This window comes from Myodes glareolus, chromosome X, assembly GCF_982192425.1.
Source record: "Myodes glareolus chromosome X, mMyoGla1.1, whole genome shotgun sequence".
Lineage (NCBI taxonomy): Eukaryota > Metazoa > Chordata > Mammalia > Rodentia > Cricetidae > Myodes > Myodes glareolus.
The window spans coordinates 18,882,994-18,993,967 of record NC_142053.1 but is presented as its reverse complement, the minus strand read 5'-3'; the positions used below and the strand labels follow the sequence as shown (position 1 = coordinate 18,993,967).

At 41.1% G+C, this 110,974-nt stretch overlaps 2 protein-coding genes across 5 annotated transcripts; one reads left to right on the top strand and one right to left on the bottom strand.

Annotated features, from left to right (window-relative positions):
• Window positions 1–13,673: 13,673 nt before the first annotated feature.
• On the bottom strand, window positions 13,674–25,841 carry Mmgt1 (membrane magnesium transporter 1). Its single transcript, XM_048457632.3, has 4 exons — window positions 25,560–25,841; window positions 23,069–23,121; window positions 19,063–19,166; window positions 13,674–17,297 (listed from the first exon to the last, which is right to left on the bottom strand). Exons 1-4 carry the CDS (start codon window positions 25,636–25,638, stop codon window positions 17,138–17,140), a joined length of 396 nt encoding a protein of 131 aa, XP_048313589.1. The 5' UTR covers window positions 25,639–25,841; the 3' UTR covers window positions 13,674–17,137.
• Window positions 25,842–26,017: 176 nt separating this feature from the next.
• On the top strand, window positions 26,018–95,997 carry Slc9a6 (solute carrier family 9 member A6). 4 transcript variants are annotated; one of them, XM_087902797.1, is made up of 19 exons: window positions 26,018–26,226; window positions 26,508–26,697; window positions 37,715–37,939; window positions 48,585–48,784; window positions 51,089–51,166; window positions 51,474–51,550; window positions 51,851–51,963; window positions 57,848–57,953; window positions 64,780–64,921; window positions 66,052–66,157; window positions 66,436–66,524; window positions 69,575–69,688; window positions 76,072–76,183; window positions 77,621–77,774; window positions 82,599–82,688; window positions 83,778–83,808; window positions 86,962–87,041; window positions 90,135–90,240; window positions 93,330–95,997. In XM_087902797.1, exons 3-19 carry the CDS (start codon window positions 37,771–37,773, stop codon window positions 93,600–93,602), a joined length of 2,040 nt encoding a protein of 679 aa, XP_087758923.1. In that variant the 5' UTR covers window positions 26,018–26,226; window positions 26,508–26,697; window positions 37,715–37,770; the 3' UTR covers window positions 93,603–95,997. The 4 variants fall into 4 exon arrangements, with proteins under 4 accessions (XP_087758923.1, XP_087758924.1, XP_048313588.1 ...); XM_087902798.1 differs by lacking the exons at window positions 26,018–26,226; window positions 26,508–26,697 and adding an exon at window positions 37,509–37,568; XM_048457631.3 differs by lacking the exons at window positions 26,018–26,226; window positions 26,508–26,697 and having other exon boundaries at window positions 37,611–37,939.
• Window positions 95,998–110,974: the final 14,977 nt, after the last annotated feature.

Here is a 110,974-nt window from a genome sequence, read left to right as displayed (position 1 = left end):
ACTGCTAGGGGCCCCACATAAGACCAAGCTACACAACTGTCACACACATGAGAGGGCCTAGGTCGGTCCCATGTCGATTCTAGCTGTCCGTTCAGAGTCCGTGAACTCCCACAAGCTCAGGTCAGCTGTCTCTGGATTTCCCCATCGTGATCTTGAGCCCCCTTGCTCATATGATCCTTCCTCCCTTTCTTCAATTGAACTCTGGTAGCTCGGCCCAGTGCTTGGCTGCATCTGCTTCCATCAGTTGCTGAATGCAGGTTCTGTGATGACAAGTAGGGTAGTCATCGATCTGATTATAGGGGAAAGACAATTCAGGCACCCTCTCCGCTATTGCTGGGAGTCTTAGCTGGGATCATCCTTGTGGCTTCGGGGAGTCTCCGTGGCACCAGATTTCTCTCTAACCTCATAATGCCCCCCTCTATCAAGATATCTCTTTCTTTACCCCCCTCCGTCCTGCCCCCAACTCGACCATCCTGATCCCTCATGTTCACATACCCCCGTGCCCCACCCCCTGCCCCCAGTTTACCCAGGACATCTCATCTATTTCCTCTTCCCAGAGGTATCCATATGTCTCTCTTAGGGTCCGCCTTGTTACCCAGCTTCTCTACAGCTGAGGATTGCAGCCTGGTTATCCTTTGCTTTACATTTAATATCCACTTCTGAGTGAATTCATACTTCTGACTCTGGGTTACCTCACACACGATGATTTTTTTTTCAAGTTCCGTCCATTTGCCGGCAAATTTCATGATGTCATTGTTTTTCTCCACTGAGTAATAAATCGTAGAAATGTACCACGTTGTTAAGACAATTCTTAGAAGAAGCCCAGATTTTACTGACAGAGGCTCCAACAATGAAATATTTCATTACTTTTTCTTAGCTTCTGGAAGGCATTTTTAAAAACTGCAATATTTTAGGAAACTTCCCCAATATCAGCTCCATTCTGCAACAACAACAACAAAAAAGCCCTGTCGTATCACAAGAACAGTTGAGATAACTTTAGTGGCTGACTAAGCTGCCTTTGACTTCACTGTTTAGGTTGAAAAACTTTAATCTTTGTGTTATCTGCACAAACGTCCCAAATTAAGAGTTTTCTTTTAAACCTCAACATGAAGACATTTCATTTTCCCTAGCTATCTAAAACACCTGTGATAGGAAGCTTAAACTGTACATAAGATTATAAAGTGAATTTTCGAGGAAAGTTGAGGTGCAAATTGATATAGAAGAATTTGTTGAGGGTCGATGAGATGGCTCAGGGGGTAAAGGCCAAGTCTGGCGACCTGAGTTCGATCCCCAGGCGATGGAAGGAGAACACTCTGACACCTGCAAGCTGTCTTCTGACCTCTGCAGTGTGCCTCACATGGCCTTCATGTATTGAAACACAGGTAGACACACTTGCCCCCTCATGTGCATCTCTCTCCTCTCCCTCTCTCTCTCTCTCTCTCTCTCTCTCTCACACACACACACACACACACACACACACACACACACACACATACAACATAAATGAATACATGTCTAAAATTTTTAAAAAAAAATTGTTGAGTCTGTTTTGCAAGTGTGACACTTCGAGCCTCGACCTGCTCCACTTCTGGGCCTGAAATAAACTCAGCCTTAGCTACTCAGCTCTCTCTGCTGACCTGCCAGGAAGAGAATGGTGCATATGATGGGGGTAGCTGAGACCGGGTCAGGGTCTGTGACAACACTAGTAATGTTTTGAAAACTAAGTTGCTCCTGGGTCATTGTGGGCTGGGTGGACTAGAGGACTCTCCGGTAGCTTCCAGGGGTTTGGCTCATATCAACCGCTATTGTTGAGGCAAATGATGAATTTGTAACTAATTAGCCTGTCCTTCATTGTCCTATGGCAGCACCATTAATGGGCCCACCAGGAATGACTTAGTCAGGTATGACAAAGTTTGGGTAAACTTTTTCTACAAAGATCTAGGTGGTAAAGATTTGGTAATATGTTGGCTACTTCCATCGCTCATCTCTAGGTGGAATACTTAAGGGGCCCAGATAGAACAAATGAATGCTTCCCACTGGGAATATGAAGAGGAAGGAGACACCGATCAGTGCATCCACCATTTCTGACCATTCCATACAAGTTCGGTTACAGAAGGTTTGTATTGAGACATGTAAATGAGACCGCCCCTTGCGTATAAGGAAACGGATGTGAAGGCAACCAAGGCAGAAGAGCAAAAATGCATGTCTTCTGGCCCAAGGTAAAGAGAAGCCAGAATAAGTCATGGGAGTGTTTCTTTCACAAATAACCCCAGAACTGCTCTTGACACAAATGAAAAGGAAAAGGGCAAATCTGCCACACGCGAGCTGCTAGTCTGCTTCCCTTCAGTAGGCAGTTGACTCTGTTTCTCATGATACGTAGATCTTAAATACTAATAGCAGTTTTAAGATTTATTTCTCTGTGTGTGTGTGCGTATTTGTGTCTGCACACGTGCCACCGAGTGTGCGGGTGCCCTCGGAGGCTAGAAGAGAGTGTCAGATCCTCTGGGGCTGCAGTTACAAGCAGCTGTGGGTGCTGAGACGTGAACTTGGATTCTCTGCTAGCGTGCATTCTTCACTGCTGAGCCGTCTCTCTGGCCCAATAGCATGCATTTTTAAAAAGCTGTGCTCCAGGAAGTACCTTGGGCCTTGAAAAAGAGCAAGAGCGATTCCCTGTTTTTAATGATAAATGTGTTGCCACTATTTACATTAATCAAACTTCTGCATTGTTTTACTAATTGATATTGGAATTGATTTCTCTTGGACTTTTTGGGATGTATTTGGCACAGTTCTGAAAATAGATATTTCTTTGATTCTTTTATCGGCTATGGAGACATTGCTGGTAACACATTCATCTTCCAGTCCGTCACTTCCAGGGCTTTGAGTCAGCTCCTCTTTGCTGACAGTAGCTGTGTCCCCAGACAGAGAATCCAAGTGGACGGGCAGGCGGAATGACATTTCCTGCCATATGCACAATGTACAGTGGAGCCAGTTTTGATGAGGGGTCATCAGGTGATTTTGTCCACTTTTCTCTATCTTTTTTATTTTCTTTCTTTGTTTGTTTTTCAATACAGGGTTTCTCTGTATAGCCCTGGACGTCCTGGAACTCACTTTGTAGACCAGGCTGGCCTTGAACTCATAGAGGTCTGATCGCCTCTGCCTCCTGAGCACTGGGACTAAAGGCACCATCACTGCCTGGGAATTTTCTTCTCTTCCTGAGGACAAAATGAGTGACAGTAAGTTCCTGTCCCTTTATTTTTCTTTGAGACACTTTCTCCTTGTAGCCCTGGTTGTTCTGGAGTCCCTGTGTAGACTAGACCAAGTTGACCTTGAACTCACAGAGGTCCGCCTATCTCTGTCTCCTAAGGGCTGGGATTAAAGGCACACACCACCACGCCTGGCCCTGGTTCCTGGGTTTCTTGTTCACTGCTGATCCTCAGCTCCTAGCTTGTGCCTGGCACCGCGGAAGATGAGGAAATGGCAGAGGTGACAGATTGGGGGCCCTTCCCACCTCTGTACTCTAGCCCCTCCCTGAGACCCTTAGGACAAAATTGACTACAGCTGACTGGGAGAAGTAGCTGGATATTCCTGTGAGGGTTCCGTAACAGTCCCGCCCCCTCCTTCTGCTGTCAGCTATCGACAAGCCCCCCCCCCCCCCGTCAGATCTTTTGTCAACAGACCCAGTGTAATTCCCGAAGACCGCGGCAGTTTGCCCCTACGTACTGTACAACACTGAGTCGTTGCTTTTTGAAAATCTTTATTATTTTTAAAATCTCCGGTTGTGCGTGTGTTCATACGCGCGTATTCGGGATGTGCACCTTGGAACGTGAATGTGCCTGCTATGGTGGAGGTCAGAGACCAACTTTCAGAAGCCAGTTCTTTCCTTAGACCACGGCTTCTGGGAATTGAACTCAGGTCACCAGACTTGCACAACGAGCACCTCTGAGCCATCTTACCAACCATGGATTTACTTTTCAGTAAATACAAACACACACTTAAGAAGTAAATCTACCAAAAACCCACAGCACGGATCATTCCTAGGAGTCAAAAAATCAGAACGGGGGGCCAGCCATGGTGGCAATGCCTTTGATCCCAGCTATTTGAGGAGCAGAGGTAGGCCAGTCTCTGAGTTTGAGGCCAGCTGGCCTACATAAGCAAGTTCAAGGTCAGCTAGGGTTGCACAGGGAGACTTCGCCTCAAAAAACAATTAGAATCTTCCAAAGATAGGGGGCGAGATGATATGTGCTCCTTGTCACCAATTCTATTCAACAGTACAGCACCAGAATATAAATTATTATATATACAAAAAATATAAGTTATTATATATACAAAGCAAAAGGTCAAGTAGCTTATTAAGTATAAATTCATCAGGTGAAAATTAACTGAATTTCTAAAAAAAAAAATTCCAAAGAAATGTAGGAAATCCAAGCTTTTAAAATAACATTGGCAAAACCGTGTGAGGAATAAATATGTAAACATATATAGAAATATACGTATTTTTTCTTTATTCTTCTCTCATATATTACAGCACAACCAGTTTCCCCGTTCTCTCCTCCCCTCTCCCCTAGGTCTCCCAACCTCTTTCTCCTCTCAGAAAAGGAATCAACCAAGCGGGACATTATATGCTACAATAAGACCAGATCAGAAATGAACATCTTTTACACATAGACTATATAAGGCATACATATGTGACTATATAATAAATATATATCAGACTAGTCAGTATGCAAGTAATTATAACATTTTACTGAAAGACATGAGAAAAGGGCCACATGGGGGTGGGAAGACTTGGCGATTTTTCATCCCTGAGTTCATGTATACGTTTTTAAAAATTACAATAAAAATCCAAAAAGGGTTTTTTTTTTATTGAAACTTGACAAGCTGATTCTAAAGTTTACATGGGAGATAAATTCGCAAGAATAGTGATGACAAACACAAAAAGCAAATGAGGCAGATCTGGCTCACACTTCTCAGGACCTTCAGTTAACCTTTATTAATCCACAGTGTGGCACAGCGCAGAAGACCAGAGCAACGACTTAGGGCAGCAGGGCCCAGCGGGATCCATCTCACGGGGAGAAATCCGATGTGCCCCAGAGGTGGCGCGCAGATGACTGCGGGCAAATCCACCAGGCAACATATGGTCCTGGGACAGTTAGCAATTTCTGTGAAATATTGCAAATGTCAGGGCATAGTGGGACCTCTGCCTATAATCACAGCACTCTGGAGGCAGAGCCAGAAGCATCAAGAATTCAAAGCCAGCCTGGACTATGAGGTGAGACCTTGTCTCAAAACCACAAAACTAAGCTGGGTAAATGATTGGTTTTTTAAATATCTCTTTATCTTCCCCCATCTCTCTCTGTCTCTGTCTCTCTGTCCCTCTCTCTCTCTGTCTCTGTCTCTGTCTCTCTCTCTCTCTCTCTCTGTGTGTGTGTGTGTGTGTGTAGTACAGGCATAAGCATACCACAACATATGTGTGGAGGCCAGAGGAAATCTTTGGGTATCTGTCCTTGACTGCCTACCTTGTTTTAGACAGTGTCTCTGTTGTTTGCCACTGCATACGCCATGCTAGCCAGGCCACAGGCTTCCAGAGACTTTGGTCTCTGTCTCATGCTTAGCTGTAGGAGTTACAGATGGGTTACGGATTTCTGCTACTGTGTTTGGCTTTGTGGAGGGTCTACAGATTGAATTGCGATCAGCACGTTTGCTTACTCAACCATCTCCCTGGCACCCTCACACCAAATTTTTTAACTTCCAAACAGATTATATACTTAAAGAAAAAAATTAATAGATTGTAGAAAAAAGTACAATATAACTCGAAGACTTCAAAATAGGAAAATATTTCCAGAAGAGGATATAGAAAATGCTGAACGTAACAAAAAGGTTACTGTGATAGCATTGCCAATACTATCATTTTTAAAATATTTTTATGGTTTATTTAATTTTATTTTATGTGCATTGGTGTGAGGTTGTCAGATCCCCTGCAACTGGATCTTCAGACAGTTGTGAGCTGCCATGTGGGTACTGGGAATTGAACCCCAATACTATCATTTTTAAAAGGGTCTATAAACACATGCCCCTTTTATTCAGTTTCATTTTATATGCTCTTATTTCATATTGGCCAAATATTGCATGGTAACACATTTAACTATACAGAGAAATGCATACTAATCAGCAGAGAAGTCAGTACTTTCAATAATCATGGAAAAATTAAGGCCAAAGTTTTTCAGAATTCTGTGCTTATTTGTGAACTGTGCTTTAAAGAAAGTAGCATAAAAGCAGGACCAGCCTGGCAAGACAGCTCAGTGGGTGCAGGTGCTTGAGATTCACGCCTGACGACCCAAGTTCAGATCCCATGGTAGAAAAAAAAGAGCTCACTCTCCTGACTTGTTCTCTGACCTTCACCAAATCTAGATTCTGCAAATAACAGAAAATGATAGAACTTCTATCACCTTTGTTTGTTTGTTTGCTAGTGTGCGTGTGACACAAAGCTAGAAGGAAGACCATTTGGGAAGAAGAAGGGGACCATTTGGTGAAGGGAGAGGGTGATGGAGGGTTGAATATGAACAGAGCACATAACATAGCTATGAAAATATCGTAATTAAATATGTCGCCTCATGCAATTCATATACAGTAATACATTTTAAAAATAAGTAACACTGTAACACAAACATGAGAAAATCTAGGTAAGCTTTAAAACTCATTATGAAATATCTGACCCATGAAAGAGAAACTTGGTAATTTAGACAGTCCTAAAATCAACAACTTCTCTGGAACAGATAATATTATGAGAATGAAAAGATAGGGCACTGGATATAAAAAACATATTTGCAAAGTACACATCTATAAAGGACATTCAATGCATACATAGAAACCTTTAAATTGATCAATATGAAAATAATTCCACTTGAAGATGGGCAAAGGGTAGGGCTGGAACAATGGCTCAGTGGTTAAGAACATTGGCTGCTGTTCCAGAGGAGCCACGTTCAATTCCCAGCACCCACATGGCTGCTTATAATTGTCTGTAGCTCCAGTTCCAGGGGACCCGACACCCTCACACAGACATACGTGCAGGCAAAACACCAATGCACATAAAATGAGAAACTGGGCAAAGGAAAAGTGGAGATGGCCAATAAGCACATGAACACATAAAGGAACTGAAATTGCAATGATGAGATGTCACTACACACTTAGTGTGGCAGCTAAAATTCAAAAGCAGACAATACCAATAACAGACAAGGGTGCCAAGCTGCAGGAACGCATTCATTGCTGCAGAGATCGCAAAACCGTACAGCCGTTTTGAAAGACAGTTTGGCAATATCTTATAAAGCTAAACATAATCTTAACATATGATCCAGCAACTGTGCTCCTTGGTATTTACCCAACTAATTTGAAATTTTATGTCCACACAAAAAAGCCTACATGTAAATGCTTACAGCAACTTGATTCAAGAGCGGCCAAATCCCTGCGATGTTACCTCTAAACTAAATAAATGAGCTGGGGTACCCAGAGAACCATCTATTATTCGGAGAGAAAAAGAAGCATGTTATCACGACACAGAGAGGACTGCTGGGTGCATATTCCTGAAAGAAGTCAGGTGAAAAAAAAAAGGCGACATAGTGTAGGATTTCAACCATATGGTGGTAAAAATGAGTATCTAGCGGCTTTGGAAGAGGAAAAGGGGAAGGAAGAAGAGGCAGGGCACGGGGCTTTTCAAGTCTGTGAAATGATTTGATATGATAACACAATTGTGCTTATTTACCATTATGCACCTGGCAAACTCATTAAAGGTTGGAACACAGAAAGTGAATACTGTTGGACTTGGACTCACAAGCTCCTAATCCCAAGTATACTTGGGAAGCTGAGGCCAGAGGATCTCAAGTTCAGGGTCTTTGGCGGGGGCGGGGGTACTTAGGGAGATACTATTTCAAAATCAAAAGGATAGGGGGCTTCCCTAGCCCGCGTTAAGGGCCAGGTTCAATCTCAACTACTGGAAACAGTGCACAATAAAACAAACACGTACAAGACAAGAAGAGAGTGAACACTGGTATGTACAAATGAAACAATTATTTAGGAGGCCAGGGAAATCCCCAAACAGAATGTACACTGTGATAAAACAATCTGATTATATTATAGATTTATGCAGTGGCTGACACAGGGTCATTGTTGTGAGTTTGATGCTAGCCTGGGTCTATACAGTGACGTTCTGTCTACCTCCCAAAAGAAACTAAAAATTAAATAAGAGTCCCAAAGAGAGAGAAGTAAGACATCACTTTGCACATGAGCAGACTTTCTAACACTAAAGGCAAGCAACCAACTTGTACCCTCTGTGCTCTCCTTGGTAAAGATGATTCCCTGGGCCAGTGAGTTAGCAATTCTGCAATTACTTTACATGTCCAATAACTTAAACAAGTAGAAATTAAACAACCCAGTTAACTGAATAGCAGCTGGTGGGAGTCAGGTTTCAGTTGGAGTGAGTTTACAGATAAGCAAAGAAGTTAGAATGGTCCATGGGTGATGTATTGAATATCAGCATGAACTCGCTAAGCATATATGTAGATGTTATATGTAGAAATAGTCATGCTGACATGTAAGTGCAAGGATTAGTATGCACCAGACATTTTCCTTGTTATATCCAAATGTAAAGATGTAGAAGCAGTGAGATTCCAGTGAGAATGAGCAAATCCAGTGGCCCGGGGTTTGGTGTTGGTTTCTAATACAATACTTCACTCCATGAAACCAGGCTGTTTTTAGAAAACTGGTTAATTATAGGACTGGAGAATGGACTAGACAATGTGAACTTAGACTGTATTGGCATGCCAGAGGGCAAAGGAGTGCCTAAAATAAACATTTGCAACGATGGGGGCAGGTCAAAGGGATACAGGAGCTCCCAGAAGAAACTTGCAGCGTTTACAACGCAAACAACTGTAGCTACAAAATGAAGTAGTATTCCTATCTGTGAGTCCAAACTTGAATAAATGACTGAATAAATTAGTATGTGGGATTGGACATATTTCAGAACTTATTTCCATAGACGAAATCTGGATCAGTTGTATACTCATCCTCAAGGTAGGATAGCATAAAGTTCTCACTCCCTAAGTGTGGGCTGTATACAGGGTCTTCCTACGAGATGTTGAGGGGGATGGTGTACTTTGGCTGTCATTCTCTCTACGCCCTAACATATAATTACAGTCTAATAACATCAGACAAATCCCTGTAGCAAAACATCAAAGGTCGATGAAGCTGTCACAGCCAAGAGAAGTCAGGCCATGCTATCTGAATGCAAGATGGTCCTGTGCATAGATTTCCGAAACACAAAACACGAACTAGGCAAAGCCCAAGACATCTGAATAAAATATGACTTCAGTTGATATTTTGCACTAATATTGGATTGTTGATTGTACCAAATGTCTTAAATTAATGTGTTAGTAACAAAAGAAAGCAGTAATAGGACACACGAGGACTCTGTTATCTTTCCATGTTTTCTGAAGAGTAAAAATGTTCTAATAATCAGTCTCCCTTCCTATTCACACCCCAGGAAAGGAAATTCAACTAAGCATCTGGAGGGAGTAATTATCTCCTCCATTCAGTCTCTTGCAAATCTTCGACTATGTAACACAGAGGCCTACATGTATTTTCTGAGAAAGGAAAATGTAACTTTTTTGTTTTTCAAGACAGGGTTTCACCCCTGGCCGTCCTGGAACTCACTCTGTAGACAAGGCTGGCCTCGAACTCACAGAGATCTGCTTGCTTCTGTCTCCCAAGTGCTGGGATCAAAGGTGTGTACCATTGCCTTTGGGTACCTTTTTTTACCTTTCTGTGTCTTTATTTTGGATACTAGTCGAAGCCTGTGCATGCTTTCCTGACGCTCTGGGCTTCCTCCCGATTTCTCTATAGAGCCTCCTCCCCTTCTGCCTGGCAGCTGCTTGTCGGTCCTGTGGCTGCTGGCTGACCTCTGTCACCAAACCCGCCTGCCTTCTTTAAAGACTACCCCTCTTCCTGGCAGCTTGCCTGCCCCATTGTTCTTCCTTTAAACTAATAACATTGTCATCAACTGTCAAAGAAAGTTCAAAGAACCAATTTTAGTTTAGAAAAACACCACTTTTTCTGCTTTTTGTTTTTTGAGACAGGGCTTCTCTGTGTAGTTTTGGTGCCTGTCCTGGAAACTAGCTCTTGTAGCCCAGGCTGGGCTCACCTCTGCTTCCTGAGTGCTGGGATTAAAGGTGTGTGCCACCACAGCCCAGCAAAGAAAAACACCACTTTTTCAAAAGACAGACTAAAGGGACACTGATCAGTGCTAATCCGTGAGCCTTGGGGAAGCAGGCATAAAAGCTATTTGAGAGAATGGAGAAATTTGAATATAAAATGGTTTGTGCTTGTCTAGTTATGAGAGTGGCATTGTGATCACGTGGGAGAATGTTCTCGCTCTTGTAGGACAGGCACACTGGCATGCTTAGGAAAGTAATGAAGTGTGACCGGTGTCTACGACCTGGCTGAAATGATTAAGGAAGGAGGGGAAAAGGACATGGGAGGAATAAACAACCCTGGCAAGAAAGTCAGGCATGATGGCCCTAAATGGGGACCCTCAGGCGCATCACACTGCTGTTTCTTTCACATTTCACAGGCTTCCGAATTCCAAAACAAAAAATACAGGGAAAATGTCAGCATGATTTTCGATATGGGCAAAATGCTAACTGGAGGGTATCTGGAAAAAGAAGCATGGAGGTTAATTAGGGGAAATCCCCAGAAGGAATAGTGAGGTTTGGCCTAGAGATGCCAAATATGAGGATATAGAGCTGGAGACATAGACCAGCGAAGTAGAGCAGGTCTCTGTCTATTATGCACAAGGATTTGGGTTACACCCTCCAAGACCACAGAAAAAAAGAAGGAAGGAAGGAAGGAAGGAAGGAAGGAAGGAAGGAAGGAAGGAAGGAAGGAAGGAAGGAAGGAACTATATAGCAATTCAAAGCAATTGGAATTTTTTGTGTGGTTTCCCTCTTCTATAGACTGCAAAGTGCAGTAACAGATGTGTGATCATTCAATGTATGAAGATGGCTCTTGCAATCAATGTGGAAGAAAATAACAAATGGGGTTGGGATAACCAGTTAGCTACTTGGATAAAAAATATTCCTATTATCTAAATAAATTCCAAATGAATGAAAGATTTAAAGTATAAAAGCACATACCTGTAATCTCAGCACTTTGGAAGCTGAGGCAGGATTGTGGTTAGTTCTAGGTCAGCCTGGGTTACACACTAAGTATAAATCAGCCAATACAATAGAAAACGATTTTATCTTAAAAAAAAAAAGACAAACAAAACCCTTTTAAAGTGCTAGAAAAGTATATTCAATCCATAAATGTAAAAGCCTTTCTAGGCAAAGCAATTTCCCTGTAGCCACAAATAAAACAAAGTTTGGGGCGGGCGGTGATAGCACACGCCTTTAATCCCAGCATTTAGGAGGCAGGGGCAGGCGGATTCTGTGAGTTTGAGGCCAGCCTGGTCTACAAGAGCTAGTTCCAGGACAGGTTCAAAGGCTACAGAGAAACTCTGCCTCAAAAAAAAAATTCAGAAAAACATAACTAAACAATTTTTCTTAACTTGCAACAAGCTCAACTGAAAAATGAACGCGATCACATAGTTCACTGAAAACCAAGAGATGAAGATGTGCGCCAGCCATGTCTTCCATTAAAATGCATTAAACCAGCTTGGTGGTGATGGTGCACACCTTTAATCCCAGAACTAGGTAGAGGCAGGCAGATCTCAGTGAGTTCTAGGCCAGTTTGGTCTACTGAGTTCCAGGACAGCCAGTGCTGTTACACAGAGAAACCCTGTCTTGAAGAATCAAATATAAAACAAAAATAAAATAAACGCATTAAACCTTCATTAAAATTTAAGATTCCAATAATTCACGTTCAGATGATCAAATCAAAAACTGCTTCATACCTAGTACTGGCATGGAAATGGTAAACAGTTCCTTTCATACTTTTTATGTAGAAGGCCAAGATGTCTGAAGATCACTTTGATAGTAGTTACTGAACTGAAAATGAAAAACACCCTTCGATTCAGGAATTCTACGGTAGCAATTAAACCTGTGGGCAAAATCTTATTAAATGCATGCGTATGTATATTTACTCCATTATTACTCAGTAAAATATTGGAAACAATCTAAATTTGTCAATGTTTGGAATATTAGTTGAAAAATAACAAGGTTTCTGTATATTTTGATAGATCCTATAAAACACAAGAAATTAAATGAACAAAGACATAAATTGATTCCATTAATGTAAAATAATGAAGTATATGTTGGGTGGCAACTAAAGCTGGTTACATCTGTAAGCATACATATTAGAGAGGGAAGAAAAGGGTTTTTTTTCCCCCAAAAAAGAGGAAAGTTTACTTATTTATAAATTATAAACAAGTACCACACAAATGTAACGTATGCACTTTTCTAGCTATCTTTGAGAATATTCATTGGTATCTAACAAAATTAAGTTTTTGATCATTCTAAAGTTGGTTTCTCTAAACAGGGGTTAATTTTTAATTTAAAATTATTTTCACACCATATATTTTGGTCATGTTCCTCAATGTTTTGATTTTCTGTATTACCATTTATTCCATGTGCACATATTACATTTCCCTTTCCTTCCTAAATAAGAAACACTTGATCACGTTATTTTGAAATATCCTACATGGATTTTGATACTGGATTTTAACACTTGCAAGATTTATATATGGTACTTGCCCTTAGATTTTCATTAAATTTTTAATTTTTTCCCTGATATTCCAATCATTTCCCCCCCTTTTTTAAAATATTTATTAATTTTATTATTATGTATACAACATTCTGTCTGTATGTATGTATGCCTGCAGGCCAGAAGAGGGCACCAGACCTCATTACAGATGGTTGTGAGCCACCATGTGGTTGCTGGGAATTGAACTCAGGACCTTTGGAAGAGCAGATAATGCTCTTAACCACTGAGCCATCTCGCCAGCCCCTTTTCCCCTTTTTTTGTGGGGTTGGGAGTAGGATCTCACTATACATCTCTGGCTAGTTTGGGACTCACTTTGTAGATCAGTCAAAGATGTGTGCTACCATACCCAGCTCAATCAGGGTTTTTTGACTGTCATTTTAACTGTATGATGTATTTGTGAGGCATGTTGCTGCTCAAGGACCAACTCCTGTACCCTGCAAGGAACTTGAAAATTAGAAGTGACATTATGCAGTGAGTGCAAAACCAAAAGCACATTAAGACTTTACATACACAGTGGGGTGTGGTGGTGCACACCTGGAACCTCAGTACGTGGAAGGCAGATGCAGAACATGTAGGAATTCAAGTCCAGTCTTGATTATATAGGGAATTTGAGGCCAGTAAGAGCTAAATAAATGAAACATCATCTCAAATATGTATGTGACAATAATTAAAGAAAAAGAGGCTATGAATTTGAAAGATAGTAAGGAGGGCTATATGGGATATGGAAGGGGCTGGAGGAGTATGGGAAAGGTAGAAATTATGTAATTATAATCTCAAAAACTAAAAAAATATTTTTAAAGGAAGACTTGACAGAGTATGCATTTAGAAAAAAGGCATCATATTAGTGCACGTTTTTCTGGAGACAGGGAAGCTGAAGAAATGAGATTAAATGTTAAAAACTAACAAAAACACTACTAAAAACGAGGTGAGACAATCACGTATTTATTGGACAGGGCAAGGTCATTTAAAGAGAGGAAACATCCAAAAATGGGTTTATTGGTGTTACAGGCATCAAGGCTCACAAACAGTATTCAATACTTCATGGAAACAGGTCACGTACATCCAGGAAGATGTTGTCATGTCACTCAAAAGTATGCCACAAGTGCTTGGGAAGCAATCATTAGGGAGTCACTGTGCATACTTGTCACCAATTCAATCATTATTCCCTGCAGCTGAGCTATTAGCCCACAGGATTTGGCTAGTTCCCTGGTTATGAAGTGTGTTCCTGCATTCTGGAGAACTTTGATTGTATCTGTCTCCTTTTTAATATCACTGAAACCATGTCAGTATAGGCTTACCTAGCACTAGCTCACATCGCTGTTTTTGAATTACCCTAGGTAGTAATGGACTCTCACACAGTATTGTAAATAAAACTCTGTACTGAACACACTTAGCACTGTTACAATGCACCCAAATCTTATTTAGTTTTATAGTACCGTATTTCAAGAAGAGAGCAGAAATTCAATGAAGTTGATTTAAAAAAAAATTGGGATGTTTACCTGGTCTGAGGTATACAAGCTGTCCGCAAAGGTGGACACAACTAAGATTTACTATGTCAATTATTTGCCAAAAATTTTAGCATTATATTTATCAGTATTTTCTTGGCTGGGTAAGCAAGAATAGATTGTAATATCTATTGCAGAAACTAAATAAAATGTTAGAAGCAGTAGTACAGTATGGATGTTTGGCTAGAAGGAAAACTATTCTATGTAACAAGGTTAACTGAGGAGTCTGTCAGGAATTGGCTTTCCCTCTTTGAATCCATTAATTTATCAACTATTTTTTTCCCTGTGATACTGTGGATGAACCTAAGGCCTTTCACATGCTAGATAAGCATTCTACCAGATTTACAAACCCAGGACCGCAACCACTTCCTCTCACTGCATTGGGTTCTGGGTTCTCAAGATGAGTGTTCACTCCACATAGGAAACTGATCACAAAGACTAAATATTGCATTAATTCAATTTTAGTAAATGATCAGATTATACATATATAGACTATTGGTCCCTAGGACCTAGGTGGGATACACTGGGAAGAAATCAGAGGTGACTACTAAAGAATACATGGCTTCTTTAGGGATAGTAAAATGGCCTAGATTTATCATGTAGTCGTACAATTTTGTGAGTATATTAAAAGTTACTTAATTGCACTCTTTTAAGTTTATATAACTTCTTTAAGGATAAGGTCTCAATGTGTTATCTCAATCTGGCCTTGAATTTGTGACAACTTTCCTGCCTTGGCCTCCTGAGTGTTAGGATTACAGGTGTGGGCCATATCTGGCAACTATGCCCTTTAAAAGGATGAAATTACAAAGCGCATAGATTCTCAGGAACATTGTTATGAAAACACATTGAGGGAAGACAGTCCCCAAAGAGAAGAAAATGAAAGGCTCTTCAATCAAGTAAAAGTCAAGAGAATGGCAGAAAGGCCTGATGTACAGCATGCTTCTGGCATGCCATTTTGATTTCACTAGCATCACGTTAGTCCTTGGATTCATTTTTTTTTTTTTTGCGGGGGGCAGGGGTTGGGGTTAAGAAAGGGATTCACTAAGATAGCCCATATTTGCCCCAAACTTGTGATCCTGCTTCAGCCTCCTAAGTGCTAGGATTACATGCACATGCCACCACGCCTGGTTTGACTTCACATTTTAAGACTGTTTCTAAATTATTGTAGGCAATAAGTAGATTTCTTAGTTGTTCTCATTAGAGAACAGAGTCAGTGCTACATAGACTTAGCAAAACAAAGAATCATAATCCAATGCCAAGGAGCAGGGATGTAGCTCAGTTTGTATAGTGCTTGCTTAGCATGCATAAGGTCAATCCCCAGGACCCAGAAAACCAGGTGTAGAGCAGCACCTATAATCTTAGCACTGAGGAGGTGGAGGCATAAGGATCATTCTTGGCTACATAGTGAGGTTGAGGCTAGCTCAGGTTATGTGAAATCTTCTTTACACACAAAAAACAAAAACCACAAAACAAATCAATAACAACATAATCTTGTCCTCTGAGGCTGTGCATCACTGGGTAGAAAGGCTGAGTGAGGTTCTTTCTTAATGAAAAAAATGCCTCCAAGTGTAAGAACATCTGATCTCAAGACCCTGCCTGAAACAAACAAACAAACAAACAAACAAACAAACAAACAAGCTTCAGATGGGTTTCCATTCAAAATCTGCAGTTATTCCCTTTATGCCTATATAAGAAAATTAATGTGTTGATGTTTGTGGAAAGCTATAATCTCTGCAAAGTAATGTTGAGCCTCTTAGTTTCCTAGCTAAAAAAGCTACTCCAATTGTCCTAAGAGTAAAATTACTGCTTCTGAAAAACATTCAATGCTGTGTCCTTCTGCTCACCTTCAGCATGGCAGTGAAGATGGAGATTCCAAGTCACCTCTCAATCAGAAGCTACAAAGCAACTTCTTAAATGATTTCAATTTTCTAAGAGAATTGAAATAGACTAGTTTCAAATATTTAGAACATATTTGGCCCAATTTCTTTGCATATGCCTTTAGATTAAATGAGACATTTCCTTTATTTTCACTAATTCGCCAGTTTAGTATGAAATAAATAAGCCAAAAGACTTTGAATGAGTGAAACTGGCCAATGACAATCAGTTTTCCTCAATCAATACTATTCTACATAGGCAAGATAATGAAGTCACAAGTTGTCCTTTTGGTCTACTTTCAACTAGTCTTACACTATAGAATCAGTGAAGAGTTTACAACAAAACAACATGAGTAATTTTACAGCAAAATGGACTTGTTAAATACATATGTTATGATAGAATTTCTGACACAAAATTTGCTCACTGCACACAGAATCTCAGAAGTGATGAAACAAGACAACTGATGTTAGAAGGAATCTGGGAGTGGGGTCTGGAGAGAAACTATTGATAAAATAAAAATTGGCAAGTATCTGTAAAAGCAGAGTCACTCTTTATGGGACCTAAAAAAACCTGCAAAGTCGCCATTTTGGTCTTCTTCAAGAAGTTGGTCTATTAAGAACTGAAGACCATTTGACTCTTGTGCTGCAAAATGCAGGTGTTACATGGTAGTTTCAGGATTCCTAAAACCTGTAGTGCAAAAGAAAAGAAATCTATGAAAATAAATAATCACAAAAATCTCAATATTTTTCTGGGAAATGTGTTTGAAACAGTGACTTTTACAAAACATGGGAATTGTTTCAAATGAGCAAAAACCTCTATACGAAACTTCGAAGATTCATTTCACAGATAACTTATACACCATTTGATTTCAACAATGTACAAATAAGGGCCATAGATTATTTTAATTAGCTCCGAAATAGCAATATAAATACTGATGTTGGGGGGAGTGTTTTACACCCCAATCCAATACTCAACTCTGTGTCTGTCCTATTATTTAATTTGTAAAAAGCTTAACGGCGCAGTGAGTCAAACTTTCGTAACTTCAATGACGTGTTAGAGGACAATGCATCTAGGTTTGAAGAACTTGGTGCATCCGAAGGCCGGAACAGCACTCGGCCACGATGATTAAACACATAAAAAGATGGATGATTCCTTAAGGTATCAAATGTCCTTAAAAAGAAAAAGAGCACCAATTTTAGATAAACCTTTATAATAGCACATTTAAAAAATGAGCAGACTTCTAATTATGAATTTGCTGTGAATTATATTTTTAAATAATAAATCTGAGATTAGACTACCAATGGTAATCACACTGTGTTGCATATTTTTACTATACAAACAATGTAAGAAATCTGGAAATGACCATAAAGTTCTCAGATTTTTCCTTCAGCCATTTATTCCTTCCAGAACGCCTGTCAACAATAAGAAATACTAAATAAACTTTAGTCATCTCTACAAATTACCAGATTATGATAAATCATCTTTCAAATGCTAGCACACAGATGTACCTCTGATTATTTTCCTTTGGCCCTTAGCCTTAGACATTTCAAGGATCTGTTTTTCAAGTACAGTGAAAAATCCCTTTTGGCCTTCTGTATGTACTATTGGCCAAACTCAACTATTTTGCTTCCCCCCTACTTGATGCCATTTGGTTTGGCTCCTTTCTCTTCTGGCCTCTTGCCTGAGATCCTTCGAAGACTCTCCCAGTGAGACTTGTATCATCTAAAAAAGTCCATAAATGTCCTGAGATATGAGGGGTTAGTGTTTGCTTTAAATATTATTTTCCTAAAAAAAGAACCATAGAATCTTCCCTTTATGGAAAAAAAAATCTCAAAGTTAGCCCCATTTAACCACCCAAATGGAAATGTGGGGGGCTGGAGAGGTAGCTCAAGGGTTAAGAATATATGCCCTTCCAGGGTTGAGTTTCCAGAATCCACGCTGGGTGGGTGGCTCATAACTGCCTTTAACTCCAGTTCTAGATGAATCCAATTTTCTCTGGCCTCCACAGGCACCTGCATGCACAGTGCTCAAAAACTCATGTAGCCACATATACATAAATACAAAAAATCTTTTTTTAATAGCGTATATTTCTTTTTAAAATTAATTAATTTTTTTTTAAAAAAACTATGTTTTCTCACTTTAAATATCAATCCCAGTTCCCACTCCTTCCTCTTCAAAATAATCTTAAAATAAATGGGAATAATGAGGTAAATGGAAGGGGAATAACTTCCTCCAGTGTACAAATGTTTACTGTGAATTCTTCTAAGAAAATGCTGTAAAGGGTTATTGTTTCTAAATAAAGAAGGTAGGGGAAAATCCAGAAATGGAATTGAACAAACTGAAGTAAAAATATGGGGAAGGCAAACAAACAAAAAAACAGGAGAAACATACAGAATAATGATGTTCTTTAATCTAGAGACAGAAAAAGGGCCGAGGGCACAGCTTAGGTCACAGCTTAGGTTCAAATGACAGAGGAAACAGAAAATTCAGTTCTTCTTCCAAAGACTAAGCTGGGACAAGAGGATAAAAGAATAAGAAGGGGGAAGACAGAAGGAGAGGAGGGAAAAAGAGGGAAGGAACCTGGGTAATGTTTCTGAGCTATTTTCTATATAACTAGTTCATCTGTCTTTCACATTCTAACCAACCAGTAATTTTAGGGTACTAGCAGGAACCACAATCTACCACCTTGTTTTTACTTTTCTCCTTTTATGGTTTTGTTTTGAAGCAGGAATTTTCATCCTCAAGAGTACTGGGCTTACAGGTGTGTGCCACTATGACACCAAACACTGACTTAGTACTTTTGCCTCATTACTCCTATAAACTACATAACCAAAGAATATAAATGAAACCAACTATTGTGTAGCTGAAACTACACTGTAAATCATATACAAAAACCAAATCTCTAGAAGTTAAATGCTTCTGGAAAGGAACTTACTTATTCTTTAATTCTGAAGTGGCATCCATGTCTTTGAACTCCCCTGCGATATGAACTATGCCATAACAGGTAACTGCAAAGGCCAGAAGTGTCTGAAGAACTATCTGCGAGTATAAAGATGCAGATTAACAAACAGCATATGAATACTATTTGAAAAATCGACAATCCGCTTCCCCTCCAATGCAAGTTCTAACAAGCATTCCCCATTGCTACTCAGCAAGGAATCACTTCCTGAAATAATTTGCACTCAGACACAATAAAACTTCTTAAGTACAATAACACTTCTGATGTCTTAGGAAGTGAATTTAGCAACATGCTCAGAGAAGCAAAGTTGCCAAGTACTGACTGGTACCAAGCCACTTAGAACTCAAGTACCAAGCAGTGTCTGCTTCCAAGAGCAACTAAAACTCTTTTTTGTTATTTTATTACTGATCAGTATCATAGAGGGCACAAAACATATGAGCACAGTATAAAAAAGAGCAATAAAAGGTATCATGTACCCGCCAACCAACTAAATGGTGTGGGAGGTCCTTCTATGTGTCCATGTGTTGCTTTTATTGGTTAATGAATAAAGAACTGCTTTGAGCCTATGGCAGGGAAGAACAGAACTAGGCAGGGAAAGTTAGGCTGTATGCTGGAAAAAAGGACGGAGTCAGAGAGAAGCCTTGGAGCCACTGTAGACAGACGCTGGGCACTTTACCCAGTAAGTCACAGCCATGTGGTGATATACAGATTAATAAAATGGGTTAAATTAATGTACGAGTTAGCCAATAAGAAGCTAGAGCTAATGAGCCAAGCAGTAATTTAATTAACACAGTTTCTGTATGATTATTTCAGGTCTAAGCTAGCTGGGTGGCCGGAAACCAACAAGCAGCCTCCTTCCTATAACTAAACTTTCAATTCTTCCCCTTCTCTTTTTGAAACAGGGTCTCATTATATATCCCAAGTTGGCACTAAACACACCATCCTCCTGCATCAGCTCTTCCAGATACAGTAATTACAGGTGCATGCCATCAAACCTGGCTTCTCAGAACCTTCCAAGTCCCTGTCCCATTATTTCCTTTCCTTCTTTCTTAAAGTTAACTACTGTACTTAATTATGTATTAATCAGTTCCCTGCTGTTTTTGAACAATTCATGAACCTCTAAACACGTTATTGTTTACTTTTCCTCATTCTGAATCTCATTTAAATGCACCCCAATACGTTCTTCTGAGTCTAGCTGTCATCGCTCAACATTATTTGTGAGATTCACCCCCACAGCAATAGTCTAGTCCTTTCATCGCGTTTAGTGCTTATCATAAGAAAACATCATGATTTATTTCATTATTGCTGTTATTTTTACAAGGTCAACAGAAATATTTCTACATGCCTCCTGATACAGAGCATGTGTGCGTTCAGATTTATTACACAACACCAAACTGCTTTCCAAACAGGTTGTACAAGCAACAATGCTTAATTTTATGTTTGAAATTAATCAACACAGCATTATGGATCTGTTTTCTTAATTATAATTACACAAAATTTTAAAATTTGCTAATGGAGAATCCTAAGAAAGTTACTTTAAAAAGATATAAAAATGCATGTATATGTTTGTATACATCTACCAAAAAGAAAAAGTGAGAGGAGGGTAAGTTAACAGCCACATACATCACATCTTTAGCTAAAAACAAAGACATAATACGCCACAAGCTAACACTGTCTAAATTAAAACCCAATGACATCTGAAATGTTACTCTACATTCCAATCACCATTGTATCAAAGAGATTGGTTTTGTTGTTGTTTAAGTCAGGGTCTCAGCTCAATGTTGCTGAGGAAAACCTTGAACTTCTGAGCCTTATGTCTACATTCCAAGTGCTTGGATTACAAGTGTGTGCCACCATGCCCACTTTATTTGGTAAAGAGGAGCAAACACAGGGATATGCCGGGCAAACACTGTACTGAGTTACATCCCTAGCCCCAAGGAGATTGTGTTTCATATAACACAGCAAGAATGTGGTAAATCAATGAACTTTCATGAAAATATGACCCAGAAAAATTATGGCCAAGGAAAACTAACTATAAATTAGGTGGAGTAGCACCCAGGAGATGAAGGCAGCAGAATCAAGAGTTTCAAGGCCAGGTTTGGCTATATTCACTTTCAGTGCTAGCCTAGGCCACACAGCCTGTCTCCAAAACAAAACAAAAAGCAAAGCTAGGTGACTACAAGACTACATATATACTTAGTATTGGATAACGAGACATCTCTCCTACTCTCAGCATTCCTTAGTTGTCTGTGCTTCTTTGTCTAGTGTTGAGGCTCCATGATCATCTCTTAAATCATATACAAACAAGTAACATAGAAACTGAGCAGCTGTATTTCTATATTTACAAATATATAGATATATACATATGCATGTAACAAAAATTAAAGAAATAGAGGCCATGAATTTGAGAGCAAGGGGTGAGTGCATGGGAAGGGTTGGAGGGAAGAAAGAGGAAATAATCTACATATATTTTAATTTCAAAAACACATTTTTGCTTTTTTTTTTTTGAGACAGGATTTCTCTGCATAATCTTTTGGCTGCCCTGGAACTCACTTTGTAGACGATGCTGTCCTTGAATTCACAGAGATCCGCCTGCCTCTGTGTCTCAAGTGCTTGGATTAAAGGTGTGTACCACCACAACTGGCTTAAAAACAATTTTTCAACTACATACACACATACATAATGTTTCTATAAAGGATGTAGTTTCAATTTTAATTTTGTTTTAGGCACATAGGTGCCACAGTGTAAGGGTTCAAATCAAAGATAATTTCCAGAAGTTGGTTCTCTCTTACCATGTGGATTCCAGGGATTAAATTCAGATCATCAGGCTTGGCAGCAAGTGCTCTTTTACCCACTGAGAAATCTCACCAGCCTCCCAAAGCTGTTTCAATTGGTAAAACAAAGTACATGCACCTAAGACAACACTGTATATACATAAGAAAAAGCCTAAACTCTGACATCCCTTAAAATATTATGAATAAATGTGAAATTGCCAGGGAATGGGATCAGTTCTGCTGCTGCTATTCTTTGAAATTTGTGTGATTAGTTTATTATTTTTCACACCTATTGTTTAATTCTGTTACAAAAAATTCACTATTTTTATAAGTTTAAATCTAATAATAAATTATAAGTCAAGTAGGGAACAGGCATTAATCCGGGTTAAAAGCCACCTTCTTTAGTTTTTATGTGCAGTCAGCATTGCTTGTTTTTAAACTTCATTTTCAAACGGAACTACTGGGCCAGTGAAATGGTTGAATGGGTGAGAATGCTTGCTACCAAGCCTGACGGCCTGAAAATTTTTCCCCTGGGACCCATATGGTAGAAGAGAACTGACTTCTGCTGACTGTCTTTTGACCTACGCACTTGTGTCATGGCATGAACACCCACACACATAAGAAAATATTAAAAAAGGAATTTTTATAAAAACTTGAGCCAAATGACAATTTTAAAAGGCCATTTTATACTGTGGATACAGAAACTTCTAGAAAGGCCCTCATTTCCTTCTTTAGTTTTTGGTTTTTGACAAAGGGTCTTACTCTGTAGTTCAGCTTGACCTCAAATTCACAACAATCCTCATGCCGCAGTCTCCCAAAATATGTGATTAAGGCTGTGAGCCACTATGTCTGATAAAAGATCTAATACAATTTAAGATTTCAAAATTTTTAGATTTTTATGGAGTGATAAAAGCAGGTACAGTTGAGGCAAGGTAACACTGGCCTTTAGTCCTAGCATTCAGGAGGCAGAGGCAGAAGCAGGAAGATTTCTATGAGTTTGAGACCAGCTAGGTCTATGTAGCAAGTTCCAAGCCAGCGAGAGTTACACAGTGAGACTCTAAGTCAAAAAAAAAAAAAGCAGGTAACAGATGTCATATCATGCCTGAAAATGATAAAAAGAATAATAAAGTAAAATAACATAAAAGTTACCGTAAGCAAAGTGGCTGATTTTAAATATGAACTTAATGGACTATAAATGACCAACTTACATCTATTGGTAGTGATTCATCTTCCTTTTCTGTTAGTCGCATATAAGAACGATCTATAAACCAGAAACATACCATTAAGGAAATTGTAGCCCATTTTCCTTTCTTAAAATGCAAGAAAATCAATATACGAAAGAACTGGCCGACTTATATGCTACATAAAGTAATGCTAATCCCAAATTCCTCAAAACCCTCTTCCCATGCAGTCAGCAGCCTTACCTTTATGAATTAGCTTATGCTTGCCATGGCCCGTCTCTATTACTTTAAATGACTGACAGATGGCCAAGTATGAAACTGAAATAACTAAGCATAAATTTTCATTCATTAGTATAGAAAAATCTAGCAATTCTCAAACTTCCTTTCACTAAGTGGTCAAAAAAGTCATAATTATTTAACGATCACTAGGACTACAAATATCTTCAATGCTCTATGACCCTGCCATTGTACAGTGAACCCAAAGTGAAAGCTAGAAATGTTTCTCTTCAGTGTAGTGGTGTAAATGGAGTTTCAGGACATCAATTTCTGTTCCCGCTACTACTTAATTCTGCTGCTGCCTTAACTGCAGGAGGCAGCAAGGGATTGAAGGATCAGGATTTGGAAACTGGTAACCCTGAGTCCTATACAACACCAGCTCTTTTATTTGCTATGATTTACTGCACCTCACTCAAGACATCTTCGGCAACCCCAACACGTATTTCATTTGTAGAGGATTAAAATGATGTGAAAGTGAGCCAGGTGGTGGTGGTGCACACCTTTAATCCCAGCACTTGGGAGGCAGATGCAGGCAGATCTCTGTGAGTTCGAGGCCAGCCTGGTCTACAGAGCGGGTTCCAGGACAGGCTCCAAAGCTACAGAGAAACCCTGTCTCGAAAAACAAAACAAAACAAAATAAATAAAATAAAATGTGAAAGCGAGCAGAGTGTTTCTTAGACTCACAGGGCTACAGAACCACTCATCTGGCTGCGTTTCCTCCACAGTAAAATGGGATGTGCAAGTTAAACAGGATTTACTTAGTACATGATCACTGCACCGCTATACTAAAGGTCACTATGGCAGAGATGAGCATGCGACACCACCATAGGATGCTATCTGATGCCACAATTTCACATGACACAACTAAAGTCAAAGGTGATACCAATCTTTTGCCAGCTCACGATGGCATTGCAGAGGTCTTGCTGCAGTTACAAATCCACAATGCATTGTACTCACTTGAAAATTATAAAATCCAAAATCTTAATTCTAGATTAAGCAGGGCAATTCCTACTTGATAACGCACTCTAGACTTAAAATACCCAAACTGTTTTGAGTGAATGTGGTTTGCTTTCAGGCAGAGTATATGTGAGTTTACAGAACTTATAAGGACAGGAGTAAAAAAAAAAAATCAATCCAATATCAAAAGGAGTTTTGAATTAACCTTCTAATGTCCCACTTCTAGCTAGCTTTCTTGCTTGAATGAAATCTAACCTGGCACTTTAACACTAGCTAGGCATTTCTTCATTGTTGAAGAACAATGGACTTTCAGTAAGGGCCTTCCTTGCTCTACGACTGTATACATAATAGAGCCAAAGCTTACTTCGAAAATAACCCAGTACGCCAGTGTATCCTAACCTCCTCCAGGACACTGTTTCACAAACCAACGTGCATGGAAATCACCCAGGGATCTATTAAAACGACGATTCTCATTCAATACGTCTGAGGTGGAGCCTGAGTGTCTACTAACAAGCTCCCAGGTGATGTCCATGATGCTGGCCTAGTGACCACGAGCATCAAGGCTCTAAGACACTACCCGCGGGTCCCCGTGAGCCTCTATGCATACACACTCCCCCTTTAGCATATCCTTATTATCTTGCTGTGATGCTTTTTTGTAATTATTTCTTCACTAGCTTATTAAGAATTGCCTTGTGGCACCGCGGAACCTCTAGCATCTAAAAGCAGAAGCAACTTCAATCAAGTCCTCTGAGACAACAAATTAAAACTCACCCTACAGCACGTTATCTGCTGCCCAAGGTCACACAGCCTCAACAGTTAAGCAAAATTTTAACAAGCAGCCCTTTAATGCTACCGGTCCACTGCTCTTTGCCCGTGACACACTGCCTCCCCGAGGCAAACGGTCACTTAACTTCTCAGACTCTGCCTGGACAGCCGAGCGCCCAGGATGCTGTCTACCTGTCACGAGGCCACAAGCATTTAAAGTTCTCAATCCCACACTTTGTCTGAATCGACAGCTCGTGTCTTGAGCAGTGGGACAGACTCTGCTCTGAATCCTCTCTGGAGTCTCAGCCAGCTCGTCTAACCTTTTCTGTGGTGGCTGTGCCACAGCCCTCCGATCTCAACCCTCCACTGAGGACCCAAACTGCTTTACTTAGTCACCCCAAACTATAAGGTCGCCAATGGCTGTTCCGCCGGCATTGGGTCCGACAGTTCCTCAGGGAAGCGCCCCCACACAGCCCTAGGTGTCCCATGCGCGAGAAGTTCCCGTCCTTCAGGCACTTACGCTGAGCAGCTGAAAAGGCAGCGTGGGCTAGGGCAAAGAGGCCGACGCCTACAAGCCCTTTCCACAGCGATGGCGCCATGATTCAGAAGGAGCGGCAGCCCAACAAAGGAGGCGAAGGGCGGCTGGGCTATTCCTTCTTTCACCGGCGGGCGTCCACGCGGCGCAGGAACATGACGTCACCAAAGCCCTAGGCGCGAAGTGCCGGCTGGCGCAAAACCCTGTGCGCCGTGAGAACAAGGAAAAAGGAATGCTGGGAAGAAGGGGAAAGCGACAGGGGAAAAGGGTCCTCGGGGCCTCCTCCGAGTCTGCGCAGTGTTGCTGCGGCGGGAGGGGCGGAGCTGAGTCGAGGGCGTGAAAGAACGGGCTAAGCGAGACCAATGGGGAGAGGAAGGAGAGCACCAGCAAATTAGCGCTGGACTTGGCGAAGGGGCGGGACTTACGGAAAGGCCCTAGAGGAGAAGAGGGTGGGGCTGGTGGCCAAGGCTGTGGGTGCCTGATTCAGAATCCTAGCGGTTGGTGTTTGGAAGTTGGCTAGTTGGGTGATTTGGTTTTCTTTCGAACCGAGTCTTTCATTTCATTAAGTCTTCCTTATGCTTCTGGCCTCGGAGAAGTGGTGCTGAGGAAGATTACTGGGAGGAGGAAAGCATTTGAGCATTAATGTCAGGAGGTAAATAAAGTGCGGAGGGCGATAACTTGGTGTGGGGGGTGGAGCCTTAGCTTGCAGGAGATGCTCAGAAAATTAATTCAGCTTGTAACTTTTCTACTTTACCTTTCTTCAAGAAAGGTCCACGCGAAAAGGAGTGTAGCGTGTCAGAATTGTTTGGTCGTGAAGAACGCTAGCATGCATTAAGGAAAAAATAAGACAACAAAGGAATGTTTAAAACAGTCTGATCAGGATCCAGATGTAACCTCCTTTCTCTGTTTTTGTCTTCTTCTCCTAAAATGTAGGCACGCAAAAGTGAGGTCTTCCTTTGATCTCTTCTTGCTCTGCTCTCTGTTGACAAGCTCATTAATTCGTTTCCACTTCAGACCAGCATAGATACTCCAGTGATCCCAAGTCAGCTACTGCGTCTCAAATACCAGTCTTTGGCTGCCGTTCAGCATTCCCAGCCACCCACCGCTGGATATTAATTTGCATGTGAGTAGACCCTGTGGCACATGAAAATTTATATGGCCAAACGTAACTCACCCCGTTGACTCTATGTAAGTTACTTCGGTGCCCCTGCTGAGTGCTACAGCTTTGTGAACTGCATATCACAAAGTAAATGTAATTATCATTATTTCCCACCGACCTCTAAAGAACTGTCATCTGAACCCGTAGGCTCCCCAGTACCTGTTCAGTGGTGATCCTTATTATTTATGCCTTTTAAATTAGAAGCATCTCCACTTGTGATCTCTTTAATCTACTCTGAATTTGTGTCACCTTCTAAAACTATATCATTTTTTTCACCATGTTTGTTATGTTGCTGTTGTTTGCTGCTTCTCTTCCCATTCTGGAATGTGAACTACAAGAAGACAGCTTTCTCTGTGCATAGAACATTGACTGTCAGATAGTAGACATTGAATGCATGTTTGTTGAATGAAGAATGAATAAATGTTGGGAAAGAATTAAAAGTGACTTAATCACTGAAAAGATCTTTACAAAGATTCCTTCAAGTATTTTCAATTGGATTTTTAAAAATCCCTGTGGTTTTTAAAAAAAATTTACTTGGGTTTCTTCAAATCTTAAAAACGAAAAGTTAAGACATCCAAGAGTCAACATACTTCCTTACGTTTAATTATATGATTTTTGATTTGGATCCCATTACTCAAGCATTAAGTCATGATCATTACTGTTCTCCGGGCTTTCTCCACACAGTGCTAGATCAGCATCAATCACAATGCCCTTAGAAAAGCAGAACTATCAATAAACGTCACAGAACGAGCAATTAACTAATCACTATTTAGTTGGCAGGAAAATGCTTTTTCCTTTCTTGTTGGGATGTTGCAAGATATAAAATCCACTTTTAAAACAAACCAAAATTTTGTTTTAGCTTATATAATGGTCATTAAAACTTTTCTGGGTTACCTAATAACAATTTATCTGATGCAGTAAATGATTAAATGATTGGAGGGTTTTGAGAGGGAGAGTTACAGGCTCTTAGTTATAGCCTTTTTTATTTTAGAAAAAAGGAGAAATGTGATAATTTCTTTTTTATGTGGTGATATTTCATTTTGCTATAATAAATAAAGCTTGCCTGAGGATCAGAGTGTGGTGCGAACCCCTAGTTAGAAAGAGGCCAGGCAGTGGTGGCACACATCTTTAATCCCAATACTCAGGAAGCAGAGATAGGTGGATCTCTGTGAGTTCAAGGCCGCCCTGGGCTAAATAAAATTGATCCAGTCTAAAAGAGAAACAGAGTCGCTGGTGGTGGCTCACACCTTTAATCCGAGTACTTGGGAGTCACACACCTTTAGGAAGGTAGAGACAAGAAGGGGTATGGCTGGGTGGAGAGAGGAATATAAAGTGGGAAGGAGACAGGAGCTCAAGGCATTCAGTCTGAGGATTTATAGAGACAGGATGCCCCATTCTGTCTGAGGATTTGGTAGAAGTGAGAACTAGTGGCTGGTTGCTCTGATCTTTCAGCTTTCACCTCGTAATATCTTACTCTACTTTTTAAAATTTTTTTGTGGGGTTTCCTTTTATTGAAAATATTTTTTTCATACAATGAATCTTTTAAAAATTTAATTGTTTTTATTTTACATTCCAGCCACAGTTCTCCCTCCTACCCACCCCGTCTCCTCCCCTCCAGTCCACTCCTCCCAACCAGTAAGGGCTCCCATAGGGAGTCAACCAAGTCTGGCACATTAAGTTTGGGCAGAACCAAGCTCCTCCCCCCTGCATTAAGGCTGAGCATGGCCTCCCACTATAGGGAATGGGTTCCAATAAACCAGCTCATGCACCAGGGATAGATCCTGGCCCTACTCCCAGGAGCCCCTCAGATAGTCCAAGCTTCACCACTGTCTCCCACGTATGGAGGGCCTACTTCAGTCCCATGGAGGCTCCATAGCTGTTGGTCTAGAGTTCCTGAGTTTTCATGAGCCTGGTTCAGCTGTCTTTGTAGATTTCTCCATCATGATCTTGACCTCCCTTGCCCATACATTCCCTCCTCCCTCTCTGTGATTGGATTCCTGTGGTGAGGGCAGAGGAGGAGATAGAAGTGTCTGAGGTCTGAGTCACTTCTTTAAAGAAAAGAGAGAAATACACCCACTGAGAAGTCTGATATTTGTATCAGCCACCAATGTATTTTCCTAGTCTTCAGGGAAGTGACTCGATTCTAGAAAAACAGTTTTGCTTTCTGTTAATAAACATTTGCATATCTCCCCATCTCGCTCTTACTCTCTTTTATGTGTTCTCTACTCTTTTTAATCTTTTGCCTAGATGCAACTAGTGACAGCACTGTTTTCCTGAGAACACAATCAAACTGCGTCAGACACATTCCTAAGTAACCACAGAAGTGTCTGAATTATCCCCCTGCCAAAACACTCCCTATATGTATCATGGATTAATTAATGATACGGGTATTATTGGAGGCGGGAATAATAACAGCTAAAGCATTTATAGAGAACTGTTCCCCAGGTTAGTGTGTTGACTGGAGCAATGTGTCCCAGCATTAGGCCTTTTCTTCATGCCAGCCAAGTTCTTAAATACCTTCAAATGCTACTTGTGAACATTTTACTCTCTGTATTTTCCCCTTTATCTCCCGTACTCTGACGTAGTTTGATAATTCACCTTTTTTTTTGCAAATGTGTTCCTATTACAGATGTCTATAAGGAAAAATATATAAAATTATATGTACTAAAATGGCTGATGAGATGGGTTAGTATGTGCTGCCAAGCCTTATGACCTCACTTTAATCTCCCAAACCCACATGGTGTTAGGGGAGAGAATGATTTCCTTAGAGTTGAATATGGGGAATGTGTAAACACACTGAATTAATTTTTTTTTGTTTTTAGAGACAGGGTTTCTCTGTAACTTTGAAGCATCTCCTGGAACTAGCTCTTGTAGACCAGGCTGGCCTCGAACTCACAGAGACCCTCCTGCCTGTACCTCCCAAGTGCTGGAATTAAAGGCCTGCACTACCACCACCCGGCCTGAATTAAAGTTTTTAAGAAAACTTTTTAAAGCCATTTATATATAGAACTGTATCTCTGGGTAACAGATTCTAGGATTCTATAGCCTTCTAGGCAAACTAACCTGCTTGCCTGCTCTGTCTAACTGCCTGCCCTTCTCCTTTCCTTCCTCCTATCCTCCCCACTTCTTGGACTTATCAACAAGCAAGGAATTTTATAGATCTTTCTCGGGGAAGAAATCAGATCAATAAAACAGCAGAAACTGAATCATTCAGACAGACAGCTCTGCCACAGATCCACATAGGTTTTCCCTAACACATCCATCATGCTAAAAGTGCAGGTCCAGGTTCCCTAAAGACATGTACGGGATCTGCCAGAGAAGAATTCACACACTTTTTAAAACAATAGCAAAAATCAGGAGAAAGCAGAACCCCTTCAACACATTTTATCCTTGAGCCAGGCAGATGTATAGCCCTTATCAGGGCTCATGCCTTTCTACAGGTAGCTTCTGGTGGCCCTAGGCAGCTCCCTAGAGGCCAGAACTGGAATCCGGGTCCCTGGATTGAAGCTCTCTTTAGAAAACTAGCATTTTCAAAATTGATGTTGCATCCTTTTATTTTCTTTTTACAGAAATAGTGTGTACTTGAAAGAAATTCAAACGAGAAACAAGAAAACATGTATCTCAAAAGATTAAGTAGCACCTTGGTATTTTGAGAATCCAACCTTTATCATTTTTTTTTTTGGTTTTTCAAGACAGGGTTTCTCTGTGTAGCCCCTGGCTGTCTTGAAACTTACTGCGCCCGACCAAACTGGCCTTGAACTCACAGAGATCTGGGCCTCTCCCGAGTGCTGGGAAATAAAGGTGCATACCACCAACGCCCAGCTTGAGAATCCAATTTTAAGATTGTATTTACATGACTTCATGGCTCTGAGTAGTTTGCTGAACTACTTAGACTACAATCGTTTTCTAGAGCGTGTACCCGGGCCTGGGTTGAGTTTAGACCCTGGATTTTCCTTCTCTACATCTGGGAAATTGAAGGAGTGCCTGATCTCTGTGCTTCAGTTCTGTCACCTGTAACTTGAGGCTAGCCATAGTGCTCATTTATAGGGCTGTTGTCAGAGCTGAGCGTGCTGATGCCTGTGAGTGGGTGAGTAATCTCACACACTGTAAGCACTCGGTGGATGTTGACTTATTAGTTGGATATTAGGTGGATATTGTTTTATTAGTTAAAAAACATTTATTTTTAAAATTATGCCTGAGTGGATGTGTGGGTGGGTATGTGCACATGAGTACAGGTGCCTACAGAGGTCAGAAGACCAGTGTCTCCCCAGAGCTGGAGTTCCAGGTGGTTCCATGTGGGTGCTGGGAACTGAACTCAGGTTCTCTGGAAGAAAAACACATGCTCTTAATATCAAAGCCACATCTCCAGGCCTCAATTTTTTATTTCTTGTTACTTTACTATCACTGTGGATGTATGACATTGGGGGAGGGTGGTGCTTGTGTGCCATGTGTGCCATGGCACAGATGTGGAGATCAGAGCACAAGTTCATGGTTCTCTTTTTCCATTTTTATGTCAGTTCTGTGACTCCAGCTCAGATCCTCATGATTATACAGCAAGTACTTTCTTTACCTGCTGAACAATCTCTTAATCCCCATTATTTTTTAATGTGTGTATGTCTGTGTGTGTCTGTGTCTGTGTTCATGGGTATGAGTACAGGCGAGTGCAGGTCAAAGGACAGCCCCAGGTGTTGGTCCCCACTCTCTACCTTGTTTAGTACAGGAGCTCCTTGTTGGCTGCTGTGTACCCTAGACTAGTTATCCCATGAGCTTCCAGGGATTCCCTAGTCTCTGCTTCCCCTCTTGCTGGAGGAATACTGGGATTACAGATGTGTGTTATCACATCTAGTCTTTTGTGTGCCCTGGGTATACGAACTCAGATCTTCTTGCTTGTGCAGTCAGTGTTTTCCCCACTGACTGCGCCATTTCCTTAACCCCCATTATTATTATTATGGATCCTTCTATTTTTCCAAACTAAAGATGTTCACTATCCCATTAAATCTTTCATAAAGTGTCAGTCGCTTCTCCCATTTGATTACTTTTTTTTTTTTTTGAGACAGGGTCTGACTGTGTGGCTCTGGCTGGCCTAGACCTGCCTGCCTCTGCTTCTTGAGTGCTGACCCTTTGATATTTTAATTCTTGTGACCATTTCTAGATTGGGTGTATCTCTCAGAACTTTACTGATGCAGCTGCATAAAGTAACCTAGGTTACTTGTATGAGGATAATACAAGCGTGCATTTCAGAGAGCTTCCCTAATGACACTGAAAAAAAAAATCTTACTTGTTTTTTTCACTTTGGGATGATCACATGAGGAAATAAATTGTGTGAAAGCTTTTGCATATTTATGCTGGATTCAAACTGGTAGCTATGACTTCTCTAGCATTCGCTTTATTATTGCCTCAAGACAGCCCATGATGCCCTCCCTCTCTTCTTGGGAAAAGGCAGGACCTCCCACAGCTTTGATACTGAGCATAGGGCTCCAGAATCTATCGCTGGTCCTGAGCATCAAGCTATGTTTCTAACTGCCTACTCCAATAACTACATGTGAATTTCCCACCACTCTCCCTTTTTTGGGGGGGAGGGGCAGGGCCTTATTGTCATTTATCCCTGGCTGGCCTGGCCCTTGTTATGTAACCCAGGTTAGCCTCAGATTTGTGACAATTCTCCTGCCCCAGCCTTCTGTGTGCTGGGATTCTAGTTATGTGTCACCATGCCTGGGTTCCCACCAGTTTCTTACATCAAGCCTGTGCATAGCCAGGTTCAGCCTTATGACTTCTTATTGTTGCTGCAAACAGGTCTGTGTTTTTCAGCTATGCAGATTCGAAGCCATGAAGTCCTTTTTCCATGTTTTTTTTTTTCTTTTTGGCAGTGCTAGGGATCGAACTCAGGGCCTTGCGTATGCTGAGCATGTGCACTGACCTGATCCTTAGCCGTCTACACTGTATCAACTTGCTACTTTATTCCTACATCATACAGTACACTGAGACCCTGTAGCATCTTGGCACTGCTTCTGTTTTATTTTTTCCTCTTTTTTGGTAGGAGACTATGGTTTCTTGAGTGAGAAGTACTCCGCATAGGCCTGGGTATTTGACTATTTGGTTCCAAGTTGTTGGTGGTGTTTGGAGTGGTTTAGGTGGTGCAGCCTTGGTGGGAAAAGTAGGTCTTGGGGGTCAGGCATTGAGATTATGTAGTCCCGCCCTACTTCCAATATGACCTCTCTTTGAAGATGCGCGCTCCTAGTCCCCTGTTGCTGCTGCCATACCTGCCACTTGCTGCTATGCCTCCCCAGCATAGTGGGCTCATATCCCTCTGGAATGATAAGTCAAAAGAAACGCTCTCTCCCTTAAGTTGTGTTTGCTCACAGCGTTTGTCTCGATGACAGAAAAGTGACTGATTTGAAGAGGGCGCAGAAGCTCCCTGTGTGACACAGGCAGGCCTCGAAAGTTTCTTGCTCCCTCCTCCGCCTTCTGAGCCCTGGCATGGCAGGCGTGCGTCACCACGGGCAACTACTTTCCTAAACTCCTAGCTGACCTCCCAGTGCTCATCTCGTTGCGTGTAATTTATTTCCTTTTCTTCTGCCAAACCTAAACCGGGGAGACTTTTGATTGTGGAAATGGACGATTTAAACATTTCAGTTGCGTTGTAGATCTTCCGTAACATGACTCAACTTCCCCACCAAACTTCCCCACCTTTCTCCAAGTACGTGAATTAGTTAACCCACTGTTTATCAGGCACAGCCAGGGAACTAAAGATTGTGCCGAGCACGGCAAAACTTATCGGTGCTTTTCTGTTATCAAGTATTTACTGAGTCCTTACTGTGTACCTGGTATTACAAAGTCCTCTTTCAGTTTATCCTTGAATTGAGTCTTGTTCCCATGGACATTTAACGCCATCTGCAAACCTGAGGATTTCCTTTGCACTCACTGAAATTCAAGAGACCTTTATTGATGCATTGATATAATATGCATTACTGAATACATTTCATGTTTTCTTCTGTATGCGTATGTGTACATGTGTGGGTGGGTATGTGCCATGGTTCATGTGTGGAGACCATGGGACAACTTGCAGGAGTCAGTTTTGTCCTTCCGCCACGTGAGTCAGGCTTATTGGCATATGTCTTTACCCACCGAATCACCTTGCTGGCCCCAGGGCACTTATTTTGGTTAAGTTTTGTGCTAGGTGCTGGTGATAAAGGACAAAGTAATAGTGAATTCCTGCCGTGGAGGCATTTATGATCTTAGAAAATGAATATGCTAATGTATCAGGAGAGCTAGGATAGAGATTTGCCCAGGGGATTCAGAGCCCTTAGGAAGAGGAGCCCCTAACTCAGTTTGGTAACTTTTGGGACATTTGGTGACCTTTAATCTGAGCTTTTCCAGCCAAGTAGGAGTTAATTTTGGAAAGAAGGGGCTGTAGGCCCATTCAAGCAGGAGGAACACATGGAAATACATAGGAGATACACATGAAACACTCATGGAACTACAAGGTGGAATATTTTTTTGTTTCAGAATATCTGGAGTAAAATATATCAGGGAAGCAAAGGCCATAATAGTGAAGAAACAGCCTGGAGCCACAGTGCTTCAAAGATGTCCCCATGTTGAGGGGCCAGAATTAAAGTGGGGGCACTGGAAGGATCTGGAGCAAGGGTGTAACCTACACAAGCAGAGTGGAGCTTCAGAAAATGCTGTCTCATAGGAGTGTGGGGGAATGATTGACAGGGATGAAGGCAGAAGGGCAAACTTTTCCAACAGACGGTCAGATAACAAATACCTTAGGCTTTGTGGGCCCCCAAGCCTCTTTCAAAGTTACCCAATCCTGCCCTTGTTACAGAAAAACAGCCATAAACCGTAAGCAAACAAGGGCAACACTTTTTCCACTGCTCCACCATGGAGGGACACGGAAATCTTGATTTCTGCTGCTGTCACATCACAAAATACTCACTTGGGGCTTTTTAAGATTAGTATTTAAAAATGTCAGAACTGTTCTTAGCTTCCAGTCATAAAAGCAGATGACAGGTTTCTTTTGGGTCCCAGGCTGTTATCTGATCTTTGGGGATATGAGCACAGAAAGGATAGAAATGCTTTTGAGATGCTTATCTCTCGAGCAAGAGGAGAAACTGTGGTGCAATCGTTAATGGGGAAGCTTGAAGGAGGATACCTAGACCTATTGACGAGGTGGGGGTGGAGGGTGGGTTAGAGTTGCTTCTGGCAGAAAGGAAGTGAAGGGATGAGCTAGACACACGGAGTAGGTTTCCAAGGGAGGAGGAAACACCTTCTACGGGAATCTGAAAGGGAGGAAGGATGGGAAGACATGGATGTGATAGCTCATCAATTGGAGGGTAGGAGCTTCCCAGAATGCTTTGAGTTTCTCAGTGAAAACAGAAGCAAAGCTGGAATTCTGAGTTGCCTGTCTGATTACTGGAGTCCATCAAAGTGGTGGAATGGCTGAGAGGAAGCTAGAACATCATGCCTATAAACCAGACTCACAAGTACTCTGGATGTGTAGGAGTAACCAGGAAGTGGTTAGATGGCAAAAACAAGGAAAGAGAAGGTGACAGCTTCCCATGAAGGGTGGAGGAGTCAGGGCTCTGAAGAGTAAGGAGGAAGCAGAGTGTCAACTCCCTCAGGCTACATGATACATGGTATGTGTGATGGTGCATGCACTCGAGCACGTGTACACACAAATGTTGCCATGTTGGACAGTAAGGTTGTGAGGAAGTGAAAAACCTCCACTTGAAACTGCTTCAGAGTAAGGAAATGAAGGGATGAAGGGGATAAGGGACCATGAGAACAGTCCCTCGTGGTGGCTGGGCGGACGGGGGGGAGCTGGGAAAGTACCACACAGAACACGCTGACCTGATGCGGACTGGCACTGGCAGGGGTGGTAGTAATGAAGAGAAATAGAGCTGGGAATGAAGGTGGGAACAGTGTGTGTGTGTGTGTGTGTGTGTGTGTGTGTGTGTGTAGAGAGAGAGAGAGAGAGAGAGAGAGAGAGAGAGAGAGAGAAACAGAGAGAGAGAAACAGAGAGAGACATAGAAGCACATTCTGAGGGAAGCCTAAGTCCATAGGTTTGACTGTCAGCCGGGTTGGAGCTGTGTAGATCTCTCCTGGAGTTGGGCTCTCCAGAGGCTACAGATGGAGAGGGTATTGAGTTGCTGGGGCCATGGAAACTGGTGGTGGTCCTGGGCTGGAAGAGATTTGTTCACTGTGGTCAAGCAAACAAACCTGTGGCTCCTCCGTTCTTAAGATCCAGACACTCATCAGAAAGTGGTTTTGTGGACAGACAGAATCACCTTGGGGTGAGTGGATTTTTTCAAAGGAGGTCTGGCCTTTCAGGTGTTCAGGGACATCCAGCCAGTGCTGAAGAGAGCACAGAGGGAAAAGCCAGGATGCTCTGGGCCTGGTTTCTTGCCTGTATAACAGGCCTAGCCTGGTGTGAACAGGGAAGTACAATTAGACTGGAGTCAGGAGAAAGGAGACAGGTCGTCCTGAGGTTTCTTGGGAAGACAGACCGCCCCAGCTACTAATAGGAATGAGCAATTACTTCTGGGAAAATTCCTGGCCTGTCGACCAGAACCATCATTCTAGAGTTGGTTTTCTCTCTCTGAAGTCTCACTTCCTCACAAAGCTTAAAGGGCTTGTTAGTGACAAGGCATTTGCACTGGGCTGTGTGGCCGGCCCTGAGATGAAAAGCTTTCAGGATGGGACCTTTTATACAAAATGGCCGGGCTGGGATTGATAGTAATAATAGTGATGTCGTGAAAGCTTTGAGGAAGGATTCATATTCAGAAGGGGAAGACTAAGCTCCTTTACAGGAGAGACTCAATATATATACTCAACAGGTAGAGGCCTGAAAGGTTGCTGACAGGCCAGGGCTTGAGACTGGTAGCGGATTTATGTAGAAGTGAAAGTCTAGAACTCAAGCCCCAAGGAGTGCTCAGGCAAGTATGGAGACTTTTTGGAGAGGTTCCCAAACACAGCTCAGCTATGGAGGTGAACTAGGAAAATCTTGTCTTGTGAGGCCCAGGGGAATACACAGAAATTACACTGGAGCAGTGGGGGGGGGGGGATGACAGGTAGGGAGTCAAAGACGAAAGAACTGGTGACACTTGCTTAAAATGGCAATCTGAAAGAACAACAGGAGAGGGAAATAGCTGGTACCACCAAAGATTTCTCCCCAGAGGGAGGGAAGTGCTTCTGGGAGAAGGGAAATCTGGGCACAAAGTTGGTTGACTATCCTTTTGCAAGGTTGATGAAGCTCTGTATTCGTTTCTGACACAGGAGATGACATATATCAAGCTTTGACTGCTAAAGAAAACTCAATAATATGATCCATACCTTTGTGTGAGTTCTTTTACGAACTCTTACCGTGTTGTTTTTTCCCCCCAGTAATGACAAAATGAGGGGATTCCGATTAAATTACAGAGCTGGAGATTGAGGCCCCTCCCAAGGGGACAACTTCTTATCCTGTTAAGAGACGCTGGGGGACAATATCCAGATGGGTTATGAAGATGGATTCTTGTCCCCTTTCCAGCTGTCAGAATAGAATCAAAGTAAAGAGCGCACAATCGGCATCTGATTACACTGGGCTCATGTTTCTTCCGTAGAAAACAGTGGGTTAAATTCGATGAGTTTTCACGCTCGGACAAATCTCGAGGTCTAGGTGTGCCCGTAGGTGGGCAGACCGGCAAAGGAATGGGGACGCGCAGGCGGGAGCTGTGGCGGTCTCTTTAAGAGTGGAGGCTGCGCGGGGCGGTGCCTGCACCGCCGGCTTGGCTGCAGCCCCGCCCCTTTCCCGTGAGCCCTCGGGGAGTGGTCCCACCGCGGGCGGCTGCGGGTGAGGAGTGGGGCGGGGGGTGGGGGGTGGGGGGGGGGAAGACATGGCTGTGCCTCGGCGCAGCTGGCGGCTGGCGCCTGTTCGCCGTGGCGTCGGTCGGCCCAGGGCGCGTCCACTTATGCGGCCACTCTGGTTGCTCTTCGCAGTGAGCCTCTTTGGCTGGGCCGGGGCTTCGGACGGCTCCCGGGGAACGACAAGAGCCATGGACGAGGAGATCGTGTCCGAGAAGCAGGCGGAGGAGAGCCACCGGCAGGACAGCGCCAACCTGCTCATCTTCATCCTGCTGCTCACCCTCACCATTCTGACGATCTGGCTCTTCAAGCACCGCCGGGCCCGCTTCCTGCATGAAACCGGCCTTGCTATGATTTACGGCAAGTGTCTTGGACCCCTGTCCCCTTACTGGTATTACCCCTTTCTCTGCCTGCCGACTGCTTCTCCTTCTGTCCTAGTCCTGCTTGGCCTCCGTTATGCTCCCCTTCTCATTTCATTTTCCGCCTCGTCTTAAACCGTCCTCGGTTTCTTTGCCTCATCCCCCCCCTTTATTTCTGCTACGCCCCCCGTTTTTCCTACCTCGTTCTCAGCCTCGCCTCCCCATTTTCTCTGACTCTCCTTGCTGTTTTTGCCTCCGACCCCACCCCCTTTTTCCTCTGCTCCCCTCTGCCTCTTCTCTGCCTACCAAGCTAGGCACCAGTAAGGGTGGGTGTTGAAGACGGGAAAGGGAGTCGGTGCGGTGGCTAGGATGGGACTTGGGGCAGGGGGAGGGGAAGACATCCTTGTAGTCTGTCTGTCTCTAGGGTGTCAGTTTGTTTAAGGTTCATTGAAGCTGCAGTAGTAGCTGTGCTGCCAGCATCTGGCATTCTTTTGGAACCAGAGGCGACCTTTACTCATTGCTCAGCTTTTGCTATGCCTCCTTTCCAGATGCAAACGATAACCTTACTCCAGTGGAACCCACGCAAAATCAAAACCTGAAGCACGCTACAGAAGGCTCAGGACATTTTAAATGTCGTCCTAATTTATTATATTCTATCTATAATACCTGATGGGGAGACCTAGGGTTGATCCTTAGGATTCAGGCTTATGAAAGTGAGGACGAGTAAGAGTTAAGGTTCTTCAAGCAGCATGTTACATACGATATGATGAGAACAGTTCAGCCAAATAGTAATCAAGAATCTTCACGGTTATGAATAGGGGTGACCTGCCGGTAGCATGAGGTTACTGACCAATTGCTGTGTAAATGATTTTGGTTCTTGAGTCTCAGTGTGTTTTCTTTTGAGGTTATTTTTCTGTGCGTGGGGGGCACATGATATACACACACGCACACGCACACACAGAGGGGGGCAAGAAAGGAAAATCAAGCCATGGGCTTAGAAGCATTTTGAGCAATGCTCTAACCTTGCGAGGGGGAAAAGAATATATTGCTGATGGTCTCATATCTGCCTAGGAGGGTATGGTTTAAGAGACGAGGGCAAGCAAACAGTCCTATCTGCGCAGTAATGTGTGAAGATTATCTTCATTTGGTAGCGTCTTGAATTATAGAGGGTTGTTTCTAATATTTGAAGATAGGTATATGAAGGTTTGGCACTAGAAGGTATTTTTTCATGCAGCCCCCACACCCTTCCAGTAAATCCAGACTTCTAGAATGTGCATGCATCTCAAGGGTAGTAAGAAAAGGTAGTTGTCTGCCTTGAAAATGCATGGGCTCAGGCTTGGCTTTCGTTAGTAAGATAATAAATTCTAAGCATGAGGAATATCCTTGTTTACTAGGATGTCAAAAATGAATTTCTTTGTCTTTTCTTTCTTTCTTTTTCTTTTCTTTCTTTTGGTTTCTCAAGACAGGGTTTTTCTGTGTAACAGCCGTAACTGCCCTGGAACTTGCTTTGTAGATCAGACTGGCCTTGAACTCACAGAGCTCTGCATGCCTCTGCCTCCTGAGTGCTGGGGTTAGCGGCTTGTGCCACCATCACCCAGCCAAAAAAAATTGTATTTCATTTGTAGTGCCTCTTAAGGCTAATTGGTCATACAAGTTGTACATTTTACCTAATTTCTCTGTGTGACAATATGTGTGACACGTCTACTATCTTCAACAAACATTTACTAATTAGTTTATTATTATATAGTATGTACAGAATCTGTAGACGTGTAGAGTCTTTAAGGAATGTAAAGACAAATCATTTGGGTAAATGAAAAATGAGCTGCATAGTGTTACAATAAGGAACTGATCATAGATAATCTCTTTCCTATTGAGAGAGATGTTTTTACTTGATAGTTGATGGTACAAGACTTAAGATCAGGGATTGGCATTTTAAAAAGGGCTAGATAATAAAGATTATTGATTTTAAGGGTCATGTATATTACATTTTAATCCCTGTTTTTTTCCTCTTTGCAAACTTAAAAAAATGCAAAAAAGGGAGGGGGTCAGAGAAAGAAGGATCACTGGACAAGAGAGTACTGGCTGCTCTTGCAGAGGACCCTGGTTTGATTCCCAGCCCCCACATGATGGCTCACAGCCATCTGTAGCACCAGTTCCAGGGGATTTGATACACATTTCTGGACTGTGGCTAGTGCATACACACACTACACTAACATACATGTAGGCAAAGCATGCAGACACATAAAGCATAAATAATTTTATTTTAAAATTTAAATCTTTAGGTTTTTAAAAATAAATGAAAAAAGTGTCTTCTCGGCTCTTGGGCCATGGGAAAGCAAACTGAGTTCTGAAGCTGCATTTACCTCTTCTGTGGCTCTTGCACCATCATAGCTGTTGTGATACTGTATATCTGTAGTTTCATTTCTAGGTGAAAAGAGAATTTCTGCACATCTAAGCTTCAGCTGGATGGCGATCTAATTGTGATATTGGTTTCAATATGTAACTACCCTCAGAAAAATGCTGGGTTTTTTTTTTTGATTGCTTGGCAGAGATGGTTCTTGCTATGTAGTCTAGGCTGGTCTTAAACTCATGGCAGTCTTGCATCTGCATCCCTAGTGCCAAGATGACAGGCTTACATCACCATGCCTACCTCTTTTATCTTTGTAAGAAGCAAGGGTAAAAAACTTAAACCACAGCTGGGTGTGGTGATCACTAAACTCAGGAAGCAGGCAAGAGTATAGCAAGTTAGAGCCCTTCTAGGCTGCAGAGCGAGACCCTATCTTAAAACAGCCAAACGGAAAGTAAACTTAAGCCAATTATGTGGTCAGTTTCTAGACTGCAATATAGATTAATAATTGCTCTAGCAGCTGGGCGGTGGTGGTGTGGGCCTTTAATCCCAGCACTCAGGAGGGAGAGGCAGGCAGATCTCTGTGGATTCAAGCAAGGCCAACCTGATCTACAAGAGCTAGTTCCAGGACAGACTTGATAGCTACAGCGAAACCCTGTCTCGAAAACAGATTCTTAGCCAGGTGGTGGTGCACACCTTTAATCCCAGCACTCAGGAGGCAGAGGCAGGTGGATCTCTTATGAGTTTGAGGCCAGCCTGGTCTACAGAGTGAGTGCCAGGATAACCAGGGCTACATGGAGAAATTCTGTCTCAAAAACCAAACAAACAAAAACAAAAAACAAAACACCCTAGGCTCCTTTGTGTGTGCATGTGGAGGTGCGTCGTGAAAAACAGAGCTCAACATTGGGTGGCTTCCTCAGTCGCCGTCCGCCTTATTTTTTTGAGACAGAGCTTCTCACCAAACCCAGAGTTTATGGATCTGTCTAGACTAACCGGCCAGCAAACCCCTATGAATCTTCCCATTACCATGTCCGTAACACCGGGATTACAGAGGCACTCTGCTGTAACCCTGTTTTTACGTGGGTTCTTGGGATCCCGACTCAGATTCCTGTGCTTACATGGCAAGTGCATTGCCAACTGAGCCTTCTCCCCACCCCCTGCAAACACAGCATCAATGCTCCCACGTGCTTTGTTCACTGGGCTAGTTTTCTTAGGAAGCTGTAGAGTGAGTCACTGTTCGTAGACATTGTTGAGCTAGTTAATTAAGTCTGAAAAGCGATCACTCACTGCATGTGCTTACAAATAAGAAGCAAATGACAAAAAAATATTTGGTTTGCGTTAGGGAATCTTGTTTAGTTAAGTCCTAAGATTAACTATTACTCTATCAGTAAACCTTTATTCGATGTCTGTGATGGATGGCGTATGATGAGAAAGGTAGGTAGGTGCCACATTCCCTGCCCTCAAAGTAGTACAGTCTAGTAACTAAATAGCTAGTGTTTATTGAGCATTACAGTGTGTTAGACTGTATTATTCACGTTTAAGTAGCATCTCATTTAAACCTCATAGCACCTCTGTCATATGGGTACTATTATCTTTCTCATTTTACAGTTGAGGAAATTAAGCCTCAGAGAGGGTAAATGATCTGCTTGATATTATATGTTGAGTCAGGATTCAAAGAGTCTATCTGGTTTAACAGCCACCCCCTCCCTTTTTTAGCCAATAAATCACAACAAATGTCAGTAAAAGCTTTGACTTTCTTTGCTGTCTTGAAATTCAGTCAACCATTGTTACAGAATTAACAATATTCTCTTAAAAGATTTTATTTTTTATTATATGAATGTTTTGTCTGCATGTCTGTCTATGTAGCACATGCATTCATTGCCCTCAGAGGCTAAAGATCGTATGAGATCCCCTGGAGCTGGAGTTCCGGATGGTTGTGAGCCTCCATGTGGCTTCTCGGAATCAATCGTGGGCTCTCTGCCTGAGAAGCAGTGCTCTTAAACCACTTAGCCACCTCTCCAGCCTTCTCTAGCAGCAGTTTTGAAACAAGTTACTGATGATTTTATGAACGCATACTCACTTTCAGTAGGAGGCCCTGGTCATGCTAGAATAAGCATCCTGTCATTGAACTACACCTTCAAAATCCTCTTTTTCCTTTTTATTTTGAGACAAGTTCTCACTGATTAGCCCCAACTAGTCTCAGACTTGCTGTAATTCTTTCTCTGTCTCTTGAGTCCTGGGACTACAGGACTTTATTATTATTATTATTATTATTATTATTATTTAAACGTTTTTATTATTATTGGTGAGTGTGCATGTTTGCATTATGTGTTGGTGAGTGCGTTCATGCATACGACACAGTGCATTTGGAGGTAAGAGGTAACTTTGTGGAGTCAGTTTTCCAGTGATTGAACTCGGATCATCAGGCTTCTGTGGCAAACTCTTTTAGCAGCTGAGCCATCTTGCTGTCCCCAAACACTTCTGAAGGTGTAGAAAGTGTTGTCGGCTCTGACTACACTTCGTTCTTCAGTGATATTACTCCCATACTTTTCAGCAGCAAAATTTTTCAGGTACAGTAGGCAGGGAGACTGGGCTGGGGCTGCTGAGGAAGCCATGTTGTATTAACTAGAGAAGCCGACAGTGGGTCGGTCAGGTTCCTTATCCCTGGGAGCACTTTCAGCACAAGCAGATCGTGAATGCATAGGAAGGCTAGGCTTCTGTTTGTGAAAACTGCTCTCGTCACCTGTTATTAATTTAAATTTTATAATAGCAATATATTCTGTTCCTCCATATGTGTAGGATGGTAGCCGTTTCTGCCTTATCTTCCAGACAAAGCACTCTTTTGTGACTGTCCTCTTTACTGGGAATTGCTTTAATCCCATGATTAGGATTTGACCTTTTAAAGAACTCGAATTTAGTTGATCTGTCAACTTTTTCCAGAGAAATTCCCGTTTTCCATCTACTATAATGAATGCATGTCTTGTTTCCAGCATAAGTAATTGTTCTCTATGCTGTTGTTTTATTGTCCAAGGTGTGTGTTTTAAATCTGCCCAAGTGCTTAATCAGGGCACCTGCTATTTCAGTGTGGGTTCAGGCATGCAGAGGAGCCAGTGGACACTCTTCCTTGCATTGTAAAGAATTTATGCTTCTGTTGGTAATATTTACAGTAGCTAAATAGTGATCTTTTAACGTGTAAAAGCAAAGGGCTAACTTTTACTGAGCCCCTCGTTTCCAGGTCTTTTGTGATAGGAGAGAATGGTTGTCTCTGTGTCACCTACACAGAAGAACTACATGGATGCAGCCTTTCTTCCCTCCTGGTTATGGCTATCAAGGATTGCTGGTAACCAGTCATGACATTCGTTCTCATCTTTCTTGGTCCTTTCTCTGGCCCCTTCTCCTTCAATCTTCCCTGTCCTGTGGCTCAGTCTCTTTCCCTGCTTTCTTTCTTTCATCGTATAGAGGTTTGTCTAAACTCAAGATCCTGCCTTCCAGTGTGCTCCACCACGCCCAGTTGTTTTTGTACCACTGTTTTGTATTAATATGGTGCTGGGCTTTAAACTCAGCACTTTGCACTGCTGGTTGCTCTTGCTGCAAGATACGCCCCACCAATCCAGGAGAGGCAGGGGCTTTTAAAGTGAATCTTCATTTCAGATCTGAGCATTGGCAAATATTTTTCAGATTGATATTGTGCCGCTCAGCAGTTCATCACTGTTGCTTCCTTTAACAAGCACACGTGGTGGCTGTGAGGTAACTGTAAGGGCCTGTCATATTTTCTCCGCCCCTTTCCCTACCAGCTGCTGCTTTTACAGCCCTGTTTCTTTTTTTACTTAATTTTTTTCATGTAATATATTTTGATCTTATTTCTTTTTCCTGAACTCCTCTGAGATCCCCGCTCCCTACTCTCCCAGCTTTGTGTTCTCACTCACTCAGAAGAAGAAGAAAAAAATCAAAACAAATACAGAAAAACCCAGTAAGATTAGAAAAAAAAATGAAGCAGTCTGCCCCACCTAAAAAATGAAACACTTAGTCTATTTTGGGTTGGTTAACTACTCCTGGGCATGGGGCCTGCCCTCAGTGTGGTTGATGGCTCAGTGACACTCACTGGAGGAAACTGATTTCCCCTTCCCAGCAGGGATCAGTTGCAAATAGCTTCTTGGTTGGGTGAGACTGTGTGTCCACTTCTCTTTCCCAGTGTTAGGATTTTGTCTGCTTTGAGCTGGTGCAGGACTCGTGCCTGCTGTCCTGGTCTCTGAGTTCATGAGTAGCTGTTAGTGTGTATACAAGATGCTGTTTGCGTGGAGTCATCTGCCACCTCCCGCTCTTACAATCTTTCTGCATAGGTCTCTGAGCCCGTAGGGCGAGGTCTGATAGAGACATCCCATTAGTGCTCAGTGCTCCACAGTCCCTTACTCTCTTCACATTGTCTGTTTGCGGATCTCAGCGTTAATTCCCATCTGATGCCAGAAGAAAGCCTCTGAAGAGTTGAGTGATACAATGATCCTCTGTACATCCCCCTGATTCTGTTTCATTCCTCCCTACTCTGGTCTGGCTTCTTACCAAGGCGACCCATACCTTCCTGGTTGCTAAACCCAGAGGAGATTTCTCACTCCTTAATTATTTAACATTACTGTAGTAATTGATAATTTTCGTCATTTCCTCAAAAAATAAAAATTTCTGCTTCTTCCTGAATTTTTAGCCACCATGTATTTCTTCCTATTCCTTTGGTTTTCCTCCTTAGGTTCATTATCAGTTTATCGGTTCCTATTGGCCCCTCCATGGTGGTTGTTAGCGGATCAAACCCAGGACTGACAGCTGTAGCCTTCTTCCCGTACGTTTTGCTCTCAGTTGGTCATGTCATATATGTACCCAAACTTTACTAACTGGTCACTAAGTTGAGGTTCTCTACGTGTGCTCTAGACTCCACATCCTCAGATGAAACTCAGCATGTTTGAAACTAAACTTGGGGCGGGAGAGGCGCCCAGCAGTTAATGGCACTTGCTCCTCTTCAGAGCACTTGCTCCTCCCAGCAACCATATCAGGCTTCTCCCAACTGTTGACACTACGGCTCCAGGGCACTTGATGCCTTCCTCTGGTCCGCTGTGGGCACCTGTGCATGTGTGACAGACAGATGTGCACATACAAATAAAAGTATTTTAAAAACAAACTTGGACTTTCACCCCTGTATATCCATTCTCTCCGTGTGTTCCCACTTCGTTAAATAGCTTTGTTTTCCATCTGGATGCTCAGGCCAGCATAACCACCTCATTGTCAAGTCCATTAAAGCTCCTCTAGTCTTTCATCTCATTTTCCCTAGCCTATTCTACTCAGCCACCAAAGCTCTCTAAAACATACTATCTTCCAACAACCCCCACTTCTGGCATTACTCTCTTAGATGAGGTCCAAAGCTCTTATTGCCTAATGATTGCAGTGTTCACCTAGACAGCCATTTAGACCCTCTCGAGTCTAGACCAAGCTTTTAAAATAGAACACTAATGTCAAGCTCACACTTAGGGCTCTTCAGTGATTTCTTTTTACTTCAGGGCATTAAAGTTCAACCCCCCTTTTCAGCACACCTGTTGTTTATGATTTAGTCCCTGCAGATCTTCCGGACTTCACCTCTTGTCAGCTCATAATGGAGCCACACTGAAACACCTTGCGATTACTCTTATCAGTCATGTTCTGTTATTCCTTGAGCGGATATATATTCTACTATACCTCTACCTGGTAATGATATTAGTTACTTAGGTGACATTGCTGGAAAACCCTCTAATGTCCTATTCCCTTAGACTTAGTTAATTTAAGGCATCTTGTGTATGGGTGTGTTACATTAAAATTGTTAAAATTGTTTTTTTTTAAACTGGACTGAGAACTCTTTGAAATGGACATTATTTTCTTCTGTGAACCCTGGGGATGTATCTTGCTTAAGTTAGCAGTTTGCATCTTAAATGAATGGGTGACCAGTCACAATAAAAGACCATGAGAAGGTAAAGTGTAGTTAGCACTATGACTCTTGGCCTTAAAGAATGTTCCAGAAGTATGGGTTCAGTGTGTAGTTGAGGTATATACATATATAAATATTAATTTGCCATATAAATGAAGTTTGATATATTCTACAACAAAGGTGAATGTCCAAATATTATATACTAAGTGAAAGAAGCTAGCACAAGAGGTCATATGTAACATGAAGGCTGGCTTGTTGGGGTTTCTGTCCTACCCGGTACCCCACAGCCGGTAAGTCCCAGAGAAAATCAATCACACAGAGATCTCTATAAGTTATAAAGCTGATTGGCCCATTAGGTCAGGCTTCTTATTAGCTCTTATAACTTATGTTACCCCATTATCCTTATCTACATTAGCCACATGGCTCAGTACCTTTCTCAGCTGGGCAAGTTACATGCTGCCTCTTCGGTGGTCTGTGCAGGAATGGCGGAGGGAGCTTCCTGTTTCCCAGAATACTCCCAGTCTCTTTGCTCCACCCCTACTTCCTGTCTGGCTTTCCCGCCTATACTGCTTGCCTGGCCAATCAGTGTTTTATTAAAATATGATTGACAGAATACAATTCTCACATACCAGTCATACATTGTAAGATTGCATTTATATGAAATGTCCACTATAGGCAAATGTAGAGAGATGAAAAGTAGATTTTTGACTTCTAAGGGCTGGAGCTTATAGGTCTAGAGAGATAAATTAGTCATAAACTACTTACTGTAAAAGCATGAGAACTTGAGTTTGGACCCTCACCCAAGGACAGCAGACATGGTGGCATGTGTGTTCAAGTACAGCTCTGCAGCAGGCAGGGGAGCAGAGATAGGTAGGTCTCTGGAGCTCACTGGCCACCTAGTCTAGCCAAAATCAGTAAGGTGTAGGCTCAGGGAAAGTCCCTGTCTCAAACAATAGAAGATTGATTAAGGAAGACGCCCAATGTTAATCTCTACTACACAGATGTCCATATATGTGCATGCATGTATGTGTGTACACATCTATACATACTCAAATTTTTAAAAGGTAAAAAGAACCAAAAGGCTAGAGTTTGAGGATAGGGGAGTAGGGAGTATTCTAAAATTTTGGCGGCATTGAAAATGTTCTGGAATTAGTGGTGATTGAGTTACACTTTGTGAATATATAATTTGTGAATATACTAAAGACCATTGAATTGTGCTCAAAAGACTAAGCCTTATAGCATTAGAATTATGTCTCAGTAAAACTGTTATTAAACATTGCAGTTTATCAGTACAGTTTTATAGAACCCAGAGAATTATGTGTATCTGAATATGCGTAGGAGTAAAACCTGTATGCTGATCACATAGGACCAGAATCAGGACTTTTCTTTGATGTATTGATTTGGAGGTGGGTATTTTAAACTTTAATTCTGACATTTCAATAGTAGAAGAATTCAACCAATTTATAAACAATATATTCACTTTGCCGTTTATTAAATATATATTACTTGATCTCCTATGTGTGTGTGCTTTGAAAATAACACAGGGAATATATATATGTTTACCTTGTTAATTAATGCAGGTGGTGGTGACACACGCCTTTAATCCCAGCACTTGGGAGGCAGAGGCAGGCAGATTTCTGTGAATTCAAGACCAGCCTGGTCTACAAGAACTAGTTCCAGGACAGACTCCAAAGCTACAGATGAAACCCTGCCTCAAAAAAAGGAGGGGGGGAGAAAACACTGCTTAACTTTGTTCATTGATGGTTGAGGGTTTTAAAAAAAAACCACATTTTTATGGTCTTGGACTTAAAACCAAGGAGTAGCACTAAAGAAACACTTTGTTTTGTCCTTCTTGTTTGGAAATAGGGTCTCATGTCCAGGAGCTCACCATGTAGCCCAGGCAGGTTTGAACCCAGTCTTTCCTCAGCCTCTTGAGTGCTAGGATTATAGGTGTGCATCAAATTTGCCAGGCTTCAAAAGTATACCTTTCCAGTATGAGTGCACTGTCAACTTGACACCCCGGAGAGCACAATCTGTTGGAGACGATTTGAAGATATTCTCTCAGTTAGTCCCTTTCCATATTGGTTATGTATGTAGTGACTGAGAAGTGTAGCAGTCTGTGCTGTTAATCTAGGGCAAATTTTGCCTTCTGGCCTACTCGATTATGAGAAAATTGAACTCTTAGACATGTGAATTCAGTAGTACTTTAAACTGTAATAGCATTTGGTTTAAAAATTAGTTCTGATCCTCCATGGACTCTCATCAGAAATTTTCTGTTCTTAATCCAGAGATATGTGTTGGGTACAAATAAGCACTTTCTGTCTGCATGAGGAGCTGATGGGGTTCTTTCATTTCCAGGTGTTTTGGTGGGGCTTGTGCTTCGGTACGGCATTCATGTTCCCAGTGACGTGAATAATGTCACCCTGAGCTGTGAAGTGCAGTCAAGTCCAACTACGTTGTTGGTCAATGTCAGTGGAAAATTTTACGAGTATATGCTGAAAGGAGAGATTAGCTCACATGAACTCAACAATGTTCAAGATAACGAGATGCTTAGGAAGGTAAGTTTTTAGTTGAAGGGGATGTTTGGGTTTTTGAAAAAGTGTGTAATGAACAACTAGATGAATCTTAAGAAAAATGATGACCCATTTTATTTTATTAATTTTTTTATTTTGAGGCAGTTTAACTTGTGTGCTGCCCTAGAACTTGTAGCAGTCAGTCCTCCTGTCCCTGTCTCCTTGGAGACATATACATGCACTACCTACCTCTCAGCTTGTGCCACTATGCCTAGCTGTAATTTTTTAATATTTAAAATAATAATTAACTTTTAAATGTAATAAAACCTGTTACTAAATATCATGCTGTTAGGGGGTAAACCTGTCTATGTTTTATTTTCATGATTAAGGCCAAAATCTATAACTCTCTTTATTTATACTCTCTATATAATGTTTTTATAACTGACAGTGGTCAGGACCTGACTTCAGAAGAATATGTAAGCATTTCTTCAATTTGCAGATGGCCCTATTGCTTTAGGGTACATTAATACATTGGGTTCAACTTCCGGGGCCCTAGTAAGAGCTTCAGTTACTGTACTTTCTATGGGAGGTTGGGTTGCAATCGCATCAGCTCAAGATTCCTGGAAATGCTTGCTTGTGTTCTGCTCAGTTTCTCTGAAGCTGCTCAGTACCACTTCACAGATTGATCTGTTTTCACCCACCCTTTGTCTCCTGTCTTCTAGTTAGCAGTACTTGATTTTTATGGTCTCTTGATTGTGTTCCTGTCTTAGGGTTTCTATTGCTGTGAAGAGACACCATAACTTTGGCAGCTCATAAAGGAGAACATTTACTCAGGGATGGCTTACAGTTCCAAAGTTTAGTCTATTATCATCATGAGGGAAACATGGCAGTGTGCAGGTGGATGTGGTGCTGGAGAAGGAGCTGAGAGTTCTACATCAGGATGGGCAGGCTGCGGGAAGGGAGAGACACCAGGACTGCCTTGAGCATGAGACCTCAAAACCCACCCCAGTAACACACTTCCTCCAACAAAGCCACACCTACTCCGGCAGGGCCACACCTCCTAATGTTACTTCCTGTAAGCCTATAAGGGGCCATTTTCTTTCAAATCACCACAGTTCCTATCTGTAATGGTTAAAAAAACCCACAAACTTAACTTTGCAACCAGAGTACTTAGCAGCTATGGAAAAGTCCAGTCCTTAAAAATTTTATGGTTAAGTGGATAGCTGCATTGCATTCATATCAAATTCTTCTGTAACCTTCAGAACATAAAGGGCCATCTGCATTGTTAAAACAAGTAGGTTTTAAAATGAGTGTACTGTGAGGACTGAAAATTTTGAGTTGTATAAAAAGTTTTAACTAATTATACTATTATGTAGCTTTTATAGAGATTCCCTGTGTAATCAGTTTCCTTTAGTCAGTGATAAGTGTAGCTCTGAATTCTGTTTCTGAATTTAGGCTCTTTTATATAAAGTAAAAATATATTTATGCTTTTTCTACTTTTTAAGATTTAAATTTTTTTTTTTTGAGACAGAGACATGCTATGTGGCTTTTGCTGGTCTATTACTAAGTAGTTCAGGCTGACTTTGAACTCATAGCAATTATCCTGCCTCAGATCCTTCCCAATATTTAGGGATTACAGGTGTGTATTATTTGTGTTCTGCTAAGAATTTTAATGTAATATTTTTGTCCAGTTTCCATAGAAATGGTATAACTCATTATTTTAGCATTATCACCCTAAAATTTTATTGAAAAGTAGGACAATAGCTATCCTGTAACACAAAATTTATGTGCCTAAAACATGGAAGTATTAGATTCCCTATCTGGACTGTTTACTTTTAAGTTAGCATATAAAATAATGGGTTTTATTATGTCATTTTCATATGTATGTGTCATTATACTTGGCTCTAATTTGTCTCCCACTCTTATTGCCCTCTACATGCACACACATACACACACATGCACACACACACACACACACACACACACACACACACACAGTGAAGAGAAAGATTGCTAAATGAGAAAAGAATCTTTGCCAAATGCACATGAATTAGTATGTTAAAATCTAGAATAAGCAAAGAATCATAAAAATCCTCTAAAATCTATCCAGTTAATAAATGTGCTAATGAAGTGAATAGTTATCAACAGAAGAAGTGCAAATGGTCAATAAATAAAGTGTTCAACAGCAGAGAATTGCAAATTTAAACTCCTACATGAAATGTTTTGAAGCTGACACAGAAGCTTTCTGCTGTTAACCATTTTAACCTTGAATCTTTTCCTTTCAATAGTTTGATAGTGTAGTGAGATATTCTGAAGGAAATAATCTCAAAGAGTTCTGTATTTTAACAGGTTACTTTTGACCCGGAAGTCTTTTTCAACATACTGCTTCCTCCTATCATATTTTACGCAGGTTACAGTCTGAAAAGGGTAAGTGCTTTTTGCATTTCCTCTGGTTTAACTAGCCTTAACTTTCCCGTGCTTTGATAGGTCTTAAATGTCCCATACAGTTTTTAATACTTTCCAGTTCAGAAATAGGCCATGTCTTCCAAGTTCTCCTTCCTTTTCTCCTTCTTTTTGAAATGTTGAAATTTATGCCAGTACCAGAATGCTTTCTCTGATTGGCTTCTTCTAGAGAACGATGCTTTTAATATTAGCATAGCAAAGTACAATAGAAAAATGTTCTTTCTCAATTCTTGGTAGATATTCTAACAGAGCTTAACTTCTTTTTTGTCAGAGACATTTCTTCCGGAACCTTGGGTCTATCTTAGCATATGCCTTTCTTGGAACAGCGATTTCTTGTTTCGTTATTGGGTAAGATTTGAAGCTTGAAATATCTTTTAGGCTTCAGATTTCCTAAAAGAATACCCTTTGACTTGTGTTTATGTGTTATTGTAATCTCAAATGTCTTTTGAGAACTTTTGTGGTACTTATTAGTAATAAGTTTTTTGACTTTTCCTCAAACCTAAAGTAGTAGCCATATTTAACTACTTGTTAATTCAACCCAGGATTAATCACAGAGTATTATAGTAGATTCCTTTTCTTATCCTTCTTTTATTCTAATTTCTTTAGTAGTTGGTATTTTTTTAATATAGGAATGTGTTTTTTGGACAGGTCCATAATGTATGGCTGTGTAACCCTGATGAAAGTGACTGGACAGCTTGCGGGAGATTTTTACTTTACAGATTGCTTGCTGTTTGGTGCCATTGTATCAGCCACAGACCCAGGTATGTTGTTGGAATGGAGCTGAAATGCTTCAGTTTGCACTGTTTCCAGTCAAAGCCTGTGTGGATATGCCTTTGAGGTGTAGAATAAGGATTCGCACTATGCTTTCCAATTGTGGAGGAATAAAAATTTCTTCATTCCTTTTGGTTTAAGCACATATTTGGTTGTTTTATTTTTTATTACATTTGCTATAACTGGTTCACAAATTGATGCTGTTCTTATTAGAGCTATTAAATATTTTCTTCAGAAATTTAAATTGGTTTTCATTTCCTAGTGATTGAATATAACAAAAGAAAAGCTAGGTTATAGTTTTTAAAATTGATTATATGCTTCCTTTTGCATTTCTAGGCAACCATTTCTCTGAAAATCTTCTGTCTGCATTTTACAGTAGAAAAGAATTTGGACTTTTGTTTGTCTGTTTATTGAGACAGGGTCTCACATAGCTCAGGCTGACAAGCTGACCTGTAACTCACTAGGTAGCCAAAGATAATCTAGATAAGCTTGAGCTTCTGACCTTGAACTTGTCTTCGGTTCCTTGTTTCCTTAGCACTGGGTTTATTGGAGTGTGCCACCGCGGCTGGTTTATGCAGCACTGGGGAGCAAACACAGGGCTATGTGCATCCTTGGCATGCACTCTACTGCTTTTTGTTTTTTTGCTACAGGGCCTCACCGAGGCCTAGGCTGGCCTCAAATTCCTGACAGTCCCCTACATTGGCATTGCACATGCTGTGATTGCAGGCAGAAACTGCCATGCCTAAATAAGAAAAGCAGCTTTAAAATGGCTACTATACGGCAGCTATGCTGATAGGAGTAGTTTCAATATTAAAAAATGCTTTTCACAAAATTGGCCTTATGGCTATAAAATTGTTATTGACAAAGCTTGCTTCTTTGGATTTCATTATGAAATCTCTAAGAATTTGTGTTAGTTAATGAATTTAATTGCTAATGAAGTTTTAAAAAATTAAACGTGTATTGGTAAACTAACAGCTGTGAAGAATCTGTAGAAAATTTGGAATGAAATGGTTGGGGTTAACATCCAAAATATATAAAGAGTTCAGTAAGCTCTGAACCAAAGGAATAAGTAGTCCAATAATTATGCTGTTTGATGAACTGATAAGATACTCCTCAAAAATGTGCAAATGGCCAATAAGTACATTTTTAAAAAATGTTCAACGATTTTAGTCATTGGAAAAATGAAAACCAAAACTGCAGAGATTCCCTCTCACCCCAGTCAAGATGTCTATCGTCAGGGAAACAAATAAAGACACCTGTTGGTGAAGCTATGGGATGGGGTGGAAGAACTCTTGCTGGATGTGGTGACGCATGCCTGTAATTCTAGCATTTGAGAAGGTAAAACAGGTGTATTGCTGAGTGTGAGGATGGTTTGGGGTACAGAGTAAGAGCCTCAAGAAAAGGGAACCTTAAATACTTAGTTTAACTAATAAGCTTTCTAATTTTATTAGTTAAAAATAAACTAATTTATTAAAATTAGTTTAATAAATAAGCTAATTTATTAGTTATAAATTATACCTAACTTATAAGAAATATAAATTAGTTCAACCACTATGGAAATCAGTTTGGGAGTTCCTACAAAACAAACAACCTAAAGCTAGAACTACTTTATGATCCAGATATATCCCTCTTTAGGTCTAAGGAATGTAAATCAGCATACTGCAGAGATACCCGCACACCCATGTTTATTGTAGTACTATTCATAGTAGCATGCTGTAGAATCAGCCTGGGTATCCATCTACAAATAAATGTTAAAGAACGTGTGACATGTACATATAGATGCATACATATACACCTTGGAGTTTTATTTTGCATAAAGAATGCAGTTATGTAATTTCCAGAAAAATGGGTGGAACCGGAAATCATGTTAAGTGAAATAAGCCAGACTGAAAAAGACAAATTTCACATATTTTTGCTCGCTTATAAAACAAAATTTAAAAAGAAAAACCATGGAAAGGGGTGTCAGGCCATGGAGAAAGGGAGGGAGAGGAAGCTTTAGTTAGGATGTAAAAACAAGAAAATAATAAAAAAAGAAAGAAAAAGAAAAACCATGGAAGTAGAAGGGGAGTTATTTGGAAAGAGAGGAACAAGCTTATTAGAAGGACAAGTAGTGGTAGTGGGAGGAGTGTGATCAATGTATATTATCTATATCTATATATAGATATATATGTATACAAATACACACACACACACACACACACATATATATATGAAAACATGATAGTGAAACCCATTAGTTTGTACAATTAACAGACAGTAATGAAAGTAAATTGGAAGAAAGACCAGCATAGGGGCAGACTAAAGGGTTTTTGCTCTTTGTTTGGTGTTGGGTGCCTTGTTCATGGTCGGCATGTGCTTTGTCACTGACCTATGTCTCTATCCTTTAGACTGAAGATTTAAAACCTGGGGTCAAAGTTTTCTTTTACTATTAGTCAGGATTTGGTAGAGGTTTGTTCTGTTTCAACTTTTGCCCTTGTGAGTTAATCATCTTCTTTAATTGTCATAGAGCAGAATGGAAACGCGTGTCCTAAGGTTATCTTTGAATTCCTTTCTTAACTCTGATAGCACAGGGAATCATAGAAAGGGGGAAAATGTGTTCCATGTGCTAGATATAATTCTGAAAGATTCCTTAGAGCTCACTAGGTAGAGTGGTACATGCTTGTAATCACCACACTTGAAAGTGGAGGCAAGAAGTTCTAGAACTTGTGGCCAGCCTGGGCTATCTAGTGAGACTGATTCAAAATGAATATTTAAAAAGCCAAATGAATAAACAAAAAGAGTTCCCAGAGGGTCATTTCAGACAGACATTTGTATGGTTTAGTATTTTTATTTTTTGTAGTGTTGAAGATAGAAGAAATGTAGGGACTCATGTATACTAGGCAAGCACTCCATGGCGGAGCTATATCCCCAGTCCCTTTGGTGCTAATTAATTAACTAATTTTGTATTGGATTTATGTGTGGTGCATGTGTTCCTGTGAGTATATGTATACATATGTGCATGTGTGTGTGTGTCTTCCTCTATCTGTTTCCACCTTAGATTTTGGAGACAGGATCTCTCATTGAACCTGGAGCTCACCAATGTAGACTGGGTGGACAGTGAGCTCCAGGGTCTTCCTGTCTTTCCCTCCCCAGCACTGGGATAACAGGCGTACTTGTTATGTGCCTTTCCATGTGGGTGCTGAGGATTTAAACTCAGGTCTTCATGCTTTCATGAGAAGTACTTTACTAACTAAGCCATTGTCCCAGCCCTCATATTTTTGAGTTTTGATACAGAGCCTTACTAAGTCCCCAAGGCTGGCCTTTAATTTACTCTCTATCCCAGGCATCCTTAAACGTGGTGCCTTCCTGCTTCAGCCTCTGAGTATTTGGCACTATAAGTTGTGCCACCCAGATTTGCCTTAGTTTAATATTTTGATTTTTTTTGTATGTAGTTCAAGGTGAGCGGATACTCATAGCCCAAGTTAGCCTCCAACTAATGGTAATCCTTCTACCCCAGTCTCACGAGTACTGAAATTATAGGGAGGAGCCAGCATGCCTAGTTGTAGTTTAATGTTTTTAAAAACTGATATTATATTGTTTCTTTGTAGACTGCACTGAGCCTGGCCCCTTATATTTTTCAAGAAGCCAGCGGCCTCAGGTAGACCTTTCTAAGGCGACATTACTTCAGCCTTCTGCTTTTGTTTTAGTTGAAGTATTTCCCATCTCAAGCAATAATCTTTTCTTTATATAAAATTTGACAAATTTCTTTTCTAGATTATGTAATTTCTCTAGTTCTATTATTTTGCATTATCTTTTTAGAAGTTTGAGCCATAGATTCTCTATTCAAAATTAGACAGTATTTTTCCACTCTCCTTTTTCTTTTTTTTGTAGATTAAGATACTAGTATCTTTTATTAAAAATATTTCTTAAAATTTACATAGTAAGTGGAATCATTAAGTAGAAAGGTGCAATTATTGACATTACATCCTTACAGAAAACATAAAATATTGAAATATAAGAAATAATTTTGAATTTGTAAATTTTATGTTTATATTTACAACTCTATCATTTCCCCCTCAAACAAGTCACATGGAACCAATTTTATATTCTTCTCCCTTTGTTCTACATTCTGCAGTGACTTGTGGCTTTGTAATCTCTGTGAACACAATACCTTTTAAAGCTGTGGAGGACTTTAGAAACTAAGAAGGTCAAGAGCATTTTGAGTCCCAGCCATCTCAGGCTTCATCAATATATTTTAATTCATGTTGATTCTTATCCATGAACTTTATTTCTCTCACTTCAAATGACAGACTCACTGTTTTGATAGCTCACTTTTGACTTAATTTGAAAAAATAAACAAATAAGATACATAATGTAAATCTTATGAGTCAACCAAGTAGTAGGTGCCCCACATATTATCTGGCAGTGATAGGTGCCAATCTTTCTGTGGATATTGTTATAAATTTAATTGATTTTGTTTAAATATTTTAATTAAAGTACTTATTTAAAAAAACTATCTTTTCTCCTTTTTCTTTTTTTTTGTTTTTTCTTTATTTTGGTTTTCTTTATAAAAAACTATTCTTGGGGGTGGAGAGATGACTCAACAATTAAGAGCATTAGTTGCTCTTCTAGAGGACCCAGGCTCAAGTCCCAGCACCAATTATTCAGTTCCAGAGGATTCAGTGCCCTCTTCTGGCCTCCATTTGTACCAGCAACTCACATGGTACACAGATGTATATGCAAACGAGATACACACTTAAAACAATAAAATAAAATCTCCTCCAAATATTTTTTTTTCTTTGAAGGGTTTAATTTTTTTTCTTTATTTTGCATGTTTGGGTGTTCTACATGCATGAATGTCTGTGCACCATATGCTTGCCTGGTGTTTGAGGAGGCCAGAAGGGGTTGTCAGGCCTCCTGGAACCAGTGTTAGAGACTGTTTTAAGCCTCCATGTGGGTACGGGGAACAGAGCTTGTTTCCTGGAAGAAGAGTCAGTGCTCTTAACCACCGAGTCTGACCCCCAGTTTTTCTTTGCTTTTCAGAAATTCATGCATGTATATGTAGATGTATGACTTATGTGCACTTTGATATGTCTACTCCTGTGTTCTATAATAAAAATTATATCTTTTAAAACACAAACTTTCTGTTTTTATGTTTCCTATTTGAAAATGCTCTATTGTTTCTGGCTATATTAATTTTTCATATCTTCTTGGATCTTATTTAATGGGTGAGCAATATATGACCCAGGAATGAAAGTTGCAATGTATCATATCAATCTTACCTGATTTCTAAAAGTTCTAATATAATTGCCTTCCCCAAAGACGGGAGTATTGTGCTTTCTATCCTTACCCTGCAATATCCTGCTATGTTGGCTTCTTCATCAGTTAAGTATGGCAGTTGTTATTCTGGTCATAAATCTTATGCCAACCAAAAAACTAAAGTTGCATTTTCATTTCCTTAGGTCTTTACTAAACTTGGTATGGTTTCAATTTTCAGGTTAAATAAAAGCGAGTCGTAAAGCTCCAAGGGAGAAAGGGTGTTTACAGAAAGAGATACTTTTCATATTTTCTTCTTTGTTAAAGATTAATTGCTAATTTATAAGAAAGTCTGAATATATTCTTTATAGAAAATAAATGTACAAACCAGATTTCAAATTTACATGAGGACTATAGGGCAACTCAGGCCTTCAAGATTATTTTCAGTTGTTTTTGAGAATGGTGGTGTTGCATGTAAGCCAATTAAGAGCAAATATTGTCAGAAAATTACCAAATCTGTAATTCAGTAAGAGAACGTTAGAAGGGAAAACATGCATTTTGAAATAATATCTAAAAGCTGTTGAGGGACAGATGCTGTGTTTGTGATGTCTAAGTATTCTGGTTCTTTCTGTCTACTAGTGACTGTCCTTGCCATCTTCCATGAGCTTCAAGTTGATGTTGAACTCTATGCTCTTCTGTTCGGCGAAAGTGTCCTCAATGATGCCGTTGCCATAGTGCTGTCCTCGTGAGTGTTGATTTTCTTTTTATACTCTGAATAATACATGCAAGGGTACTAGCTTCTGAAATTCAGTTGTTGAATAAAATACATTATAAATAGAAATATTTGGAACAATGAGTCTTTTTACCTTGCTCTGGCAGGAAAATGCGTTTTATGGGTAGTTTGGAAAAATGCATGGAAAAAATGAAAGAAAAATTGATATATATTCCCATCATATAGAAATAATTCCTATAAAAATTTTAGGGAAGTTCCTTCTACTATTTTCTGTTAGTAATGTATTTACATAATTGTCATTTTAATGTCTGTAATTTTATTATCTGTTTAACATTAAAACACAAATACTTTTTTGCTTAGGCTTAAGTTTTGAATTTCAAACTGCATGAAAAGGTTTGTATAGAAATTCTGTTCTTTGCCAGGCAGTGGTGACACACGCCTTTAATCCCAGCACTCAGGAGGCAGAGGCAGGAGGATCTCTGTGAGTTTGAGGCCAGCCTGGTCTACAGAACTAGTTCTAGAACAGCAGCGGCTACACAGAAAATTCTCTTGAGAAACTAAAGTAAGAAAAAAATAGAAAGGGAAGAAAAAAGGGGAATTCTGTTCTTACTTTCTAACCCTTATAGCAGCTTCCTAGAACTGTTTAATAAAAAGTTTCTTTTATGATTTACTATTTCTTTAAATTCAATCATAGATAGGGATGTTTTTTAACCTCTCTTTTCTGTTTTTTTTTTATTTTTAATTTTTGGCAGTTTTGGCGATTGAACCTATAGTCTTGCACATGCCTGATCCCCAGGCACCCATTTTTTATTTTGAAAGTAGCGTATACATAGGTGTATTCTAGCTTTATTTTCATATCAAAAGAATTTATTCTTTGCAGCTTTGCGGTATTCTTTGTGATCCACACTAATTTTTTTTCTCTCTTTCTCAATCTCTTACTGCTGGCTATTGAAGAACTTTCACTCCTTTACTTTCCCAAAGGAAGCTGTAGCGTTTAACCTACAACTTTCTTCATTTTGCACAAGTTTAGGTATATGGTAGAATAAATTCTTAGAAGTGACTGAGATTTGTGGTCACTTTAAAGCATTAATGTGATTTTAGTTTTATTTAATATTGGTTAGTTGCCAGTCAAAGTATTGTATCATTTTATACTTCAACCACCATGATATGAGAATATCTCTTTCTTCACAGCCTCCCAATAAACTAATATATATTTTTGGAGACAGGGTTTCTCTGTGTAACCGCCCTGGCTGTCCTGGAACTCACTTTGTAGATCAGACTGGCCTTGAACTCACTAAGATCCACCTGCCTCTGCCTCCCAGGTGCTGAAATTAAAAGCGTGCATCACCACTGCCTGACTTTTCTTGATAATAATTGTTGAATGAGTAATTTCTTTTATCTAATTATAGAAGTTGCTGTATGTGTTGTTATAAGGTATTTGTAGGTGGAAGATATTCTGCACCCCTGAGGAACTCACTCTTAACTAAGGGCATACACAGTCATGTGGGCAGCCACCCTTACCTTACACTAAAACTTGCCATGAGCAAGATGAAAAAGGCCTTCACAGTTTCTCATTACTTTAATTTTTTCCCTTAGCTTCTACTTTGTTAGCTCTAAAAGAGTCATAAGTCATGAACTCTGTTTTGCACAAGCTGACTGCCACTCTTGAGTTACTGGGCAGTGAGAAATTACCCTTTCACATATATAACACTAAGCCCTTTGGTGAGCTGGATAGCAGTATTTAAAGTCCAGATCCCTTTTTGTGAATGCTCCATGTGTGTTGCTTCCTTCCCTGGTCCCACAGCTGTTTAGTCCCAAATAAACACACAGAGGTTTACATTAATCAAAAGCTGGTTGGCCTAGTAGCTCAGGCTTCTTATTAATTCTTTTTTTAAAAGATTTTTATTTATTATGTATACATGGTTCTTCCTTCATGTATCCTACAGTACAGAAGAAGGCACCAGATCTTATTACAGATGGTTGGTCGCCACCATGTGGCTGTTGGGAATTGAACTCAGGACCTCTGGAAGAGTAGCCAGTGTTTTTTACCTCTGAGCCATCTCTCCAGCCACCTTCTTATTAATTCTTATAACTTATATTAGTCCATAATTCTTGTCTGTGTTAGCCACGTGGCTTGGTACCTTTTTTAGCGAGGCAGTCACATCTTGCTCACTTTGTGTTTGGCTTCTTCTGTGTCTGGATGATGACTGAATACTGAAACTTCCCTCTTCCCAGAATTCTCGTTTCCCTGCCTCTACTTCCTGCTTGACTACTGGGCAATCAGCATTTATTCAAAATACAAGTGACAGGGTACAGACCATTATCCCAGAACACTGTGTCTATTGCCAGAATTTTTTATAATTAAATCAAGAAATGAAACCTAATGGCTATAACTAATATTGATGCTGATGCTGAATGTGAGTACCTTCAATGATGATAGGTGCAAAATAAAAGTTGTATTCTATATAAAAGGAAGAACAGATGGATAGTGTAATTGTAATTTATATAGTTCAGAAACATGAAATGATAAAGATCATTGAAACTTCTAGTATATAAGTACACCTGAGACCTCCAGTCCTAAGTGATTATCCCAGATAATTACTTTACAATTTAATCATCAACTGATAAGCATTCCTCTCCTTTTGCTCTAATAAGTTAAGAATCTCCCCTCCCAAAAAAATCTTAATTCTGTTCTGGTCCTATCTTAAATGGCTGTTCACTGTATTTTACATTTTTCATCAATAAAATAATCCATTTCCTGTAACTTTAGCATATGATCAGTGTTAAGAAAAATGAATACATAGAAAACATTTGAGCTTGGTGATGAAGCAATTAGTTTACAAGAGAAAGCTTTCCCATGGATGTTTTCACAAAGGGCCATACTTCTATTGTAGCCTTTCTCAGACTGGGTTCTGTGAGTGAATAAAGCCTTCTAGAAAACAATTTGAATCATTTATTTCTTAATTCTCTTAAGGGTAATACATCACTAGTAACTTTCTGAATTAACTCATGCCATCTCTGCTGCAGCTTTCACGGGAGGTATAACAGGGGAACTTTTAGCTATGTGTCTTGATGGAGCTGAGCAAATGAGTTCCTGCCCCCAAATGAGAGGGAAAGCAGTTATGTTGCTCCATCAGGGGAAGTTACTAGATGGAGGTATTCAGTGGTATATTGACAGTCATCTTGCACTCACCTTTGATGCATTTCAAAGGATGTTAAGTATACTTTACTTGTATTGCAATCCCTTAGTTTGATAATTGCTGTTTATATTCTATAATTTGTGAGAGAATTGTTTGACAATTAACAAATTAAGGTAGCATGTTAAAATTTATAAAATTTATTTTGGAACTTGTTTATGTTTCTGTTTAGTGGAAGCCAATTCTCTTCTTCCATTATGTGGGTTCTAGGAATTGAACTTAGGTAACAGACTTGGCAGCAAGTGTCTTTATCCACTGAGCCATCTTGTTGACCCCAAAGATATGTTTTAAAATTTCTTGGTCAAGGGTATAACCTTTTAAAAAGTATGTGACATTGCCATATTTCTCTCCAGAAATGGAGGCTGTTTTGGAAGCTCTTGATCAGCACATAAAGAGTTGTAGATGAAGTAGTACTCTGTTTCCATGAAAATAGCACAAAGAAATAGATCAAAGTATAAAAGTCACAAAGATATTATTCCATGCTGCTGTAGAAGCAAATATTAGGAGGAGCCTTGGAAAGTCCAATTTATGTTTTTGTTTTTACTGTTGTCTTACAGAAATAAAGTAAACAGGGCCTTTTACATTCCTTTTGTATGCTAGGCAAGTGCTCTGTTACTGAACTTTATCTCCAGGCCCTAGAAGCAAATTTTAAAGTCTATAGCAATGTGCAAATAGCTAAGTAAATTATGCTGTTAATACCATTTTAAAGTCTTAAATATCTTCGTTTTGTAACTCTTGTGTCATTGTTCATTGAAGGAAGCAGAGTTCAAAACTATGGACGGGTTGATAACTAAGCACAGTTGATAGACTGCTTGCTTAGCACGCATGAAGCTATGGGTTCAATCCCTAATACTGCATTACAACTAGGCATAGTGATACACATTTGTGATTCCAGCACTCGGCTGGTAAGGGCAGAAAGATCAGTAATTCAAGGTCATCCTCAGCTACACAGCAAGTTCAGAACCAGCCTAGAGTACTTATAGAACCATGACTCAAAGAATGCAAAACATTATGCATGTAACAAAATAAGAGAAAATAAATACAGAAGGATAAAAAGATGTATCTGTTAAGGCAGTAGATAATGGGGTGAATTTTTCCTTGAGCCATATGTTACATTAATATTTGATGTGGGATGTCCTTCTGTATATGTCTTATTTTTATTGGCTAATGAATAAAGCTGTTTCAGTCAATGGCTTAGCAGAATATAGCTAGGCTGGAAGAGATATAGAGAGAGAGTAAACAGAGTCAAGGAGACACCATGCAGTGGCTGAAGGAGAAAAATGCCAGCCAGAACCTTACCCAATAAGCCACAGCCTCGTGGCGATATTCAGATGAATAGAAATGGGTTAATTCAAGCTAGAAATACTCCTGAGTCATTGGCCGAACAGTGTTGTAATTAATATAATTTCTGTATAATTATTTGGGCCTGGGTATCTAGGAAACAGTCTCCGCCTACAAATATTAGGATTTTTTGAAAAGTATTTAGATACTTATGCCACAAGATGGGATATGGAAAAAAATGAGTTAAGATTTCAACCCAGAGGCCAGCATTTCCCTAAAATAGAAGACACAAGCCTATCAACTTTTCCACGTGTTCTTCATTTTAGGAGTTAAAGAATAAAATAATGATTAGTGTCAAACTGGAATTTAGACTAGTCCAAAGAGAACAATCTCAGGAGACAAATCATTCATATTATGGTTTATTCAGTATTTTGAAAAAAATTATCAAAGAGGATGAAAGTTGCATAGAAAAGTATGTTTTCCTTCCTGTAGAGTATTTTAATGTTATATAGCATAGTTTTATCACATTTGTAGCTGAGGTTTTCTGTCCTGCCAGCCAGGTTCCCAAATAACTACACTGAGACTTGTTATTAATTACAAATGCTTGACCAATAGCTTAGGCTTATTACTAACTAGCTAACATTTTAAATTAGCCCATTTCTATTCATTTTCTTGCTGTCACGTGACTCATGGCTTGTTATCTCATTTTGTACAAATTCTGTTTCCACCGTGTCTGGCTGGCACCTCCTGAGGCTCAGCCCTTTTTCCCAGCATCCTCTGAATCTGGCTACCCCAACCAATCTCTCCTACCCAGCTGTAGACCAGTCAGCTCTTTATTAATCAATGGGAGCAATACATATTTACAGTGTACAAAGATTGTTCCATAGGACACTTACAATGGTGTGGCCTTTTGTATATATGTAAACATAACATGCTATTAAAGGTCAGTCCATGTTTATCAAAAATAATATATACACTTTTAGTTTCAAAGTAATCTAAATATTTTGAGCATTTAAACACAAATGTGTAAAAACTTCATTCAGATTGAGAGTTTGAAATTTCTTAATGCTATTACTAGAAATTGATGTTGGGCTTTAATCAAATAGATGCTAATTAGGAAATTATATTCTGGTCTTAAGTTTTTAACAGTTTAATCTGGGATATACAAAAAGAATTTGTTATACATAGTATAAATAATATACTTTTAGCCTTGAACCAGAAAACAATTATAGTAAGCCCAGTGTGAATTCTTTATATTCTTAGGAATGTGTTTTTCGTTCCCTTCTTTGACATGGTTTGTATAATGTCTTTGAATCTGCACTTTTCTGGTACCTGAATTAACTGAGATGAGAATTGATTCAGTAACAGTAAACACTGTTAGCAAAGACCTACTGGTAAAAGTGGTTTTCTTGGTTATTTTTATTTCCCAGGGTGACTATTAGAAAAGCTCTTTCCAGAACAGGTTTGGAATTTGAGTTCAAAACAGTCCATTTTAATCGCCTGGCTTGACTTGGTTCAGAGTGACTCTTAGTTGAGGGTGGAGGATCCAGCTAGGTATATCTAAAGTACTCTAGAGTGGATCCTAATTCCTTGGGAGGTCTCTGAGCCCATTTGCTTAAAGAAGTCTGTTTTAGTGACTAAGTACATATTAGGCATTTGGCCTATTCTGGCATTTTAAAAGTTGGAAAAATCCTTCATTTTCCCCAAAGAGGAACCCTATGCAATGGAGTTGAATATTGAGCAGTTTTTTAAAATGTTCTCATGCCTCTTCAGGAAACAAGTAGGGTTTGTTTGTTTGCTTGTTTTCATTAGTATATTAGGGCTTTAGAGCCCTCAGAACACATAATTCTTAAACATAATCTCTCTCTCTGTCTCTCTGTCTCTGTCTCTCTCTCTCTCTCTCTCTCTCTCTCACACACACACACACACACACACACACACACACACACACACACACACGGGCCAGGAGACAGAGACGGGGGAGGGAGGATATCCTAGTATTGAGGATGAAGAGGCTTGGTACAGCTTTTAAATAGAGGCTTTTTACTCTTGAAAGCTATATTTTCCTTCTAGCTGTATGTACTGCAGCATTTTTTTGTAGTCTTTTGTAATTCACATACAAAGAGTTGGGGGGTTTTCTTCTGATTTTGTCATTAAATGCTTCCAGGTTTTGGTTTTTTGTTTGTTTTGTTGATACAGGTTGTCACTTTATAGCCAAGGCTGTCCCAGAACCAGAGCTCCCCCTGCCTTAGCCTTTCAAATGCTGAGGTTACAGTTGTGTGCTATTACATCCAGATTTGGATAATATTTTAAAAGTGAAAGTTGCTACTAGAATTGAGAACAATCTTGTCTTTTTGAAGGTCAATAGTGGCATACCAACCAGCTGGAGACAACAGCCACACCTTTGATGTCACAGCCATGTTCAAATCTATTGGAATCTTCCTTGGGATCTTCAGTGGATCTTTTGCAATGGGTGCTGCTACAGGAGTGGTGACAGCTTTAATATCCTTTTATTCTAGTTAGTTTTTCTTCTTACCCTTCTGACGTAGTTTAGTGACACATGGTTTTTCCGAGTTCATGACTGAAATTGCTTTTATAGCTACCAATCTTTTAACTAAGAAGTTGTTCTAAAAACATGAAACAAAAATCTTTGTTAATATGTCACTTACTGAATTCCATTGTTTTACATAGGCTCAGTGTCTTAAAACATGTATGGGGAGCAGGATCTCATGTAATTCAAGCCAGCCTTGAATTTACTCTGGAGCTGAGGATGACTGGGAAGTTCTGATCGTCCTGTGTCTTCCTCCCAAGTGCTAGGAATATAGGCATGCTCTAGAAGCCAGCAGAGGACGTTGAGTCCCCTAGATCTGAGTTACGGATGGTTGTCAGCCATCCTCACAACCCAGCTGAGGCTGTTTTGATGAACATTGAATACCCTTAACCATTGAACGGCCTCTCCAGTTTCATCCAGCTGTCTTTTAATACAGTCTTATGTAAAACATGTGTGATTGTGATTCTTTTTTTTTTTTCGAGACAAGATTTCTCTGTATCTTTGGTGCCTGTCCTGGAACTAGCTCTTGTACACCAGGCTGGCCTCGAACTCACAGAGATCCGTCCGCCTCTGCCTCCCGAGTGCTGGGATTAAAGGCGTGTGTCACCACTGTCCCGCACGTGTGATTCTTTTTGAATACTCTTGGTTTTATGCTGGAAGAGAGTACATTCATGATCTTTTTTTGGTTTTGACAGGGTTTTTCTGTGTTGACAGCTCTAGCTGTCCTGGAACTCACGTTGTAGACCAGACTAGCTTCGAATTTACAGAGACCCACCTGTCTCTGCTTCCCAAATGCTGGGATTAAGGTCGTGTGCCACCATGCCCGGCTATCATTCATGGCTTTTTAATTGATGAGCTGAGGCATAGAGGGCAGTAATTTGTGAGGTTTCCTCACTGACAGGAGGGCAGCTCCATAAGGTCTCATTCTAAGAATTCTTTACCGTTTTCCTTTGTGCCTTTTGTGTTAGAGAGGCTCAAGAGCCCTTCCCTAACTTTTTATAACACCTTGAATTGGCTATTATTTTACTAGTCATATTTATGTGTTATTATATGATTTTGTTACCAAGCTTAACAGTTTTACGTGACAAAATTCACCAAGTTGCGGGAGTTCCAGTTGCTGGAGACGGGTCTTTTCTTCTTGATGTCCTGGAGCACTTTTCTTTTGGCTGAAGCCTGGGGTTTCACAGGTAGGTCACTTTCTATGAGGAGTGACTTAGAGAGCTCCTCTTCCAAGTGAACCAACCTCCTTTAGTGTTTGAACATACTTGTTATGCTTGGGAGTTAGGACAGAGGTTCAAATGTAAAAAAGATTTTCAATGCCAGAAATTGGTTCCTCCCAACAAAATAAGTCAAAGTAAATGAAAGTGTCAACATTATGCATGGAATCTTTTTCTGTAAAATAGGAGACTTAGTATAAAATTTAGGAGCCCTCCTTTTCCGTGAACTGACTTCTCTGTCTTTGCAGGCGTGGTGGCAGTGTTGTTCTGTGGCATTACACAGGCACATTATACATACAACAATTTGTCCACAGAGTCTCAGCATAGAACAAAGCAGGTAAGAGAGACTTTATAGTTGATGAATAAAATTTTCCTCCGCTTAGCAAAACAAAAGGTTTTATTTTTCAACTTAAATGATCTGTGATCAGTTCAAACTGATGGTTTCTCTTTTCCTGGCACCTGGCAGGGTGCAGGAGAGCAGCTTCTAGGGCAGCAGTTGGGCAGCAGAGTTACCAGAGACTGTTAGGGCTGGACTTTGGAGACTAGTCAGTTCTTCATATCTTCCTAATGTAGTGGCTGCTAAGAGGAACGATTTGAAGCCCCACTCTGACTTGGTCAGAGTTCCTGCTGTGAAGTGTAGCAAAGGTTAACTTGTCTGGGTCTGCTAAACCACACAGGGCTAAGCTTCCTGCGCTCTTCACCCTGTAGTACTGCTGCTTCCAAGAGCCTTGAGGGGGACTGTCATGAACTGGGCACTGTGAACAGTCTACCTGAAAAGAATTCTGAAGGAATTAGGCATATCATTTTCTGGTCTTAGGAGATATAGAAGACTAATAAACAAAATGTATAGGAACTAGGAACTTACAGTTTTGCAGAAGGCTAGAAAAGGTGAGTTGGTTTGCTTTACCAATGGTAAAGCAAAATAGCAGTCTCTCTCTCTCTCTCTCTCTCTCTCTCTCTCTCTCTCTCTCTCTCTCTGTGTGTCTGTCTGTCTCTCTCTTTCTCTCTCTCTCTTATCCCATGCTTTCTCTAACACTTCAAAAGAAATTAGGCTCCCCTTCTGGAACATTTACATGGAGGTTACACTGAATATAAAGCAGTAAAATAGCCAGGGGTTTGGTCGTTTTTAGGTGGCAAGGTAGACATAAAAACAGCAAGCTAAGAGCTTGCAGCCTTTTGGTGATATGCAACTTGCATGCAGAAAATACTTATAACCACTATGAATCATAGAGTGTGGGCTTGAGTCTGTACTGTGCAGAACATCTGGGGAGAGACTAAACAGTTTGAGGCTTGAGGAGCTCGATGTTATCATCATAGAAGTGGTGCATCTAAAAGATGGGAAGGATTTGGAATGACCTAGTGGAGGGATAGGTTAAATTTGGCCTTGACTATTTTGTGAACTAGAACGTTCTTGTAATATGAAATGGTTAGGAAAAGCTCAGGAGAATATTCTGTAAGGCTATATGGAACTCGATTTTAGTGTTCCTTACTACAGTTTTCTCAAGCCAGAGTCACACTCATCTTTTAATGTATGTATAGCCCGTGCAGTTTGTGTGCCAAACAATCCAAGAGGAATTGTGACAGAAACTTTGTGCCTGCAGTGCCTAAAATGTTTACTTTCTGGCACCTCACAGGGTTTGCCAGCTCCTGTGTTGAGAATTAGAGCTGAGTCTCTGGATGCTCTGTGGCGCTCAACACGGATTCTACTGTTTTCTGGCTATGTGATCAGGAAGAAGTTAGAGAATTCTGTTTTTGTTTTGTCCTCTAAAATGGAGATATAATGCTACTTTCATCCCAAGTCCTCAGATTAAAATGTGATAGTGTACATGGAGTTGTTGCTTAGTATGATATATACTAAGTAATACTAAGGCCTATAGTAATAAGAAGAGAGACTGTACTTACAGCGATTAAGCACACAAATAAGAATAAGAGTATATTGTCATTAATAGAAAAACATATGCCCATTTTAATGTTTGTTCTTATTTTTGGTAAGTCAGTTCTGGGTTTTTTGTGAAGTTTTGGGGACTGGACCCAGGGTCTTTTATTTGGTGGGCAAATGTTCTACCACTGAGTTATATCCTCGGACCTTCCAATTCTACTTTAAAAGATATTTCTAACACTGATTTTGAAAAGAGTAAGTAAGCCAGATGTGTGATGTATGCCTATAATAAAAACACTTGGGACCTGGGGAGGTGGCTCGGTAGGTAAAAGTGCTTGTTGTGCTAGTGTGGGGACCTGAGTTCAGATCTTAGAATGCATGTGAAAGTTGAATGCGTAATGTGAATGTCTGTAATCCTAGTGTTCCTAAAAGAAGATGGCAAGTAGAGACAAGAACATCACCGGAAGCCTGACAGTCAGCTAGCCTGCTAGCTGCAGCAAAAACAAAACCAATCAACAGAGAGACCCTGTCTCAGACAAAGTGGAAGGCAAGAGCTAACCCCTGAGATTGGCACCTGACCTTCACGTGCATTTTGTGACACGTACCTTCATATCCACAACACAGCACATACACACAAACACGTGCACTTAGAAGGAAGCAGAATACTCTGGAATTCAAGGTCATCCAAAGCTACGTAGTAAAACTTAAAACTTCGCTCCAAGACTCCCCTCCAAACAACAACAAAAAGTGAAAACACCAACGAATCTGCCCAAAGCCCTAGAGTTAGCAAGTAGTGCAGGTGTGGTTTAAGCATAGGCATTCAGACTCCTTAGCTCAGGTTCCTTATCTTTCCTATTGTTATGGGGCAGATGACTCCTGGGAAAGGTTGAGGGAGAATAGAGCTTATGGAGAACCTTCACTTCATTGGAAAATTCTTGTCCACCTGTGGTAGAAGCATGGATGTGAGTGGGTGGACCTTCACAGGCATCAGGGGAGGCTGCTGAGTTCATACTCCATAGAGAAGCCCTGTTGTTAGGAGTCAGTCCATAAAAGGAGAAGCTAAGACCTAGCAAAAAAGTAAAGGTGACAGCATCCCAGTGATATGGCAGTGGCCTTATCACTCTGCCAGGGCAGAAGAAGTTGAAAGTATCTTGAAACGAATTTTAAGTGAGATCCACTGGGTGGGGATGAGAAATGGGCATGAAGGGCTGATTGCTTAGGTTCAGAGTCATGTGTAGAAATGATGAAAGCTAGGTTAGGGCCTTCAAAAAGAAACCTTGGCTTTGGGGGAAAATGACCGATGATGAGGACAGCGAGAGGGAGCTGATAGGAACGTGAGGGCACACCATTTCTGGCTCTTTTTGTGGCTTTGGAAATATTGTCTCTACATGTACTCCCCTCTGGGTCACATGATTTCAGGTGTATATATGAGCTTTACATATTTAAAATAACTGCTCATGTTTTTAGTGTGATATTTACTTACTGGAACCTTTTAAATTTCATTTCAGTTGTTTGAGCTTCTCAATTTCTTAGCGGAGAATTTCATCTTTTCCTACATGGGACTGACGCTATTCACCTTCCAAAACCATGTCTTCAACCCAACATTTGTAGTAGGAGCATTTGTATCCTTTATCTAATGTGTCTGTTTAGAAAATAATTTTAATTGAGTTCGTCATGTGGTTTCAGGCACGTGGTTGATAAAATACTTAAATGTGATTTTTTTTGAGAAATCAAGGATATAAACTGTTTTTTCCCAGTTTCATTCTAATCATTTTTCCTGTTCTATTTCTATTTGAGTTTATTGCACAAAAATGTTGGCTGATCGCAGTGACAGAAGTCTCTTTCTACCCTGCTGACCTCAAAGGTAAAGTATTTGTCCCTCGCTAGGCATGGCACCACCTAACTATAATCCCTGTGAAGGTGCGAATATCTGAAATGTTAGGTCTTCTTGACACACCCCTTTCTCAAAATCAAATTTGAAAATGGAGCAGTGGAGTAGCTCGAGAACCAGCTGCTTCCCTAGGAAAACCCTGGCTTCCGTCTCTAGCATAGCACAAGAGAAGGAACAAAAACTGTTGTCTGTTACTAAAGGAGAGAGAGAAACCTTGACTATGGGGAAGTGTTAGAGTCTGTGCCTTAAGGCAATGTGTCAAAGATGAGGAAGGTTGAATAAGGTCACATCTTTTTCTCTGTTTCGTGTAAATGAGCACTTTTATCTTTAGAGCAAACTTGAGGGGTTGACAAGGTGGCTCTGAGGGTAAGGATGCTTGCCACCGTGCCTAACATCTTAGTTCATTCCGTGGGACCCATGTGATAGAAGTTGAGAACTGACTTGTGCAAGTTGGCTTCTGACCTCCACATGAATAAGTAAGTGGAATAAAATAAATAAACAAAGAGTAAATCCAGGGACTGAAGAGAAGGCTCAGAGGTTAAGAGCCCTGGCTGCTCTTCCAGAGGTTCTGCATTCAATTCCCAGCAATCACATGGTGACTCACAACCATCTATAATGAGATCTAGTGCCCCTTTCTGGCCTGCAAGCATACATGTAGACAGAACACTGTATGCATAATAAATAGATAAATCTCTTTTTAAAAGGTAAGACCAACTTGAAAGAAGAATTTGAGACTATGAAAGATATCCTCATGGCAGGATGGGACAGGTAGACTCTGAAGTATATAGAGAGAACCTGGTCTCCTCTCAGAGCAGCTTCCCCAGTGAGCGAGGGAAACGCGGTGAGAAAGTGGAGCTCCTAGCTGATACTTCCGTTTTATAAAGTAGGAAGTGATATTGCCTGCTGAGAGTAGAATGGTGTACAAGTTCTTTGCTGTGTAAGAAATAATCTGGAAACTTACCATTCTTTACCTTACACAGTATCTGGGGGTTAGGAATCCTAGAATATCTTAGCTGAGTGATTCTGGCTCCATAACCCCTCAGAAGGTTATAATGACATGGTTTGCTGGTAAGGCGCTCAGGACTTACCTGGGGCTGGAGGAACCATGCCAACCTCACTCGTATGGCTGTCAGCAGAAAGGACCATATTTCTGTAGGACGTATCCATAGGGGAAGTTTCCCAGAGTGAGTGACCTGAAAGTCCAAGATGGAAGCCAAGGTGCCCTTTATAGACCAGTTGTTGGAAGTGAAATCTCGTCATCACTTCTGCTCTATCTGCTGGTCATACAGACCAACCGTGGAACAGTGTGAGTGGAGATCACACTCCCTGACAGGAGGCAGGGGTCATTAGGGACCATCTTGGACTCTGGCTCCCACAGATAAGAGTTTGGTGGAAGGCAGAGAGAAAGTTTATGAAGTGGGCATGGGGAGTTAGGGGAGAGTCAACCAAAAGATTGCAATATGACTGCTGAGCATTAAATGGGGACCAATTTGACTAAGGAACAGGTACTTGTAAGATACCAATCTTCCATGTCATGTGAGTCTGACCAGGAAGACTTAGTGGTAAGCACAGGAAAAAAGGCATAGTGGGTCCATTGAGGTTTATGGTTTTGCCGAGTGAATATGATGGAAACAGAAAAGAACAAAGTAGATGTAGGCTATGGGAAGAGTGTCTCTACCACATGGAGAAGAAGGGAAGCAAAGAGAAGAGGGCTGGCCATCAGAGGCAGGACTACTGTGGTCTTTGGACTGAAGAGCCAGATAGTTGGAAAAGTGAAAGGAAAGAGTATGGTCAGGGAAGTGAATGCTTTAAATAAGAGCTTTAAAAACACTTAAGAATCAAGATTCTGACAGGGAGCAGTAATTTTTTTTAAAAAAACTAAAACCTTACAAGATCTATGTTAGAAAGTGAGATTTTATTGAAATATTGTTCTACAGTCTTACAACAAAACAGCAAAGTCCTGTCAATAAGAGTCCTGTCTTAGCTGGAGGGCACGTGCTGAGTTCAGCCGTTCTAGAGCTCGTCACTATTGAAATTTTTTCGAGTAGCCACAGTAGTTTAATCTGTAATAGTTAGCCTAGAAATGAGGTTAAATAGTTCCAAGGTTTCTGAGTTTGTTAGAATTTGAGATTACAAATAATCTATGAAAATAATTTTTAACAAGGCCAAAGCTGTCCTGTCTCTAGGTTACATTTGCTTTCGTGTGACAGTGACTCAAATTGACCCAGGTTTAAATGAGTAAAATGAGACAGAAGTTTATTTCTTATGTAAAAGTTTGAGTTTGTGTGGCTATGGGATTGTTATGAACTCGAGCAGCCTTGGTGCTGTTCTCTGCAGGGAATTGCCTGCATTCTTGTGGTCCATGGCATCTGACCCTTGTGCCTCCTAATTGTCTTTAAGGGCACTGCCCAAAAGTGTACATACCGCTTGCACATAACAACGCTGGCAACACCTACCTGCATGGGAAGCTGAGACTCATACTCTGTCTGGGTGCCTGTGTTTTCAAAAATTGGGACTAAAAGGGAGGAGGGTCCTGTGCTTATAGGAAAAGACTAGGCATGTGCTTGTGAAAACTAAGTGTTGTCACACCACCTCCCATGCCTTTTTGCTGCTCTTACTTTTTCCTTTTTTAGTGGAATTACTTTCAAAGAAATTTTAGATTTTAGTGTTTTTGTGTTTATGGCAAGAATAATGAAGACAGCACAGAAAGCTGTCCTATACGTGATGCCCCCGCTCCCAGTCAGCACCTCACATCAGCACAGCACATTCGGCACATCAGCACAGTACATTCGGCACATCAGCACAGTACATTCGGCACACGGAACGAAGCCTGGAGTGATCCAGTAAGTGAACTTCATGCTCATCCTGAGTCTCCTGGCCTTCCCATAACCTACTGTTACTATATCAAGGTCCTAGCCAGGACAGAATATTGCATTTGCTCTGTAGATTTCTTTGGGTTCTATTTGACCGATAGTTTCTCAGTTGTTCCTTGATTTTAGTGAGCCCTGAAAAATTTGGGAATAGTGACCAGGTGTTTTGTAGAGTGTTCCTCAAATGAAGTTGTCTCATGGTATCCCCAAGATGACAGTGGGGTACACGTGTTCTTAGAGGAATGCTGGGGAAGTGAAGTGCAGTTGCCATCCCCATGGAGAGGGCACCTAGTTCCTAACATTAATGTACTGATGTTGGCTTTTGTCACGCAGCTGCCAGCTCGCCCCGTTGCAGGGTGGATCCTGATTTTCTATCTTGTCCTGCTTGGAAAAGAAGCCACCCCATGCAGCCCGCATTTAGGGAGTGTGAAGTTAGGGTTCATCTCCCTGAGGACTAAATTTTTACAAAATGGTTTGTAATTCTTTACACAGAGATTCATCTGTTCTCCATCACTTGATGTTCTGTTCAGTTTTTTGTTTCTAGCATTATTTATTTGAATAATGCTTATTCATTATCTTATATATTAGATTATTTACATTTTAAAAAGTTTACTTGTTCAAACTATCCCGGCTTTAGTCATCAGGAGCTTGTTGGGTAGCCCCCACTTCTATTTGACATGCCATGTCATTGTGGTTTGGGGATTTGGGTTTTGTTCTTTACCACTTCCTTACTTTCTGGAAGTATAAGATACTTCTGCTCGTTTTGTTCTCTTTATGACCAAGAATTGTCCATTTCTCCAAGGAACTCTGGTTCCTTTCATTGGGAAAGAGGTATTGGAAACCAAGACCTGGGCTTTGGGTGTGCTTAGGATACTGGATGTTCTTTCTTCTAGACCAGTTCTCTACCTATGGGTGACGACCATTTTGCAGGTCTAACAACTCTTTTACAGGGGTTACTCAAAACTATCAGAAAACACACATTTTTGTATTACAGTTCATAACAGTAGCAAAACTGCAGTTATGAAGTAGCAACAAAAATAATTCTATATTTGGAAGTCACCATGACATAAGAAATTGTATTAAAGGGTTGTAGCATTAAGGAGTTTGAGAACACTGTTCTAGACCATGTCCATGGACAGAGGAAGGTGCTGTCCATGTATATAGTAAGTCATGTACATATCCATACATCCATAAATATTTGTTTGTAACCATTAGCACCTCCTGTCATGAGTTTTTGTACTGATGTCTCCAACTGTAACCTATTACCATTAACAGACCACTGTTTTCCTTGTTGGTTAGTACACGTCCATCCCTACCTTAAAGAACTTGACATCTTCCATTCAGTTATTTAGTTGTTCAGTTGCAGTATATGTAGATACTCATGTGCTGCTTAAAGGTGGAGATACGTTTGGAGAAATGTGTTATCACGCGGTTTGGTCACTGTGTGAGCATCATATAATATATTTATGTAAACCTACATGATATAACTAAGTTATTCAAAGGAGCTTTTTGATTCAGTTAGGAGAGTTGATAAATATGAGCTATATGGGGGCTGTTGCTGATTTAACAGCATGCTATTTCACAGGAAGCTTTAATTCCTTTTTTGGGTTTTTTTGGTTTTTTTTTTTTGTTTTGTTTTGTTTTTCGAGACAGGGTTTCTCTGTGTAACAACCCTAGCCGTCCTGGAACTGGCTCTTTTAGACTAGGCTGGCCTCAAACTCATAAAGATCCGCCTGCCTCTGCCTCCCAAGTGCTGGGACTAAAGGCGTGCGCCACTACCACCCGGCTCACAGTAAACTTTCTTTACTCATGCCATGGGATATGTGTGGTTGTCTGAGAACAACTTTTAAGACTCAGTTCTCTCCTTCACTATGTGGGTCCCAGGAATTGGCCTAAGGTTGTCAGGCTTAGCAGCAAACACCTTTACTTACTGAACCATCTCCCCGACTGGTGCAAACTTTTTGTTTGGGAAGTAGAAAGAATACACTAAAATGATGACAGAAAGTATATAGTAGATATATAAATATATATAATATAGTAGATATGTAAAACCAGTAACAATCACTTCTTACCAGCTATTGTGTACTACACATAATTGTTTTGCTGTTCTTGTATATGGGACAGCATAGTAGGTTTGTTTGTACCAGCATCAGCATAGACATGTGAATAATGTTAATCTGTGATTAGACAAAAAGAATCTTTCACGTCCATTATAATTATATGAGACCACTTTGGTGTACGTACTCTTGAGTGACTTGAAATGTTATGTGGCACTTGGCTATATGACATTGCTAGCATTGTTAGTACTTCCCTGGAAAACAACTCCATCAACAAACATTCCATTTTCTCTTTTCTGGGTGATTTTTTGTTGTTGTTCATTGATTTTTAGGTGAGGTCTCGTGTATCTCAGGTTAGCCTCAAACTCACTGTTTATCCAAGGCCAACTTTCAACTCCTGCCCTTCTGCTTGTACCTCTTATGCCAAGGTAATCAGTATATAATTCTTACTGCACCCTTTTTCCTTTGACCTTAGCCATTGCACTCTCCTTGAAAGGTATTTGCATCAGTACTGCTTCAACCATGCTGCTTTGCTTTTACTGTTGCATTTCCCTTTCTAGTCCTTTTAGGAAATGTAGTGGGGATGGCATTGTTTACCCTGCAGTACAATTTGTAATTATAAAGCACAGTTTCTGAGATAATGAATGGAGAAAAAGACATTCAAACTGTTTCTTAATTAAGACCCATCTGACTTGACATGAAATCTGACCTTTTTGCAGGTTGCAGTATATATTTTGTGAGACCCAGCAGGGCTTTGCAGGAGTTTCCGTGAAGTGACTGAGCTGCCCTTTTTGTATTTTTAGGAAGAACAGGGCAGGTTCGCTGGCATGACTCTTCTTCCTCTCAACACTGCAATGGAAATGATGTGTCTGTGATGTTGATCATAAAGAAGGCCCTCTTTTATACATCTTTTTCTTCACTTTGTCAATTTTCTACATGCTGGACATACGCCATCAAGTCTGGTAACAGCTAACACATGTGATTATTTCCATTTAAATTCATTTGAATGAAATAAAATTACAATGGCAGTTCCCTAGTCATACGGATTGTATTCCAGCTGCTCTGTGGATATAGACCATTCTGACAGACAGCACTGTGGTAGACAGAATGCTTGCTCGCCGTCTCAAATGTATAGCTTTTATTACCAGTAGTAAAAGAAATTATCCTTAACCTCTTAATGATTTTAGATTGCTATTTTCTTGGGAAGAGCTGCCAATATTTATCCCTTGTCTCTTTTACTTAATTTGGGCAGAAGAAGTAAGATTGGATCAAATTTTCAGCACATGATGATGTTTGCTGGTAAGTTGCAATGTCTTCTCTTTTCTACCCCCAAACTACCATTCGTGCTACATATGCTATCTTCTATAGCTGAAGATGAAGGTACTGTGTTGGAAACGTTGACACTGAATCCTCAAATAGAAAACTTAGTACCATTTCCCCGTCTCTTCTATGGGAACTTTTCACACTCCGCTTCCAAATCTTTGGTTTCAAAATACACCATACAAAGTAAATAAGTTAAAGATGCATAATTTTTTGCAGAAAAACCTGCAAGTGGATGTTTATATCAGTTCTAGCCAATAACTGCCAAAAATCTACAAATAGCTTGCTTGTTTTCTTTTGCTCAGTTCCAGGATTGAACCTAGTGCCTTAGGCATGCCAAGCGAACACTCTACGATTAAGATGCTATATTACCTATATCTATATTTCTCCAGCTTCTCCTCCTAAAAAAGTTTTGCTTTTGAAAATGGGGTCTAAGTTGTTCAGACTGACTTTGAAGTTACTGTATAGTTCAAGCAAGCCTTGAATTTATTTGTGCTTCAGCCTCCTGTGTAGCTGACCCACCACCAGACCTACATTTGTCTGTCTCTCAGTGGACAAATGGGGCAGAGAAGCAAGGACTTGATAAAAGCTCTCCTGTGGAAAATTACTAAATGATAAAAAGAACAAACTTTTATTCACATGGTAGCATGGATGAGTCTTTGAAGTGTTATGTTGAGTGAAGGACGTCAGTCTCAAAATTTACATGTATGGTTCTATTAATGTAATATATTTTTAAAGATTATATTTATTTCATTTTATGTATATGGCTGTTCTCGCTGCATGTATGCCAGATGGTTGTGCGTCAGCACGTGGGTGCTGGGAATTGAATTCAGGACCTCTGGAAGAGCAGCCAGTGCTCTTAACTGCTGAGCCATCTCTCTAGCCTGATGTGGTATTTTTAAAAGACAAAATAATAGTGATGCAGAGCAGGCCGGGGTGATGAGGAAGCTGGGCTAATGGGTAGCACAAAGTAATTTGAACAGGAATAGTAAAATTTTAGCTCTGTTTTGATTGTGGCAATGGTCACACTCTTCTATGCATTGTCAAAACATTATAAATTGAATTTACTATACATAAGTTACTAAATTTTAAAGAATTATTAAGAGATCAAGCTGGATATGGTAGCAGATGCATGCAATCCCAGAATTTGTGCAGCTGATGCAGGAGGACTGTGAATTTGAGACCAGTCTGAGCTACAGTAACAAGACCCTGTCTGAAAACTCAAACAAACAGAAGATCGATGAAAGTCAGTATTATATACTAACTCTGGCAGTCATTCTTTACATATGTTAAATATTTCATATTTGTCTATATGCTTTCAAGTTTTGAGGTTATGTTTTATGCCTCTGAGTATATATAGTCTACATTAGTGATGAGTTATTGAAGAAATATTGAAAATACTTCTGTTCCCTGTAGGCCTTCGTGGTGCAATGGCCTTTGCCCTGGCCATTCGCGATACTGCCACTTATGCACGACAAATGATGTTCAGCACCACACTTCTGATTGTGTTTTTTACTGTGTGGGTATTTGGTGGTGGCACCACTGCCATGTTGTCATGCTTGCATATAAGGTAAGTAGGAGCTGGAGACCTCGTTTTCATATTCCATTCTAATTCAGTTTCATTTTATTTTTAGTCATTAGAAGATTCTAAGCTTTGTCAAATCTTTTCATTTTTTTCCTTCTTAAAAACTGCGTAGCATAACATAGAAATGTAACATGATTAATAGAAGCAGAAAGGGGTTCAACCTGAAGGTCAGAAAAGCAAAACAGCCAGCCACTGGCTCTTATCTGTACCTCAGTCTGAAATGGCAATCCTGCATCCAGGAATCTCAGAATGAAACTGTGTGAGAGCTGTCTCCTCCCGTCTTGTATTCCTCCCCAGGGCTGGAATTAAAGGTGTGCACCACAACCACCCGGTTTCTATGGCAAACCACTGTGGTTACTGGGATTAAAGGTGTGTACCACCACTGCCTACTCTGTAAGGCTGACTAGTGTGATTGTTTTTACTCTCTGATCTTCAGGCAAACTTTAGTTATTAAAATACAAATGAAATACCAATACATAGAAAAAATGAGCCTGCAAGAAAGATAAATGAAAAGCATTATTACTACTCTGAAGGTTAGCAGTCCAGACCTTTGCTATGCATTTCCGCAAATGGGCAACACTGAAGTGCTCTTCAAACTGGTTTTGAAATGTGATAACAGAAGAAAATGTGTTACAGCATGGGCATTTGCCCTGGTAAATATCATATTATTTGAATAACAGTATATATCCTGGTTGATTTAACCAAATTCCTGTTGTAGTTCTATATTGCTTTTAGGCTTTAGCTATTTCCATCTGAGGGTTTTGCTGTTACTACTATAAATGAATGCTCTGAAGCCAGCATGCCACCATGCTCTTGTTTAATTATTTCTTCAGGATGCATTTTCGGAAGGGGGATTGATTAAGCCATAAGATATGCACGTATTTAAGGCTTTTGGTCAGATTACCAAATTCAATCCATCAGCATTATGTAAGAGTCCAGTTCACCAAACTCTCATCAGTACTAGACATTATAATTCCTTTCATCTTTCCAATCAGCACCATTTCCAACCTCACAAACCTACCAAGGTCAAAGTGATGTAGTCATGGTCTTCAGTGTGTACTGCTTAATGTATTCAGTTTGAAAGCTCTTTTGTATCTCGAGTTCTGCATTTGTTTCCATGGATACAGCAGCTTGTGTCTGAAGTCTTTGTGGATTGTGGTTCTGTGTTTGGCTGAAATGTCATAGATGTTAAGAACTACCAAGCTTCCAGGATATATGGGCCTCATTTGAAAAAACAGTGTTTTCACCTAATAAGAGAATCTGTCATTTGCTTCTTTTTAAAAACTTTCTATTATGCCTTTTATGCAAAAGCAAGCTAACCCTTAATTACACAGTGAATGTTCTTAATGTCTTAATCTCTCTTTACTATTCAAATCCCTTCTAATTTTTGTGTTAATTCTGTGTATAGTAGATAATATAGTACAGCATATGCTTTTATACATCCAGTAATGTTCTTATAATCCTACTTACCACTTGTAAGAGGACTTGACATTTATTAAGCACCTACTATGTGCCAGGCATTCTGTTAAGTGTGTTTAGCTTGTTTATCTAACCATAGTAAAATACAGGTTTTAAAGGGTTGTTAATTGTCCAATATTATACAAATAATTAAATGGTAGACAGAGAAACCGCTATTCCTTGCTCCTTCAAACATGATTCATCAAGAAATGAGTGTGGTAAATTTTTCTTTTCTCAAAAGCTTGGAACTGAAGACTCTGCAGGGAGAGTAAAACAAATGTGAGCTAGCTTAGAAGAACTAAAACTCATCAATGGAGAATCCGTTTGTTCCCCTCACTGCCCTCTACTCGCAGCAAATAAAAGCCCCATCCTTACCATCCTCCTTCAGAGAGAAAAGAAATCCCACCTCCATCACTAGATTTGAAAGCTCCTTGCCTGGCCCCATCTTGCCTACTTTCCAGCACAGTTGGAGGCTTAATCATATCCACTGCCCTGTAGTTTTAGGCTATTCCTTAGTTTCTTGTTTTATTACAGTGTTTTGGCCTGCTTGTGAACAGAGATTATATGTTAATTTTTAAATGTTTTAATTAATTGAAATAGAAGTATATCACTTTCCTTCCTCTAATCCCTCTTAGACACCTTCCTCAAACCCCTCCCATGTCCCTCCACTCTCAAGTGAGGCTATATATTTTTATAGTCCTTACTGGGTAGTTTATTGAATGCAGTGAATCAGACTAGCATGTCAAGTATATATATATAGCATATAGTCTTAAATTTTATATTTTAATTCACATTGTTGCTTCAATTTTTAACATGTATTGACTTAAAATGTTATTTATCACATTTACTTAATAGTTATATCACACATCTTTCATTTTCTCTATTTTAACTGTTAGTAAATTCTTAATAATTAGCATAAATAGAAAATGTCAGTTCTTTTATGGCATTTACTATCCTGTAATTATTAGTTTATCTTTTTATTAGCATTTAAAGCCTAAAAAGTTTTTTTTCCTTCCTACCAATATTAGGGAGTAAAGGTGAAGGCTATATTTTAAACACCTCTTCTCTCCCACCTTTTTAGTGGTGTAATTTTGAAGTTGCTGACGAGTTGGGACTGTTGAAGATTTGTGTACCCACCAACTTAACCTTTGCATTCTTGGTCCTTCCTTCTTAATTTTGGGCAAGGCCTTTGACCATTCAGAGCCTCAGTTTTTACATCTTTAGCATGACTCCCATTCCCTGGAGTTGTGAGGATTTGGTGAACTAGTTTCTGCACAGCTGTGCACAGCATTTCAGGTGCGCACAGCATTTCAGGTGCGCACAGCATTTCAGGTGTGCCTTTTATGCAGTCACTCAATAAGTATTTACTGAGCACCCACAGTTTGGTGGACACTCCTTGTTTCAACTTCCAACTCACTAGTTTTTAGGAGATTATTTTGTCTCTTTGGAGGATATTTAACAATATTTGGAGACATTGCTGACAGTCACAACTAGGAGAAGGAACTGTCGTTGCTATCTAGTAGGCAGAGGCCAGCACTCTGTTTAGCGTCCTGCTGGGCAAAGACTTGGCTACTGTCTAGATTTGCAATTAAAGAATTATCTGGCCCCAAATATCAGAAGTGCTAAAATGAAGTAACCTTATTCAAAAGGACAGTGACAATAAAAAGATAGAAAAGGCCTATGTTCCCATTTTGTGGGAAAAGTGATAAAAGAAAAACCTAGTAAATAAATAAATGACTGTGACAGTTTTAGATGATACTAAATGTGATGGAAATTAAGATGTTGTGATCGTGACTGGGAATGTGGTATATATAATATGAAGAAGCCAGGGAAGGTCTCTTGGAAAGGTTATATCTGAGCTCAGTCTGGCTGAGTGGCAAGACCCTGCCAGTTCAACGACGACCAGGACAGAGCAGTCCAGCAGCAAGGGCCCCAAGGCAGGAACAGATGTGGCCTGTTTGACACAGAGAAAAGCTTACATGATGAGAGTGATCAAATGGTAAGTAGAAAAAAAAAAGGTGGACAAGACCCTAAAGGGTCAGGGTTCTGAAAACTACCTGTGAAGGGCCAGAAGCAAAGCTTTTAGACTCCCTCATTCATGTGATCTGCCTCAGCCATGCAGATCTGGTGTCACAAACAGCCACAGGTGATATGGAATCACATAATATGGCTGTGTTCCAACAGGACCTTATTTACCACTGGATACACATGAGGGCTGTGGCTTGACCCTTCTGTAGGGTCTTGTAGTATATAGTGAAGACTTTGGATTTGAAAATACAGTGGAAATCTTGAGAATATTAAAGCAAGGGAGTGACATGATCTAATTTCCAGTGTAAAAAGATTATGTCCTCTCTTTGGGGAGCAGTGGCTCCCCAGTGAATTAATCAGCTTGCATCCTTTCACATCATTTCTGACAGTCACATTTGGCACCCTATCATTTAGCTAGCACACATGCTCTGCATTTCTTTGTCTCTGAGCCTTTGCTTGGCCTGGGATTTTCTTTCATTCTTAGGAATCGACAGAGCCACCCTCCCCTTCCCCCATTCTTTTTTCTTGGAGTTGCTGTGTAGCATTGGGTCTGTCTATCACAGCAATTATCCCATTCATCCTTGTGATGCGGTATTGCTTTAAGAGCTACCTGCTGCTTAGCACTAGTGATGCATCAAGCACTTTAAAAGTTTCTCAGTACATTTTCTCATTTAATCCTTGCAGCAACACTTGGTGGTGATACTAGCTCCATTTTCTGGGTGACATAATTGCAGTCCTTAGGGCCACATAGCCTAATTGAGCTCACATAGCTAGAAATTACCCTGGAGTAGTCCTGAACCCATCCTGCCTTAACAGCAAACTGTGAGTCTGCTATAGTTGAATCTGTTTCCCCACTAGTCTGTGAGCTCCTTGAAGACAGGGGCCATGTTTGATTCATATCTATGCCCTGTGCCTAACGCAGTGCCTGGCAAATAATAAGTGCTCTATAAATGTTTATTACATTGGTTTTGGATAATGTGCCATTTGAATGTTTGAATGTTCTATCCTCTAGACCACTAGATGTCACTTGAGATGCATAAATGTGGTGAGAATCCACTGTGACTGGGAAGCTGTTAAACAGTGTCTGGCCATTTTTAACAAAGTGAAAATGAGTCTTGGTTTGAGTTTTGAATCTGGTCATGGTCATCTGTTTTCAAATACTTGACCATGACTCCCTTGCCTTCCAGATAGTTTTGTATCATTTTCCTCCTATGAGTGTTGTCTTTGCAGATGTTGCTACAGCTTCTTGTACTGCTGTGTTGTCTGTGCTGTCTGTAGTTGGTAACCGAATTAATAAACATTTGAGCACCTATTGTATGTCAGGTACTATGCTAGACTCTGGGGATACAGAGATGAATTGAGACATGGCCTTTACCCTCAAGGAGCTCACAGTCTTTTTGGGGAGACGGACAGGTAAATAACTATACTGTGCTGTGAAGTGTGTTTAGAATAAGAACTCTGTGCTACAGAAGCACAAAGGGGAGGTGATTCTGTGTGAACAGCTTATAGAGCAGATACTTTGGCACTTGACAAATGAGTAGAAAACTGAGGGTACTGAGGGAAGGAGGGGCATAAGCGAACAAAAGTATTGACTCTTGGAGCTGACAAGGGTCTGGGAGAGAAGGGTTAGACTATGGCAGGACATGTGGAAGAAAATGACTGGCAATGGGGGGCAATGGAAAGGTAGGTTGGAGTAAAGGGTGGCCACTAGTGGGTAGAAAGTTTCGGATGTCCTACAAAGTACTTTAGACGTGACACTCAGGGTTTTAAGTTGTTTTCAGAAGCTTCTGTGAAAGCAGTGACCTAGAGAGTTCCATCCTATCCAGAGTTAACTCTCGGGGAGAGCCTGGCAGCTGGAAAGGCTTACTCAACAGAACCATGAGTCAGAGTGAGGGCTGAAACAGCGGGGATGGCAAGGAGAGGAGGGCTGACAGGCAGGGCAGGAGAAAGAACAGAGTTGGCAAGTTCCGAGACTAGAGAGGAGACTCAGAACTGGCTAATGAAGTTGTTCCCTGGGATGCCCAAAGAAGGAATTTGATGTAGGTACACAGGAGTTATGAGGAACCAAGGCTGATGTCCATCAATTACCCTGCAGTCCCCCTGCAACTGGACCCCCTTCTGTCCTCTTAACAATATTTCCATGAGAGCCGTGCTCCAGCTTTGGTTGAAATCTTTCTAATCATTCTTACTGAGTAATTAGGGCAGTTTCTCTCCCTCACTACTTAGAGTGGACTGACATTCAGAGAAGAAATGCTATTTTACTGAAACTGGTAAGTGGGATTTTAGGAATAGAACATTTGCCCTGCTTGCCTTAGACCCAAGGCTGTTTCTAAAGAAAGTGGAAGGCCGTCAGAAATGTCCCCCAAAACCTGTAGAGAAGAGGGAACATTAACTATTTTGGAGCTTCTTGTTGAGAAAAATATTTGTCTGACAGTGTGCATATGTGAGTAGATCTTCTGTTGGCTTCCAAGATCTCATTTGCTCTTTGTGTTTTTCCTTTAGGGTTGGTGTTGATTCAGACCAAGAACATTTGGTAAATATGCGCTTATGTTGTCCCTGGCATTTCTGTCCAGTGTTCAGTCGTTTGGAAAGAAAACTGTCTCTCCTAGACTTCATGCTACTTTTTAGATACTGTTTTGTTTGCCTCTGCTCTTAACTGACATGTCTGACTTTTCTCACTACTCCATGAAACAGAACCATAGTTTAGACAGCAAGTGGCTATCAAGGGTGACAGCTTTCCTATCTGTGGCCATCCTGGGGTTTTGCCATGGAGGAGAATAGGCTCTTCAGCGCGCCTGGGTGATCCAGTGGCTGCTCTGGCACGGGTAGCCTTTTTCCACTCTGGTTGCGCATGAAGGCTTGTCTCTGATGTCAGCCCCACTCCAGCTGCCCTTCCTGTGTAACTTTCAAATTGGATGACCAGCAGCTGCCCTTGAGAACTGTCTAGAATCTTCTGAATGTCCAGCTGGTCCCCCCTGCATGTTTAGGGGGGGTTACACTCTCTTAGCATAAGCCTCAACTTTTCCAACACAGCGCCTTCCTTCCTTCCTTCAGTGTGTCAGTTTCTCAGCTGCCCCTATGATCTCCAGACTTGTAGACTGAACACAGCAGAACTGTCTGCCCTCATGAGACTGACCACCCTTTCTGATATTTCCACCCTCTTTTGTAATGGTTTCTGAGCACCACTGAGGAAGTGGTTATCTATTACACATTACATGAGGAATCACAAATGAGGTTTTTGAAGATGGAAAATATCTTTTGAAACATAATTCCTATTATTTTCTGAAAGAAGCCGTGGTTTATTTTTCTGCAGGGTATGCTTTAAAAGAAAGAAAGCATTTACTCAATTCATTTCCCAAGTGCTAATTTTGAGTGATGACTGTGTGTGTGTATGCCTGTGATACAGTAAGTTCTTGCCCATTTTGTGGTCAGAATCTTAAAGTAGAATTCCCTGGACAAACCAGATTATATACTTTTTCATCCTGCCAGGCTTCTGAGATAGTTCCAAGGGCTGCTTGCATCTCAGTAGTGATAAAACATTTGCACAGCCCTGTTACCCCTGTCACCGTAAAGGAGAAAGAAGGGAAAGAGCCAGATAGGTGACTAGCAGTTGTGGCAAACAGAAAGAAATAGTTTTCCATTACATGCAGAACCCCATGGGCAGACGTTAGCAAGATGGCCCAGTGGGTAAAGGTGCTTGCTGAAAAGCCTGACAGCCTAACTCTGATTCCTGGAGAGCTCATAAAGGTGGAATGAAAGAAGTGACTCCACACAGTTGTTCTCAGACCTCCGCATGCATACTGTGCATGTGCGCCCCCCCCAGAGATGAAAAAAAAATACAGTCAAGAAATGGAAACCCCATGGACATCTCAATTACATTGTTTACTCAGTAATTGCTTATGTCCATTATGAGGCCTGAGAAACATTCTAGTCAGTATGAAACTTAGGGGTACACAGTAGTTATATATATATATGGTAACTGTAGATGATTTGCTTTACAAGAAGTGAAGGCAGGGCCAACAAGATGGCTCAGTGAGTGAAAGTGCTTGCTGAGCAAGTCTGGAAGGCCTGAGTTCAATCCCTGGAACAGATGCTGGAAGAGAACAATTTCTAATACACCAAATAAAGAAAGAAATGAATAAATAAATAAATAATAGCAATAATAATACAATATTAGTAGTAGTAAAAGTAGTAATAGTAATAACAACAAATTTAAAAAAAAGTGAAGGCAAAACTTTGAAAATGAGGCAGTTCCATGGATTTGAAGTATAGCTCACTGATAGAACGTGTAATTAGTTTGTACAAGGTCCTGGGTTCCCTCCCCAGCAGCAAAAATTAAAGAAGAAAATAAGAAGTGAAGGCATGAGAAACTTAATGATATAAAAGCAAGTTCAGAAGTTCTTGCGTGCTTGTGAGCACATGCAAGATTCTCGGATATTTTTATAGTATTTATGTATGTGTGGATTCAAGTTGAGGGGCAAAATAAACTGTCTGGGGATTGGAAGGGCAGTAAAGAAACAAAACCTAGACTCTAAACTCTATGCCCTTAAAAAAGTCACAGAACCATGGAACATTAGTTCTGGAAAGGGCCTTGGTGAATCTGTATTGCTTGCATTTTATGTGTGAGGAAACTCAGGCCCAGAGAAGGAAGGAGGTTTGCCGCAGTAATTAATGTCAGTGAGCCAGGACTGGGACTGGATAGCCCAACTATGACCATTCCATATTACAAATAAGGGCATTTCATATTTTTGTAAGCTATTTTAGAAGCTGTCTGTTTGCTGGGTTAGTCTCCCTCCTAGTCAGTGAGTTCTACCATAGCATTTCCTTGTTTTCATTTTGCCACTGTGTTCTGAGCATAGTAGCAACTTTGAAAAGGCCAGTTATTTGTGAAGTCCATGGCACAGCTCTCCAAATACAGGGTGAGATGTTTTCTTCTGTAGGTGCCACTGTGTCGGCAGTGCGAGTCTTTCAGATTGAGGAGGGGAATTAGTCTGCACCGACTTTTCTTTAATCTGTATGTGTGTTTGTGTGTGTGTTCACACATGGGTATGTATGCATGTGTCACAGTACATATGGTGATCAGAGTCCAGCCTTGGGTATAGTAAAATAGGATCTCTTTGACGTTGATTGCTATGCACACCGGGTTTACTGGTCTATGAGCTTCCAGAAATTTTCCTGTCTTCACATCCTATGTCACTATTACCATTGAAGTTACAGAGAAGTGTTGCTATGCCTGGCTTCATGTAGGTTTTGAGAATTCGAACTTGGGTTTTCATGCTTACATGGCAAGTACTTTTGTCACAGAGAAATCTCCTTAAGCCCCCATAAAAATTGATTTTTTATATTTTTTGAAATTATAATTACATATTGTTTCCCTGTTTCGTTCTCCCTCCAGCCTCTCCCATATATCCCATCCTTGTTCTCCTTTTCAAATTCATGGCCTCCTTTTCTTTAATTGACTCCATGTTGATTTTTAAAAGGCAGTATAATCATCTCTTAGTAAGCTGCCTGAGTCAGAGATGCTTAGAAAAACATTGCAGTTTCCTATACAAGCCACCGAATATCTAATGTTACCCGTGTTGGACACTATCTTTGGTGAAGGCTCTATTTCTGATTCTTCAAGGGAATGGCTCCAAATAAACCTGTCTGCATCTGTGGTATTGATTTATGTATCATTTGTCTGCAGGGTGTTCCTGAAAATGAAAGGAGAACTACCAAAGCAGAGAGTGCCTGGCTCTTTCGGATGTGGTACAACTTCGATCATAAGTATCCTTAATGATAAAACATGATGGTACAGGCGTGGATAAGCACAGCTTAATGAAACGATTCAGTGTGTGCATGACTGTACCTGTGAGTGTCTGTGTGTTGGGGAAATGGTAGGGACGAACTCAGCAACTTATACATGCTAAGCATGTACTTTACTACTGAGCTACAGCTGCAGCCCCGGAACAACTGTTTTGCCTTCCGAAGCATAATACAAAACCTGACTCTCTCTATAAGTGTAGAAATACATTCCCACCAATAAATTCCTTTGCAAACCCAGGGAACTAGTAAGCACTGACTGTACGGAGAGAAATCCAGAGACTAAATGACATAGCTAATTTTTTAGAGATTGGTTTATTTATTTATTGAGCAAACTTTAGTATTTGATGTCCTTGAGATAATTTGGAGAATTCTGTGGGAGATATTTCTTGCTTGTCACTGTACTTGCTAGGGTGGAAGGAAGCCTTAGGGGAAAGCACGAGATGAAATGAAATACAGTGTGTTTGATGCTACACTTCTCTAGAAGCTGCCTTTCCCCTCTGAGTTAAGGGCACAATGTCTTTTCTTCCTCAGCCTTTCTCAAGACCAATTCTCTTTTCAGAATGCCTTTATGATTAAAAAAAAATCTTGTATGTTTAGGAAAAATACACTTGCCCTCATGATTAGAAGCTACTACTTACTATATTCTGTTTACTATATTTTCACCTCCATTTTTGTAAGTACTTTAAATTAAATTACCATGTGCATACAAAAATCCAAGCATATCTGTGGCATTAAGGCTCCCATTAGGGAGTGAAGGCTGGGTTTTTTTTTAAATTGTTTAAAGATTATGTCATTACTTTTGGCTCCATTACCAGCATCTTGGATGTATGCCATTCCCATATCTCTTGGGGATTTTTATTCCTCCTATTTAACATTTTTTAGTTTTCTAGAATAAAACATACATTTTCTACATTTGCAAAATAATTTCAATGATTCCAGTTTATAAAAAGAACTTAGTTTCCTGTATGATCTTGTAGGAATAAACCAAAAACTAAACTCTAGTCATTTTAATGCCCAGAGTCCTGGTAGAATTAATTATCCATCAGTCTAGATTTCAGTTCCTTTATTTAGCCAGATTGTTACAAGAGAGTTATAATTTAAATGCAATGACATATGTGAATCTTAAGAATATAGTTCAATGAATTTTGGCCATCTATCCCTGTGTACCTACTATCCATGTAAATATTTGTGTATTTATAGCATAGTAGAAGGTGCCCTGTGCCCTGTTGGGTCAGTGCCACCTTCCCTAGCATGTCCTACAGAGGAGTAACTCTGATTCCGAGTGCAATCAGCTTGAATTAGGTATAACTGGTTTTGATTTTTATTGAAATAGATCACATTTATTCTTTTTGTGTCTTTGTTCCTTCACTGACATCTGTGTAATTTATCCAGAAGGCTTTGCATAACCATAATTCAGTGAGCTGGGGTGCAGGTCTAGGGCGTTGTGCATACTAGAGAAGCATTCTGCCTCAGTCCTTGTTTTGTTGTTATGGTCAAAGCCTCCCTAGTTATCCCAGGCTAGCCTTAAACTTAGGATCCTCCTGTGCCTGTCTAGCCTGAAACTTACGATCTTCTCATGTTTGCCTCCTGAGTGCTGGGCATACAAGCATGTTTCCTCATGTCCAGCCTTTCTTTATTTCTCTAATAGGCATGGGGCTCTTTAGAATTTTCTTTTGGCAGATTGTTTGGTAATTTGATATAACAAGTCCCTGTTCAGTACTTACTACTAAGTAACAGAGCCTTGATCATTTTTATATCAGCATTCAAAGAATATATCATTTCTGTTTTTAGTGGCTTTGTGTAGGCAGAGTGTGTTTATAGAGAGAGCTTTTATCTTTACACAGACTTTATTAATATAGGCACGTTTGAATGTTGTCCTTTAAGGATTTGTTTTTATATGTATCGTGTGTGTATGGCTGTCAGGAGAAGGAATGTGCTCTGGAGATAGTGAACAAACTGCAGGAGTCGGTTCTCTCTTACCCTGTGGATCCTGGGGGTGGGACTCAGCTTGCAGACTTGGCAGTGCCTTCACCCTCTGTGCCATCTTGCTAGCCTCAAACTTTGGTCTTTAAAATTGTTTTTGAGGTGAACTTGCTGTGTAGCCTAGTGTGTCCTTGCGTTCATACTCCTCTAAGCATTGGGATCACAGGTATGCACCACTATGTATAGCTAATAACTTTTGTGTGGTCTGAAGATTTCCTCCAGGGCCTAAAACATGCAAGGCAAGTACTCCACCTCTAAGCTACATGCCCCAGGTTCTCATTTGATAATGTCCATTCTTTTCCCTGTGTTTTCCTCTTTTTTTCTAACAATTACCTTGAATTACCAAATCTGATGAAATGAGGTTCTAGGATATAGGAGTTTATTACACATAGTTTGTTGTTGTTTTGTAAGTCTTGGGATTTTGTTTTCTTTCCTCTTTCACCTCCTTTGAGCTTCATAGGAAGCGAAGCAGCATGATACAGAAATTCAACCTAGAGCATTCAGATCCATCAGAATCTATAATAAATGATCAAAGCCAGTTTATCAGTATATGCTACTGCAATATTTATTCTTCCCTCTGAACACCATCATTCTTTACTTTCACTTTAATTTTCTTTAGTACCAAACTCAGGATGAATTTATGTTGCTTCAGTCCCAAAAAGCAGAAAAGCAATGGGATGTCATACAACAGGCTCATGAGTAAAAGTCAGACTGGTATCAGCTAGCAGATATGTCCCCATTTCCTTAATTGTGTGACCTCTCTGTGTCCCTGTCTGTGAAATCAAGATAATGAAAAGGTCTCACTTTGCTGTCTCACTGCTGTAGTATGGCAATAAGATGAGCTTGCACATGTAAAGCCCTTTGTCGGCCTCTGAAGAGGTCAGCATTCTATGGCAGTGGTTATTTTAAAGGGAACTATTTGGGGCTGAGGTGTAGTTTAGGAGCAAATAGAGCACTTGCATAGCCTTGCAAGGCCCTGGGTTTGCTCCCCAACACCTCTGTAACAAGTTCCTCATTCTCTTCAATACATAAAGAACTGAATGCAGCCATCCCTTAACCATGTGTGCGCAGCTATCTGAAGCCCCTGCTGACCCATAGTGGGCCTCCTCTCACTACCACTCTCCCAGCCTGCTGTGGGCCCATCGCCAGGTGCCTCACCAGCCCCCAAGCATATGAAGTAAGTGGCATTTGTTTTATTTACTCACTGCTGTTGTCTTGAGGCAGGTTCTTGCAATACGGGCCAGACTGGCCTCAAACTGGGATTACAGGCATGCACTGCCTTGCTCCAGAGTAAGTGCTTTTTATGCACTAATCAAATTCTCTAGCAAGTTCAGTTTGGCTGTTCTGTGGGTTAGACCTCTGGTTTTTATTTTATTTTGGTTGTTTGGATTTCTTGGTCTTTGAGGTATAAAATCTATGAGAGGGAATTTAAGTATATTTTGTTCAAGTAGAAAATACGCTGAAATGTGTAAATAGCGCTAACACCCTCTGAAAATAGACTAATTCCTTATCTTACAGCAGATGATTTTAGTAGGTCATCCTATTTCCATTATTTTAATTTATTTGCAGTTTGTGGCCTGACTTCAGCCGTGGGTGTTTATGTTTCTATGTCTTCATTAGGCTCGTCACAGTTCAGTTGAGAGGATTCTCAAACATTTTTTTTTAATTTCATTACATTTATTTAAACTAAAAAATGTGGTATTATGGAGCTTTTCCTCCCATGGGAAGAAAACCGTACTGAAATGGTATGCCATATCACACTGTACTATGCTGGACAGTTTTGATATCTGTTAAATACAAAAGATGGTCTGTGATTTAGTATCTATAACTTTGGGGTTTTAGGGGAGTGTATCCATGTCTGGTCCATGTAGCTGGAAGGTATAGACACAGCTAGACAGAATCTAGATTCCATATATTTTCCCTATCTACTAACATGATTGATGATTTGGTAAATTTTAAACTAAGAAGATAGTGAAAGTTGTGCTAACTAGTCTGGATTCTAAAATGTAAACACTTAATGGCATTGACTGGTCTTCCCTATTACAATGCCCACCAGTTTGGGCTGCGTTAATGTAACACGTGGGAAGCTGCCGTGAAGCCCCGCAGACACGGAGCTTGCAGCTGATTGTGCCCTCCGTTGTAGTTTCTCAGAGCAGATTCCATGGGGCGTCGAGGAATAGTGGGCAGTGTAAGGGTGGCACCTGGGCCAGGGTAGCAGCCAGTAGCTTTGTTTGGAGTCAGATTTGACAGATAGTGCTAGTAGTGTAGGGAGAACACTCCATGCTGCCTTGTCTCCCTCCCGAGTAGCCCAAGTATGGGTCTTCTCCATTGTGCTACATGACTCTCCATAGTAGTGGTGTTGGTTCAGGCAGAGGCTTGGCTCTCAGACTCCAGAGACTCAATAACTTACATTATCTACAGCCCAAAGGTCCACAGTGCGCTCTCGCTCTCTCTCTCTCTTGCTCTCTCTCTCTCTCTCTCTCTCTCTCTCTCTCTCTCTCTCTCTCTCTCTCTCTGTGTGTGTGTGTGTGTGTGTGTGTGTGATGTCCCAGGTGTGATGGCACATATCCATGATCCCATCTCTTGGGAGGTGGAGGCAGTAGAACCAGGAGTCTAAGCTCATCCTCAGATACATAGCAAGTTAGCCGTTAGCTTGGGCTAAATTGAGACTCCATCTCAAAGAACAATAACAAATAAGTCAACAAACAAAAACCTGGCACCAACCACCATTAAAAACCCACAAACAAAAAGGAAACAAGTATGCGTCCTGTGGTATATGCCAATATAACACATCATTGTATGAGTTTTCTGAGGCTGCTGTGACAGACTGACGTATTTTACAGTTCTGAGGCTAGAAGTCTGAGGTTAAGGTAGAGACATGACTGCTTCCCTCCAGGCCTCTTTCTTAGCATCTGGTGCTTTGCTGTCAGTCTCTGGCATTCCTTCATGTTTAGATGCTTAACCCTGGTCTGTGCCTTCATCACCTCTTGGTGTCATTTCTCTGTGAGGGTGTCCCTGTGCTATCTATGCTATTACAAAAAGCACTTATGGTGACAGTGTTTTTTTAATAAACTTTTGCATATAAGTTTATTCAATGTTATTATAAGTGTGTAGAATTGATTTTAAGGGGATATTACTAGATCAAAAGGAATGTGCCTTTTACATTTCTTCAAGACCTCAAACTTAAAGAAAACATTACTTAGAAAGTGCTGAAGAGCCCCCACTGACCTGCAAAGGAGCCACAAAACTGTTTTAACCAAATGACAGACACTAGTTAGGTTTGTTGTTACTAGTTAAATATTAGACAGGAAGTGATTTCAGCTGATGGGTGTCTATGGACTTGTTTTTTCAATTGACCTATTTTATTTTAATCTCGAGCATTTAAGGAAATTTCTAGCAATAGTACATTTCTGATAACCAGAAACAGAGAAATAAATTTGCCAGTAGCTCCATTATGGAGTGCTTATGTTGAATGACATTCTAGACATTTCTATACCTGCATACTTGTTATTTTCTTTGCCAAATGGACTATATATTGTTGACTCCCCCCCCCATTTTATAGAATTGTATTAGGTATACTGTTTTGGAAACTTTTTTTCCATTAGAACCAAAAGCTAATGAACCCGGAAAACAGATGTGGTGCGAGTTTCCATGTGTCTCCATGTGTCATAATATGTTGTGTGGCTGGAATAAGAAGTGCTTAGTCTTGTATCATACCCTCATTTGTCTGTTCCCCTGCTCCCAGGTCCCAGACTTTTAAGATCCATGAGGGCAAACTGATAATGTGCAAGAGCGAGTGCTACTTGCAAACAAAGGGCCACGACCCAGACGCTGTGGGAGCATGCAGAATGGACACCTAGTCTAGAGCAGAAAAATCACAGGAGACTGCCAGGAGAAAGTCAGGAGGGGGGGACTGGGGACAGAGGGGACAGCGTGCCTGATGACCGGGAGGTAAAAGAAAGACAGTGGGATAGCTTGTCAGTGCTTTAGTCCACCCTGCACGGCAAGAGACTGCTGGGGTGGGGGCGCAGCTGGTTATGGGAGAGGAAGCCGAGAACAAGTAACATTGTCTTTTAGTCGAGGGTAGGACTTAGAATTTTATACAGAGTGTGCTGGGCTACCACTGAGGCATTTTTAGATAGAGGGTTGTCAGATTGTCTCCTTTTGGAAATGATTCTCTGAAGAGTAGGCTTATCTTACCACCTTGCCTGGCTTTGATTCTTGCATTGTTTAACTACTCTTAAATTTTATACTGTTTGCATTTAGAACCAGGAGCAATTGAAAGATGATGACTCCGATCTTATTCTCAATGACGGTGATATCAGTTTGACATATGGGGATTCTACTGTGAACACTGACTCCGCAACAGCCAGTGCCCCAAGGAGATTTATGGGCAACAATTCTGAAGATGCTTTGGATCGGGAGCTTACATTTGGGGACCACGAACTAGTCATTCGTGGAACACGCCTGGTTCTTCCGATGGATGATTCTGAACCTGCGTTAAATTCATTAGATGATACAAGACACAGTCCAGCCTAAACTTTCTAATGCTCACCTAGTGGTTTGTAAACTTTGCACATGTGATTGTGAAGAAATGTGTACTACCTACAAGTCCTAGTGCATGTCTCCGAATGTGTAAGCTATATAAATGCTATTTATATGGCATAGAAGAATATAAATACCCTGTAGAAGACAGATTGTGAACAGTCTGTTCTCTTTAAGTTTTGCTGGCTGCACTACATTGGCCGGATCTGTTTTAGAAGGTTATTTCCACAGTAATGTTGTGTGTTCTGTTAGTTTTATGTTTCAGTTAAAGTATAAAAAGTGACAGGTTGACCCTTTCTTATATTTATCTGACACTTAACTGGAGTACTAAGTTCTTGTGATGTGAATTAATTTGTGTGTGGCAGGGAAGGGGGAGGGGAGGGGGAGGGAAGGGGGAGCTCTTATTCCCTCGGGAACCTAAGGAAGAGAGGTTCCTTTGTTGGAGAACTTTTGTTGATTGCTGCTGCTTTTGTCATGACTTCTTTCTTTCCCTTTTCTCTGGTGGCCCTTTGTGGTGCAAGGAGCTGATGGCATTTTGATCTCACCCCATTCAGGTTGGGGGCTGAAGTGTGGGGGCTGTTTTTCCCCAACTAATGGAAAAGAACAGATTTCTTGGCTACAGTACATTGATGCTCTGAGAAAGAAGGCTACAAATGACCTCCAAGACCTTATTTCTTTTCTTTCACACCAAGACCATAGGAATTGCATCCAGCTGGCTTAGCCAAAGTATAGGTGTATATAGTTCAGGGTACTTGTTTCAGATTTGGGAGCACTGGAGCAAGTAGACATGGGGCATAAGATGGTGTTGGAGGTCTCTCTTCCCAAATATGTAAATATTCTATACCAGATAAGTCGAAATAGAAAATGTAATTGCTGCTTCAATTTGATTATGTTCTTTGTGTGTATAGTAAGCCTTGTCATCACAAGTTTTTTATATCAACTTAAAACGCTGCTCTTTAGCAGCCAATCAGGAGCAAAATGGAAAATTTTTAAACTTACGATGTTTAGTGGTCACTTGTTAGTCGATAGTTGATGTTAGAAGTTAATTTATGAACCCACAATTGTTCTGTACTACACCAAAGGCAGCTGTAAGAGAACCACAGTGCTCTGCAGTGTCTTTGAAAGGATTCTCCTTTGTGTAAAGTGGGTGTAGTTGTCTTCATTGTCATTTGACTTTTTAATATTAGATGCTAAGCTGCCATGTGTTATTTTTTTGATGGTTTTCAAGGAAGAGCACAGAACAGTTTTTTATTTCATATTCATAGTATGAAAATGGTTTCTATTTTGTAATGCTGCAAATACCTAAAGGTACATTGAACACTTGGAAGGGGAATACTTCTTGATGCTGATTCTGACCTGTTTGTGATTCAGGAGAAAAAAATACAAATTTTGTGGATCCCCCCCCCAGGTCTGAGTAGCATTGCCTTAAATCCAATCCAATTAGAAAATTAATTGCTTCTATGACGTTCAAATTTTCCACTGAAAAATACCCTTCCAAACAAAACATGCACTTACTCCCCAAAAGGGTTCTGTGCCATTGTAAACACTCCTGGAGCTTTTAAGGGAATTCTAATGCTGTACCCTTTCGTGGCAGCCTTGACTCTTGGCCATGTGTTATGTAGTGGTAGTGACTTTCCTGCTATGCAGGACTCCTGTGACGTGTACATTTTATATGATGTGTGGCTCTTCATGCAGTAAATAATTTCTTGTTAATGTATGTTTGGGGGGGTTGAATGTCAGCATCGTTGACCCACACAGTTATTCAACTTGTAAAAGGGTATACAGTAATTTAACTACTATCTTTTTATTCTGTCAGGTTACTGAGCTCACATTATAAAAATGGCTATAAATACTGAGCATGAAAAATTGTGTAACCTGTCTCTTTCCGCATGCATAAGACTTCTCATTAAGGAAACTGATAATGCTTGAGTCCACTAAATCTGCCTTCAGTACTTTATCAAAGGGGAACCAAGCTTGTTGTGCTTACGTCTTCATCTGGAAGATTTTTCCCTCTCTCATCTGTGCACACATCTCCATGCAACAAGAAAACCACCTCTGTTAAGATAGCCATTGGAATTAAAGACCTGAATGAACTCTGATGAAGTACAGTCTGAGGAACCATCATGCATGAGTGAATTGCTCTCTTGGACCTGTTTTTCTGTTGTTTGTGGAACTTACATGTTTGATTGACTTGAACATTGCATCTTTCAGAGTTATTTTTTAAGATCTCTTGGCATTTATCCTGGTCTGTGTTTGGCAGTGTGCTGTTAAAGTACTAGACTTCTAATCTTTATGTGCTTTTTGTTTTCCCTTGGAGTACTTGGAAAGATGTTATAGTGGTTTCTTTTAGGAAAATCTGTCATTAAAAAAATTATAGCCTTGCAAATAACCACTCACTGTTATTTGAGTCCCAGCTTATTCTAGAGAGACATAAGGAATGCTGACTTCATTTCTTTTTCTACCTATGGACATATTGGAAAGGGGGAGGACTGGAGTTTTAAAAAGCAACTTGACAGTACCTAACTTATGAGGTGGCAGAGTATAAGGGTGAATGTGTTTGCTCATGGTCACAATTGGACCATTTAAGAAATACTGGTCAGAACCATCAAGTTCCATTATATTGATTTGTAGGCTGTTAGTGCAGTAGTGGAAAGTCGTGAAAATAGTTGCATTGTACTGCAGGTGGGACAATGTGTGAAAGGCAATTCCAAGTTTACCTGCAGAGCAGAGCACAGCCACATCAGTAGTCCTTCACATGAAAGGTATGTCTTTCTTTGTTCTGGAGATGTTGTGTGGTTTAGCATTTGTATTAATCAGGGTTTCCCTAGAGAAACAAAACTTATAGAAGTTATATGATTTAATTAAGAAAAAAACCCCTCACAGGTATACTCAGCCCTGTGGTTTTAGTTAATTAATTCCAGATGTAGTTGAGTTGGCAACCAAGAATAGCCATCTGATAACAACTTTACTATACATATATACACACACATATACATTCTAATAAATCCCATGTATATAGTAATATATGTGAGATTTATTGGAATGGCTTTATTTATATATGCATATATGTGTGTATATATATGTATGTATGTGGGGTTTATTAGATTGCTGTAAGGCTGTGGTCCAGCTATTCCAACAATGGCTGTCTGCCAGCGGAAGGTTCAGGAGTCCAGTAGTTGTTCAGTTCTTGAAGCTGGGTGGTTCAGCTGGTCTTCAGTATACACTGGAGTCCTGAAGAAGTGGACTCTATTGCCACTGAAGGAATGGACTTGCCAGCGAGAACAAGCAGCCAAGAAGAGAGCACTTCCTTCTTCCACGTCCTTTACATAGGCTGCCAACAGAAGGTGTGGTTCAGGTTAAAGGTAGATCTTCCCACCTCAAAAATCAGACGTAGAAGCGGGTATTCTCACTTCAAATGATTTAAGAAAAAATCCCTCATAGGTGTGCCTAGCCACTTGGGTTTTACTTAGTACCAGATATGGTCAAGAATAGCCATCACAGGGTTTGCTAACAGCAACCTCGTCTGTCTTGCTAATGATACAAATCCTGCTGTCAGTTAAGCTACATTGCTATTGCTACCCACTCCAGCTTCCTTACTTATTGCTCACTCACTAAAGGCGCAGGTGAGAGACACCCACACCCAAGGCCCGGCCTCGAATCAACTCGTTTTTCTCACCACACAAAACCCTTTATTAGATTTGAGCAGGTACCTTCGTTCTGATTTAGTGCTAGAATATAATTGAATTAATTGGAAAATTCTCAACAGGAAGTACTTATCAAGATGATCCAGGATGAGACTTGTAAATAAACCAGAAATGTTAATAATAGTTGTGTTTTTTTGAGTCCCTCTTGGGTACACGTAATGTGTTTACAAGCTATTTTAATTGTTTTAATTTTATGACATAGCATACCCTCTCTTTTCAGCTGAGACAGAAGTGCAAAGGTGATATGACTGGTAACCCATAGAGCTGTGACTCAAATCCTCAGCCTGATTCCAAAGGACCAGATTCTGTTGTTTTGTTTTTGAGACAAAATCTAACTGTAAAGATCAGGCTGCCTTTGAAACAAATGAACCTCCTATCTCAGCCTCCTGAGAGATGTGATTACAGGCATGTACCACCACACCTAACATCAAAAGTCCAGTTTGTTAACCACTACTGACTCTAGGCACGGGCTCCATACTAAACTAAGTACAACCTGAAGATGAGACAGGGAGTTGTAGACTTCAAGCCTGCTGCCCACCACCTGCTGGCCATCAGACTAGGGTAAGAGATGAAGTCTCAGCTCCATCCTGCATTTCCCGCCCTGTTGGCTGCCTTACATGAGTCTCTGTGATGGGAACATCCTGACACCCATAACCGAGGGCCCGTCCTGTATCTTGTCCTATGTGAGTGAAGCTGACTGATTAGCAGCTCTGCCTTACACTCCCTTTCATCACCTCTTAGCCTTTTCCAAGAGCCAGAGTATGTGATTGTGAACAATGGCTTTGGAGTCACAAAAGGTGGGCTAGTGTTTTAAAAGCCCAGGCTTTAGGCTTATACAGGTTTGATCTCAGGGCCTGCTACTGAGTGTGACGTTGACCAGTTACGTGACTCAATCGAACCTTTTCATTCTCCTTGCTGTTCAAGGGATCTGAGTTCATCCTTTGAGCCACATATAGTGGGGCTAGCAGCAGACAACTGTACCGCAGTCTCAGCTTTGCTCCACATCCTGTACGGGAGACATTGTCAATCATCTCTTGGGGTCTTGGGAATCACTCATGGAAGAAGGACTGCTTGATTTCTAGTGGGGGGCATATTGATTTTAAGTAATAACTTCAAACACAGTAGTCATAAAAGCCATGACTGACATAGAAGAACCCCTCCCCCCCCCGCCCGGGGTGCTAGCAGGGCCTGTAATCTGGTGATACAGGGGCTGAGGCTGACTTTTCTGATAAAGGGATGTTTGAGTTTAGATTTCAAGAGTTAGTCGAGGGCCAACTGAGTGACGTGATGAGGACCATTCCAAGTTGAGTGAAGTGACATTCCTTTAGTCGGGTGTCCGTTGAGTGACAAAACATGCACTGTGCTCTACAATTCAGCACGGAACAAAATAGAGCTCCTCTCGCAGCACTTCCAAAGCTGCTGTAAGGACAGAATCCCAGTTCCAGTGTTAGTCGTAATGAACGCCCTGAACCAAAATGTGCCCCCTGCCACTTCCTCCCTCCCACCCAGGGTAAGATGACCCCTCCTGTATGTCACCGTAAGAGCCTTTGAAAACAACTGATAATGTCTTTTCTGAGCTTTTGTGTGCCCAGGCTAAACAACCCTATTGTCTTACTATCTTCCCTCCAGCCGAGACCACCCTGGCTTGCTTAGTTTCTGTGGCTGCATCAACCCCTCCTAACAATCAGCAGGCAGACTGGACCAAAGGCGCCCTGCTCCAGGGAAGTCTACATTCCCTTCAGGGAAAGCAAACCATAAATGTACATACATGAAATAATGAAAGGGTGGATAATTGGTCAGCAAGAAATGGGACAGAGGCTAAGCGGCATGAGGAGAGGGGGCGAGAGAGGAAGAGGCAGGGAGGAGTTGAAAAAGTCAGCAGTCTGTGGCATCATTAACCAAACTCCAGCCTTAGCTGCACAGCATTTTTAGGGCAGCTTGGGGTACATAAGACCCTCCTGTCTCAGACCAACAAGCAAAGCCCTGACGCAGGTAGAGAATGAGAGTGAGGTAGAGGTCTGCTTCAGAGCGCATGCTCAGTGCATGTTCGTTGACAGGAAAAACTGTCTCCTTGTCCTTGACTCAGCTGGCAGATTGATATAGTAGAATAGAAGAAGTAGGAAGTAATAGGAAGGCAGAGAGTCCTAGCCCCGCTTGCCACTAAGAACTTTCAGAAAGCTGCGTGAATGTCTGAGCCTGCTTCTTTATAAAATGACGACAGCTGAGAGGCTCGGAGCATTTGGGGAGCTATTACCGTATGCCAGGCACTGTGGTAGGTGGTGGACTGTGATTTCAGCTGCAGACACTCGCCAGCCCTATTAGAGGCTCAGATGAAGTGATGTACGTTAAAGAAGGCTGACTGAGGTTGGACCTTCTGTATGGTTTTGCTGATCTGGCGCAATTTGATTATGATACGGAAAACACCTCATAGACTGCAGCTCCTCCAGGCTGCTTTCTTCAGCACACTGGAAGGGTCCCAAGTGCCTGCCGCAGTGAAGACTGAGAACTGCCTTAGCCGCTGCTGTCACGGCTGAAGCCTCAAGTCCACGAGTCTATTTTCTGGTTAATTTTGGTAACCCAAATAGTGTCTTTTTAAACTATGAATCCACATTATCGTTGTAGCTTAAAAAATCCTGCCCTCCACGTTCGGCTGCCAGTGCTGTCGAGCAGGTACTGGGTTCCTCTTTAGGGACAGAGCTTACCCGTGGAAGTCATTTCTTTTGTCGTGACGGGACAAGATATACTGAAGGCGGTACAAGTACTTCTTGGAAATGAGGTTTAAATTCACCTGTTCTGTTGGAACTGAAGCGGTTCACTGTGCATTCAGATACTAAACCGACAAAAATCGCTTGAGAGGTCGTCGATTGTCAGGTGCTTTGGGAGTCACGAGGCTGTGCTGCTTGCTTTTGTTGTTTACTTGACTCTCCTATACAGCTGTGTTCCCACGTAGCTCAGGCAAAAATTACATGAACCGTTTTTTCCATCTGAAAAATCTGGAAGACTTCTGTCAGCTAGTGAAAGTCGCCCTCCCCCGCCCCCATTTCAGTGCTGTTTTGGTGTGAGAAGGGAAGATAATGGCAATTAGGCCCCCTGGGTGTGCTACAAAATTGGCTTTTTTAACACTTTGAAAAACTCAACAAAGTTCCATTTTCTAAGAGGAGCCAGGAGTTTGATATTTAACGACCTTGGCCAACCAGTATTTTAAATTCTGACTTGCAATCAACAGACCATTAGTGTCTCATCTGCACTGAGATTTTAGCCAGGCTTGGCACAGGGGAAACAGCACCAAGTTGTTTATGCCATGGTCTGAGCCTAAAGGAGAATGCAGCAGACTGAATAAGTGCTTCACGGTGGAGGGTTCAGCATGAGAATGAGGGGGTTCATGGTCCTTCACATTGCTGTGGAATATTGCCCACCAGAAAGGCCCACACCAACATCCCTGGAAGCTGTGAGCGTGTAAGTGTCTCACGTGGCAAAGGGATTAAGGTCACCAGTGGAATGGTCTTGGGGTAGGAGGTTACTCTGGGCTATACAAATGGGGGTCAACTGAACCACACAGGTCCGTAAAATTCATGAGTTGTTCCTGGCCATGGTCAGAGCAGAAGAGCTGAGCGCAGACACAAACCCAGACACACGCCACCTGGCTGGCTTTGAAGAGCGAGGAAGGGGGCCTCTGGAAGTCCGAGCCTGCAGCAGCCTACTAACACAGTGGAGTTAGCCCGGTGAGAGCCGTCAGACGGTTGGCCTACCAAGCTGTGAGGTGACAAGTGGGTGTTGTTTTAAGCCATGAAACTTGTGGGAATTTATTATGGCAGTAATGGGAAGTTAACAGACTGCCTGAGAGGGAAGGAACATTGTTTCTGTTACTTCTTGTTCAGAATGGCTAAGTCGTGCCAGGCATTGTGCATGGGACTAGGGCACAGAAAGAATGGAACTGGTCACCGACAGTTGGGTAGAGGAGACTAGGAGCCATACAGACAGCTGGGATACAGCACAATAAGGCCATGATTGAGAAGAGTCCAGGCGATGAACTCCTAGGCTGGGGAAGGATGGGGGTGTGCACTGGAGAAGGCCTGTCATTTCTAGGACGTTAATGGAGCTATCCCTACCGTGTCCATGTCACAGGCTGCTGTAAGGGAGTTTCCTAAGCCATCATGTCCACTGTATTCCTTAAAAATGGCAGTACACAGGAAACAAAACCAAGCCTGATTTTAAAACGATCACTCTTCTTGTAGCTAGGGCAACTTGGATAGGGGCAAGAATGGACATAGGAATAATGATTAGAAAGGTTGGCTAGGGAGAGAGTGTATAGTAGTTTGGACTGGAGAAATATCACTGAGGACAAAGAGGAGATCGTCTAGTATGTAGACTCGTCAGTAGTTATAGACTAAAGAGAGTTGGGCTGGAGAGATGTGTCGGTAGTTATGAAGAAATGGCTCAGTGATTAAGAGCACTTGTTGTTCTTGCAGAGAACCCTGGTTCAGTTCCCAGTACCCACAAGGCTCTTACAACTGTCCATAAGTCCAATACCTGGGAATCTGATGCTTTCCTCTGACCTCTGAGGGTACACACATGACACACATACATCCAGGCCAAGCATACATAAAAATAGAAAATTTCCAAATGTGATGTTTAAATGTGGTGGGGGGGGATATTCCTGATCTGAGCAATCAGATTGGGCACAATAGATGCAAGACAAGGCAGTAACTAGAATCTTTAAAAATTATTTGGACCAAGAGATTGTGAGATGTGTCCAAAAAAACAAATTTGCTTCTGAGTCACATGCGCGCACGTGCGAGCACACACACACACACACACACACACACACACACAAATGCTACATGCTGTGTCTCATTGTGGAGGCCTAAAACACATCAATTTCAAAGTAGAATAGACTAGAATAGAATAGTGATTATTAGAGACCAAACAAAGAAGGATGGGAGAAGGGAACATAGAAGGAAGTCGGCTAATAGTAAACAGAAATAGGAAGAATACATTTTAGTGTTCTGCAGCACAATAGGATGACTATAATTTATAATAGTCCATTATGTGTTTTTCACAAATACACAAGGAAAGAGGTGAAAGGCTCCAACACAGAAAATGATAAGGAGATGGCAGTATGATTTGCCCTGATTTTATCACAATACACTATTTTCATGTATTGAAATATCACAATACCCCAGAAATATGTACAATTATTATGTTAATTAAAATAAAAATAGGAACATAAATGAAAGAAGAAAAAAGGGACAAGAGCCCCAAATGAGGCTGGGAAAGAATACAGGCTCGAATACCACCAGGATTTGTAAGCTCGTCTCCATTATAACCTAGGAACATCTGGAGCTTTTCCTCTGGGTGGTGCCTGGGAAAAATAATTGATTTAACCAAAGTACAATGGATGGAGGAAAAAAATCATTTCTCCTCGTTAGAAGAAACAGAGCCTCCGAAGTTCTCAGGAACGATGGGTGGTGTTATTAGGAAACTTTTCAAAGTGTGTCACTCTGGACCTTAGTGCATCCATCACTGCTCTTGGCCGGGAGAACGAAATATATGTGGCAGGCTCTGTTGAATGCAGTTCTTAGTATTTTCCATGAGGGTCAGGGGCCAAGAAATGAGTATTGGATGTGAAGTGGAAGCCACAGCTGGCTGGCCAGAGTCTCTCTGCTTCTGTGGAGATTTACATGCAAGCTGAGCTCTCTTCCTTTTTACCTTCCCTGAGGACCATTGGAACAGTTTCTGGCACATTGGTGGGGTGACCAAAGTCCTGGGGTGTGCTGGGCTCTGGTACCCTGCGCCATTCATCAGCTTTCATCATCAGAATTGAAGCTGACATGTTAGGGGAAGTCGGAGCCAAATAGCAACTGGTGGGAGAGATTCCATCCACCGTGCCTGGATTCAAATGCTTTAAAATTTGATTTGTGCTTCTCAGTAGAAGAAAACCAGTAAACGACAGTATAGCTTATTTTTAAAAAAACCATAGAGGCCTATATGAAGATGAAGGAAACATCTGGTTTTTGTTTTCTCAGGTTTTATTAATTCATCTGAGGTGTGAGTCACCAGCCCATTCAGCCAATATTTCCAAACTTTGTTGCCTCCAGACAGTTGGGAAATTTCACTTTAAAACTACCTTGAGGAAAAGATGCTCTACAAGGAGGTGTGTGTGTGTGTGTGTGTGTGTGTGTGTGTGTGTGTGTGTGTGTGTTTGTGCATGTCTTCATGCATACATGTACTCCCCCCACATACACACGTATAATGTTTGTCTTGAGTGATACTTCTTCAAATTGCTTCTATGTTAAACCATGATCACATTCCTTTCTAAGCAAGATTTTATTTCTTCAGGTAAAGTTGAGGACTGCTATTTTGAGCATGTATATATGATATCTAAAGTCATTCTGACCTATTTATAAACTCATCACCTCATAAACACAGCCCTTTACCTAGGAAGATGACTTTGATGGCTCCCGTTAGCCTTTTCAAATAGATGGCAGTTTGAAATGTATCTCCTAGAGATGCCAAGGGATCAGGCCATTCCCCATCTCTCCACTCAAGATGTTCTTGGACTACTACCAACCCTAACCTGAGAAAGGCTACCAGGGTGAGAAATCAAGAAGATGCAAGTGTTTTCTTTCTGAGCCTGAACTCTACCGCAGTATGGTATAGTCATGTTTCATTCTCAGCTCGTCTAGAGGGTCCACAGCTCATTTTCAAGATGGCTGCCTCAAGTTGACAGTAGGCCAGAGTTTACAGACCATGACAAAACTGGCTTTTCTGTGTGATGATGAGAGCATCCATTTTCTGTTATTACACTCTACTCTACCCACTTGAGCTCTACTCTTCCTGCTCCATTAGCAGGGACGGCAGTGGCTGGATTCGAACCTCCCTCTCTTTCATAGGCGATCAATGGCTGGATTAGTACCTCTGTCTCTCCCTTCTCTTCCTCCTTTATTTCTTTAACAGACTTAGTGCCTGTCCACCCTGGGTACTGAAAAGACCAAGGTTAACAAGTCTTTAGGCTATTTTTCTTGGAAGTGAAAACTCCAGCATCTGTAAAGACTGTAATGACAATGAGTTTTCCCCTTTGCCTACTCCTCATCAGATTGACTTTAGATACAGGACCGTCAAGGGTAATGATAAATTATCAATTAGTGTTGGTTCTGGTCCAAGGGGGAATATTTTGACAGTCTGTTTTAACCATATAAGCAATGATTCCAATAAAAAGTTTATGAGGTGTTATTACAGATGTAAATGTTTCCTAAAGATATCACTTGAGTTGTAAATCATGTTCTTAAATTCATACTAAAGTCACCTCATTAAATAACAAGGGGAGCTATGTTTTTTACATAAACGTTGGTCTCCAGGGACTTAGAAAAAAAAGGAACAAAGAACAAAAACCAGAACTCAGGTCCTAGCTGTCCAACCTCAAGAGCCTGACAGGAGTATGAGATATTCTCTAAACGGTTTTTTCACTTGCTTTGCGAGAACACCTCCTCCTAAAGTCTCATCTTCCTACGCCAAACTGGACACAGGAGGCAGAAAAACTCATTCACAACAAAACTCTGGCTTATTGAAGTGCGGCCGACAAACGACGGAGTTAATCCTCCCCAGCGCACAGTCCTGGGAGTTTTGAAAAGTGTATGCAGACATGTCACGGTCACCACAGTGAACATGTGGAGGGTTTGCAACTCTCCAGAACAGTCCACCGTACCCCTTTGTACGTTAGCTCCTTCTCCCTGGCCTCATGGGTCTGCCAGCACAACCTGTTTTGTCTCTGTAGCTCTGGCCTTTTCCAGAATGCCATAGAAACACAATCACACAGCATGTAGCTTTTTTGCAGACTCTCGTTTTTTAGCTTTTATTATATTTAATTTTCTATTTTTCATGTTGGGGGTGGTCCATGTGCTGTAGAGTATATGTGGGAGGTCAGAGGACAACTCTGTGGATTTGGTTCTCTCCTTCTACTGTGTATGTAGCGACCAAACTCCTATCTTCATGCTTGGAAGTGCCTTTGCCAGCTGGGCCATCTTTCCAGCCTTCTCTCAATTTTTAAAAGTAATAACATTGTGTTTCAGGTAATAACATTTCATTGTGGTAGATTTTAGATATTTAGCTAAGTAACAAAGAAATACAAAGATTCTTCACTGTGGTAAGCATGGGATTACAGCTGTCTCTTTGGCGTGCTGTTTCCTTTTCTTTGGGTATATAATTTCCCATGAGAGTTCCTGAAAAGAAGCTGTCTGTCTGTAAAGACTCATTAAAGTTGCAGCTCTGGGGGGAGGTCGGAATGTGGCACACCTAGAGGCTAATGACCTTATCTCAGGAGAGGGCTTAGCCCCCTAAATAACCATCCCTTGTCCAGTTCTGTGTCAGAACTAACATCATGAGATTAAAAGATAGAAATCTTTGCGAATCGGGTGCTGGAAGAGCAGTTAAGAGCACTGGCTGCTCTTCCAGAGGACCCAGGTTCAAAACTCACTACTCACATGCAGCTCACACTTGTCTATAACCCTGGCTCCAGGGTTCCTGACACCCTTACAGACATACATGTAGGCAAAGCACCAATTCGTCTAAAATAAACATAAATTACAAAACAAAACCCTTTGAGAATCTATTAACTTAGCAGACAACTAGCTTCCACCAACCCAAGAGACAAGAATGTCTTCTGATAGCATCTTAGGCCTTTAAAAGAACCCTCCCCGCATCTCGATGTAACCACCAATGCATTTTAAACTTGCCTTGGCTTATGACTTTCTTTGTTCTGTAGAAATATAAAACAGCTTTCACATTGGAACATGGAATTTGTAGTAACCTAATTCTGTGTTCCTCAGACATGGCCACTCACATTTAGCTCCAAAATAAACCATCTCTTACTCCCCTGAAGGTGAGAGCTCTGTTTTCTGCATTGCCACATCCAGCAGGGGCTTGCTGGATCATGTGGTCGGTCAATTGAAAGACTTTTGAGGACTGCCTCCCCACTTCTCTCCTTCCCGCTTGTGACAGTTTATGCTCCCACCAACAGGGTGCTGTAACAGCAGGCCTCCCGTGCAGAGCCGGCCCAAAGTGGTATTGTCAGGAAGGTGAGAAGGGTGGAGGAGGGAGAGGAGGTGGTCTGCTTAGATGCTGCTGAGATAGGCACAGGGAGCAGGAAATAATTAGTGCCTGCAGCTTACCAGGTGAGGGCCTTATCTGCCTGCTAGGCCTCGGGTGGGAGAAGATTTGAAAGAGTCTGTGCATAAGTACCAAGATACGAGCAGAAAGAGACAGACTGTCTGGGCCACAGAGGTAGACCAGCAAGAAGGGGAGCGAGAGATAAGGGAGGGCGGTGGACGCGTGATCAGGAAACCAGTGGAATGATTCACATGCCTGGAATGCCATACTGAGATACATTATTTTGTACAAAACCCCTCACGGAATTGTATACTGTAGAAAGGTGAATTTTACATCATGTGGATTATAACCTAACTAAAAGGTGGGCTTTTTTGTTTGAAAGAACCAGAGGTAATTGGGGGTGGGGGAGGGACAAGGAAAACAGTTCAAGTCACTATCAACTTAGCCTTTGCTCTAAATCTTTGGCTAGGTCTCACAGGTAATGATAGCAGTTAGCGATTGTTGACTCTGCTAACCCGGACCAGGCACAGGCTTACGTGCTTCACACAAACAGCCTTAATGGAGGCTCAGTTCAACTTTCTGAGCTAAGCATTAGTGCCCCAGCTTTACAGGCTGGGAGGAAAAAGAGGCCTGGAGAGGCGCTGTGAATGCCTGTGGTGGCAGAGTGGCCTGCTGAGGTGGGCGTGCTGCAGCCAACAGCCAGGCAACACAGCTCTTCCGGCTAGGAAGTAGTTCTGCTAACCACCCTAAGATACAACGGGTGCCACAGTTGGCCCACAGCAGGCCACGGGCCCCAAGGCTCAAAATGAACTCTGAAATGCAGATTCCTGCAGGCCTCCTGGATTCTGGGGACCTGCCGAAAAAGCCCCCAGGACCCTGCTTTTCCTTCCCACATCTCCGAGGCTTGTGAAGGTGGCTCCCTGGGTGGTGGGGAAATGATGTGCTTGTGCTTGGCTCCGTCTTCGTTCCCACAAATGCCCTTAACATTTTCCAGTTTCTGAATGCTTTTGTGAAGTAGCTCTGATGTGGTCGAAGGCATTTGTAGTGGGAGCCAAGTCAAGCCTTCCTCTGGAGGAAAGCTGGAAGCCTTTAAGGAACTCTTCAGCGCTCACGTAGCCCACAGCCTTCTGCTCAGTATCACACGAGGCCTGCACTGCCAAGCACAGCACTCGCTTGGATGCCCCTGCCTTTCTGCCTATGGGGAACCAACACCCTATCAATCTGGCTTGGGCTCGCAGTGACCTTATCCAGGGACAGCTTTGCTGGAACCTCTGATCCACTTCTATGGTTCAAGGCCTGCTGAAGCCAACTCAGGATGATTTCCCTTTCCATATTTTCTGCATGGACTTTGCATTTTCTAGGCCCTTGGAGAGTTTGGAACTAAGAAGTATCCGTATGCCATGAATCCCCACAGCTTTTGTTTTGAGGGTAGACGAACACCATATGCTGTGGATCTAAACCTGAATGGCTTCCCCTAATGCGGCACGGGGGTCTTGAATCACTGGCTAACTCCTCTTTTCCCTTAGCAGCTGGAGCAATGACCCTCTGGATGAAGTTACATGTGCATATAGAAATTTGGCTCCAAAATGCCCCAAACTTGGGTTTATGCAAGTGCCTTGTCTCTTAGCAAGGCAGGTGGCGGGCAGGCCACCGTCCCCCTGGGGGATTAGTTGAGGAAGGCAAGAAAAGACCAACAGACAGGGCTGGCCTACTGCCTTTGTGCTCAATGCTTTCCAACATGGGAAAGCCTAGAGATGAGCTTTTCTTTGACTTACGGCGAGCTTACATTGTGATAATGACATGGTGGAACTGAAAATGTCGTGAGTAAGAATGCCTAAACTGCCGAATGTCAGAAGTTGCCTTAGATTGCTTTGAATATGTTTAGACCACTTACAATAGCTTACAGTTAGGCTGAATCATCTAAGCTAGAACTGCAGATACTGAAGCATTGGCCAGCTCACGTAAGTTTTGGACCATGGGACAGGAAGTAGAAAACTGGAATGGCTGTAAGGATTATGCTTAGGCACCATCATAAAGTAGCAGAGTTGTAGTCAAATTGTATTCAATGGGGGGGGCACTCTGCTTGCAAACATTCCTTGACAGTAGTTGATTATCCATCTAGCCATTCATTCATCGAGAAACCATTCATTCATTAAGAGACCAACTAGAGTCACCTGGGAGGAGGGAACCTTCATTTAGAAATTACCTTCATCAGATCACCCTGATGTGGGAGGGCCCAGCCTGCTTTGAGTGGTGCCACCCGTGGCTAGGTGGTCCTGACTTGTATTTAAAAAGCAAGCAGAGGGGCTGGAGAGATGGCTTAGTGGTTAAGAGCATTGCCTGCTCTTCCAAAGGTCCTGAGTTCAATTCCCAGCAACCACATGGTGACTCACAACCATCTGAAATGAGATCTGGTGCCCTCTTCTGGCCTGCAGGCAGACACAGAGACAGAATATTGAATACATAATAAATAAATAAATATTAAAAAAAATAAATAAGCTGAGCAAGCCAGTGAGCAACGCTCCATTTCGATTGTGGTCTCGGCTTCAGTTCCTGCCCAGGCATCCCTGAATGATGGACTGTGATGTGGAAAGGCAAGACAAATAAGCCCTCCCCTCCCCAGCTTGCTTTTGGTCCGTGTTTTAGTGCAACAACAAAGAAGTCAAGTAGAATAAGGATCCCGTGTTAGCTGCCTTGAAAGTATTGTTATTAAAGAGCAAGCCTGGCTCCCCTCTTTGCTCTGTTTTCCTGTCTCACCACGTGACCTCTTCCTTCACACGCTCATATTGTTGCAATGCCGGTTCCTAGTAGGTCCTCACCAGAGACCAAGTCTCTTGACCCCCTTGGACTTGCAGATTCTGAAACTGGAAGCTGACTACACCTATTCTCTTTATGAAGTTACACAGCCACAGATGTTTTGTTCTAGTCATAGAACAACAAACTAATACAGTCATGTATTCTAAAAGCAACAGAAATAAACTTGAGCAATCTATGTGCATTCAGTGCTTGGGGCTGTGTTCTTTGCAATCACTGGGCATCACTGTATACTCCAGAGTTAGCCAGGTAGAGCCCACTGTCCGCTTTATACTACCCAAGAGCTATAGAAAGTTTTTACGTTTTTAAATGGTTGGGAAAATCAAGAGTGTTTTTGTCACATGTGTAAAATATTAAAATCACGGATCAGTGTCCCTCAGTAAGATTTGAGTGGGACAAAAACCACATCCATCCATTCATGTTTTATCTAATCTTTTCCACTGAAAGATAGTGTTGAGTCTCTGTGACTGAGAGTACATGCCCCCAAATTTAGCAGACTGTTTGCTGATCCCTGGCAAGCAGAGAAGCAGATATCAGTGGACCTCTGAATTCAGCACCCTGCCCCCATCACAGCATGGGGGAGATCTTTAGGTGTGTTGAGTTAGCATTTTGAATGATAGTTGCCTTTTAGCTATTTGAAATACTTCTTTCTAGAGTCTGTGAGACCCAGGATGCTTAGAGTGGTGTTAGGTTTTCCATCAAATGTTTAGATGAAAATGTAGACAGCAGACTTTGAGGTTATTTGTGAACAAAGCCCTGAAAGCAGTTCCGTTGATCTTTGGTACGAGGTGCCAAGTTATCTCAGGCTCCCCTGGGAACTGTGCGGAGAGCCTTATATGGGAATAATCTCCTAAACTGGGTTTGCCATACTCTGCAGCATGGTCAGATCTGCTTTAACAAAACATGTTTATGTTTAAGCTGAAAGATAAAATCGTGTTCATTCATTTGTTCTTTACAGCTTGATATTTTTAAGTGCATATATGTTATGGAATGGCAAACTCCAGCTAATTAACACATGCAGTCAGACCCACGTTTCTGGTTCTTTGAGCTTCTCTTGTCTTCATTTAATCAAGCCATACTCACGAGCACATGAATGCTGTCAACTCCTGCGCACATCTTATTGTTGCATCAAAAATGACAGTTGCTTTCCTTTGGCACTTGCCACCCTTCCCAGTTGGATGTAGGTGGAAGGATGTGTTTCTGTAAGGACTGGAGTGGGCGAGATGTCACTCCATCAACCTACTAGCTTCCTGGGATTACAGTGTTTGAAGATGTTGATAACGAACTTTCACTGTGTGCCTGCGGGCAATGGGTCCGGGTGAGGCATTCCATGGGTGTTAGCTTACTCATGCCTTATGGCATGCCTTCACTCACTCATTCAACAGATATTCATCAAATGCCTGCTAAATGCCAAGTCTGGTACTATGTCAGGGCTCCAACAGCGGATGCAGCAGAGACATTACCTGTTCCTTTTCAAAGCATCCACCATCCTCATGAATCCAACCTGCAGGTGGAGCTGAGGATGATCAATAAATCATAAAATTCCTTAGAGGGATCGGTCAGAAGGTAAGGCTGTCACAGGCCAGCAGAGGCAAGAAGACACAGTGTTAAATAAATGGCAGCTTCAAGTGAAGAACTCTAGCAAGATTCCCAAGGTGTCCCAGAAGAGGGGTGCTGAACATATTTGAGGAAGCCAGGAAGCAGCCAGAGGAGGTGTTCTAGAACAGCAAACCTGGCTGGGAA

Coding starts and splice junctions, on each gene's coding strand:
- Slc9a6 (XM_048457631.3), top strand. CDS start 37,612: ATGGCTGTGCCTCGGCGCAGCTGGCGGCTGGCGCCTGTTCGCCGTGGC. Junction 57,954..64,779: donor GTTGCCATAGTGCTGTCCTC/GTGAGTGTTGAT, acceptor GTCTTTTTGAAG/GTCAATAGTGGCATACCAAC. Junction 69,689..76,071: donor CATTTGTAGTAGGAGCATTT/GTATCCTTTATC, acceptor TAATGATTTTAG/ATTGCTATTTTCTTGGGAAG.
- Mmgt1 (XM_048457632.3), bottom strand. CDS start 25,638: ATGGCGCCATCGCTGTGGAAAGGGCTTGTAGGCGTCGGCCTCTTTGCC. Junction 23,122..25,559: donor TGCCTTTTCAGCTGCTCAGC/GTAAGTGCCTGA, acceptor TCTGGTTTATAG/ATCGTTCTTATATGCGACTA. Junction 19,167..23,068: donor ATGAATCACTACCAATAGAT/GTAAGTTGGTCA, acceptor TTATACTCGCAG/ATAGTTCTTCAGACACTTCT.